The sequence below is a fragment of the Callithrix jacchus genome, chromosome 19 (assembly GCF_049354715.1).
Source record: "Callithrix jacchus isolate 240 chromosome 19, calJac240_pri, whole genome shotgun sequence".
NCBI classification, from domain to species: domain Eukaryota; kingdom Metazoa; phylum Chordata; class Mammalia; order Primates; family Cebidae; genus Callithrix; species Callithrix jacchus.
In genome coordinates, this window is record NC_133520.1 from 32,361,962 (window position 1) to 32,505,555 (window position 143,594).

At 43.6% G+C, this 143,594-nt stretch overlaps 3 protein-coding genes and 2 long non-coding RNA genes across 11 annotated transcripts in view; 3 read left to right on the forward strand and 2 right to left on the reverse strand.

The window, feature by feature from the left end:
* The first annotated feature begins 2,091 nt into the window (after positions 1–2,091).
* On the forward strand, positions 2,092–38,516 carry CNTN2 (contactin 2). Of its 4 annotated transcripts, none has more exons than XM_078357003.1 (23): positions 2,092–2,217; positions 12,173–12,327; positions 17,538–17,856; positions 17,972–18,147; positions 18,360–18,455; positions 18,863–19,072; positions 19,380–19,479; positions 20,663–20,838; positions 21,285–21,421; positions 21,843–21,972; positions 23,908–24,058; positions 24,210–24,337; positions 24,677–24,852; positions 25,342–25,462; positions 26,465–26,623; positions 27,111–27,260; positions 29,786–29,856; positions 30,123–30,357; positions 30,729–30,841; positions 32,445–32,631; positions 32,983–33,095; positions 33,557–33,725; positions 34,140–38,516. In XM_078357003.1, the coding sequence occupies exons 2-23, from the start codon at positions 12,258–12,260 to the stop codon at positions 34,247–34,249; spliced, it is 3,297 nt and encodes a 1,098-aa protein (XP_078213129.1). In that variant the 5' UTR covers positions 2,092–2,217; positions 12,173–12,257; the 3' UTR covers positions 34,250–38,516. The 4 variants fall into 4 exon arrangements, with proteins under 4 accessions (XP_078213129.1, XP_035136974.1, XP_035136972.1 ...); XM_035281083.3 differs by having other exon boundaries at positions 17,712–17,856; XM_035281081.3 differs by lacking the exon at positions 2,092–2,217 and adding an exon at positions 2,387–2,561.
* A 5,444-nt stretch (positions 38,517–43,960) lies between these two features.
* On the reverse strand, positions 43,961–46,349 carry TMEM81 (transmembrane protein 81). Its single transcript, XM_002760704.6, has 2 exons — positions 46,018–46,349; positions 43,961–45,237 (listed from the first exon to the last, which is right to left on the reverse strand). Exon 2 carries the CDS (start codon positions 45,136–45,138, stop codon positions 44,371–44,373), a length of 768 nt encoding a protein of 255 aa, XP_002760750.1. The 5' UTR covers positions 45,139–45,237; positions 46,018–46,349; the 3' UTR covers positions 43,961–44,370.
* A 598-nt stretch (positions 46,350–46,947) lies between these two features.
* RBBP5 (RB binding protein 5, histone lysine methyltransferase complex subunit) lies at positions 46,948–80,924 on the reverse strand. 4 transcript variants are annotated; one of them, XM_002760706.5, is made up of 14 exons: positions 80,764–80,924; positions 76,017–76,042; positions 74,995–75,167; positions 65,879–66,019; positions 64,322–64,484; positions 62,361–62,470; positions 60,969–61,088; positions 60,728–60,881; positions 60,561–60,632; positions 59,495–59,612; positions 57,873–57,942; positions 57,232–57,461; positions 55,215–55,292; positions 46,948–49,603 (listed from the first exon to the last, which is right to left on the reverse strand). In XM_002760706.5, the coding sequence occupies exons 1-14, from the start codon at positions 80,780–80,782 to the stop codon at positions 49,575–49,577; spliced, it is 1,503 nt and encodes a 500-aa protein (XP_002760752.1). In that variant the 5' UTR covers positions 80,783–80,924; the 3' UTR covers positions 46,948–49,574. The 4 variants fall into 4 exon arrangements, with proteins under 4 accessions (XP_002760752.1, XP_008983789.1, XP_002760751.1 ...); XM_008985541.4 differs by having other exon boundaries at positions 46,948–49,600; positions 55,101–55,292; XM_002760705.5 differs by having other exon boundaries at positions 55,101–55,292.
* A 347-nt stretch (positions 80,925–81,271) lies between these two features.
* Positions 81,272–87,731, forward strand: LOC144580400 (uncharacterized). The gene is made up of 4 exons (XR_013529852.1): positions 81,272–81,406; positions 86,318–86,422; positions 86,530–86,747; positions 87,355–87,731. It is a non-coding gene; the product is annotated as an uncharacterized LOC144580400 (long non-coding RNA).
* Positions 87,732–95,590: 7,859 nt separating this feature from the next.
* LOC144580401 (uncharacterized) overlaps positions 95,591–143,594 on the forward strand; it is a 75,939-nt gene continuing 27,935 nt past the window's right edge. Inside the window, exon 1 of the long non-coding RNA XR_013529853.1 lies at positions 95,591–95,713. This is a non-coding gene — a long non-coding RNA (uncharacterized LOC144580401). The remainder of the gene's footprint in view (positions 95,714–143,594) is intronic.

Genomic DNA, 143,594 nt, shown 5'->3' on the forward strand with positions numbered 1-143,594 from the left:
TTCCATTTGTTTACTGTTTCCTTTGAGCGAGTTCCTTGCTCTTACTGAGCAGCAACTGAAAAATGAGGATGATAACATGGACCTCTTGGGCAAGTAATTCAGGTAAAGCACTTAGCACAGCTCCTGTCATACGGGAGGCATTCAAAACAGATATTATTTCTGTTATTATCAAACTAATGGGCCCCACAAACAAAACTCAGCCTGCACCCCCAAAATGCCCACCCCACTATCTCCTCGGGAACAGGAGCATTTCGGAGACTGGCAGTGTAGATCCCTAATCCTCCCAAACTCATTCATACCAGACTTAGCCGAGAGCTTCAGACAAGTGAGAAGATGAGACTTTGGGAACAGTCTCCCCATCCAAGTCTAGGCTTGGCAAATGCTCTTGTTTTCACTTATCGTGTCTGCCAGAGTCCACATGGAGCATGCTGGTTACACTGAGATCTGGGAGTCTTTGGGACCCAAGTCACCTGTGCTGATGACCCTCCCCACGGGCCCAGCTCCCACCACAGGGCAGCAGCTCTCCTAAAATCGAGTCACAAAGACAGACATCTCCATCTAAAACAATCCTTGTAAGCATCTCCAGACCGTTGGCTCCTGGGCCAGCCAATTTCCTGGCCCGTCAGCCCCCTGCAGCAGACATAGCATCCTTTTCTTGGCAGGGACCTGTTTCTGCCATTTTCTGCTTGGAGGTCTGCTCTCTTTGGAGCCCAGACTGACTTGAGTGGTGTCAAAGGTTCATCTCAGGAGCTCAGAGGCAAGGTGCCAGCCCTCAGACATACAGACAGACAGACAGACAAGGACAAGGGCAAGAAGGGAGGGATATCCTAACAAGGGGATGATGTATCCCTCTGCATAGCAGCATTCAAAGTTATCTAAGAAACATCATTAGCAAAATCAAAGTCCTCCCCATCAGGAACAAAGAAGACTGTCTCCCAAGTTAGGCAAGCCCTTTGGAGGGGTGCAGAAGGAAGGGAGAGGAGCGCATGTGGGACCTGGGCAGGCATTCCAGCCTTGGAGGCTGAACAGCAGAACCTCCCCAACTTTTTCACCTTTTCCAGACCCTCTCATTCTGGCCCAGGTCCCCAGGACCTTATCCACTCAGGAAGACACAGAGCCATGATCCACATTTGACAGGTATAGCCATTTAAAACTGGGAGGCTGGCCTGGCCCCGCCAGCTGCTGCAGCATCTGGACTGCTCACCGGTCTTGCCTGTGCAAGCTGGACAGCAGGCAGATCAGAGGGGGGTGAGACAAGAGTGACAGCCTGACAGGGCCGACTGGTGCTGCAGATGGCTGGTCCCTCTGCCTCCGGGCCACAGCCTTCCTGGGCACTCCCCCGTGTGACAGGAGCAGGGCAGGAGAACTGCATCGCTGACCGGGATGAGCACTTAGAATTTCAGAGCTGGCAGGACTGTATCCATTTTTAATCCCTTCGGGTACCAGTGAGGCTCAGAGAGGGCAGGGCACCCAGCCAAATACACATAGCCAGTCAGTACAGAGCCCAGAGTACCCCTCAGACACCCAGACCCCTAATCCAGGGAGCTTTTCATGACACCACACTGCTGGTTGCTTCAAAAAGGGATTGGATCCAAACATACAGAAGTGCAAAAGTGTCCAGGATCAGTTATACAGTCAAAAGTGTTTCGCCGTCCTACTGTTTTGGGTAATCCTATTTGCATGAAATAACCCTAATAACCCACGCAATTGTATACGTGAAAATAGTAAACCTGGGGCATGTACTTAAATGTATTAAGAGTAGTGGTTGAGGGACTTTCACTATGTGTTTTTAAATGTCTTCTCCTATTTGGATATTTTGACAAAAAGCTCCAGCTACTTTTGAACAAGGGAAACAGTAAAGAGGAACAGGGGGTGGGCGGGCAGCAGAGACAGCCCCTCCCTCCCACTTGCCCCACACAGCAAGCTGAGATTTCTGATTTGGGTCTCTTCCTCGAACAGGGGATTTGTGGGGAAACAGGGAGTTTGGGCTCCATGGGTCTCCAGGGTTTGAGGAGTCACAGCCACTTTCTTTTCCCCGCCTCACCCCGCCCCTCTCCTGCCCCTTAAGCCCTGGGCATGGGGATGAGAAGTGGGGCTGGGCGAGGCCGGGAGGGCAGGCGGGCCAGACAGCACCCCGCGGCCTGTCCTGAGCCGCCCATGCATTATGGAAGACGCGCGCTGGGCTCGCTCCCTGGTCCTTAAATGACAGCAAATGAGGTAAAGCCAGGAGGGTGGGGACGGAAGGGGGGTGGGAGGGGGGCAGAAGGAAGCCATCTCCAGGGCCCCCGAGCGTTGGCTGAGGACCGGAGCCAGCCAGTGAGCGGAGCCTGGGAGAGGGAGGAGCACATCTTGATGCAGAGATGCTGCAGTGGCTCCGGGCGCGCTCACACACACGCGCCCTCACCCGCCACCGCCGCCACGGCCGCCGCACCCGGACAGCGAGCGGCTGAGGCCGGCAGGGCCCAGAGCAGGGCGGCCCAGGGGCTGGCGGCCCCACCGGCCCCGGCTCACCGACTCGGGCAGCGTCCACCTGCTCCAGCCAACACCCTTCTCTCGCCCAGGTAGGTGCTAACCGCTTTTGTCTCCTCCAGCCCATAACAGCGCGCCGCGCCGGAGCTCCCGGCTCAGTTCCTGTAAATATACCCCTTGTAACTTGGGAGGGGGCAGGGACGGGAACATCGGGCGGCTGGGGCTATTCTGACTTCTCCCCTCAGCCGCAGGGTGGCTGCTGGGGTTCCCCTCCGCCCTGTCTACGTGGGCGGCATCCCGCATGGCTCTCTCAGGCCAAGCCTGGCCAAAAAGCAGGACCCCAGGAGTGTGTCCAGGAATTCGAGTTGACCAGCGGGCAGGGGCAGCTGCCTGTGGAGAGGGCAGTTTCTCCTGGGCCAGCCCCGGGCTCCTGGTCCAGGACAGGAACAGTCCACACGGCCAGGCCCTGGGCCCTGGCCTGCCCCAGAATCCCTGCATAGAATTGAGCCGGAGTCCCCAGATTTGAGGTCAGCCAGGGTCTACCTCTGCGGGGTGACCTCTTTGCAAAGTCTTGCTTCAGTTGGACGGAGGAGGCGGCTGTGGGAAAGGGAGGGGAGCGCAGAACACAAGTTTGGGCAAAGGCCTGTCCAGGAACTTGGACGCAGGGAGGAGAGTCCCGAAGCCAGTCACATCCCAAAGGCGGAGAGGCTGGGGCCACAGGCTGAAATTCCTTTTCTTCCCTTCCCCCTCCCACCCGTAGCTTCTCCTTAGATCCCTCCCCTCCATCCTCACTAGTGGGAAGGAAGGCTTTGCACAAAGTTTGGCTTTTCAGTAAGGAAAGGGGCTGGGGTCAGAGTGGTATGAGAGGGGGAGGGCCAGAGCTGGGGAGTTCTGGAGAGAAGGCAGTCCTTCTGCCCAGCCCCATGGGGCTTACATAATGGGCTAAAGGTGGGGACAGCCCCAGCCAGTGAGTGTCCAGAGCTGAATCCTGTCACCTTCTCCAAGAGGGGCTCTCAGGTCTGGGAAGCAGCAGGGCGTGGAGGAGGCAGTGCCTGTGGAAGGAGAGAGTCCTCGGCTACTCGGGAACCCTTTAGCCCCAGACCCCTGGGGCTAAGCCTGTGTCCTGGGGTGGGGGTTGGGGGATGCAGTGAGACCAGGAGGAGTGGGTTGTGCATGCCATGGCCCAGCCCTGGAGAAAGGTGGGTTTCAGCATCTTTTCCCTCCACTCAGAAGGAGGTGGGAGGAGGAACAGCCCGAGGAACCCAGTGCACAGCTGATGTTCTGGGCTCATCTGGGCAACAGTTTCGGCCACCTCTCCCAGCCTTCTGGCTCACTTAGCCTCCGAGTCACTCTGCCTCCTGGTCCCACTCAGAGGGGCCGGATGAGCCACTGGAGAGTGAGTGCAGCAAAAGGTGGGCCACCTGTGGGAGAGGCTGCTATGACCACACCTCCCGGGGGTGGAGCAGAGAGACAGCCTGGAGGTCACAACAGGCTGTTTCTCACTCCTGGCCTTGGAATAAGGGAGCTCTCCCCTTAAAGACAGCAGCAACCAAGCCCCTCCCCAGGGTGCCCACCAGTTAACCCCTTCCTAGCCAAGCTGCAGAACCACTTACAGGGCTTTTGCCACAAGGTCAAAGTCCTTCCTAATATCCCATGGGAGTCCGTAGCCAGTAAGAGGGAGGCAGGAGGTGAGACAGACGGGAGGAGTCCCCAAGCCGATGTCAAAGTCACCCAAAGTCCACCTGCCTCACAGGCGCAGAGACCACTGCTCACACCATGAGTGGTGAGGGAAGCAGAGGCACAGTGCTCGTGGAGATGAATGCCCCAGACTCCAGGTGCCTGCTCTTGCTCCCGGCTCTCTCTCTCTCTCTCTCTCTCATTCTCCTCCCTTCCTCTCCTCCCTTGTTCCTCGCACTCCCTTCTCTGTTCGCGTGTATTCCACCGGCTTCAGCCCTCAGCCTTCCCCCACACCATTTCCCCTGCCAGATTTCACTCCTTATGCAACTCCATTCCAGCACCTTCTCTACCAGCAGTTGTTCAAATAGAGATGCATGTGGGATGGGCCTCCGAGGAGTGGTGCTCAGCGGGTGGTTGTGCATCCCCTCTCTGGCTGACCACACTTACTCCTTGGGAGCACGTACATACACAGGTGCACCCTAAGGCATCCTTTCTGCCTCTGAAGCCACCAGGGAAGCAATGCGTTTGGGGTGGTTTGGAGAATACATGGTCCCCTCTTCAGAAACCTCCTCAAGCCAAACGTTGGTGAGAAAGCGTATTTCAAAGACAATCTCTAAGCCTGAGTGTGGGTGGTATTTGTATTTTTGGAGGGATTCCTAGGGCAGAGCCAGGGGATTGGAGAAGAGGTGGTTGATACTCAGGGGAGGAAGAACCAGAGCAAAGAATATGCCAAGAAGCCAGGGGGACTAAAGTCAGACTGCAGGAGATACTTCCTGGTAGAAGGATGAGCCATAGGGAGATGGGACAATCTCCTTTCAGATGACTCTAAGGATGCTGTGGAGAACTGGGGTCTAGTCCAAGGTTAGGGAGTCCTGCCTAGAGGCAAAGGTTGGGCTGGTTGACTCTGGAAATTTCTTCCAACTTCTAGTAATCCTCTTTCAAATGTAGAATGTGGATGTGACTCAGGAATCCATAAGAAGACAGACATCCTTTTCATTCCCACATGCATGCTAGCCACCCCCTCATCCTTCAGGACTACAATCCCTAATCTAGACCAACCCCAGGAGCTGCTGATAACCTGGAACAGTTATGGGAGTTTCTGTGGGCTCTGTGTCCTGATGGTAACCATCCTGGAGTAAAGAAGTCCTTTCTTCAGTTCGATGATTCCTTGCTAGAAGATTAGCCCGTGTTTCTTTGTTCACCAAAGAGGATGCAAATGAAAGCAAGTTGTGTGGTGTCTCGTGCAAAACCTGAACACCTTCTATCCCAGGACACACTCAGGCCCAAACGCATCTCAGCGTCCTTCTTACCTAATGAGCCATTCGGTTCCCTACTTAGATGGGGAAGTCAACCCCAGCTCCTCACACATCCCCATCTGGTCAAACCTGCTGGGCTGCCTCCAGCCCAAGCTGGAGTGCCTGCCACCTCAAGGACCCAAAGGGTTCTCCCACCCCACGCCTGGTTGGACGGCAGCCTTCCCGCAGTGCTGCCCAATAGGTAAAGTTGATCTGGACCCCAAATCCAAATGAAACTAGCTTGAGAGGAGGAGCAGGTTGGACCCCACCCCCACCAGGCTTAAGCTGTGAACCACCCTGGAGGAAGCTGTCTAAGAACTGGGGGAGCCTCCTCTCACCAGAGTTTGGAGGACATGCAGAAATTGCTCTGCTAATTCGTGAGGAAATTTTTCCTGATTTGCTTCTTCAGAAACAAGCTGAAACCATTGTTTTTATGCCTGGCATCTCAACAAGGGATCCTTCTTCCAAAGCCCTCACTCACTGCCCCACACCCCATGCACAGCAGGGCAGGCAAATAGGAAAACCTAAGGTCTAGGGGTGGCTGGCTCCTGATCCTGAGCTTCCCAGGAGGATGGAAGCCTCTCCCCTTCTGTCCACTCCTTTCTTTAAAGGGCCTCTCTGTTGGAGTGAGTTTCTCCTGCAGGGGCAGAGACTCTAGGATCAGATCAAGGGCCAGATCCCCCCTGCCCAATGCTGGAAGCTCAGACAAACCCATGAGCCTGGGAGCCACAGCTCTCCCCAGAGGGCACATCAGTACCAGGGCTGGGCCTCGGGGAAGCAGCTGCAATCACAAAGAGCCTGCAGAGAGAGCTGAGCAGCACACAGAGAGGGCTAAGGAGGGACCAGGCTGCATAGCACCCCTGGTCCCCACTGCAGCTGAGGAGGTCCTTATGTTCCCATATCTGCCCTAAGGATATCTCTAGCTCAGGGTACCACAGAGACCCCCCAGTCACAATCCTTCACCCCGCCCCTGCCAGCTGCTGCCTGGCCTGGCATGCTGAGATCCTAGCAGCCCCCACTCATGCCACCACAGAGCCCTGTCCTGACCAAAGAGGCATGGGGATGGTCCAGACCTTCCTAAAGGACGATGGTGCTGTCCCAGGGGGCAATTCCTGTCCTAGGCAAAGGAAAGGGTGCTGATCTTAGATCCTGCCAGGCAGGAGGTGAGGGTGGTTGAGAAGGAGTACCTGCTTGGGAGTGTCCGTCCTGGCCACGTGCGCCCCTGAGCACATGTACCAGGTATAACTCTGTCTTGGGGCTGTGTCCTTGTGCCCTAGTCTGGGGTGGTGTGCTAGTGCTTACCTACGACCATTGCACCTGTGGGGTGTAAGAGGAGGGAGGCATCTGCCCAGGAGATTGTGGGTCTGTCAGTCTCTTAAATATGTGAGTGCAGGACATTGTGACTGTATAGAAGTAAGCCAGATGGGCACAGTGGCTGCGGACATAGGAGGGCTGTGAGAGTTCTCAGTTCTAAGATCTGATGTCTCCTGAGCACTCACTGTGGGCCTGTGATGGTGCTGACCTACAGCAGTCCGGTCAGGAGGGTCCTACCCTTCTCATCCCCATCTTGCAGATGGGAGAGTGAGGCTCAGAGAGGTTAAGTAATGACTGTGATAACCAGGGTTATACTAGTTAGTTTTATTAGGGTCATATTAGCTAGACAGCACAAGGCAGGCTGACCCAGTAGTCTGCCCTGATAACCGGTGTGCTGTGCTGTAGGATAGAGGCCAAGCGGGGACCTGTGGGGCTCCTTGAGTACTTTGTAGGCTAATAATAAACCACTTCGTCTCTGCCCACAGCTGGGCTCCGAACGCCCCTTTACTGCCACCATCCATCGGCAGTTGCCAAATCTCTCATTGCTCTCCAATTGCCATTACTGGGGAGAAGGGGAGAGAGATTCAGGGCCAGGAGCTGGCCATCCCAATCGGTAGCACTCTGGGGTGGCGGTATACCTTTCATTTTCTGACTAGCTCTGTGCAGGGGCCTTATCCCAGAACACCCTGCCATGTGCCGGAGCCCCACTCACAGCCTGCTGTCCCCCAGCTGTTCCCCCTGGTCCTTTGTTTCCTGGGCCCGGACAATTCAGCCAGCTCCCCTGGTGCCCCTGAACCCCCAGTGGTCCATTTCCCCATGTGCTGGTGCCTCCCAGGACCAGCTCCTGCTGGTGACAGCCTGTGCTTGCCTGTGCCAGCCTGTCCCTGCACCCCTGCACCAGGGCAGCTGGCCTGGGCAAGGCTTGGCTGGCTCAGGGCTCGCAGGGCCTGGCATAGCTCCACTCCAGCCTTGCTCCTGACAAAAAGGCCTCCTCCATCCTGGGCATTCTAGAGCACATAATAGGGCAGATGGTATGGGGAGGTGACTGCTCGGTGAACTCACGAGCACATCTTAGGCTGCACCGTGTTGGTCAGGGAGCTCCGTAGCGGCAGTCACTTTATTACACACATAGTCAATAAATACCGTGATAGAAGCGAATGTGGGCAGGACTGGACGCCAGCGGCCTCACGTCCAGGGAGGCAAGGAGCTCCAACATTTAGCCCAGACTCTGAAAGAGAGAGAATTTTTTCAACCAAGGCTGTGGCACACAATGGAGCTTAATATACATCTGATGATGCTGATGGGTCTCCGGTGCTCCCCGAGGGCAACCCCATGCGCTCCTGGATCCCGGCCCCTCCCCCACAATCTCCTCAAAGGCTGTGCATCTAGATCCCTGGAGGGTACCCAGGGTCCTTGGGCTGGATTATTTGTGATTGCCCATGGTAATTACTTATGGTAATAGAGACAACAGACAATTCTGACCACTGGAGGAGGGGAAGGATCTAAAATGCAGACATCCTGGTGGGTTTCGGGGAAACAAGGCAAGGGGCTGTGTCCTCACACCCAACACACACATACACACACACACACACACAGAGACACACACACACAGAGACACACACACAGAGAGACCGGACATCTTCATACACACACACATAGACACATGCATACATGCAGACACAAAGATCAGATCACACATATACACAGGGACATATAGACATGACAGACACATCCACTCACACTGGGACACAGACATGCACACACACACACCCTGCTCTCACCAGCACTGCTGTGGGAGCTGGGGACTCCAGGTAGGAATCTGCCCAGAGGCTATCCGGGAGTCTCCAGCCCCTGGTCGTCTGTCTCTGCCTTGCTCTGGCACATTCAGTACAAGTGCCTGGAGCCCAGGCTCCTCCCCTGGCCGGCACCCTGCTGCCCCCAGTGAGCTCCCAGGACTGGCAGGCCGGCAAAGAGCAGGAAGCAAACAATGATTGAGCACCTTCTCCATGCCAGGCACCAGGACGCAGCACACCAGTGCCAGCGGGGTGATTTTTCAACTTTTTGGAGCCATGGAGCCCTTTGTTTAAAGGGAACTTCATAGTAAAGTCTAGTAGTTAAGCAGATACAAGTGGAGCTGCTCTGGCTGGAGTGGGGAAGGAGCCTGAAGCCCCATCCTCTCTCCCTAGCCTCCCACGGTGGCCCTGAGACAGGTCCAAAATTCCCCAAGGCTTCACAGCAGTTTGAAAACCACTGTAGGGCACTCCAGCACCTCACGGAACCCTCCAAAGAACTCTGTAAAGTGCATGTTAAAGCTCCACTTTGCAGATGGGAAACTGAGGCTTCACAAGGGGCATTAACTTGTCCAAGCTCACAAAGCTGTTTAGAGATGAAGTCAGTATTACCATCCCCTGTTCATCAGATTCCAAACCCTGGAAGGTCCCAGCACCTCTCTATTCTGAGGATAACTCCCTGCATTTGTCTGTGATCTCCCCTGACCAGATACCCTGATACCCTAGAGCTCTGAGTGTGTGTGTGTGTGTGTGTGTGAGAGAGTCTGTGTGTGAGTGTGAGCGTGTGTATGTGTATCTGCATGTGTGTATGTAAGCGTGTGTATGTGTGAGTGTGAGTGTGTATGAGTGTATGTGTGTGAGTGTATGTGAGAGTGTGTGTATACGTGTGTGTGAGACTGTGTGTGTGTGTGTGTGTGTGTGTGAGAGAGAGAGAGAGAGAGAGAGAGAGAGAGAGAGAGAGAGAGAGAGTCTGGCCTTAAGGTTGCCCCCAGGAAGCACTGAACACTGGTCAGCCCTATCAGTTATGTATAGACTGTCCCTGACTTATAGGGACTAGACTTACAATTTTTCAAATTCACGGTGGGGCAAAAGCAATACACATCCAATGGAAACCATACTTTGAGTATCCAACAACTAATTTGTTTTGCACTTTCAGTACAGTTTTTTAATACATTACATGAGATACTCAACACTTTATTATCAAATAGGCTTTGGATTTGGTGACTTTGCCCAACTTCAGGTGAATGTAAGTGTTCTGAGTACTTTTTTTTTTGAGACAGAGATTCGTGCTTGTCACCCAGGTGCAGTGCAATGGCGAGATATTGGTTCACTACAGCTTCTGCCTCCCGGGATCAAGCAATTCTCATGCCTCAGCCTCCTGAGTAGCTGGGATTATAGGTACCCACCACCACACCCAGCTAATTTTTGTATTCTTACTAGATATGGGGTTTCACCATGTTTGCCAGGCTGGACTAGAACTCCTGGCCTTGGGTAAAATGATTGCCTCGGCCTCCCAAAGTGCTGGGATTACAGGCATGAGCCACGGCGCCTGGACTTCTGAGTACATTGAAGGTGGACTTGGCTAAGCTATAGTGTTCAGTAGATCAGGTGTATTAAATGCATTTTTGACTTACAATATTTTCGACTTTCGGTGGTTTTATCGGGATGTAAGCCCGTCGTAAGTCAAGGAGCATCTGTATGAGCCCCATCACGTGCACCCGCGCATGTGCCCACTGGCTCCTGGAGGCATGTAATCACAGTTGTTCTCGACCAGTTACATGCAACATACAAGTAACAACTATGACGTGCCAGGTACTTTGCTAGGCACAGGAAATATCAAGATGAATGCAACACGATCACTCCCCTGGGCAGCTCAGAACCTTCTAATGGAGACAGACACAGTTCTATAGGAAGCATATCAAACGTGAATTCATATCAAGAACAGAGTGAATTCTCTGCGCAGACAGGGCATCTTAGGCACTTACCGGCAGGGGTGAGACATGGACAGCCTTGCAGGAGAGGCTGCCTTGCCTGGGAAAAGCATTACAGGAGAATGGAGACGGATGTGCTGGTGGAATGTCGGAGGAGCTGCAAGTGCAGATTGTCTTGAGTTCAAGTCTAGAATTGAGAGTGGCAAGGACAGGGAGGGGCAGGTAGTTGGGGAGAAGTGGCACCTGGGCACTCTGCCTGTTAATGGAAAGTGGATATGAGGCTGCAGTCAGGGTGAAGGGGGTGCCATGGGCTCCCCCCACTGCCGGCAAAACACCCAGCTTCCTTTCCCATATCCTTCCTGACGGCCCCTGGGGCCACCTCTCCCTTCTTTCCCCCCAGCTCCTTTGGGTGCCAGCTGTGGTTGTGAAAGAGGCAGGAAAAGGTTGTGGGGTGATCAGATGTGGAAGGTGAAAAGGGTTTGGGAGCGCTCTTCCTGAGGGAATAGTGTAATGTGAGACAGGGCAGATCCTGAGCTGGCTCTGGCCTTCAGCCCCTGCACAGGCTGGAGCAGCAATCTTAGGTCCCCTGTTCCCATTCAGGGGACAGCATTCCCAGGCCCTTGGCCACTCTGCATTCTGGTAGCATCACCAGAGCCAGAACACTGAGATCCAGAGATGGGACAGGTCTTGCAGGCAGGTGGTGAAAGGGCCCCCAGCCAGGCTTTCTCCCCGAGCCCTGACTCCCACCCCCTGCGCTTAGGTTTCTGCAAAGCGGGCAGGCAGAGCAGAGCAGCAGAATCTGCTGCCGAGCTAGCTGGTGGCCCTGAGCCCAGTGACCCAGGTTCACTCTGATAACTGATAACTGGAAAGCCAGGCTCCTGACATTCTGAACTAAGAAAGTCCTCCCAGGGACTGGGAATGAAGAGGGAGGCTGGCTCTGCCCTGCCCTTGCCTCCCAAGCAGAGGCCCCATCTCTCAGACTGAAACAGGCCTTCTGACTCAAGGACTGAACCAAGTCTCAGCTCATCACTGTGCAAGTGGGAGGCTCCTCTGGGAGGTGCATTAACTCTTTTGGCCCCAAAGGCCTGCTGGGCCCCTTCACCCATCTGGTTGGGGGCATTGCTAATGGAGCCAAGGTCATGATTCCACTGGTAAGAGGGTGTGGACAAATCAGTGAGACCCCCTCCTTCATGCTAGGAAAACAAGGCTGGGAGACTTAAGGCAGCTCCCAGAGGGGCTTATTAGCTCCCACCCAGACAGCTGAGGGGAAGGGGCAGGGGGAATGTCGGCCCCTAGCCCAACTGCCAGAGGAAGACGTTACTGACTTCCTACCCAGGAACGGGTCCTGTTCTCTTTTGGACCCCGCCTCAAGAGCTGACTGGCGGGAGGGCAGGTGCGTTCTTGCCTCCCAATTAATCACTGCTTTCACTTCCTGAGCGGCACCCCGCTGGCTGGAATGGGGGCGGTGAGGGGACAGGGCTGAGCCAGACTCCCAGGGGACCAGTAGAAGGCACTCAGCCCCAGGAAGAGCTTCTTGGTAATAGCCAAGCCCCTTCCTCTGGGGCCCTGAGGAGGATTAGTGCCTGGGTAATTCCGGCAGCTCCCCAGGCCGAGGTAAAAGCATTGGGAACCCAGATGTGCTTGGAGCTGGGAGGGGTGCTCCTTGGCTCAGAGCCCTCCTCTGCTGCCTCCCCAGGTCCTTTTCAGCCTCCAGCTGGGCTGTCCCCAAGCTGAGCTGAGGCTCTTCTCCTCCGATTCCCACCTCCGCCCGGACACCCGCCATGGGGACAGCCGCCAAGAGGAAGCCACACCTGCTGCTGGTAGCCGCTGCGGCCCTTGTCTCCTCTTCAGGTAAGAGGACTCACCTGGGCTTTGCAGCCCAGCAGGCATGATTACAGCGTGATATCCTTGCTATGACTGGGTGATGATTACAGAAATCATTGGCTCTGCATTGTGGGAGGAACTAGATTTCTGAGGCATTTCCTTGCTAAAATTTCCCATGTGTAGATCTTACCTTCCCTCTGAATTTAGGAGGAGAGGGAATGTCTTTGCCGTATTATAGATGAAGGAAGAATAACCCAGAGAGGGTAAGTGGCTTGCCCTGGGTCACACAGCAAGATGATGGCATGCCAGAACTCCACAGTATCACCCAGAGTTGTAGCCCCAAAGGCTGCACTGTCCTATACAGAAGGTCATAGCCACATGGGACTACTACAACTCAGATTCAATTCCATTTTAAAAATAATTTCCGGCCAGCGCAGTGGCTTGTGCCTGTAAATCACAGCACTTTGGGAGGCCAAGGCGGGCAGATCACCTGAGGTCGGGAGTTTGAGACCAGGCTGACCAACATGGAGAAATCCTGTCTCTACTAAAAATACAAAATCGGCTGAGTGTGATGGTGCACACCTGTTGTCCTAGCTACTTGGGAAGCTGAGGCAGGAGAATCGCTTGAACCTAGGAGGCAGAGACTATGGTGAGCCAAGATCATGCCATTGCACTCTGGCCTGGGCAACAAGAGTGAAACTCTGTCTGAAAATAAATAAATAAATAAAATAAAAAATAAAAATAATTACCTCAAGTGTGGGACGAAATGTGCACTAGCCACATTTCAAATGTTCAATAGCCATATTGGCTAGCGCAGAGCAGAGAACATTTCCATCATTGCACTCTCCCGTGTGTAAGCACACACGGGAAGGCACATGTGTGGGTGGGTGTGTACATAGCTGAGGAGGCAAGTGTGGGGTGTGAAGGTGTGTGTATGGATGTGGATGGCAGAGAGGCTAGAGGTATGAGTGAAGTGTCTGCACAGGGGTGCTGCTACACTGGGATGTAGTCCCCTGACATGAGCAGACAGTGGTCAATCCCACAAAACCCTGTAAGTGTTTCTTAAGGCAACCCTGCATCCCAGCAAACGGACCGAGTATAGACCAGGATGTGGGAAAAGATGTGGCAGAGAAGGGAACCCAGGTTCTCCTCCGGCAGGGAGGGTCCAGCTTGGAGAAGAGGCAGGGGGAGGCTGGCAGAAGGGGAGAGGGTAAGGGGGGCAGGCAGAGAGGCGCAGGCCAGCTGGACTCTGGAGAGCATGGCAGGCCAGAGGGCTGGGCAGCTGACCTGTCCTAGGGCAAAAAGGAGGTCCCCAGCCGCCTCCTGCTCTAAGGAGTGTGCTGGACACACTGCTTGGCCTCTGCCCTGACCATCAGCTCAGATCAGTAGATGCTTCTTTTCTCCTTAAACATCTCTGTGGGGCTATCCATGGTCCTTCTGGAGTTCTAAGCACCTCAGGCTCCACCTCCCCCACCCAATACCCCCTGCAAGGCTACAGCTGGTGCATTTCAGGTCCTTTGTCTCATGAGGGAAGGACTCCACTGGCATACTTTCTGATGTTCTTATTGTGTCCTAACTGCTTCCCAATTCTGCAGCTCAGTCAGTGAGGCTGCTGGGAAACAGGGCTCACTCAGAGTAGCAGGGGGGTCCCCAGGCCTCACTACCTGTCACAGGGTCCACCAGACTGGGAAGAGCTGCTGGGGTGGGGTGCCTCAACTGCACAGAGTGGAGACACCCACCCCAGAAGGAGCAGAGAGGAGGCACCTGGGCTCCTAGCATCCCCTCCCTCAGGAACACCTCCGTGCTGGATCCACACCATCTGAAGCAAGGGGTTTGGACAGTCTACAAGTCCTCAGACCCAGAGACACATGAGGCCTGTGGCCAAGGGGCTGGGATCTGGTCTGCCACCTCCCAGAGCTCCAGAGAAAACGGGAGTGGCAAATCCCATTGCTGGCCCCCACCCTTCCCAGGAAGGTGCCTCAGCTCTGGGCTTTTCTTGCTGGAAAGAAAAAGCTATATCCTTGGGATATAGCTTTGCATTCCTGGCACTCCAGTGCAAGGACACATCAAGGCTCCCCCTCCACCTTCTCATCGCTCTACCTCCCTTCCTCTGCAAGGTTTCTGACGCCGGTGTTTGCAGGAAGAGTTACCAGGAAGAGCATCAGAAAAAAGTCAGAGAGGATGTGGAGCAAGAATAAGGAAGGGCTGGCCTTGCTGGGAGAGCCTGTTTTGTTGTTGTTGTTTGTTGTTTTTTTTGTTTGTTTGTTTTTGAAACAGAGTCTCACTCTGTCCCCCAGGCTGGAGTGCAATGGCGCGATCTTGGTTCACTGCAACCTCCACTTCCTGGGTTCAAGCAAGTCTCCTGCCTCAGCCTGGGATTATAGGCACCTGCCACCACAGCTGGCTAATTTTTGTATTTTTAGTAGAGATGGGGTTTCACCATGCTGGCCAGGCTGGTCTCAAACTCAGGTGATCTGCCTACCTCGGTCTCCCAAAGTGCTGGGATTATAGGCAGAGAGTGTTTTTGCATGTGCATGTGTAAGCACACACACGGGAAGGCACATGTGTGGGTGAGTGTGTACATAGCTGAGGAGGCAAATGTGGGGTGTGAAGGTGTGTGTGTGGATGTGGATGGCAGAGAGGCTAGAGGTATGAGTGAAGTGTCTGCACAGGGGTGCTGCTACACTGGGGATCATGAATGTGTCTAGAAAGTCTCACAGCACAGTGCCACCAGCTCTCATACCCCAGCTGCCCTGCAGAATGCCCAGAGGCATTTTCTTTTCTTTTTTTTTTGAGATGAAGTCTTGCTCTGTTGCCCAGGCTGGAGTGCAGTGGCATAATCTCAGCTCACTTCAACCCGGGTGGAGACCTCCCAGGATCAAGCAATTCTCCTGCCTCAGCCCCAGCCTCCTAAGTAGCTGGGACCACAGGCACCTGCTACCACACCCGGCTGATTTTTGTATTTTTGGTAGAGATGGGGGTGGGGGGGGTTTCACCATGTTGGCCAGGCTAGTCTCGAACTCCTGACCTCAGGTGATGCACCCACCTCAGCCTCCCAAAGTGCTGGGATTACAGGCGTGAGCCACCGCACCTGGCCCAGAGGCATTTTCTAAGCCTTGGATTCCCGAGCCTTACTCCAGGAGATTCTGACTCCTTATCTGTGAGATGGAGCAGGGCCTCTGCTGGTTCCGAAGGGAAACAGAGGTCAAGAGTCAGGGACACTGGGGTTAAGAATGCTGGTGGTGGGGTCAGCCTGGCCAAGGTCTAAACCCCCAGATCTGCTCCTTCTCGCTGAGGGATCCGGGGCAAGTTATTGAAGCTTTCTAGCTTTCAGTTTCCACATCAGGATAACAAGAAAATGGTAATACCTATCTCGTAAAGAGGTTATGAGAAGGAAATGTGGAGCATGGTATTGGATAAACAGCGCTCCATCAACAGCACCTATTTTTATTCTTATGAATGCAGGGATTATATATAAATGTCTCCATGACCATCTATAGCTGTGTGGGGTTGGGGGGATGAATGTGTATAAACGTGTGTATCTGGCCATTTGAGGAGCTGAGGGAGATGCATATGTACGAATGTGTGTGTGATATGAGTGTCCATATAAGAGAATTTATGGCAGTGAGAGATGGGAGGTGTGCATATGTGAGTATTTGGCTGAGTGGAAGGCTGAGAGCAGAGGAGAAAGGTTTCTTGGGAAGAAGGAGTCTGAATGCATCAGAATGCCTTGAGCCCACTCAGCCACCCCCATCACCCAGAGTTCTTGGAAGCTGCTATTGTACTAGGTGGTTCCCAGCAGCCCGGCTACCCCGCAGCCCCTCCTTTGCCTCCCCTCCCAGCAGTGCCAGCTGAGGCAGGGGTTCCTACCCTACACCACCATCATTAACTTGGGATTAAGCTGGGCTCCCCAGCCGAGACGAAGCCATCACCGCCTGCCGCCTCCACCTCCGAGGCCTGGGGCGGCAGTGAAGGAGAATGGCACGAGGGATGTCTGCACCGGGCCATTTCTGGGAGCCCTGCCTCCTACCTTATTGTGAGAGCTGCTTAGCAGCTGCCCTCTCTCCCAGGGGGCCAGGGCTGGGCCTCAGCTGCAGCATGGGGCCACCCCCTGCCCCTGGAAGAGGACTGACGGCTGGATGCGCTAGGAAAGGAAGTAATTGGTTAATGGGGATCCCTTTCCCCAGGACCCACCAAGGAAGGCCTGAAATCAGCTGTGTTAAGAGGTAGAAGCCAATTAGGGATGGCCCAGCTCCCACCTGACACCGCAGAGGCAAAACAGACTGTCCCTGCCAGTGAGCAGAAAGCCCACCCAGCCCTGTCAGCACAATGGTGCATGAAGAGAGGGGGTCTGCCCCCTTTGCCTGTGTGGTACCCATTGGTCCAGCAAGCTCAGGAGGAATAGATCTATCTGTGCCACAGACATGCTGGGTGACCATGGGCAAGTCATTCCCTTCTCTGGACATTTCCTAAATTGTGATACTGGAATTGCATGAAACTGCCACCAAAGCAAACTGCCCACCCTCCCCACACCATAAGGCCGTCCTCCTCCTCCAAGTCCCCACCCCACCCCACCCCACGCGTGGCTCCAGCAGAGCACACTCTCCATGCCTGCCACCTTCCGAGGGTTTGTCTGGCCGAATCCTCACACAGACCCTGGGAGGTGAATTCATATGCTTTTCATTTTACAGGTGAAGACATTGAGGCTCAGAAAGGTTCTATAACTTTCTAAGGTCCCACGGCTAGTAGAGGGCCCGCCTAGTCTCCAAGCCCAGGCCTCATCGGTCCTCATTGCCCCAGGAGGGGTATTAGACTCCAGGGACACACCTCGTCTCTGTATGTTTGTGGTTGGTGATGTCTGCACCTCACACCCCGCAGATCAGTTTTTCTGGAAGGCTCCCTTAAAGCCCCCTGGGAGGCAGGACTGCCTCCATGGTGAGGCCCAGCATCTTGAACATTAGTTGCTCTTAAGGCGTTTGCCACCGTGCATGGTCACTTTCCTGTCTCCCTCCTGGGACTGCAGGGAGCCCCTTGAAGAAGAGAAACTGTGTCTTCATCATTTTTACAAGCCAGTCTCTAGCCCAGTGCTGGGGACAGAGCAGGTGCTCAATACCTGAGTGTGGGATGGGTGCTTGACTAAACTAATATGACCAGATGGGGCCTGCCCAGCCTATTTACATTCAATTTTAATTTAATTCAGATAATACAAAATGTAAAATGTCATCCCTCTGTCGCAGTAGCCACATGTCAAGTTCTCAGCAGCCCCACGTGGCGACTGGTTACCACACTGAACAGTGCAGAAAAGGGAACATTCCAGCATCACAGAAAGTTTTACTGGACAGCACAGTCCAAGAGGCCAGGCTCCAGCCAGGCCCAGGCTCTGAGGCCTCTGGTGGTGTCATCACCTGCAGCCTGGAGTTCAGCCCTGGGATCCCCAACCACCTTCGGGCCTGTCTTTGAAGACCAGCCCCTCAGTGTGCTATTCCCAGAGGAGTCCACGGAGGAGCAGGTGTTGCTGGCGTGCCGCGCCCGGGCCAGCCCTCCAGCCACCTATCGGTAAGGCCTTTGCAGTGGGTGCTGGGAGGCCCTGGGCAGCCACTGAGCACTGTCCCACACCAGCCCTGCCACCAGGCAGGACTCAGAGGTCCCCTTCCTCCATCTGCTGCTGCAGGTGGAAGATGAATGGCACCGATATGAAGCTGGAGCCAGGTTCCCGTCACCAGCTGGTGGGGGGCAACCTCGTCATCATGAACCCCACCAAGGCCCAGGATGCCGGTGTCTACCAGTGCCTGGCCTCCAACCCAGTGGGCACCGTTGTCAGCAGGGAGGCTGTCCTCCGCTTTGGCTGTGAGACCCGTGGGGGACCAAGATACTTTGGGAGAGGGGGAGAGAGGGCTAGGAGAAAGAACCCAGAAAGAGCAAGTGACACCCTCAAGCCAGGCCTTCCTGACCTCACGTAACATGTCATAGTGAACTGCTGCTTCTCTGTGAAGAATGAGTCAGGAAGGGGGCTCCCAGGCCAGGGAGACAGTGCCTAAGCCTCTGGTCTCTGCCTCCAGTTCTGCAGGAATTCTCCAAGGAGGAGCGAGACCCAGTGAAAACTCATGAAGGCTGGGGCGTGATGTTACCCTGTAACCCACCTGCCCACTACCCAGGTGAGTCCAGCCCTTGGGCCAGGGCTAGAGAGGGCACAGGAAAGGCTTCCAGATGCTTGGCAGAGGAAGCATGGAATAAACGGTGACCCCTGGAGATGACCCTTAGAAGCACTCATTCCTGGGGCCCCAATTTTCAATGCTCTGTGTTTCCTTTATGGGTCTGTCATTTTCTATCTCTGTGCCCTGCTTCTGCCTCCAAACTAGGTGGTCCCTGAGGGCTACCATCCCTGGCAGACTTAATGCTCCCTGAGGGCAGGAATAAGGTCACTTCTGTCTAGGTCTCCCCTTAGCACCTGTTCAGAGCATGGTGGGGGGACTTGCAGAACCCACCAGCATGCTGGGGCCCCACCCAGCGTGGCCCTGTTAGCCCAGCACCCCCTGGTTTCCTCCAACTCCTCACATCTTAGGCTTGTCCTACCGCTGGCTCCTCAATGAGTTCCCCAACTTCATCCCGACGGACGGGCGCCACTTCGTGTCCCAGACCACAGGGAACCTGTACATTGCCCGAACCAATGCCTCAGACCTGGGCAACTACTCCTGTTTGGCCACCAGCCACATGGATTTCTCCACCAAAAGCGTCTTCAGCAAGTTTGCTCAGCTCAACCTGGCTGCTGAAGGTCAGGCCTGGCCAGGCGTGGCTGGAGGGAGGGAGCGGGAAGGGTCAGCGGGCATTGAGAAAAGGGTTTTTTCCTTGGAAATTGGAAGATCAGTGCACAGAGCACTGATTCCAGGGCCTGGACTCCCAGATCCTCCTGCTTCAAATCCTCAGGCCCCTGCCCCAGGCCCCAAGGGGAAAGGAAGTCTTCTGAGACTCCACATAGCTGTCCAGACAGAGTTGGCTCTGAAAGGTACTGAAATCTCAAGGACAGGAGCACCTGAGCTGGAGTCAGCCTCATCTAACCTATAAAACCCCTCTCTCCCCAGACACCCGGCTCTTTGCACCCAGCATCAAGGCCAGGTTCCCAGCAGAGACCTACGCGCTGGTGGGGCAGCAGGTCACCTTGGAGTGCTTCGCCTTTGGGAAGTGAGTGGGAAGAGGGAGGGGGGCCAGGGCACAGCCTCTTGGGGGCACAAGTGACCCTAGGGTGAGGGCAGGCAGAGTCAGGGCTCACTCATTTTGGTGTCCCTCATAGGGTCTAGCAAAGTACTGGGTGCACAGTGGGTATTGACCAGCACTCACTGGACACTAACTCTCTGGGTGAGACATGGCATGTGCCAGGGGCCTTCCATGTCCTGGTTTACTTGGTCCTTCAGCAGTGCATGGCAGGCTCAAACAGCTTGAGTAACACCTAGGGCTGGAGGCAGGCAGCACAGTGTACTGCCTCCAACCCAGTCTGCCTCGTTCAAATCCCAGTTCTGCCACGCGCCGGCTGGGAGATGTTGGGTAAACTGCCTAACCTCTCTGTGCCTCAGTCTCTTTATGGCGGCGATAATAGTACCTACCTCATAGGTTGTTATGAGGATTAAATGAGTTCATGTATGTGAGGTGCTTAAAACAGTGCCGGAATTTAGTTAAGTTTCCATGAACGTTAAGAGTGATCTATTTGAGAATCACAACACAAAGCGTTCTCTTTCTTGCACTCCCAGAAAAAGGATTCGCTGGAACAGGGCTAAGCAAACAGTAGGTGCTCAATAAATGTTTGTAGAATGAAAGAATGTGATTTGTACTTTGGCCCCCTCCTCCCTCAACTGTCTCGCGTGGTTACCTGGGATAACCTTTGCCTTGTGGGAAGTTTTGGGCTGCCAGAAAATCCGCATGGGAGGGGAATATATTAAACCATTAAAACTGACACCTCAGTCCATTTTATTGCACAGATTACTAATAACTAAAGTCCCTTTGAAAAGTAGGGGCAAGGCCTGCCCTGTCGAGGCAATGGAAAAGGGAAACCATAAAGACCCAGGTCACAGGCCACCATGGCGGAGGGCAAACCAGAGGCATGGAGACCAGTGCAGGGGAGGGCAGGCAGCTTCAGAGTGCAGACTGTTGGAAGGCCAGCTTCACTGGCTCCAGGGCCCCTTCCCTGCATGTGCGCCAAGCCTACTTGGGAGAAGAGCATGAGGATCAGCCGGAAGGCACCCTCCCTCCCTTGGTTCCTCCCAGCCCCAGCATCTCAGGAGGGTCTGAGAGTCTGGGTATGAGGAGCTGCAGGCACTGGAGGGGTAGACCCAGCTCAGCCCACATCCTCTGGATTTGTCTCTCCTCCCAGCCCTGTCCCCCGGATCAAGTGGCGCAAAGTGGACGGCTCCCTGTCCCCGCAGTGGGCCACGGCTGAGCCCACCCTGCAGATCCCCAGCGTCAGCTTTGAGGATGAGGGCACCTACGAGTGTGAGGCGGAGAACTCCAAGGGCCGAGACACTGTGCAGGGCCGCATCATCGTGCAGGGTACAGAGCTGGGGACACCTTCTCCACCCCTCCCGAACCCCCTTCCCGCTCTCACCCTGGTCCCCAAGGAAACAGACCCAAAAGTCAGGAAGGAGACTGGGAGGCCTCCTGCATGAGCCCGCTTGCCCTAGGACTGCATTGAGCCTGGGACTAGAAGAGGCTGGTGCTGTGGTCAGCTCAGAGCTGCAGTGTCAGGGGTGCAGAAAGCACACAGGAGGCTCCAGGATGATTTAAGTTTGTAAAGCAGCCACTGGCACAACCACAGAGTGCCAGCTTTCTTGGGCTTCCTTCTTCCTGCCCTGTCCTCTTTGTCCTCTCTCTCCCGGAGTGCTGATGGCGCCCTCTGCTGTCTTGCACAGGTACTGCTGCTCTGGTTTTCTGTTTCCTTTAATGAGCTGGAAGCTCCTCCTAGCTCATGCCAGGTTTTCTTTCCCCGGCTCCCACAGCTCAGCCTGAGTGGCTCAAAGTGATCTCGGACACAGAGGCTGACATTGGCTCCAATCTGCGTTGGGGCTGCGCAGCTGCAGGCAAGCCCCGGCCTGCAGTGCGCTGGCTGCGGAACGGGGAGCCTCTGGCCTCCCAGGTAGGAGACATGGGGCTTCCTCCCACACATCACAATTCTGCTCAACTGCTTCCCTCACCCCCCAGAACTCCCCCTGCACCACTGGTAGCCTCTCTGGGCTAATTAGGGTGTCATATGGTGATCCTAGGTGCTTCTTCCCATCCCACTCCCATGACCACAGGCTGGGCCTGGATTCAGGCACAATTCAGCCACAAAATAAGTGATGAGGTCCTGAGTCGGACACCTCACCCGTCCAGCTTTGGGGAGGCCTGGGTAATCTGCATCCTGAGGTTCCAGGTGGTCCTGGGGTAGGACTGGACATACAAGCCACATCCTCTAGGGATTATCAGCCTAGAGTGTCCTCTGCCCCCATCCCTACCAACCCCTCCTCCCTTGGGCTCCAGTGTTCCTGATCCCCTGGGCTCTGGGCTCTTCTGCACAGAACCGGGTGGAGGTGCTGGCCGGGGACCTGCGGTTCTCCAAGCTGAGCCTGGAGGACTCAGGCATGTACCAGTGTGTGGCAGAGAATAAGCATGGTACCATCTATGCCAGCGCGGAGCTGGCTGTGCAAGGTAAGGGGCCCGGAGAGGTCCCAAGGACATGCATAGGGTGGCTTTCGGAGCTCTGAGTTTAGGTGTCTCCAAACACACACACACATACCCTGTAACAATTTTCCTTGGTTGTCCAACAGCTTCTAAGTAGGAGAACTCAGAGATTTAAGAAAGGAGATGAGCCAGGAGCAGTGGCTCACACCTGTATTTTGGGAGGTGGACATGGGCGGATCTTGAGGTCAAGAGATCGAGACCATTCTGGCCAATATGGTGAAACCCCATCTCTACTAAAAATACAGAAAAAATTAGCTGGGTGTGGTGGCGCACGCCTGTAGTCCCAACTACTCGGGAGGTTGAGGTGAGAGAATCGCTTGAACCTGGGAGGCAGAGGTGGCACTGAGCTGAGATCGCACCACTGCACTCCAGTCTGGTGACTGAGTAAGACTCCATCTCAAAAAAAAAAAAAAAAAAAAAAAAGAAGAGGAGACACAGGGCTAACAGCTGCCAGAGGGCAGGGTCTCTGTCTTGTTCCATGTCTGGCACACAGTAAATGTTCGCTACAGTGAAAAAAATGCCAACCAAATCAGGTCTGTTTAACGCAACCCCTTCAGCCATGTGAGCTTTAGCAAGTTACTGTGTTTCTGTGTTCCAGTTTCTTGATTATAAAATATGGGCAATAATAGCCCTGCCCTCCTGGGCTGCTGCATGGACCAAATGAAATGAGACAGGTACAGCATAAAGGGCCTGCCCATCATACAACAGGTGCCTGGGAAATGTCAGCCAGTGCTAATGTTTAGTTGTGTGACTTGAGCTCACTGAGCCTTTGTTTCCTCATCCATTATACAGACACAATGCTACCTACCACATCAAGTTTTAGTGAAGCGTTGCTAAGAAGCATTGATTCATTCCTTAATCCATTCAACCAATATTTATGCAACCCCTCATAGGGGATGGATATGAAAAATACGATCTCTGCCTTTAAGTAGCTTACAATCCAGTAGAGGGAAAGGGACAAATAAACCCAAAATCAAACAATTAAATAATTTCAGCTAGTAGGGTGAAGTTATTATCCAGGCAGGGTGCAGTGGCTCAGGCCTGTAATCCCAGCACTTTGGGAGCCTGGGGCGGGTGGATTGCCTCGAGCTCAGAAGTTCGAAACCAGCCTGAGCAACATGATGAAACCCCATCTCTATGAAAAATACAAAAATCAGCCAGGCTTGGTGGCACATACTTGTAAGCCCAGCTACACGGGAGACTGAGGCAAGAGAATCACTTGAGCCCTGGAGGCAGAGGCTGCAGTGAGCTGAGATTATCCCATTGCACTCCAGCCTGGACAACAGAGCAAGACCCTGTCTTAAAAAAAGAAAAGAAAATCCAGTAGAGTGATGGGCCTGAGATGGGCCTGTTAGATGGGGTGGTCGGAGAAGACCTCTCTGAGGAAGTCCCATTTAGGCTGTGACCTGAATGTTAAGGAGCCAGCTGCCTGAAGATGGGGGAATTTCCAGGCAAGATTTACCAAGTCTGGAGGCAGGAAAAGACTTCACAACTACAAGAGAGAGAGAGAAAAAAAGCTAGGTGATGGGAACATAACGAATGGGGGAGAGAGTGGAGCAAGATGTGATTGGAAAGGTGGAGATTTATTTGTGAAGAGCCATATTTCACTGAGAGTGACTTGAAAAAGCTATGTATTCCCAGCTGGGTGGAGAAGAGATTGTAGGAGGAAGGTGCAGAAACAGGATGACAGATGCAGGGTGTCGGGGATTGTCGGGGATTGTCGGGGAGGGGGGTGTTGTCAATAGTCCAGCCAGATTTGATGGCTTAGGCCAGAAAAAGTGGGGCTTGGTTCTGGAAGAGGTGCTGGTAGGATTCACTCATGGGGTGGCCTCAAAGGGCAGGCCAGGTAACGTGTTAAGGGTGACAGTACTTTTCTCTGTGGCTTTGCCCTTTTCCTTCTAGCACTTGCCCCTGACTTTAGGCTGAATCCCGTGAGGCGTCTGATCCCTGCAGCCCGTGGGGGAGAGATCGTCATCCCCTGCCAGCCACGTGCAGCTCCAAAGGCCGTGGTTCTCTGGAGCAAAGGCACGGAGATTTTGGTCAACAGTAGCAGGTACCACCCACACCCCACCCTGCACAGTTCCTGCTCCTCCTCTTTCCCCATGGAAGCCAGTTCCCCTCCTGTGACAATAGTCATGGGAGTTGGCCAGTCCCAGGGGACAACTGTCCCTGAGTTGACCACATCTGCTTTGTCCTTGCCACAGAGTGACTGTAACACCAGATGGCACCTTGGTCATAAGAAACATCAGTCGGTCAGATGAAGGCAAATACACGTGCTTTGCTGAGAACTTCATGGGCAAAGCCAACAGCACTGGAATCCTGTCTGTGCGAGGTGAGGGCTGCCACATGGGGAGGCCGGGGGCTCAGCCTCCTCGGGGTGCTGTCCTCTCCATCATCCTGCTCCTGTGTCCCACATTGCTCCTAGTTTGGTGTCATGGCCACCCCAGGATTTAGTTTGGCTTGAGACCACGCCCCGGCCACCTTCGAGATTCTGGTCATGCCTCCCAGCCTGCCACACACTCCTGCAGTCCTGGGCAGTTGGGACATCTGTGGTTCACACGACCTCTTCTCTTTGCCCGGCCATAGGACAGAGCCTCTCAGCCTGCCCTGCGGCCGGTGCCTGGGCCCTTTTCCTCCCCCATCCACCCAGGGACCTTGTTCTTCTTGGCAGATGCAACCAAGATCACTCTCGCCCCTTCGAGTGCTGACATCAACGTGGGTGACAACCTGACCCTACAGTGCCATGCCTCCCATGATCCCACCATGGACCTCACCTTCACCTGGACCCTGGATGACTTCCCCATTGACTTTGATAAGCCCGGAGGGCACTACCGGAGAACCAGTGTGGTGAGGCCTATAGCCAGAGCCCCATGGCTTCTCCCTGCTTCCAGACAGACAGGAGCCCCAGAATGTCCGTAGCCATCACCACCGTTAAGTCCCCCACAGCCTAAGCTTCCCTGTTCACTCAGGCCCATGCATGGAAAGCTCACCCTTGGATGAAGAGCCATCCTTCCTGGGTTCTACCCAGGAACCATGCATTTAGGAATTGTGGGCACCCACCAAGACACTCCCACTACTGCTCTTGTTAGCCTAACCCCAGGGGCAAAGGACATTATTAATTTGGACAGTCACTGACCGTCTCCTGAAACAAACTTCATTGTTTAGTCCCCAGTGGTTCTGAGTGATGAGTAGTGATTCCTCCCACTGAACAGGCAGGAAAACTGAGAAGCAGCGGGGCCCATGGATGTCATGGAGCAGGGCACTCGTGTCTCATGGCCTGCTGCCCGGGTCAGGGCCAGTGCTTTGACCTGCTGCCCCTAATTGTCCCATGTGCAGAAGGAGACCATCGGGGATCTGACCATCCTGAATGCTCAGCTGCGCCATGGGGGGAAGTACGCGTGCATGGCCCAGACGGTAGTGGACAGCGCATCCAAAGAGGCCACAGTCCTGGTCCGAGGTGAGGGGTTTCCCCCTCTACCCCTACCCCAACTCCCTTAAAGTCCAGCTGGGCTGTTCTGACCTGCTCATCTCCTCTACCCCTACCCCAACTCCCTTAAAGTCCAGCTGGGCTGTTCTGACCTGCTCATCTCCTCTACCCCTACCCCAACTCCCTTAAAGTCCAGCTGGGCTGTTCTGACCTGCTCATCTCCTCTACCCCTACCCCAACTCCCTTAAAGTCCAGCTGGGCTGTTCTGACCTGCTCATCTCCTCTCCCCTCCTCTCCCTCAAAGCTGTGGGAAGGGCTTCTGGCAGAAATCCTGTGAGCTGGACATATCCCGTGGTTGTTCACAGGTCCTAAATGAGTAGGACGTTTTTCTTCCAAAGCCAACATTTAAAAAACCCACCCCGCTCAGGTGTGGTGGCTCACGCCTGTAATCCCAGCACTTTGGGAGGCCAAGGTGGGTGGATCACGAGGTCAGGAGTTTGAGACCAGCTTGGGCAATATGGTAAAACCCTGTCTCTACTAAAAAATACAAAAATTAGCTGGGCGTGGTGGTGCATGCCTGGAGTCCCAGCTACTTGGGAGGCTGAGGCAGGAGAATCGCTGGAACCCGGGAGGTGGAAGTTGCAGTGAGCGGAGATCACACCACCACATTCCAGCCTGGAGACAGAGCGAGACTCTATCTCGAAAAAAGAAAAGAAAAGAAAGAAATCCACTCCTAAACACATCCCAAGGCAGGAGTGTTTTACTGACCTGAAGTTTTCAAAGCCTAGTGCTGGGAAATCTATGTACCTCTCCATGTGAGCCCTCCACCCCGAGACACATCCCTTCCACCCTCCAACTGGCACTCGCCCTGACTGCCCACATCCCCTGCCTGCTCTCCCGCCTGGGTCTGTTCACTGCGCCCTCTGCTGTCCTGTCTTGGTACTGTACCAGCCCAAACCTGGCCTGGTGGAGGTTGGCTCAAATTATAAGCTGCCCAATTCTGACCCATTGTGCTTTGACCTCTTGGTGCAGGTCCGCCAGGACCCCCAGGAGGCGTGGTGGTGAGAGACATTGGCGACACCACCATCCAGCTCAGCTGGAGCCGTGGCTTTGACAACCACAGCCCCATCGCTAAGTACATCCTGCAAGCTCGCACTCCGCCTGCAGGGAAGTGGAAGCAGGTTCGGACCAGTAAGTGTGAGCCCTACCCGGGTCAGTGCTGATAAGGCCTGGCTGGGTGTAGGAGGTGGGAAGGGTCAAGGGTTGGGGATCGGGGGTCTGAGGGCCAGGGCTGAGCCTATAGTTTCTAAGTGGGACACACTTTGCCCTCTGCCAGCAGGGAGCACGCAGGCAAGCAGGAAGACAGTCATACAGAGAGTAGGAGAGTAGGGAGAGAATTCGAGGAGGAGGCGCTCAGTCTGTGCCCTTGAAGAATTGGTAGGATTGTTACTGGAGCAATGAAAATATTCGTGGGGGCATGGGGGTGCACACAGCATTAGCAGAGGCACCAGGATAGGGAAATTGACTAGATTTTCAATCACTTCTGAAAGAGATATTGAGAGCTTAGTATATGGCAAGTACTGAAGTGAGGGCTGGGTAGAAAGTGGTGATTCAGGCCAATGCCTGCCCTCTGCATCCGGATGAATGAGCGAATGCTGGACTCCCTGGTGCCTTGCAGATCCTGCAAACATCGAGGGTAATGCAGAGACTGCGCAGGTGCTGGGCCTCACCCCCTGGATGGACTATGAGTTCCGGGTCATAGCCAGCAACATTCTGGGCACTGGGGAGCCTAGTGGGCCCTCCAGCAAAATCCGGACCAAGGAAGCAGGTGAGAGTCCTAAGTGCCCCAAAGAACTATCATCAGGGCAGAGACCCTGGCCCCACTTAAAGGGAGCACCAAGCCAGCCGCAGTTATGCTGGGTTCCGACACTGCTCACGGGCTGCAGACTCTCACAAAACAGACGAGGAGGGAACACCAAGTTGGCACCAGGGCCACTGCATGGACAGACCATCTAGTCCAAACTCCTCATTTAAAAACTGGCCACTGTTACAACTGCATGTGAATCTATCATTTTTTTAAGTTTAATTTTTTAAAGTGGAAAAAGCAAAGTTCGGAGAAAGGAAGAGTCCCGTTGGCAGAGCTTGGACTTGAACCCAGGACCACGAGGTGGTAGACAGATGTCCTCCTGGAGAGTATGCACTACAGAAATCAGTTAATGCTGGCCGGGCGTGGTGGCCCATGCCTGCAATTCCAGCACTTTGGGAGGCCGTGGCAGGTGGATTACCTGAGGTCAGGAGTTTGAGACCAGCCTGGCCAACATGGTGAAACCCTGTCTCTACTAAAAATACAGTTAGCGGGGCATGGTGATGCACACCTATAATCCCAGCTACCCAGGAGGCTGAGGCAGGAGAATGAGTTGAATCTGGGAGGTGGAGGTTGCAGTGAGCCAAGATCACACCACTGCACTCCAGCCAGGGTGACAGAGTGAGACTCCATCTCAAAAAAAAAAAAGGAATCAGTTGATGCAGAAGGTGTGTGTGTGTGTGTGTGTGTGTGTGTGTGTGTGTGTTTTCCATGCAGCGGGCTAGGGAAACAGCCAGGGTCTCCAAGGTTTTTTTGGCAGCAGAAGGAATGAATAATCTGCCCACAACCCTCAGCACAAAGCATGTGGGTGTCAGAACCTGAGTGGGGAGGGAGGGAGAGAAGAGAACACAGGAGAGAAGGGGGAGGTACAGGCCCCAGTCAGATCTGCTGAGAGGCTCCTGCCCATCTCCACACCATTCACAGGGGAAGGCCTGAAATGAAAGCCCTGGGATCCTGGGATGGGCAGCATAGAATCAGAACCCTGCCTCCCATCCTCTCACCTTACCAGACCAGTTACACTGGATGTGTAGTGAGGGTCCACCTTCTTGTCTCCCTGAAACATGTTCTCCTATATGCCCCCGACTGACTCTTCAGGCCCTTTTTCTGGAATCACTCAACATTTTTAGCTGGTGCCTCTCCTGAGTAAGAAATTCAGAGGGAGCACTTTCTTGGATTGATCCTGAACTTCTTGGAGAATCAAATGTGGAGAAGTGAGGGGACTCCTTTATTCTGTTAATAGTATTCCAGGAGCCGAGGTGCACAAAGACAGCTGTGATGCAAAGGAAGGATGATGGGCTTTAAAATCAGAAGGGCTGAGTTCAGATTCTCCTATGCCATGTGTTAGCTGTGTGACTTTAGGCAAGTTGATTAACTGCTCTGGGCCTCAGCCCTTCCACCCTGAAAAGGGCAATAATAGCACCCACTTCACAGGATCAAATGGCCAATGTGGTTTTGTTGTTTGGTTTTTTTTTTTCTTTTCCTGAGCCAGAGTCTTGCTCTGTTGCCCAGGCTGGAGTGCAATGGAACGATCTCGGCTCACTGCAACCTCTGCCTCCCGGGTTCAAGCAATTCTCCTGCCTCAGCCTGCTGAGTAGCTGGGATCACAGGCATGTACCACCATACCCAGCTAATTTTTTGTATCTTTAGTAGAGATGGGGTTTCACCATGTTGGCCAGGCTGGTCTTGAACTCCTGACCTCGTGATTCACCCACCTCGGCCTCCCATAGTGCTGGGATTACAGGCGTGAGCCCCCACTCCCGGCCTCAAATGGCCAATGTGTTTAAGCGTCTCTTGCAAATTATAAGGCCCTAAACTATTGTCATCAGAAGCAAGTGAAAAATCTCCAGCTGCTGGATTCTCCGAGGAGATATTTTGACCCCCAGCCAAGTTACTCCCTGCCAAGCTGCAGGAGATGATGAAATAAACTCTTGTTTTAATATCAGCCTTGTTTAATACTAGAGACAATTAGATTAAATGTGCAACAAAAAGAATAACAATATATCACCCTGGAGCGCAAAAGTAGTTCATTTTGTTTCTTTGTTTGCATTAACTGCAGTTCTGGGTTATTTTTTCCACTTATTTGAAAGCAAATGGGAGTTGTTCTCTGTGATGTAGTTTAAGCTGATGGAGTGAGGAGGGCAGTGGTTATGTGCGCATCATCCGCTCTATGCTAACCACCATCTTGTTCAATTTCCTTCTCATTATGGCCTCTGAGAGAAACATGATTATCTTCATGGGGAAGAGAATCAGAGACTCAGAAAGGTTAAGTAACTTGCCCAGGGAAACACAGCTAGTAAATGGCAGAGGTGGGATTTGATCTCAGAACTGTGTGACTCCGGAGCCCACGTTCAGAGGGACCACTGGAGGACAAACACAGGGCCCAGTTGAAGGGGCTCCCCATCTTATGATGCTCTACAGGTGCAGGCTCGGGCTTTCATTTCTTCCTTGCTCATTAACAAGCCCTATCTGTGTCCCTTGGTGCCTGACAGTCCCCTCGGTGGCACCCTCAGGACTCAGCGGAGGAGGTGGAGCCCCTGGAGAGCTCATCGTCAACTGGACGGTAAGCTGGCAGGGTCAGATGTCCTCTTCCTCCTCCCTGACTCCTCTCCCGCTTGAGCAGCTCCCAAAAGGACCACTGCACAGCTCTGACTCAAAAGCAGACAACTTCCTCTCCCCTCTCCCATGCACCCACTGCCCTTCACTCGAATCCATGCTGCAGGCACAGCTGTCCAGGGCTGCCACTCTTGGCAAAGGTTGGGTGGGGCCAGGAAATGGGCAGGGACACGTGCCTCGGACCCTCGCCCATGCCACGCTCTTGCCCCTCAGCCCATGTCACGGGAGTACCAGAACGGAGACGGCTTCGGCTACCTGCTGTCCTTCCGCAGGCAGGGCAGCACTCACTGGCAGACCGCCCGGGTGCCCGGCGCCGATGCCCAGTACTTCGTCTACAGCAACGAGAGCGTCCGGCCCTACATGCCCTTTGAGGTCAAGATCCGCAGCTACAACCGCCGTGGGGATGGGCCTGAGAGCCTCACTGCACTCGTGTACTCTGCTGAGGAAGGTGGGCTGCCCCCAGGCCCACTGCTCATCCCTACCCCAGCTGCTCGTCCACAGGGGTGTGGGGTGGGGGAACGCTACTCATCCCCCGGCTCAATTCCATAGGAGGTCAGAGGACACCTGGGTTCCATACCACTGGCCTCACTTCCAGGCCTTGCTACCTTGTCTCCCTTCAGGATCGGGGGAAGGAAAAGGGAGGCTCTCTGGGGTGAGAAGTGGACCCTGGAGCATTGCCTGTGGGGCTCCCACTCAGCCTTCCTCCTGGGCCCTGTACTCTCCTCCAAAATCTTAAGCAAAGGCAATCCTGGTCCAGGGCTGCTCTGCAGGACACAGTGGGGCCCTGGGAATCCAAACCCATTCTGTATCGGTCCCCAGAGCCCAAGGTGGCCCCTACCAAGGTCTGGGCCAAAGGGGTCTCATCCTCAGAGATGAACGTGACCTGGGAGCCCGTGCAGCAGGAGATGAATGGTATCCTCCTGGGGTATGAGGTGAGCACCAACCTGGGGCTTGGGAGAGGAAGGGGTGCTGGGGACAACTCACAGCTCACTAATCGTTCCTCCTGGTGTCCCTGGTTCACTGACATGGCAAACTGAGCATCTAGTCTATCAGAGCTATGGATGCAAACTTCACTAAGACCCACGGCAGGCTGGGTGCCGTGGCTCACTCCTGTAATCCCAGCACTTTGGGAAGCGGAGGTGGTGGATCGCCTGAGGTCAGGAGTACACCAGCCTGGCCAATATGGTGAAACCCCACCCCCACTAAAAATACACAAATTAGCTAGGTGTGGTGCACATACCTGTAGTCCCAGCTACTCAGGAGGCTGAGGCAGGAGAATCGCTTGAGTCCAGGAGGCGGAGGTTGCAGTGAGCAGAGATTGTACCACTGCACTCCAGCCTGGGAGACAGAGCGAGACTCCGTATCCAAAAAAAAAAAGACCCCATGGCTTATGACCATTAGGGGAAGACAGACCCCAGAGGCAGCCTTGAAGTAAATGCTTGGCTAGAACCTGTACTGGAAGCTGGGGGGCCAGGGTAAGAGGAACGGTTCTGGGAAGCGGCGTGGCCTGCCGCTTTCATGCCAGAACGATTCAGGCTGGCCTGTCCAGGGCTGCGGAGAACAGCCTGAGCTGCTGTATGTACAGCTGATCATCCTGTCTGGGGGGAACTTGGGACCAGCAGCCTGGCCTGAGTCCTGGGCCCACTGAGGACTCCACATAGGGGTACCTGTAGAGCAGACAGAAAGTGAGAAGAAGCAAGAGGAAGAGAAAGAAGGACAAGTAAGAAAGAACAGAACCATCAGGCTGGGTTGGGAGTTCGAGATCAACCTGACCCACATGGAGAAACCCCGTGTCTACTAAAAATACAAAATTAGCCAGGCATGGTGGTTCACGCTTATAATCCCAGCTACTCAGGAGGCTGAGGCAAGAGAATCACTTGAACCCAGGAGGCAGAGGTGGTCGTGAGCCAAGATTGCACCATTGCACTCCAGCCTGGGCAACAAGAGTGAAATTCCGTCTCAAAAAAAAAAAAGAACCATCAGGCTGGGCCTACCAGTGATGGCACAAGTTTATTTCAGTAGAGTTCTCTAGATTTGAGCACGATAGCTTAGACAAGCCACAGTGTGGAGATAATTCCAGACTCTGCCCTTGATTTGAAAGCTCATTTAGCAGGTCTTCATGCTATGATTACCGTTAATATGGATTTGCATGCATTAGGCAGCCTTCAGATGCTTGCTTGCGGCAGGGTGACTGCTTTGCAGTACAAATAAGCATTTCCTATCCCTTAGCAGAATGCCCACGGTCACCCCTCTAGTTAATGAAATGAGGTGGGTTCCAGCCAGCCACTGCTAGGTTGAGCCTTGCTGCCCCATGTGTTGAGCAACTTCCTTGAACTAGGCACTAACAGACAGCAGGGATACACACTCACATGGTCCTGCTGTCTGGGTGCGCATGATCTAGTGTCCAGGTTCTGAGACCTGAGACTGAGTCACAGGGACCGGGATGAGCAAGAGAGGAACAGAATGTGGGGGGCCGGGGCAGCCCTGAGTTCCTCGGCTTGACTACTGCCCCTTGGGTGTCGCTGCCTCTTTCAGATCCGCTACTGGAGAGCTGGGGACAAAGAAGCTGCTGCGGACCGAGTGAGGACAGCAGGGCTGGACACCAGTGCCCGAGTCAGCGGCCTGCACCCCAGCACCAAGTACCATGTGACAGTGAGGGCCTACAACCGGGCTGGCACTGGGCCTGCCAGCCCCTCTGCCAATGCCACAACTATGAAGCCCCGTGAGTCTGTCTGCCTGGGGTGGGGATAGGGGAACGTGTTGGTGGGTGGGTGCCTCTGGGATCACTCTTTCCACAATGACAAGACAAATGCTCTAGCCCACCAGCCTCAGGGTGGACAGAAATTAGGCAGCGAACCTAATGGAAATAAGGGAATGAATTCAAGGCCTCTGAAGTGTCTCGTTCTTCCCCAACCTTTGGATTTTCATGGGCTTTGTTTCATGGGCAGGGCGACAGAATGTTCTGGGTGTAACTGCTAGAGGCAAACATCCAGGGAAGGGCTGGCTAAAGGTGAGGGGTTGCGGGGTGACAGGGAAATGTTTGGACATCCCTCCACTTCTCCCTCTCCGGCAGCTCCGCGGCGACCTCCTGGCAACATCTCCTGGACTTTCTCAAGCTCCAGTCTTAGCATTAAGTGGGACCCTGTGGTCCCTCTCCGAAATGAGTCTGCAGTCACCGGCTATAAGGTGAGGAAGGTCCAGAATGGGAAGGAACAGCTCCTCTGTGTTTCCAGTGAACGCAGGAAACAGCAATTTATAGCAAGAGGCATCTGAGTGAGACATAAGCAAAGGGTTTGTGACCGTGAGAGGAATGAAATTCATGAACGATTCTCTCAGTAACTTGCAGTAGGAACTAGTAAAAACAGGCAGGCATATCACTGCAGAGAGGCAGAGTTCCCGGGGCAGTGAGGGACTAGGGGGGTGGAGTATGGGGGTCCTTCCAGCTTAAGGAGTCTACAGAAACAATTCAGTGGCCTGCAAGCTTTCCTCCTACCAGTGAGGAGCTTTGTCAATGGGGAGGAGGGGTGAGGAGGCTGGACCTCAAGGGCCCAGAACCATTCGGGCTCTTCCCAGTACCTAAAACTGGGGAGGACAGAATGATCAGCCCTGGTGTCAGGAAACTCCACCTGGAAACCTCCTTCCAACAGATGCTGTATCAGAATGACTTACACCTGACTCCCACACTCCACCTCACGGGCAAGAACTGGATAGAAATCCCAGTCCCTGAAGACATTGGCCATGCCTTGGTACAGATTCGGACCACAGGGCCCGGAGGGGATGGGATCCCAGCAGAAGTCCACATCGTGAGGAACGGAGGTGCCACCCCTCCCCTGTCCTTATCCCCCGAGAGTATCAGGGTCCACCCAGATGCCTGAGGGGATCATTCCCTCCTAGGTCAACTCCAATCTCGATCCCCAAGGGAAAGTGGAAGGCAGGCAGGAAGCAAGTGCAAAATAGTCCTAGAATTGCCTCGCTACCACCTTTCTACCCACCCCCCAAAACATCCCCAAGGGCCAGGGAAGGGAGCAGGTGCAGAGGGAGGCTGAACACCAATCAGCAAAAGCAAAGGGCCAACAAAACACCGTAGGAGTAGGGCTGAGACCACCCAGCCGTCCGCTCTCAGACCTGCAGCTGGCCCTGTGAGTCTCCTTAGGAAAGGTCCCCATCTTGTCACAAGGGTGGGGTTAGGATAGTCCCAGGCCCAGCTGACTCAGCTTATGCTGGTTTCAGGCACAAGCATGATGGTGGAGAATGCAGCAGTCCGCCCAGCAGCGCACCCTGGCACCATTGTTTCCTACTCTGTGGCGATGCTGATCCTCATAGGCTCCCTGGAGCTCTGATCTCAGCACCCCTCCCTCTGCGCCACAGCTGGAGGCCACCTCTGATGGACACAGCCAGCCGGCCCCTTCCTGCTGCCAAGGTGGCCTGACACTGTGCCAGAGAGTGGCTGGTTTTAAATACCTACTTTAAACAGTGCCCTTTTAGTAGGAGGTACGATATTTTATATCCTGCCACAGGATAGAACCCACGCAAGGATTTCCTTTAAATCGAAAGGCACCAGGCAGTAACTTCCAAGACGACACTGACGCCGATGCCTGAGTCCTCTAGGCTGCCTGAGGGAAGGAACAGGCCCATGGGAAGAAGGGGGTTCTAAAAATGTGTCTTCAATTCAGCAGAGATGGCTCTCTGGGACCCTATGTGGACTCCACCACTTGAGAGCAGTCCTAGGTCCGGCGGGAACACCAGACATAACAGGCTGAAGAGCTGGGGCGAAGGGCACACCTCATCATCCTTCAGTCTAAGGAGAAGGGCAAGCCCTGGGCCCAAGGACTCTCCTATCTTCTCCTCTTGAGCAGCAGCAAGGACCCTGACGCTGTCCCCAGTGACGCCCTAGGGGCTCCTGCCTACCCATGAGGCTGAGGACCAGTGCCCCAGTGCCTGAGTCTGGGAGCCTGAGCCCCTTCAGCTTTGAGGGGGTGATACTCTAGGCTGCTTGGAGTGGGAGCTAAAAAGAGATGAGAGGCTGGGGCCCTTGGTGGAAAGGGGCACCAGCCTTGGTCTGAGAGAGTCACAATCCAGGTGACGTTGCCCTCTAAGCCAACACTGCCAACCTGACCCTGTCATCTCCAGAGTGACAGTGCCACTTCAGGTGGCTGAGTGACTAAAGGGCTTGTCTTGGTGGGGTCCCCCACCCCTCCAAGACCCATCCTGCACAGTCCCTCCAGGGTTGGCAGGAGATGGCCAATCATGCACCTGCCTCTCCCTCCAGCTCTGCCTGCAGTCAGCTCGGCCTCCCCGACCTGCAGCCTTGACTCTGCTCTCCCAGCACTGACTCACTCCTGCCTGGGAGCGGAATGCAGCATTCGTGCTGTGTGTCCTGGAATAGGAGGCTTCTGGGAAGGGCAGAGGATACATGTGGCCCTCCCTGCTCCCAGGTATACCTAGGACCACCTGGCCAGGTCCACTCCCAGAGACCCTTGGACTGCTTGCATTTCCCCAGAGGAAAAGGGGTTAATAAATGGGCCATCCTTTCTTGAGTTCTGGGTATACTACCCGTCACAGAACGTCGGATCTGGAAGAGACCTTAGAGTTCAACTTCTCCAAGCCCCTCACTTTACAGATGAGGAAATGGAGGTGGTCCAGAGAGGGTCTGGGATTCCCAAGGTCACACAGCCCAGAAGAGATGGGGCTGGGTTAAGAACTTGAGTCACCCACCTTTTTGTTCAAGGCTCTTTGTCTACCCAGAGGAAGGAGGCAGTGCTAAATGGCTATGGCCTGGCTAAGAAGGTGGTCAGCCAGTGGGGTATGAAAATTCTACTTCAAGGGTAGATTGGTGATCATAGGGACTGGCATGGCTGGGTTCCCGTCCAAGGTGTGGGCAGATTCCAGGAGGCATCCAGTCCTTCTTGGCCTTCCGAGCCTAGCGTCTGCCTAACTTCAGCATGCAGTGCTGACTTAAAGCCCCTGTCCCTCTCACTCTTGCCCCAAGAAAAGAGGCCAAAGCAAGGGCAGATTCCTTAGGCAAGAGCAGCACAACCAGGAAACCCCACAGCCCATGCTCTGACAGGTGGCCCTTCGCAGGGAGCAGTGGGACAGGCGTCTTGAAGGGCACATGTCCCCGGAAGCTCTGAGCCTGTTTTCTGTAGTTTACAGTTAGAGCTCTATTTTGTTATGGTTTTTTAAACTTTTAAGTCCTGCTCTATTTTCCTGGGCAGGTTTATGTTGATGTTTATCCACTACAATTTTTAAAAATATAAGCTCACATGCCTTTTCCCTGCCACCACCAAACCCCCACTACACCCTACCCACCCCCCAACCCCCACCCAGGTCAGCTTTCCTGGAGCTGGCTAATCAAATCTTCCTCACCTCTTCCCAAGAAAGGGTGCTAGGGGCTCAGCTATGTGACCATTCTTCCCGACAGGGAGCCCAAACTTGGCCTAGCATCCCTCCTGGTCCCCCTCTGGCCATGACGTGGCCTGTGCCTGGTTCTCTATCAGAAAGGGATTGCTGAACAAAACTTCCTTCCAAGCTTTAGCCAATTCCTTCCTTACTGCCTCGGGCTGCGTCACAGGAAGAGGACAGGTGTCCAGTTGCTGGGCTGAGGGAGGAGCTGGTTTGGCATAGGACCTAACCAGTGAAGCCGGAGCCTGCAGCCCCTAAGCTTGCTTGAGGCCAATGATACTTAACGCATAACTAAGTACCTTAATGCTAATGAGGTCCACTAAAAAGGGGAGGAAGGCGGACCTGCTGGGAGACCCACAAAGGGGTTTTAACCAGGGAAAACTGAGCCCCAGGAAAACCTAACCACTGTGCAGATAGAATTTGTTTGGGGGATAAAACTACAACAAAACAGATGTTCCTGCAGCCTGAGATCTCAGGTAGGGTACTAAATAAGGTTTAATAAGACGGTAGGTGACCTAAGGACATGCAAGCTTGTAAAATGCAACAGCCTCTTGCTAGAGCGATATGTACATGAACTTGCTTGCAGAAGACTAGATTAGATGCTTCTCAGAATCCCCTCCTGCCCAGGGGTTCTCTGATTTCTGTGTTCTCTGCTCAGATGGGCTGGGGGAGTTGAGAGGGTGGCTCATTCTTGCTGTGGTCATGAGACCACGGTTCTGAGTTATCTCCTCTCACACATCAAGCCCCAGCAAGGCAGCAAGAGGGAGAGCTACAAACAGTATTTTACCCCACAACTTAGTGGCCGGCAAACGCCTTGGGGACTAGGGTCGGGAACAACCCGTAAGCACGTCTTCAGGGCCCAGGGAGACAAGTGCCCTCTGTTCCGCACACATTTGGGCTCCCCTTACAGAGCGCTTTGCCCTGGCTCCGAGGTCCCTGTTGCTCTAACAGGTCCAGGTGTATACCCAGCCTCAGGGGGAGGGCATCTCTCTCCAGATTGAGTTTCAGAGCCCAGCAAGGTCAGGTTATCTGCTTTCATTCAGGGTTGTGAATGATACAAATGGTGCCAGGGAGTGGCAAGGCCATGGGGGTAGGTGGGGGGTGAGTTTTTCTTTTCATAAGGTAACAACAGTAGAGACTTGGGCCAGACATCAGAAAAAACTTCCGGAATGACCTTCCACCTTCCAGGAGGCCCTGGAATAAGAGGCTTCTTTTTTAGGGAACTTTGAGGAATTTTGAAAGCTGTTGATAGGGGGTCTAGGATCGGTGAAGCTGTGACTGGAGGGATAGGAGATGCTCCAAGTGTCCATCCAGAGATGAGACTCTTAGAATCAGTGTTTGGTGCAGGAAGCGTCTTGGAGATCCCATCTGCTGTGGCCCTGCACCTTAGAGGAGGCCATTAAGGGGACTCACCTAGGAATTCTGGTTATAGCCCAGTGCTTAGCCCAGCATATGCTGCCTCTTTAGGGCACCCCAAAGACCAGCCAGCCTGTACTCTGGGCAAGAGCCCAAGAGGGCTAAGAATGTTTGACTCCCTCTACCTCTCCCCCAGCTATAGAGGAATCTTTTCTCTGCCTGGTGTCAGAATGGGACTGCCAACTGCCTCGTCCGTCGGAGACACAGTATCCTCAAACCTGTGGCCACTGGCATGACAGTGGTGCTGTCTCCCTGGGTGAGACCTACCCTAGGCTTCCTCCTGGATGTGATGGAGGTTGCCGGAGAGGCTCTTAGCATAAAATGGATTAGATGGGCATTTTTCTATGTGCTTCCAAAAAGCTCCATGGAAACGGGCACCTGGTAGCTGTGGGACACCTGTGGACTTGTGTATATGGTCATAGGCTTTGGGAAGACAAGACATAAAGGAAAATGAGAGAAACAAAATGGGTCAGATAGCTTTGGCCAGAGCCGCAGACAGCCTATGTGGCCTGTGACACTTAGTGCCTTTAGATGGGATACATCTTGCCTCGGCCCCAAGACTCCTCCAACTTACCTGTCCCATCCAGGGCCTGCACAGCTTAGAGAGGCTCATAGCTTGGCAAAGGCCAGGGCTTCATCGGCCCACCGACTTGACTCAGTGTTTGTAAAAATGGAACCATTCCCACTGGCCTACTGTTTCTCTCTTGTACTTCTTGTAATGATAGTTATTTATTGACTGTGGTAGCAGGCAGTTCTTAAATAAAGATGGTTTCTCAACCCGTTGCGGCAGGTGGCGCCAGCTGTGGGTGTTTTTATCATTAGGCTAAAGCATACCTCCTTGCCCTGTTCTGTCACTCCAGAGGCTTTTATCTCCACACAGTGAAATATAAGGAAGTTACAACATACAGTCTATACTGCTTCATTCGGTCCCAGGAGGGGGAAAAAATTAGGCCAAGATCTTAAGGCAGGTCTAAGCAGAACACAAGCAGGCACTTGGCTAGAATTAGCAGTAAACAATGCTTATGTGATGGTACTGCTTCAGGGTTCCCCAATTTTTAAGACATCTCTGAGGTGTTGACTCAATGGTCCCAAAGGAAAGTCTCCCTGCAGAGATATTAAAGATACCCAGCTGGTGAGAATGAGGCTGCTACCTCTACTCTTGGCTCATGGCAGCAACAAGGTTTGAATTACTAGTCGGTTTCCAGCCACACTTTCTCACACATTCAATAATCATTTATCAAACTTTTTTTTTTTTTTGAGACAGAGTTTCGTTCTTGGAGTACAATAGCACGATCTTAGCTCACTGCAATGGAGTGCAATGGCATGATCTTAGCTCACTGCAACCTCCACTTCCTGGGTTCAAGAGATTCTCCTGCCTCAGCCTCCAGAATAGTTGGGATTACAGGCGCATGCCATCACACCTAGCTAATTTTTGTATTTTTTTTTTTTTTAGTAGAGACGGGGTTTCACCATGTTGGCCAGGATGGTCTCAAACTCCTGACATCAGGTGATCCACCCACCTCAACTTCTCAAAGTGCTGGGATTACAGGCATGACCCACCATGCCTGGCCTATCAAACTTTCATTATAGATGAAGATGTGTGTGGAGACACACTTCCACAGCTCTGGGTTTTGTCTTTCAGTGCAAAGCAGGTAGGGACCCATGCTGGCTATGCCCCCAGCTTTTTTCAGGGAAGAGGGAGATGGTGATTGGAGGCCCCAGTAACTCAGTGCTTAGCTGTGTGCCTGGAAGCCCAGGCTGACAGCAAGCCTCCAGAAGGGATGCATACAGACACCAGTATGATATTGCAAAAGGGTCATCCCTTCCACTTTGCCCCCAGAGGCCATGTAGGAACACTGGCCAATCTAAAAACCCAAATATTAGTCCAGTCAGCATCTCCTTGACCCTGCAGAGGTAGAATACTTGCACAGAATTCAACAGGTTTTGCTTTACTAACACAACTGGACATCTTTTGTTCTCTTCGCTGCTCAATCCCTTCACATCCTTAGAGTCAAAACTCAAGAGCCCAATGCACAGAGGGCTATAAAGCCACAGCTGTGCAACAGTCCATTCCATGCTTGACTACTGGCTGCAACGAAAAGTTATTTAGCTCTTCTTGGGTCTCAGTCTCTCCATCTGGAAAACGGGACATAGTACCCCTCAGCCCTCCTCCCTCCTCAGCAATGTCATGTTGAGTTCATTACATATAAAGTGGGACATTGTTTTATGGTCTTCTAACATCAAGACTGCTTGCTTCACATACACGAGCTATCTCCTGAATGTCTCAGCAAGTTGTCCCATACTGAAAGCATCATCAATAATACTCCTGAACTCACGTCCAGTGCTTCACCTTTACTTCACAGGATCTCACTGGACCCTCACAATCACCTATTTCAATGATGATTGTGAGGGTCCAGTGAGATCCTGTGAAGTCAGGTGGCTTGCTCCATTACACCAACAATAGCAGAACCAGGACCAGAACCCAGATGTTCGGAAATCCATCCCCTCTCAGGTAGATAGAATGGGGGAAAGGCTGTGTGTAAAACTAAGATATTTTTAAAAATAAGAGCAATAGGGCCAGGTGGTGGCTCATGCCTGTGATCCCAGCACTTTAGGAGGCTGAGGCAGATGGATCACAAGAGGTAAGGAGATCGAGACTATCCTGGCCAATATGGTGAAACCCCATCTCTACTAAAATACAAAAAATTAGCTGGGCATGGTGGCGTGTACCGGTAGTCCCAGCTACTCGGGAGGCTGAGGCAGGAGAATCGCTTGAACCCAGAGGCAGAGGATGCAGTGAGCCGAGATTGCACCACTGCACTCCAGCCTGGGCAACAGTGAGATTCTGTCTCAAAATAATAAGAGCAATAGTAAAATTACTCCCTATGCCTGGGTGGGCTTCGGTCAGTGGTTCTCAACCTTAGCTACGTATCAGAACCACCTAACAACCTTAAACAACGCAGATGCTCTGAACTCATGATTGATACACATCTAGGACACTGAGAGCCTAGGAGCAATGACTCCCAATAGCAATGAGCACACCCAACATGCAGATTTTGGTTTCTCAATGCTACTCCCCACACTAAGAGGAACCAGGGCTCCTTGGAGAAACAGCAGATTCAGTGGTGGGGTAAGGAGAGTCCAAATGTGAACCTGAGATACTGTGTTGTACTAGAACCACAGCAAAAGGGCAAAACAGCTTGCCTGAGGGGACTCCTACTGGCCAAAATTGGGGACAATTTGAACATCAAAAAAATGATAATCTGTACACAAAACCCCCATGACATACAGTTTACCTATGCAAGAGTCCTGCACATGTACTCCTAAACCTAAAAAGTTAAAGAGAAAAAATGGATTATATATATATAGTTCACTGAATAAAAAGAATCTATTGAGACCTCAAAATAAAAAGGCAAAAAGGGCAAGCTCTTCTTCAGAGAGATGCAGGATATTTCACACTGCTGATGATGACAAAGAGAGAGAGAGAGAGAGAAATGCGGGCTAATATAGCTAAGATGAACATAAGGAATTGCCAGTTTGCAGTCCCCAACATGTAACGATGAACAAGGCAAAAACAATGGATGCCAAAATAAGTGAACAGTTTTTGGAGAGCCATATAAAGTATTAGCCCACAGACTATGAATTACAAATGAGAAAATACACACACATCGTGGAGAGATCTGGCCATCACCACCTTAACCAAATGATCAAGCTTATTATCAATAGTGGGTCAACCTTGGCTGGGCACAGTGGCTCATGCCTCTAATTCCAGAACTTTGAGAGGCCAAGGCAGATGGATCACCTGAGATCAGGAGTTCGAAACCAGCCTGGCCAACATGGCAAAACCCTGCCTCTATTAAAAGTATAAAAATTAGCCAGGCATGGTGGCGCACACCTGTAGTCCCAGCTACTCAAGAGGCTGAGGCACGAGAATCACTTGAACCCAGGAGGCAGAGGTTACAGTGAGCTGAGACTGAGCCACTGCACTCCAGCCTGGGCGATGGTGAGACTCTTGTCTCTAAAGAAAGAAAAATGTGGGCCTTTAACATAAGCCTTGTAATGTGATGCAGGAAGTACATATCTACATAGGGCTCTTGTCAAATTTAAGCTGCATTCCTCATGAATCACGAGGAAATGGCAAATATAAATTATGGAACCTTATCCAAGACAACTGTACTAGCTAAATTATTCAATAAACTCAATGTCATGAAAGATAAAGGAATGTGTGTGTGGCGGGGGTAGGGTCTGTTGTAAAATAAGACACTTAAGAGAAATATAATACATGAACCTTTGCTTTGACTCTGGATCAAAAATTAAAATGCTGTTAAGATTTTGGATATTGGTGAAAACTGAATACAGGTTGAGTATCCCTTATCCAAAATGCGTAGGACCAGAAATATTTCAGATTCTCTCAGATTTTGCCATCTTTGCATTATACGTACAGGTTGAGCATCCCAAATCTAAGAAATCCAAAATCAGCTCCTCCAGTAAGCAATTCCTTTGAGCACCGTGTTGGTACTCAAAAAGTTCCAAGTTTCAGAGCATTACAGATTTCAGGTTTTCATTTTCAGAATGCTCAACTTGTTTAAGCTATACGTAAGATTAAGAAATTGCTAATTTTTGGCTGGGTGCGGTGGCTCACGCCTGTAATCCCAGCACTTTGAGAGGCTGAGGCAGGTGGATCATCTAAGCTCAGAGTTCGAGGTCAGCCTGGCCAATATGACAAAACCCTGTCTCTACTAAAAACATTAAAAAGCTATCTGGGCATGGTGGCTGGCGCCTGTAATCCTAGCTACTCAGGAGGCTGAAGCAGCAGGATCACTGGAACCTGGGAGGCGGAGGCAGTGAGTTGAGACCATACCATTACACTCCAACCTGGGCGACAAGAGCAAAACCCCGTCAAAAAAAAAAAAAAAAAAAAAAAACCAAACAGATAATTTTCTTAGTGTGATAAAGATATTGTGGTTACAGAGAATACCCTTATTAAGAGATGCATACACGGTTTAAGAGGAAAGAGTTGCAGACCGGGTGCAGTGGCTCACGCCTGTAATCCCAGCACTTTGGGAGGCTGAGGCAGGCGGATCACGATATCAGATTGAGACCATCCTGGCCAACGTGTGAAACCCAGTCTCTACTAAAAATACAAAATTAGCTAGGCATGGTGGTGTGTGCCTGTAATCCCAGCTACTTGGGAAGCTGAGACAGGAGAATTGCTTGAACCCAGGAAGCAGAGGCTGCAGTGAGCCAAGATCATGACATTGCACCACAGCCTGGGCAACAAGAGCCAAACTCCATCTCAGAAAAAAAAAAAAAGAGTAAAGAGTTGCAATGTCTGTGACTAGCTTTCAAGTGGTTTAGCAAAATCAGTCTATACTGAGAAAGGTAATTGTGACAAACTCTTATTACCTGGTGAATTTCGGTAAAGGGTCTATGGATGGTAACCAAATATTTCTTTCAGCTTTTCTATGGGTCTGAAATTTTTACAAGTTAAAAGTAAAAGAAACAGTAGGGATCCTTTGACTATAATTTCAACTGAATTAGCATTTTCCGGATTAGAGCTCAAGAACCTTTATTTTTCACAAGGTCATCCAGATGATTCTGACACACATCTAGAGGATCATTGGTCTTTGGTTTCTGCTACATCCTTCTGTAGCCAGAGAAAAGTGAGAGGAAGAAATGCTGTAATTCTCTCAGTAGAATTAGCTCGGCTGGTGGCCAAGAGCCTTTTCCCTGATGGTTCCACAAGCCAATTATCTCAGACACAGTCCGAATGGCCTCAGAGTCTTAAGACTAGATTTCCTATGGAGGAATGAAAGTACTAATCCTCCCTTGGGGGCCTTGGCTGCTGTTAAGAAACCAACATTTGACCTTCCCAGGAATACAAGCTTCAGGGCAATGAAAGCCCTGATTCCAGCGGAGGCAAGCAAAGGTGCTGTCAGAATGATAAGGGGAAACCTACCAGGTGAGGGATCCAGCGTTTTGCCAAGAAATTCAATTTAATACCAAACGGGATTTACCTGAGCAGAACAGGCAATTTGTTAACATTTAGTGACTGTTACACAGCTGAGATGGATGTCACTACTAACAACCCTGCCATAGGCTTAAGCACTGCATCCTCCGTCCCCAAGAGCAGACAGCTGGTTTAATGTCTATTCTAAGAAACCTGAGGAAAATGAAGCCAGACTGATTATGGGACAATTTAAACAAATACAAGAAACTAAAAACCAGAAAAGTTAGGTTTCCATATAGCTCCTGTGAATTACTTTTATTGAAGAAAAAAATATTCACTAGAAAAGCTGAATACATCCCTCTACATGAATACACAGCTCAGAAGAGGGGAAATGGAGATGGGGAGCCATCCAAGTTATAAAGGGTAGAAAATGAATGCAAGCTTCTTAGAACTCTTCTACCCAATGGGCAGGGAAGATCAGGAAGAGATCCACAGGGTATAAGGAAGTTAGATTACTGCCCGTAGCTGCCAAGTTGTCCCCTCTACTTACTTCTCCCACTCATTCTTTTGGCTGTGGGAGCCTTGCCTCTTAGCTGATCCACTAATTACAGCTGGAACACTCCCCTAAAAAGCTAGCTTGGCTTCCTGGGCAGCCAGTCCTTCAGGGGCAAGGCTGTTAAGCTCTCGAGCGTGTCACTGCTGCAGGCCCCCCCTCAGCACACAGAGGACAATCCTCACCAACACACCACCAACCACTCCACTGGCAATTCCTATTCCCAAGGCTGATGCCACCTTCTTTTTCCACTCTGGGTGGCGAGGCTTGTAGTAGTTGTCCAGATTAACTTCCAATCCCACATCTATTAACTTCTGATCCTCAGTAAGTGACTGGTGGAAATTCAGGTTCACCAAGTTAGGAGGAAGGACCCTCAGCCCAAAATAGAGCCTCTTGACAAGTCTTAAGTTTTTTAACAGCTGCACATCACATCGATATGTCCCAGAGTCATACTCCTGAGCATATTTAAACTTCAAAAAGTGGGAGTTGGCTCGGAAAGGTTTGAAGACCTCATCGTCAGTTGAGATGATACCTCGAGCAAGTCTCCAGGTGAACCGGAAAGCTTCCTGTCCAATCTCCAGGATGTCTGAACTCAGACAGCTAAGCTCAAATTCCTTGCCAATGAGGACGGTGAAATGAAGCATCCCACAGTTCCAGTTGGTCAGACATTCCAAGCGCTGAGTCTGACATTTCCTTCTCACTCCATCAGGGCCCACCTCACAGACAGTCTCCTCCTTATAGCCCAGGCCACAGGTGACAGTACAGGTTGTGGCATTGATGATAACTTTCCCCACAGCTTCTTGAAGCTTCTCGGGGATGGCCAGTGTGTTAGGTGTAGTAGCCACCAAAGGCAGGTAGAAGGCCAACCCCAGGCTCCCAAGGGCGAAACTAGTGGCCAAAGCCTTCATGTCTCTGTAGCCATTTTGCCACCCTCAGCTAGCGACCCCAAGGTATTCCCGCTGAATCCTCTATAGTATCATAAGTTGATTCCTTTGACATGAGATATCCTTCAAAGTCAAAAGATATGATGCATGTATTGTCAATAAAACAACACAATTTAATAAATAAAAGTCCAGTCCTTATTAACAGGTTAGGCCACAAGGCAGGAAAAAAATCACAATGGTGTTGCTTTACTATCTATCGTTATTAATAACCACCTAACAGGTCTTCATTCTTTTCACATTTTTTTTTTTTCGAGACAGGGTCACACTCTGTCAACCCAGGCTGGAGTGCAGTGGCATGATCACAGCTCACTGCAGCCTCAACCTCCTAGGCTCAAGTGATCCTCCCACCTCAGCCTCCTGGGTAGCTGGGACTACAGGTGTAGGCTACCACGCCCAGCTAGTTTTTGTATTTTTTATAGATATGGGGTTTCACCATGTTGCCCAGCTTGTCTCCAACTCCTGGGCTCAAGCAATTTCACCCACCTCAGCCTCCCAAAGTGTTGGGATTACAGGCGTGAGCCACTGCACCTGGCCTTTTCCATGTTTGTTTAATGATTTTAAATCCACCTCTTGGGAAGACAAGGAAGGAAAGACTTCAGAAACTGAAGTGAATTTCCAAATTACCTCAAATGTACAGTGAAGTTACTCTTCCTCACCCATTACCCTTGCCCTCTATAAACTAGGATCTAAATTAACGGTTTCAAAAGCTCCAGTTAAATGTCACCAAATAAAACAAATACTAAGTCTATAAAAAGGAAGATTAACTTGAATTATTGACTTTAATACTCCTAAACCTCCTATAAAAAGGATTAAGAACTCTGGACTGGGAGACAAGTAACTTACCCTTCCTGAATTTCTGTTTCCTCCTTTGTAACTTAAGACTTCCTTGCCTATCTGAGGAAGGTCACTTAGAGCATCGAATGATATACTGTATGTGAAAACACTTTGTAAAGTGTGAAACACTGTTCAATGTGTAAGGAATTTTAAACAGAAATGGAAATTCATAAAGACAAGGGCCAGGATGACCTTTTCGAATCAGAATGTTTAAGGTTACGTTAAAGGCAGCTCTTCTCCCCCTTTTAGGCACTCTTCCTTCCCAAGGATACTGAAGATGTATTTTGGGTGAGAGGATACATGATGCTCCCTGACTCTTGGCCTACTACTCCCTCTACCCTACAGAACAGAGCTCATCACTCACTTAGGTCAAGGTTGCTATGAAACAGCTATGATGTCAAAGATGGAGTTCTCAATCACATAAAAGATTAATAAGTAGACACTCAAGTTTGACATTAAAATCAAAGACTTAGACTTTGTGAAACTTCTTATCTTTAGAAGACAATAAGTATTTAATGAATTTTAAAGCTACTTCATTAAAAAAAAAGGCTAATAAGAATTTAACCGTACTTACTTAGACTTGAAGAAATATCCTTGGAAGGCAGGAACTTCCTAGCATGCATTTTTGTAACCTCCAGAATGCCTAGCCCTACGGGCTCTTCAGTTATTACAAAACTCTACTGAGTTACAGAATTGGAAGAGAGATCATTCCTAGACGATCTCTTTGATCAACAACTTTTCTGCTTGCATTATTTATTTATAATCTCATCAAGAGGCAGAAATGTACCTGTCCTCCACTCCCTACTTCTTCTACATCTATCTTTCCACACCGAAAGATCTAATATCAGCACAGGAAAGCATTTTCCTTTGTACTAAAGCAAAGTAGCCAGTGAGTTTCAGAAGTGAGCAGTGTTTACAAATAAACATCTACACCTGTTCTTTAATAAACATCCAATTTTATTTACAAAGCATTAAAGCTTCAGCAAGAAATACCCAAGGCTAAGTCTCATCTTGTACAAAACTACAGATTTTTTTTTTGAGACGGAGTCTTGCTCTGTTGCCCAGGCTGGAGTGCAGTGGCACGACCTCAGCTCACTACAATCTCTGCCTTCCAGGTTCATGCAATTCTCCTGCTTCAGCCTCCCGAGTAGCTGGGATTACAGGCATCCGCCACCACACCCAGCTAATTTTTGTATTTTTAGTACAGATGGATTTTCACCATGTTGACCAGGCTGATCTTGAACACCTGACCTCAGGTGATCCACCTGCCTCAGCTTCCCAAAGTGCTGGGACAACAGGCGTGAGCCACCACGCACAGCCCAGAGTATTTTTAAAAACAAAATGTTGGGAGTGGCAGGGCAGGGATGACAAAAAGGAAGAAGAGAATATACATATATTGTACAAATCAAGAAATTCAAACTGAAATGGATAGAAGGTTTTAAAAGTTGAAAAAAATTCCGAAAGCATAAATAATTATTAGGAGCTACTGTCAGAGACAATCTGACAGGGCTGAAGATTTTCTCGGTAGCCAGTTTAGGAGGTGGACAGAGCACAAACCTACAAATGCTCAGGCAGAGGAAACCAAGCTACTTCACACATGGAAATATGGCAGAAGCCCTCTAAGTCCCATAGTTTGCACACTGCTACAGTGTACAGTGCAGAGGACTGGAATGGATACAAGGTCTGCAAAACAAAAACATGTCTAGTGAGCCCCCTACCAATCTCAACCACTGGTCTAACTCATGACAGTCTCAAAATGAGTACATAAGAAAAAAAGCAGCAGCATCTAAAAATACAGACATTTTGCAACTGACTCTGGGAGAGCTGTCTCTTCAACTACTGAATATACTGGTTCTAAATGATGGAGTAGGACAAAGAAGCTCTTATTGATGTGCTCTACTTTGATTTCTATGCTAAAATCTAAAAGGTAATCAATGTGTTTGGCTACCTATAGGGGCATCCACCAACTGATATATTTCTTTTTTTTTTTTTTGAGATGGAGTCTCATTCTATCACCTAGACTAGAGGGCAGTGGTGTGATCTCGGCTCACAGCAACCTCTGCCTCCCGGGTTCAAGTGATTCTCCTGCCTCAGCCTCCTAAGTAGCTGGGATTACAGGTATGCACCACCACACCCGGCGAATTTTTATATTTTTAGTAGAGACAGGGTTTCACCAAGTTGGCCAGGCTGGTCTCAAACTCCTGACCTCAAGTGATCCCCTCACCTCTGCCTCCCAAAGTGCTGGGATTACAGGCGTGAGCCACTGTGCCCGGCCCACTAACTGATATATTTCACAGTAAGCACAGTATTTAAATTCTCCTCTTAAAATACTGGGGAGAAAAAAAAAAAAAGCGATCCAGGTTAAGCACTTCCAGTCAGCTCTAAACGCCACTCAGAGAAGCTACTGAGCCCTTTCCACACCTGGTTTCCTGACAGGATTTTCAGAGAATTTCAAACACCTAATGTAGACATCTATCCAATCTGCTATTTTTAGATAAACAACAACAAATGTCAAAAAAAAAAAAATGCTAAGCAACCTTTCACAGAAAGGAAGTGACTGAAAACACAGTAAGAAAAAGGAACATAGGTCTAGGAAGGGAAAAATACAATGACTGATGAGGACAGATTTCCACAGGAAGTGATAAAAACAATTCACTGTGATCTCTGATTTGGACTATGCTGTTGCTGCTTTGATTCTGGACGGTTTGACTTTCCTCCTTGCATAGTCACCCAACCCCAGTAAAACAGTAGCTCGTTGAGACACCTTGTTTGTTTGCATCTCTGGAAGCCAGCACAGGGAAAGCAACATAAACTACTGATGATTCTTTGCTGGAGATGGATAAAACTAGCTATCTTCAAAAACCATGATTAATGACAGTCAACCAATATTGGAGGGAAAGAGGCAATGAGAGGAAAACAAGGGAAAACCCTGAATTGTTACAGTCCAGATTCTCGAGCGATATGCGGTATGGTAGGAAGAGAGGGCCTTCATTGTTCCCTTTCTGAAAATTTGAAATCTCTGAAGCACTTTCTTTTCTGCCCATCCTTTGCACACAATATGGAAACAGAGGAAGTATCTGGGGAGAGGATAAGTTTAAAATGAAAGTATGCAACAAAAGATTTCCTAGGATACCAGTAGCAAAATTTCAGATACGAAGTCACTCGAGGACATGCATTGAGGACAGAAGGCAAATGGGAGATAGGAAATGGCATGTCAAAATGACGCTGGGTACAATAAAGTTAGATGAGCAAAACATAGGTAACTTTCCTCCAGCAACGTAACTAAGCATCAAAGTTTAAGTGAGTCAAAATTCCTATCTGATGTCTTCACAAATCTTCATTCCTGAGAACCTATTTGGACTGATGCTTCAAAGGGAAGGGAAGGGACGTATACTCTTCTTCAATAATTCACTTCTTCATTTAAACATAAAATTCACTCCTTCCACCTCCTGGGTGGGAGGCACAGGCCTTTGTTTTAAATTAAAGTCAATTTTCAAATGACTGACCACAGTGTCCAGAAACCACATGATGGCAAAGTGGGAAAGAATGAAGAATTTCGAGGGTCTTCATAACAGTTCTGAGATTGCTCCTCCTGCTAAAGAGATTAGACACAAAAAGATTTCTTTTAGCTTCAATTTAAACCATTTACTTGTAAGAACAGAAATACTGAATGCTGGATGATACATTAAAAGCACACATGGACCAAGAATTTCCCCTTTTTAAGAAAGTCATAAACAACTCCAACTCCCAGTTACTCTTTACTGAACAACAAACAATCCAAATGCAACCCCACCCCACCAATACTTTCCTCAGTACTGTCCCAAATGGTGGGGGCAAAAGCAAAATGATCAGAGTTCTACATTTTTTCTAAGCTGCTAATCATTCTCTAAGGTGCTAACAAATAATGCTTAACATTCCAAAACGTGCAAAAAGTAGAGGAGAAGAAATTTTAAGGTACTACACCAAGTGATGAACAGATGAGCAAGACACCCTCTTCCCAGCACCACAGTTCCTTAAGTGACATACTCATCACCTTAGAATCCCAAATACGGTGAAATGTTCAGCTACTGTCCACATTTCTATACACCAACGATGATCAATAAATAACATCCTGAATAGTAAAATGAAATGAACACTTCCCTGATTATTCCACAGAAGCTGCTCAACCTCTGAGAGACATCCTTAAATGAGCTGCTGTGAAATATTAACTAGGAAGTGTAAAAAGAAAACGAAGTGAAGAAAATCCTCCCAGATGTCATTTGGAATGGCAGAGAGCATGCCACTTGAAGGTAAAATGGTTAAAAAAGAATCACCAAATTATGAAAGAAAAGTGCCCATTTATGTAACTTTGCTTTTAACCTGATTTTTAAAGTTCCTGCACAAATGAAAACTGGCAATAAAAATATATTCACATGTGCCTGAGAACAGACTGAAGTTACAATGAAATACAAACTCTCGACTGAAAGTTGTTAAAAATCAAACTTAGGCAGGCATGGTGGCTCACACCTGTAATCCTGGCACTTTGGGAGGCCACGGAGGGCAGATCACGAGGTCAGGAGTTCAAGACCAGCCTGGCCAACATGGTGAAACCCCAACTACTAAAAATACAAAAAAATTAGCCAGGCTTGGTAGCGCATGCCTGAAGTCCCAGCTACTAGGGAGGCTAAGGCAGGAGAATAGCTTGAATTTGGGAGGTGGAGGTTGCAGTGAGCCGAGATCTCAGCACTACACTCTAGCTTGGGCAACAAAGTGAGATTTCATCTCAAAAAAAAAAAAAAAAAAATCAACTTTAAACTTTTCATAGTTCAGTGAGATTAAAAGCTTAGTTAGCATCTGTTTTTCAGATTTCTCTCAACATAAATCACAATAAATTCCTTGCATTGATTTTTTTAAAAACCTCTTGAGATAGAAAAATCCACTCCACAAGATTCAATATCATGCCTTTACCACTTTAAGGCAATTTTCACCAACTGTTCTCACAGGTACCCTGACCAATTTAGTTTTAATGGTTTAAAAATGAATACAACATTGCCATTTCAAACCTAAATTAGAATAGGAGAGAGTGGTTTGATTACTGATCAAAAGCATTAGTAATGGGCACTCAAGATGACCTAACACTGGTTAGCTGAGGGCAGCTCACGTTTCTATATAGTATTTATTCTTCTGAATAGACAAAACAAATAAATAAAAGTCAAACAAAACAAAAGCTTGCTGAGGCATCAGGCAACAAATCAAACCCAGAGCAAGCGGTGCCATGAGCAAGGTGAGACACACAGAGTTAACAATACAGAAGACTCCAGCCAATTTAAAGACCTGAAGCAGCAACTGCCCCCAAGGAAACACATGATTTAGCTACAACAAAAAGGAAATCTCCAGGAATATAACAGGTAGGAAAACTCAGCTCAAAATGACCCGTTATTACTGGTACTTTCCAGTAGCAGCCCAATCTCGGGTGGCCGAAGAGAACACGGGATCATGATTTCCAACCCTACCTTAGTTAGCCAATAAAATCCCACAGACTGAGAAAGACTACCCTGATTCAGCAGGAATTCATAAATTAGTCTTCACAAGGAAAGGAGGGAGGGAGGGAAAAGAGGGGAGGAAGAAGGGAGAAAAAGAAAGAAAACTAAACTACCAAGCATTTTTTAAAAAAAGTCACAGATTCAGTAAGTGACTTGGAGGTGGTTCAGAGATCTGAGGCAATGGGCTGGCACCAGGGCAGTGGTGCGGCGCAGCCCAAGACAGGGAAATCGACATGGTGCCTGTCCACTTCCAAAGTGTCACCTCTGCTCACTTTGGCCCTTGCCATCTCAAACAGACCCAGGTGTGCACCAACCCCTTCAAGTCTACCGTCTTATGAGGCCTTTAGAACATGTATGTAACTGCCCACACCTTTATCCCACTTTACTACTGATGTTTACTGCCAAGGAGCCCTAGCTCTTGGGCCATCCTTGAGCAATCACAGGCAACTAGGAAACTGATGATTCTGCTCACATCTCAAGTTTCTGGTCTCAGGACTGTCCTCTAGAGAGTATCTAAAGTAATTGAGGAGCATCTGATAGATGGTGCAGACTATGTCACCCTGGTCCTTCCAAAAAGTCCCAAGCTGGGGTTACCCTCACCAAGCTCCACTTTGGGTCCTCACTCAACACAGAAAAGCATATTCTCCAGCTGTAACATACACCAGACTACGGTAGCTTTGTTAGGGCAAATCAGTTTATGCAACCGTTTCTACAATAACTGGTCAACTGCGGATAGTAACAAACAGTTGTCATTCTTCTAACTTGGGTAGTAACATGGCCTACAAACTATAATCCTGCCTTTGAATAATCTGGCTCAAATGTAAAAGTTGTCCATGGGGCAGGGGGCTAAAACCTTTAATCTACAAATACAACCCTCAGACTGGTATGATTTTTGAAGATGGTTTGGCCTCAGACATTCTGGATCAGGTTTCCTTTCTTAATACCCAGTGGAAAATCTACCCAATTACTATATGCTGCCTTTTACTGAAAATCTCCAAGGTATGGAAGAATATGAGATCCAAATGCCAGCGTTTTCCTCGGTGGTCTTGATGGGCCATATGCAAATCAGCAGCAGGTACCAGTCTGACTTGGCTTGCTCAGGGTCCTCCAAGATGACCATGTTTGGGTGAGGCCCTATCCTAACACAAACAATCCCACATAAAAACATGGTAGGTTGTCCTAAAACAGACTTTTGATGGAATTCTCTGTGATACCCAGTTTCATCACTCTCCCCAAAATTTTCAACCACAAAGATCCAAACCACACTGCAGCTGGTCAATAAAGCCAAATGTAGTCCTTCTGTGGAAGTCTTGGAACTACCCTTTCAATACCCTCTTGAGGTTTTTTTTGTTTTTTAATTATTTTTTTATTTTGTAGAGACAGGGTCTATGTTGCACAGGCTCGTCTCAAACTACTGAGCTCAAGCAACATGACTGCCTCAGCCTCCCAAAGTGCTGGGATTACAGGCATGAGCCACTGCACCCAGCTCAAGGTTTTTTCTTGGTTTGTTTGGTTGGCTTTTATTTATTTGTTTGTTTGTTTTTTTATTTATAAGATGGGGTTTCACCATGGTGGCCAGACTGGTCTTGAACTTCTGACCTCAGGTGATTTGCCCACCTCAGCCTCCCAAAGTGCTAGGATTATAGGAGTTAGCCACCGTGCCCAGCCTGGTTGGCTTTTATATAGATTAGGTCTCAACATGTTGCCCAGGCTGGTCTTGAATTCCTGGGCTCAAATCCTCCTGCCTCAACCTCCCAAAGTGCCAGAATTATAGGCATGAGCCACTGCACCCAGACCCAGCTAAGTTTTTTAAAAATGTGAAATGGTTTATTTACCATACATTTCCTTTTGAAAAGCACATGATTAGGATACATAGGTTTTAAGAAGCTAGGAGACTATGTCCTAAAGTGTTTTAATTAATTATGTTTGGCCACATTTTAGCTCTCTGGGCCAGGGAAATCTATTTAAACTTTAAATTGTGTTTCTTCTGTAGTGGCATCAGTTTGTAAGAAGTGGGTTTGGAAGGACTGTTTTTATTTATATCTAGTCAATCTGCAATCTTTTTTTTAAATAGAGAAGACGGGGTTTCACCATGTTAGCCAGGATGGTCTCGATCTCCTGACCCTGTGATCTGCCCACCTCAGCCTCCCAAACTGCTGGGATTACAGGCATGAGCCACCGCGCCCAGCCAATCTACAATCTTTGTTGGCAATGCCCACATGACTGCTCCAGGATACTTTGCAATATGTATAAACAGGCCAGGCGTGGTGGCTCATGCCTGTAATCCCCGCACTCTGGAAAGCCAAAGCAGGTGGATCACTTAAGGTCGTAAATGTTAAAAAAAGATTGGTACTCAGTGGTATAGTATTGGGCTATGAAAAACTAAAGTCTTAATCCAGTACGCTTGAGGTGGAATGCTCAAAATGATGAATAACTGAGTCTATTTCAGCTTTTCTGTAAGAAAATTCATGTTTATAGACAATGATTAACTGACATAAGTTATAAATTAAACAAAAGAATTCTGTTTTGCACTATAGTCCTTATCACATTTGAACACATTTAGATTAAAATTTTAAAGTCAGGGGGAGCCTGAATACAACCAGACACATGGTTGTATCAATCCTATCTTTGAGTCTACCAAACTAGCCACAAGAAAACTGAAAACACTGTATTAACTAAAGCAATGCTTCTATATAAAGCAAAAAAAAATTTTCCAAAGCCCAATGTTTACATTCTAATTTGATTAACATTTTCTAAACAAGAGACCATTTAGCCTAGGTGCACAAGTATTTGGTAAGAAACTGAAATTGTTTTCTGTCCCCCAATAAAAATCCCTCAGTAATACAAAAGTGAGAAAACCCAAATATTATGTATCAAAAGGTTTAGATGTTAAAAAGCTACACAGATACTGTAGTTTCTCTCTTTTTGGTAATCTACTCCTATTTTCAGATATTGGAAAATAAAACAAAAACCAAAACAAACTGCATCTCCTTCCTTGACATGATGGTACTACTAACAACTTCACTATTGATTCTGGACTACTGGGAGAGAGAAAGATGCTACCTATGGGATTTGAACAATTTGAAGAGGGAGAGAAACGATGCTACAGTGAACCAGTCAAGGGCTATATAAAACAAACTTGTATTTCTGGCTACTTGTCTGCCTCCTCCATTTGAGACAAAACAAACAAAAAAATCTAAGAGGAAATACGGATGAAGAAATGAATTAAACCAGGGGTTCTTACCCTTTTTTGGGTGATGAATTCCTACAGGAATCTGAGAAAAGGTATGTACATCTTCCCCAGAAAAATATTCACATAATATTTTGCATGTAACATCAGGGGAATGTAGATTTCTTGAAAACTATTTACGGACCCAAGGTAAAGAGCCACTGAATTAAGCCAAATCTGGTTTAGCCTGCCCTTAGCAGCAGCTTAAAATTCTGAGATGATCTGCCACTGGGAAAAAGGAGGGAAGGGAAGGGGAAAAAATGCTGCAGTTAAATGAAGTCAAGGGCTATACAAAGCAAGGCCACGAAGCAAGCCAGACAGTGCTCTCAGTGTGTCCTTACCTGTCAAGGGCTGGCTGAGTTCCGCCTGCACTTTACCCTTCGCTGATCCTTCCAGAGGTAAACCTCTGTCCCCTTTGTAGAGTTTCGGTTTAAATGGAGAATCTTTCTCTTTACCTTTTGATCCTTTAGGCCGGCCTGCTTGCTTCTTCTTGGATTTGCCATCCCCCTTCACACCCAGTAATGGATGGACTTCTGTAGGACAGATAGGCATGGAAAGGAATCCACATGACACCAGTCCCATCACCCCAACCACAACTTTGTTGAGCAAAGAATGTTGCTTTGTGTCCCAGGTTAATCAATAAAGAGAAAGGTCTGTCTTATTTCTGTAACTACGAAAGAATGACCATTAAATGAGAAGTAGTTGCTTGGCCAAAGGCACACAGGGCCTTTATCAAGCTTGTCCAACCTGTGACCCACAGGCTACATGTGGGGCCCAGGAGGGCTTTGAATGCAGCCCAGCACAAATTCATAAATTTTCTTAAAATATTATGAATTTTTTTTTGCAATTTTTAAAAATTCTCATCAGCTATCATTAGTTAGTGTATTTTATATGAGGCCCAAGATAATTATTCTTCCAATGTGGCCCAGGGTTAAGTCAAAAGACTGAACATTCCTGGCTTATGTGTTCATGCCAAGCCACAGTCACTCTAAATTGAACAAGAAATTGAAATATGCATTGATACTATCAAATCAAGCAAGAATAAGAAGGAACACACACACACACACACACACACACACACACACAGAGGCATGTGACAGCAGAAAGGGAATGGGCTTTGGAACCAGACAGACTAGAGTGAGAATCCTGACTCCACCACTTGCTGTGAGACTTTGGGCCAGTTACAGAACCTCTTACACATAACCTAAGCCTAAATTTTCTCCTTTAAAAAGCAGATAATTCCACTAGAGACTTTTAAGATAGAGAAAAAAAAGCAGGTAAAACAACGTGCAGTTGATATAAGAGTCAGCAATGGTATACAGACCCAACAGTGTCTGAAACAGAATAGACACCCAATTCAATAGCATCAGGAAAATATGTAGCTGCAAAATGTGATCTGCAGTTGGCTAAAAGAGAAGAAGGGCTAGGCGCAGTGGTTCACACCTGTAATTCCAGCACTTTGGGAGGCCGAGGTGGGCAGATCACCTGAGGTCAGGAGTTTGAGACCAGCCTGGCCAACATGGCAAAACCCCGTCTCTACTAAAAATACGAAAATTAGCTGGGCGTGGTGGTGCATGCCTGTAGTCCCAGCTTCTAGGGAGGCTGAGGCAGGAGAACTGATTGAACCCTGGAGGCAGAGGTTGCAGTGAGCCGAGATCATCTCACTGCACTGTAGCCTGGACAAACAGAGTTTTTTGTTTGTCTCCAAAAACAAAAAAACGGGGGGGCGGGGGGGAAGGAAGATGCTCAATAGTAAACACACCACATCTCCATCTATCTCTACCGATCCCAAAACGTGATAATAAAGACTTCCCAAGTTAGACTATAAAATTTTGCCGAGGCCGGGCACAGCAGCTCACACCTGTAATCCCAGCACTTTGGGAGGCCAAGGTAGGTGGATCACAAGGTCAAGCAATCGAGACCATCCTGGCCAACATGGTGAAACCCCGTCTCTACTAAAAATACAAAAAAATTAGCCAGGCGTGGTGGCATGCACCTGTGGTCCCAGCTACTCGGGAGGCTGAGGCGGTAGAATCACTTGAACCCAGGAGGCGGAGGTTGCAGTGAGCTGAGATTGCACCACTGCACTCCAGCCTGGTGACAGAGCAAGACTCCATCTCAAAAAAAAAATACATTTTGCCAAGAACGAAATGATTGTCCAAGTCTAACCAGTACTTTACACCTAATAAAACCACTTTTTGGGGAAAAATTTAAAAGAAGAATGGTATAATAAACTCAGCCTCTGGTCAGAAGAACTAAGTGCACATCTTAGGCAAAGTACTGAAGGGCAGAATTTCTCCATGTTGAGAGAGAAGTGAACATAGACGCAATTACAAAGTGGCAAAGCACTATAAAATAGACTCATGGGAAAATTTCTTTAAGGTAAAATCGCTCAAACAGGAAATTACCAGATTAAGCTGGGGAGTAGAGAGCGGCATCTGCCAGGCCAGAGGAACAAGATACAGCTCTTACCATCATTTGGTACTCCTTGAAGTTCTATATTGGTTGTTTTGGGTTTCTTCTTAGGTGGCTGGGACCCATCAGCTGAGGACTGCCTCTTCTTCTCTGAACTAGCCCCTTCATCCATCAAGGAGGTTTGGACTGCATCCGGTGGGGGGCCATAAGGATTTTCTTCTGGGTCTTCTACCTCAGGAGCAATGGGTAAATACAATAGAGCCTTTGAATCTTCCAGCTCTTCATCACTATTTGGAGCAGGACCAGACAAGGGATTGGAAAAAAGAGGAGACAGTTGCTTAAACCATGAGCCCTTCCTCTATCACCTTAAGCATAAGGAACAGATATGGATCTAGAACTTGAAGAAACCCAAGATGAATAAAAGGGAATCAGACAATGTAATTGAGAACATTGATGATAAAAATAAACAGGATAAATGATTATTTTGGTTCCTTAAAATTCTCTATCAGGGAGAAGTGAAGGGAAAACAGGCCTAGAGAAGAAAGACTACATTATATTCTTATACATCAAATGAGCTATCTCTTTTAGTTAATAAGCAGACGGAACTGAAGGGACAGCCAGGGGAACTGTGGAGTACTCCCCAAGAGACCAGTGGCAGCAGCAGCAGCCAAGGTGCCCAGCCTTCCAGACCAGCTCACCTGCTACAGAAGGCAGCGATAGGGTCCACGCTGGTGACATCCACTTCTTCATCTTCTGCAGCATCAGCCCCTGCAGGAAAGAAACACAGGAGGTGGTTGAGAAGTGAAAAACTGCTTTTTATTTGCAGCTTAAAGGTTTTCAAAAGCTGAAGTTCCAGAGAAACAGAGGAAAACCAAACAGTTCACTTTAATCATTTAACAACTATGTGCTGGATTTCCAGTCTATGCTAGGCACTGAAAATAGTGCAATGACCCAGAAAAAGTTGGGAACAGCTCTTCAGTAGAAGCTTCATAGTCTAACTGGGGAGACAGAAAGAAACAGTTTCAATTTAATACAGTCATGGTATGTGTAATGTAGTCAGCATATGGGAAGGAGGAACAATTTATGTGGAAATCTGGGAAGGTTTGACAGAACATAAACCTATAATCTAGAACATTCTGCTTCCCTGAAGGTCCTCCTAAACACATTAGGCATGCAGGTTATCTAATATTACAAAAGTGAGGACTAGCACTTTCAAACTAAAGAGCACGAACCTCACTTCCAGTCCCCTTGTTCCTGGCACCATCAAGTGACTTAGAAGTCAATAATTACTCACTGACAATTGGGCATCCTAAGCATTCACCCGCACAAACCTTACTATGTTATAAAGCCCTATGTTAGACCACATGGGGATAAAAAGTCAAATCTGAATTCTCAAGGAGCTCCTACCTAGAAATTAAGAGATAAAATCACAGTCATAATCATAATAGAAATTAACATCTTAGTGCTTATTATGGCCCAGGCATATACTAAGTGCTTTACATGAATATTTCACTTACTCCCCACAACCCTAAAAAACAGGTACTGTTATTACCCCTATCTTATACATGAGGAAATTCAGTTTAAGTAGTATTTTGCCCAAGGCAGTCTGACTTCAGAGCCCAGGCTGTTAACCCTTCTCTTACTGACAAAGGAGTGACAGAATACGTGAGACAAGCTGAGCACTCTTAGCACAGTGACTTATTCGCTAGGTGCTGCATGTACATCCTCACTTAGTCATCTGTAATTAATCAGGAAATATACAATGATATGTTAAGACAGCTGCTTGAGCCCTGGCAATACCCATATAAGCCATTAGTTAACACCTTATAAATTAAGGCTCTCTAAATACTGTGGAGACTGTGTAAGCTTAAAGAAAAACAGGGGCCAGGCACAGTGGTTCATAGGCTAGGCACAGTAGCTCACATCTGTAATGCCAGCACTTTGGGAGGCCAAGGCGGGCAGATTACCTGAGGTCAGGAGTTCCAGACCAGCCTGGCCAACATGATGAAACCCTGTCTCTACTAAAAATACAAAAAAATTAGCCAGGCGTGGTGGCAGGTGCTTGCAATCCCAGCTACTAAGGCAGGAGAATCACTTGAACCTGGGAGGTGAAGGTTGCAGTGAGCCAAGATTGCGCCATTGTACTACAGCCTAGGCAACAAGAGCAAAACTCCATCTCAAAAGAAAAAACAGAAAGTGGGGCAGGGGGGCCATTTTAGACAAAGTGCTGAAATAAATTTACAACACAAATGAAGAATATTAAGTAAAATCTTAAAGGATTTCCCTTTAAGAAATCCTATCTGCAATTGAGAAATATTACCTGTCTGCTCAGGCTCACTCTTATCTTCATCTTCAATATCAAATTCTGATTCTCTTTCTTCATATTCTACATTTTCATCCAATTCTTTGAAGTCTGGAGCAAATGCACTCCAGTTTTCCTATACAACAAAATATACTACTTAACCATATGTGAAAGCAATAATCTGTAATCCACACATTAATGATAAAATGAAAGATCTGAGCATGAAAGGAATTCACAATTCTTAAATTTGGCAGGTAAGAAAAAAAGAGTATCTATAGGTTTTACTAGCTTAGGTATTTCCTATCTTAAACATTCTAAGTTATTCACTGTAGCTCTTTTGAATCACTGCCTTCCTTACTTGCTTTAAGAATTTTGAGGTAAAATGTTAAATTTTCTTATAAGTACACTGATTATAAACATAGTTTAAAGGTGTTCAAAGTAAAATTAAGATGTAAAACAGAAATTGAGCTAAAAGTAAGAAAAGCAAAAGAAAAACATATCTCAAATAAGCAACAGAAAAATGCAACAGAAAGTTCACTAGAGGCTAGTGAACTTTTAGTATGGTGGCTCACCCCCGTAATCCCTTGTGATACGCCCACCGTGGGAGGCCAAGGTGGACGGATCACAAGATCAAGAGATCGAGATCATCCTGGCCAACATGGTGAAACTCTGTCTCTACTAAAAATGCCAAAATAAGCTGGGCGTGGTGGCACACACCTGTAGTCCCAGCTACTCAGGAGGCTGAGGCAGAAGAATCACCTGAACCCAAGAGGCAGAGGCTGCAGTGAGCCGAGATTGTATCACTGCACTCCAGCCTGGTGACAGAGTGAGATTCTATCTCAAAAAAAAAAAAAAAAAAAAGTTCAGTAGAGTTTCTCCCAGAAAAGATCTAGAAAACCAACTTGGGACCAAGACCTTCCCACCGAAATAAAGTGCAACTAGATGCACTGAACCTATTTAATTAGGTTGTGAGATTCATATGCAAAAGAAAATAAATGAAGTAATTTTTAGCTTTCTATGTATAAGGTTCTTTGATAAGAAGAAGGGGTATCTAGTTTCAAAGCAAGTAAACTAGAATACTTACTACTTGATTCTGTGCCCAGATAGATACCACTCCACTAGAAATAGATGCTATTATGGGTCGAACAGGATGCCACTAAATTTTAGTGAAGGAAAGAAAAATAGGTTGTAAGAAAAGATTCCAGATTTTCTGGATTATGTGACTAATAAGCAATGTCCTAATGTGCTTACAGCGACATCCAAGAGGAGTTCTCCTCTTGTCCCATGAAGAATCTTCACCAGGTTGCCAATGCTCTTCTCCCAGATGTACAGGGCATGCTGCCGGGCAGAACCTGCCACTATGTATTCTCCATCCCCAGAGAAACAACATTTCTTCCATGGGGTCCTAAAAGACAAGGAAAGTAGCAAGGAGAGCTGGAACTCAAGCCCAGGTCATCAGTGATCACATACTCTTCTAGGTTGTGATACATACCTATTCACCAAATCCTGCAATTTCTGCATAGGTTCAGGCTCTCCATCTCTTCCACATGTTAAGATTTCTCTGCCATCATAAACTCTGATTATTCGATCTGCTGTGTTAATTAAAAAGCAACTATAGGAAGGATAAAAATATCAACACCAGAGGTCAGAAATCTGTTCCACAAAATGACTAATAAACTGGGGAAGAACTGAGAAAAAAAATCTAAGTAATAGACTAGAATATTTACATATCTACTTGTCATCTTCCAAACCAAAATATAATTTGAAGTGAGAGTATGTTTTATACTTCCTGTGCAGCCCTGAACCCAAAATATACGAACTGTCAGTATTAACTAAGTTCCAAGACCTCTATACTGAAACCAGCTTGCTACATTCACAAGTTTATTGTAAAACAGATATAAATACTTCATTTCTCTAATCTGTTTTATTCTTTGAAATCAGGTAATAAGCTAAATATGTCATATTAAAACATCGTTTTTACTGCAATGACATTAGAAATCTTAAAAATTATATATTAGTTATTTCACTTTCTTACAGACTTCACTGACTATAACCTTTTCATAATTCAAGAGAATTCTGAACATTAATATCCTCTATGTCAGCTGTCCCCAACGTTTTTGGCATCAGGGACTGGCTCTGTGGAAGACAATTTTTCCATGGACTAGGCTGGCAGGAGGGTTATGGTTTCAGGATGAAACTCTTCCACCTAAGATCATCAGGCATTAGATTCTCATAAGAAGCATACAATGAGAGATCCCTCAAATATGCAATTTAAAATAGGGTTCTTGCTCCTATGAGAATCTAATACTGTAGTGCTCACCTTCTCATGTGCAGCACAGTTCCTAACAGGCCAGTACTGGTCCGTGGCCCAGGGCTGGGGACCGCTGCTCTAAGCCATGCATGCGTGTCCCCAACAAACTAGGAGGGCTATTACCTCTTACTGACAACTTATTTCTTATTTCTGTTGATATATTCTACTTTTAACTAGGTAGCCAAACTTACCAGAATAACATCCAAAATTAAAAGGGTAAATTCAGTTAATTCAGAACTCATGTCATCAAATGTGAATTTGATGACATGAGTTCTGATGATAATAATAGTTAATATATACCCAGTGCTTATTACATTCCAGGCATTTTGCTTCTAAGCACTGACCATTTACTTATCTTTTCTATAAAGTAACTGCCTGATGACCTCCAGATAAGGAAGATGTAACTACTGCAGGAAATGTTATGAACTCAAAAACCAGATATTGTGAGTTTCTAACAACTTTAAGTACATGTTTTTTTTTAAGTATAATATACATGAAAACTGCACATTTCCATGTATTTTTGCACTCTACTCACTGTTAAAACTGTCCCTAAAAAGGCAAGATTTCACTCACCTCCCCTTCCGGGCAAACTCAATTGACTTAATGGCTGTGGTATTGCTTGTTCCAGTTGTTACTCTGAAGGAAGCAACAAGATCCTGAGAGTCTGTTTTTAGAACCAAAATCTGAAGTTTAAAGGAGGAGGGAAATGAGTAAGTGTTCCAATAACTAACAGTAATTAGATCTGGCTTGTTTCTAAAATTACACAGAGACTGGATAAAAATGCAAATGTCTCTATTCCCATATATTTAACCTGATTAACTGGTATTGCTGTTTTGCTTCCTTAAAGAAAATCTATTCTTAAAATATGATGCTTAGCATTATTCACAATAGCCAAAATGTAGAAGCAACCTGAGCAACCACTGACAGATGAGCCATATAAACAAAAGTGGTATATATATATAAAATAGAGTATTACTGAGCCTATAACACTCAATAATATTAAAAGGAAGAACATTCTGACATGGATGAAACTTGAGGATATTAAACTAAGTGAAATAAGCCAGTCACAAAAGGGTAAATACTATATGATTCCCCTTATATGAGGTACCTAGAGTAGTCAAATTCATAAAGACATAGGGGTAGAAGGGAAATGGGAAATTATTATTCAGTAGGTACAGAATTCCAGTTTTACAAGATGAGAAGATTTCTAAAGATAGATGGAGGTGAATATTGCACGATAAAGTGAACGCACTTTAATGCCACTGAACTGTACAGTTAAATATGGCTGAAACGGTAAAATTTATGTTGTGTGTATTTTATCACACAAAAAAAATGTATGCTGTGTGTGTATTATCACAATTTTTTAAAAACTGCCTTTCTAAGGCTAGGTGTGGCAGCTCACACCTGTAATTCCAGCACTTTGGGAGGCTGAGGTGAGTGGATCACTTGAGGTCAGGAGTAATCCCAGCTACTCGGGAGGCTGAGGCAGGAGAATCTCTTAAACCCGGGAGATGGAGATTGTAGTGAGCTGAGATCATGCACTGCACTCCATCCTGGGCAAGAGTGAGACTCCGTCTCAAAACAAAACAAAACAAAAAAAATAAAAAACAAAAAAGATTGCCTTTCTAAAATAGGCATAAAATTATGCTAGCCCATGTGACCCTGTCAAAAAATGAAAATAAGTCAAGATGCTCAATGGAACTATTCTAAGCCTGAAAAGAACCTTTAAAGGTCACCTAACCTGACTTCTTATTCCACAGAACAAACACCTTCTACTACAATGTATTCCAGAGAAAAGGCCTACACATTCCAAAAGGCAAGGGCAGAAGTTTAACAAAAAGGGAAAAGGAGGATAATAAGTCTCAGTACTATAAGTTAAGCAGGCCTGAATTATACAATCTTTTTTTTTTTTTGAGATGGAGTCTTGCTCTGTCACCCAGACTGTGGAGTGCAGTAACACAATCTCAGCTCCCTGCAACCTCTGCCTCCTGGGTTTAGGCAATTCTCTGCCTCAGCCTCCCAAGTAGCTGTGATTACAGAAACATGCCACCATGCCTGACTAATTTTTGTATTTTTAGTAGAGATGGCATTTCACTACCTTGGCCAGGCTGGTCTTGAACTCCTGAACTCGTGATCCACTTGCCTCGGCCTCCCAAAGTGCTGGGATTATAGGCGTGAGCCACTACACCCGGCCAATTATACAATCTTTCATAAAACCAGGTATTAAGACATTTTGATTAGCAGTGCTCCAGTTGATTACATGACATTTAAATTTTATAATTTCATAATGGCCCTTCATTACTAGCATCCAGTAAAGGTCTTTCCATGGTTTTCTAGGTCAAATAATCTCTGACCACTCTAAATCCAAAGAACAAACATTCTTATTAAGGGATAGAAAAAAATAAGTCTACATTTGCTGCAGAAAGGAGCCATGGTTAGTCCAAGAATAAAACAAAAATTCAAAGGAAACGAAACAAGTAAACATTAAACGGGCCAACGCAGAAGATCCCTGATTTCTCAGCTTCTAGACTCACCTTGCCTTTTGCGTTTCCTGTATAAATATATTCCCCTCGCCTATCAAAAGATGCCACCACGTTCAAATCGGAGTCATCGTCCACCGGCAGAACAACATGTTTGGAATCTGAAAGGGTCAACATGACAGGAGCAGATTTCATGGGACACACGAGAACCTTGTTCCTGTTTAAAAATATGAACAGTACGTTGGCCGTTGCTTTGGTATCAGCAGGCTGATTCCCTGTCTTTTTTCCTGAACCCTTTCCATGCCCTCAACAACTCTCCCAGCCCAAGCAAATGTGAAACAGTGAAAAAGCATAAAATCGACATATCTAGTAACAGGGCAAAGACTAGTAAACTTAGTCCTGATGAAATACAATGTAATCATTAAAAGAAAATTTAAGTAATAAACTACTAAAACATGAAATAAAGGGGTAAAATAAAATACTGATTATAAATGCATATTTATGTATATTTAATATGTATTGAACTATGAGGCTCTATTCAGTAAGATGTATACTTAAAGAGAACTCAACTGAGAGAGAACCCAGAGAAATGAATAGTTATGCCTAGGTGACAGAATGGTGAGTAACTCTTTTTTTATTTTCATTTATTTTTCTTTTTGTAACTCTTTTTTTAAAATGTAGTTTTAATATTGAACTGTTTCCTCCACTAAAGAAATCCAAATAATGAAGGAGGAAAAAGCCCCTCCCACAGCAAGGCCCAATTATTTTTATGCCCACCTTTGCCCATTCTTAAAGTCTTAATATTGGTCAGTTTTTAATTATATAATATACTCTCCTTAAAATGTATTCAGTAGGCCAGGCACAGTGGCTCATGCCTGTCATCCCAGCACTTTGGGAGGCTGAGGCAGGTGGGTCACTTGACCAGACTGGCCAACATGGTGAAACCCTGTCTCTACTAAAAATACAAAAATCGACCAGGTGTGGCAGCAGGTGCCTGTAATCCTAGCTGCTCGGGAGGCTGAAGCAGGAGAATCACTTGAACCCAGATGGCAGAGGCCGTAGTGAGCCCAGACTGTGCCACTGTACTCCATCCAGCATTGCAGTGAGACTCCATCTCAAAAAAGTTAAAATAAAAAGAAAAAAAAAAAAATGTGTTTAGGGCCCCGGGCACCATGGCTCACACCTGTAATCCCAGCACTTTGGGAGGCCGAGGCAGGTGGATCACGAGGTCAGGTAAAACTAGCCTTGCCAACATGGGTAAACTCCATCTCTACTAAAAATACAAAAATTAGCCAGGCAAGGTGGCATGTGCCTGTAGTCTCAGCTACTCGAGAGACTGAGGCAGAAGAATTGCTTGAACCCAGGAGGCAGAGATTGCAGTGAGCCAAGAACACACCACTGCACCGTCCAGCCTAAGCGACAGAGCGGGACCCTGTCTTAAAAAAAAAATGTATACAGTAGAGCCAACCTAGACAGCAAGGTTATGTTATGTAGAAGGTTTGAAGAGATGTATATTTGCCTTCTAAAACCATAAACTAAAATTGTCACGAGCCCAGAGCTAATCCATATAGAATCAGATCCCGCCCCAGGAGAGAAATAGCTTAAACATACTGATCTCGTGGATGATATTGGACTTTTAAGATGGGTGAAGGGAATCGAAATCTCTGGTCGCAGTCGCCTGAAAGAACATCCCACTGTGACACTATGTTATCAGTGGAAGCACTCACGAGTTTATGACCATCTCGACTCCAGCTGAGAAGAAAAAAGGGGTAATTTAGCACATTTTCTAAGTGTATCATACCACTCTCCTGGATAAACTGTGTTCACACGCATTGCTACAATTGCACAGGTCAACAATGTTTTTGGTTTTGTTCTACATACACTCAAATCCACAAGCTTTTCCAACTAGGCAATAAATAAAAATGTTTTCATGACATTTTCTTATCTAGTAATGGAAGCTTGTAATATTTCAGGGTAAAACTATAAAGTGACTCAGTGAAATAAAAAACATCTTAGAAGGGTCTAAAATCAGCTGGCCTTTAAGGGTTGATGTATTTGAACTTTCTGAAGTTATCTCAGAAGTAGTACCATCAAGGTATAAACAAAACAAAACAAATGCTAAGTACCTGTTATGTAAAACAATTTAAAAAGGAACTGAGAAAGAATTAATTCCTCCTGCTGCACAGCTAAACACTTTGGACATCATATATAAAACAGACAAAAGAGTTCTGAAAGGTAGACAAAGGACAGGCAAGCCAGAGACTGCAGAACCTGAAAGATGACACAGGAGTGAAATTCCCAAATTTTGTTTTTGCCTCATGTACCCTGTTCTGGGTGAAGGATAAACCAACAACCTGGTAATACCAGTGGGCACACACAAAAAGCTCCAAGAAGAGCTTGCTTTCTCCAGCTAAGGAACCAGGAAAAGACAGCCCAGCAAGACAGAAAACTTTAAGACAATAACCAATCTACTCCAGCCAAACATCACAGAAAAGAACTGCAAATTCCCATCTTAGCCAGGTTCAAGCAGATAGCGTAGACTTCTCCTTTATCCAGGTACAACAAGGCACCCTCCGCACATCACTGGAGCAGTGTCAGAGAAGGCTCCGTTGGGAATCAGACTTGCAGTAATGAGATCACACCACCATGGTGTTGGAGGAGGCAACATAGAGAGAAGGAACAAGGAATTCCTATCCTTCCCAGACAGGTTGATATCAGCAGAGACCTGGTGGAGAGCCTAAACTTCCAATCCAGTCCAGCAGTAATGAGGCCAAGTAAGAAGAAACCTGGACTTTCACCCTCTCTGGCAATAATAATAATGATACTCCATTCCCCTGTGCAGTATCAGAGGAGGCCTGCTAATCTAGAAGATTTACATAAAATCTATAGGCCGGGAGCAGTGGCTCACACCTGTAATCCTAGCACTTTGGGAGGCCAAGGCAGGCAAATCACCTGAGACCAAGAGTTCAAGACTAGCCAGACCAACATGGTAAAACCCCATGTCTACTAAAAATACAAAAAATTAACTGGGCATGGTAATGTGTGCCTGTAGTCAGTCCCAGCTACTCAGGAGGCTGAGGCAGGAAAACCACTTGAACCTGGGAGACAAAAATTGCAGTGAGTCAAGATGGTGCCACCGAGCTCTAGCCTGGGTGATACAGTGAGACTCGGTCTCAAGAAAAAATAAAAAATAAATAAGATCTACAGTCTCATAATACCCAAAGTGCTCAGGTTTGACCTAAAATCACTTGTCAACTCAAAAACAAAGAAAAAATCAATTTGAATAAGAAAAGACAGTCAACAGACACTAATAAAGAGATGACATGTTAGAATTATCTGACAAGAATTACAATGCAGCCATCATAAAAATGCTTCAACAAACAATTATTAACATCCTCAAACACTGGGGGAAAAAAAAAACTCAAAAAATCTCAGCAAAGAAATAAAAGATACAGAGAGGACCCAAATGGGAATTTTGGAACTGAAAAATATAGTAAGATAAATAAACTCAATAGTTGAATTCAGCAGCCAATGGAGAAAAAAAGGGAAAGAATCAGCAAACTGGAAGACGGAATAAAAACTACCCAATCTTAATAGTGAGGAAATAGACTAATATATATACACACACACATACACACACAGAGTAACATATATAATTATATATATAAAATAACATATATACACATTCACACACACACACATACACACACACAGAATCTGTAGAACTATAACGAAAGATCTAATATTCATGTCATCAGAGTCCTGGAAGGCCAGAATACAGACTGGGATGTTAAGGTATTTGAAGAAATAATGGCTGAAATTTTCCTAAATTTGGCAAGAGATATAAAACCTACAGATTCAAAGACATCAACTAAGATGAGCCCAAAGAAATCCACTCCAAGAGATATAGGCAAACTTCTGAAAACTAAAGACAATACATACAAATCTTGAAAGCCGCAAGAGAAAAATCATGCCTTACCTATAGGGGAACAACAATGTGATGACAGAGGATTTCTCATCAGAAACCATGGAGGCCAGAAAGAAGTGGCACATTTTTCAAGTGCTAAAAGAAAGGAACTGTCATCCTACAAGTAAATGGGTAAACTGAGACATGTGTTGCCAGCAGACACACTCTAAAGAATGGCTAAATCATGTCTGGAAAAGATTAAATAAAGAGTTTAGAATATCAGGAAGGAAGAATGAACAATGAAAAGAGTATAAAAATATGGGTAGATAAAATTACTTTTTCTTGGCCGGGCACAGTGGCTCACGTCTGTAATCCCAGCACTTGGGAAGGCCAAGACAGGTGGATGACCTGAGGTCAGGAATTTGAGACCAGCTTGGCCAACATGGTGAAATCCCATCTCTACTAACAATACAAAATTAGCCGGGTGTGATGGCACATGCCTGTAGTCCCAGCTACTGAGGAGGCTGAGGCAGGAGAATCACTTGAACCTGGGAGGCAGAGGTTGCGGTAAGCCGAAATCGCGCCATTGCACTCCAGCCTGAGCAACAAGAGCAAAACTCCATCTCAAAAAAAAGAAAAATATTACTTTTTCTCTTCTTGAGTTTTGATGTTTGAAACATAACATTTTAACAGTCTTATGTGGGTCTCAATGTATGTAGAGCAAACATTTAAGACTATTATACACAAGAAAGGACAAGGGGATGACAGGAAGGTAAGGTTTCTATACTTCACTTAAACTGGTAAAATATTCACCAATACAACTTATCACCAGTAGACTGTAGTAAGTTATAAATGTATGATGTAAAACCTAGTAACCACTAATGCCACACAAGGATATACACTCATAAACACTACAGATAAAGCAAAAGGAACTTTTAAAAACTTGTCCAAGTAACCCACAGGAAGGCAGGAAACAAAAACAGAAAACAAATGGAACAAGTAAAAACCTAACCCAAAACCGATAATTTACCCAGATTTTGAAATCAAGAGGAGAAACTATTAAGAAACTTAGCAGGCAATATCATCTCCATGGTTAAGAACATGGCTCAAAGTCAGACTTCTGCTCAAGCCGAGACGTTACCACCTCCTAGCTGTGTGATTTTAGGCAAGTTACTAAAGTTTTATGCGTTTCCATTTCCTCATCTATAACACAGGAATAAAAACAGTATCTGCCTGCAGAAGGCTGTTGAGAGAATTTAAATTAATACACATGAAATTCTTAGCCTGGCACATAATAAGTACTCAATGCCTGTATATAATAAGTGCTCAAAAAATATTATTTATATCAGAGACAAGATAAATATACTCCCAGACTCAAGACTCCAGGATCAGAGGAAGGCAGGGGTTAAACCAAGGAAGTAAACATAGAGGGATTAAGTTAAAGCCTGCACACAAAAGGACTCTGGTGTCTCTCTTCTACTGGCTCTAGAATACCTATAGTTAGGCAAATAGTGGATCCTTCCAGAGAATGTCAACTCCAACGAGGCCTAAAGGCGTTAACATGCAAAGCTGCACAATAAAAATGGCAATAGCTGGATGGATGATGATGATGCGAGTGTAAAAGGGAAAGTTAAAATTCAAATACACTGTAACAGGAAACCCAATTTCTGAAATTAACAAACCAAGAAAAAGCAATACACGTTATATTATATATATGAAATGAAGGAGCAGAAGAAACAACCCCCCAAATAAGTCCACTGGGAATGGCACGAGACTGGAAGTGAGGAGAAAAAAGGAACAGGTTTCATTGCTATTCTTGTAAGCCTTTCAGCACAATTTGACGACAGAACAAAATGTTAGCTACGATTCCGTTTTCCCTCTAAACTCTTCTGTACTAGGGGGTGGGTGGGTTAAAAAAACCCTACTGCTACTGCACTATAATTTTCGTTTTTTTTCACAGCAAGCTTGTATTTCTGTCATAATGCAGGGAAATCTAACTAAAAATTAAGTTATAAACAAAAGTGAAAACTAAGAAAATAATTTATTCTTCAATTCCAAATTCCATAAGCTTAAAAATTAGGGATTATCATACTTTCTCACAGCTTCTTTCCCAAAGACAGATGGGTCTTTATTGATTCCGTGTGAAGTCTAAAAGATCATTTAGATCTACCTATGGCCCCCATCCAGCGCTTGGATCTCTTCTGCAGCATCCTAAAAAGCAGGGTGGGAAGCTCAGGCAAGAACAGCTCTCAGACAGCTCTCTCCTGGGCAGTCAATCCCATTCATGGCACCTCTGCTTGAGAGCTCTTCTCTACTTGGAGTTAACTTTTGTTTCCCTAAAGCTAACTAACTTCTGTTCACTACCTACTAGTGCTGTTTTGTTTTTTAGGGCTTTTGTTTGTTTTTGAGACAGGGCCTTGCTCTGTCACCCAGTCAGATCTCAGCTCACTGGTTCAAGTGATTCTCCTTCCTCAGGTTCCTGAGTAGCTGGGATTACAGGAGCACATTACCATGCCTGGCTAATTTTTGTATTTTTAGTAGAGACGGGGTTTCACCATGTTGGCCAGGCTGGTCTTGAACTCCTGATCTCAAGTGATCTGGGAGCCTCGGCCTCCCAAAGTGCTGGGATTACAAGCATGAGCCACTGCACCCAGCCAGTACCCACCAGTTCTGCTTCTATATCCTGGGCCAGTTCATCTCTTTCACACATCAACTATAATAGTTGATGTCAGCTATCACGCCTACCCAGAACTTCTCTTGGTAAAATTTAGTCCCTAATATGCTCAAATAAAGAACAGTTAAATAACTATGATGCAGTATACTATGCAATACTCTATAGACACAACTATTTAAAATAATGAGACACAGAAAAATATTTACTATATGCTAAGTGGAAAAAGCAAGCTACAGAACAAAACGTATATTTTTAAAAGACATTATGTGAATATATGTACTAATTTTTTTCTATCTATAAAGAGATACAGATATCTTATAGATAGATCATTCCATACTCTGTAACAGTGGTTACCCCAAGAAGTAGACAAAAGGCTTTCATTTTTTACCTTGCATGTTTATATACTGTTTGAATTTTTAAAAATATTTTTAAATGGCCGGGCGAAGTGGCTCACACCTGTAATCCTAGCACTTTGGGAGGCCAAGGCAGGCGGATCACATGAGGTCAGGAGTTCAAGACCAGCCTGTCCAACATGATGAAATCCTGCCTCTACTAAAAATATAAAAATTAGCCAGGCATGGTGGTTGGCACCTGTAATCCCAGCTACTCAGGAGGCTGAGGCAGGAGAATCGCTTGAACCTGGGAGGCAGAGGTTGCAGTGAGCCAAGATCATGCCATTGCACTGCAGCCTGGGCAACAGAGACTGTCTCAAAAATATATATATATATATTTATTTAAATAATCAAGTATAGAGAGGGGTTGAAAAATCTCTCACTCTATATCCTCTGACTAATAATGCACTTCTGGAAGTCTACTGTAATGACAAATCATAGACCAAATGCCCACTGGGCATCTCAGATGCTTATTGGAACATCTCCCATTCATCCAACAAGTATCTGAATGCTTACTATGTGTCAGGTACAATGCTAGAAGCTAAGAACATAGCAGTGAAATGGCACACAAGGTTCATATTCTCACAGCACCTACCTTGTTACAGGGAAGATACTCTAACACAAATATTTGCAATCAACTACCATGAAAATAATAGGAGACATGCAACCATAATCTCAACTTAACCACTTCCCCCTCAAATCTTCCATTTCTTCAACCAAGCCAGAAACCTAAACATCACCTTAACTTTTCTGCTTCACTCACATCCCAATCTAATTAATGACTGAGTCCTCTTATTTCTACCATGTCTCACATCTAACTTGACTCGTTTCTCACTGCAACATTCATCATCTTCAGCCTACACCACAGCAGTTCTATCTTCACTCACTGTTGCCCCTTCAATCTCTTTTCTACTTGTTGCTCTGAAGATCATCCTAAAACAAAAACCCATCATGTTACTTTCCTGCCAAAATCTTTTAATGACTTCACAGTACATACAAGCTACGGTTCAAATTCATGAGTATGGCTATGAGGTTCTCCATGAGGATCTCTGTTTACCCTAGCTCTTGTCATATCATATTTCCCATTCCACAATCCAGCTACCCTGATACCTGTAGTTCCCCATCGTACCATACTTGTTTCAAGCTGTTATGCCTTTGCCTGTGCAGTGCCCTCTGCTTGGAATATATGTGGCAAACATCTACTTATCTTACAAATGTAAAGTTATAAATTATCTGGCCAGGCACAGTGGCTCACGCCTGTAGTCCTAGCACTTTGGGAGGCTGAGGCAAGTGGATTACCTAAGGTCAGTAGTTCGAGAGCACCATGGCCAACATGGTGAAACCTCATCTCTACTAAAAATACAAAAATTAGCTGGGCATGGTGGTGTGCACCTGTAATTCCAGCTACTCGGGAGGCTGAGGCAGGAGAATTGCTTGAACCCGGGAGGTGGAGGGCAGTTGCAGTGAGCCAAGATCGCGCCATTGCACTCCAGCCTGGGCGACAGAGCAAGACTCCATCTCAAAATAGTTCTCTCATCTATGATGACTTTTCTACCATTATTCCCCTCCATTACAATTGATAACTTCTTTCTTTGCACTTTTACCTCCACTAAATCTCAAGTATAGTTCTTGTATAGGACGTATGAAGCTTTATTACATGTACCTGTATGCAAATCCACCTCTCACTAATCATCAAGAATTTCTCATTTGTTTCTGTGTCCCCAGAGCCTAACATAGCACCTGGTACATAACTCATTGTCAACACCTGCTCAATGAATGAATATATAAGAAAAACTTTAGGCACAAAGACATTCACTAAACATTATGTAATTAAGGAAAATAACCGGAAAACGGTTAAGTAAATTACAGTTTATCTATCAGACAATATATACTCATTAAAAAGTTGTTAAAGGCTACTCAAGAAAAATAAAATGTCTAGACAGTATTAGGAGGGAAAAAGCAAACTACAGAATATAGTGCAACTACAAACTATGCTTTAAAAAATCTTATCTAGAAACTGGGCAGGCATGGTGGCTCACACCTGTACTCCTAGCACTTTGCGAGGCTGAGGAGTAGTATCAACGGAGGACCGATTGATGCCAGGAGTTCAAGATGAACCTGAGCAACACAGCAAAACCCTGTCTCTATAAAAAATTTTTTAAAAATTAGCCAGGCATGGTGGCACACACCTGTAGCTACTTGAGAGGATCACCTGAGCCTGGGATTTCAAGGTTGCAGTGAACTGTGATCATGCCTGTGACTAGCCACTGCACTCCAGTCTGAGCCACAGAGCAAGATCCTGTCTCAACAAAAACAAAACAAAGAAACAATAAAAAAGCTGTAGGTAGAAAGTAGTAGTATCTGGTTACTACAACTACAGAAAATACTAGTTATTTCTATTTTATTTTCCATGATTTTCTAGAATAAGTATATATTACTACGTAACAAAAAAACACATATTTTTAATAGGTAAGAGTTTTTTTTTTTTTTTTTTTTTAAGAGATAAGGTTTATAGTCACCCAGGCACTAGAGTGCAATGGCACAATCATGGCTCATTACAGCCTAGAACTCCTGGGCTCAAGTGATCCTCCCACTTCAGCCTCCTAAGTAGCCAGGATTACAGATGTGATCCATATACCTGGCTAATTTTTTTTACTTTTTGTTCAGATGAGGTCACTATGTTGCCCAGGCTGGTCTCTGGGGCTCAAGGAATCATCTCGTTTCAGCCTCCCAAAGCACTGGGATTATATAGGCATTAGCCAGTGCATCTAGCCAGGAGGTCTAAAATTATATTATGATGATGGTTGCATAACTCTGAATATATAAAAACCTATGAATTGTACACTTTGGGTAAATTTTATGTTATGTGAAATACACATATACACACACACACACACACACACACACCCTCTTAAAGCTGTTAAAAATATGTGTATCTATTTAAATCTTTATTGCAAGAATACAACAAAAAAGAAACACAAAGGCAGTGAAAGGAACCTAAAGGATCATCCAGTCCAGTACTTCCTGGTTTATTAGAAAAAAGTTGTGGCCCAAGCCACCAATACATGACTGGCCAAACTTTACATGATTCATGCCTCCTCCCAATCCAGTGCTTTATAATGCCACTTAGACAAAATGAGACAGAATTTAATTAACCTTGATCTGATTAGGTTCTTTTTTTTGGCCCCAAGTTCATTAAAAAAAAATTCTGGCCCAAAATAAAATCTTCTGAAGCAAATGGTTTCAGAGAGTAAGAGTGAAATCAATGGGAATTTATGTAACAGCAGATTTCAACTGTTTTTACATTTGCCATAAAGCCTTAATAACTATATTTCATTGAAGGAATAGTCATACTTGTGATCACTAAAACTACTGAAATTCAGTAACCTGGACAAAGCTGGACTTAATAACTTCCAAGCTTCTGTCCTAACCAAGACTTTTTAACTCTGAATGAAAAGTTAGTATCACAATGATACTAGAATTACAATCTGAAAATCTCATTTCAGTACCGAGATATTCTCAGCACCTAATACAGATTCAATAATACAATAAATTTATCCCAAGAAAGGTGCTTCAAGGACAGCATGGGCTCAGGATCTATATAAACCATGAGAAACAGAAACTGTATTACTAATGGCTGAATATTTAAAAATCTAAGTACTAAAATATCTACAATGAGATTAGCAAATATATAGTTAGGATTCATTCTCCTAACTTAACTCATATTTAACATATTAATTAAAAAATTTCTTACCATAAAGAACACACTGGATGGATGTGTGCACTAATTATTTTAGCAATGCCTCTTGTCAAGAAATCCCAGATGACAATTCGGCCATCATTACAGCCAACCGCAAGCAGTGTGCCCCACCTGTTAAAGGTGCAAGTCAGAGCCATGCTGATACAATCCAAAGTTCCATCAGCTTCCTAAAAATTGAAACAAATATGAGAGACAGTAACAGCCAGGTATCCAAATTATTTCCTAAAGATTATCATTTGTGATACTTTTATTGAATATAAATTATAAATTATATTGTATACCAAAATAATTTCTCTGTGTCTTATTTCTATTAAAATAGCCAAAATGAAGAAACTTTTATTAAAAATAACCACAGATTCTAGAAACAGATGTGATCAATCCCTTATATCACTGTTATAACTTTGTATAAACTTTCTGGAGGGCAATGGGCAAAATATAACACAAGTATTTAAAATGTCGTATCTATTGATGCAGCCATAATAATTCTGGAAATTTATTCCAAGAAAAAGAATTTAAAACAACAAAAAAACCTGGAACAGCCTATATGCATAACACTAGAGAAGTCAAATTCTTTCATATCAGTATCAAGCAGTTTAAAATAACCACAATGTCTATCCTCAAACATTCAAGTGTTACAAAATAGTTTTACACTTAAAAAAGTAAAGTACACTTATAGCATATATTTTGATTACTATGTAAAAACACTGATCAAAAATGAGAAAAGCACATAAAAAACCTATGATGGTATTGTTTGTAAAAAACCCTTCAGCCCAAGTTTTTCTTTAATTTAAAGGAAAATGAACTGTAAGATTACAGCATCATGATAGGGTTTCTAGCCCACACTTCTTATTTCCTCCAGATCAAAATTATACACTAGTTCCTTATCATAAGAAAAGATATATTATCACACTTAATGCTTTTTGTCAAAACGTAAGGATCAAAAAGCATTTTCTGCTCTAACATCAACACCCAGAAGTTACTACGTTCCTGAAATCACCACAGTACAATACTCTTACCTCTGGATAGTTCTGCCCAAAGGACTCTGCAACAAAGCAAAGAAAGAGTTGATGGAACATGTGCCACACAGCAGGGATCATACAACTCACAAACAGTATACAGCAGTGGCTGACAAAGCGAAAGGGGGATCTGAGGCCCTTTCAGGCACTCCATGAGGCCACACCGATTTTCAAGATCCAGCTAAGATGACTTGTTTACTCTCATTATCTTGAAAGTATACAGATGAGTTTTCCTGAGACTATATGACCTGTGATATTGCAACAGAGCAAGGGCGGAAACAGATGTAAGAAGCCCCCCAACTTCTATTCTGGCCAACATTCAAAAAATTTGTAAAAATGTCAAGACAATGGCATTTTCCTCAATAAATGCTTTTTGTTTTTGAAAACAAAATAACTACTTACATAAACATGTAATGAATTTATTATGGTTATTTCTAAATAATATACTTTAAAAATATTATCTTGGTTTTAACTTCTAAATTGGTAAACACTGGTAGGCAGATATCACCTATATAAACAAAAACTCTTTAGGGGTCCTCAACTTCTTAAAAGTATAATAGGAATCTGATACTAAAAAGTTTGAGAAGTGTTGACATATCCAAGTTAGCAACAGTCTTTCTCCATCACACCCCGTGGGCATTTTAGAATTTATTTCCATATTTACTAATATAAGAGCAAGGTAAGGCAAGAGCCAATTTGTATCAGTCAAATTATCACAATTACTTTCTGATACCCTTATTAAAAGCAGCAATCACACTCCTTCATAATAACAGCATTTAGGTTGCAACAGCATCTGGTAGTTGACTAAACACAAAATTCTCTATTTTTTTTTTGTTTTGGTTTGAGATGGAGTGTCACTCTGACGTCCAAGTTAGAATGCGGTGGTGCCATCTTCACTCATGGCAACATCTGCTTCCTGGGTTCAAGCGCTTCTCCTGCTTCAACCTTTGAAAGCAGCTGGGATTACAGGAACATGCCACCAAGCCTGGCTAATTTTTGTATTTTTAGTAGAGACAAGGTTTCACCATGTTGGCCAGGCTGGTCTCGAACTTCTGACCTCAAGTGATCCGCCTGCCTCAGCCTCCCAAAGTGCTGGCATTACAGGCATGAGCCACTTACACCCAGCCAAGTGCTTACAAATTTTTGTGTAAATATGTTTATATAAGCAAGAAAAGAGATATACAAGGATAAACCCCACTTAAAATATGGGATGGGGAGACTTTCTTCTGTGTGTGTGTATATGTGTGTGTATTTATTTATTTATTTGTTTTGAGACAGAGTTCGAGCTCATCCCACAGGCTGAGTGTAATGGTGCAATCTCCACTCACTGCAACCTCCGCCTAACAGGTTCAAGTGATTCTCCTGCCTCAGCCTCCTGAGTAGCTGGGATTATAGGCACATGCTGCCATGCCCAGCTAATTTTTGTAGAGAGGCGGTTTCACCATGTTGGCCAGGCTGGTCTTGAACTGCTGACCTCAAGTGATCCACCTGCCTCGGCCTCCCAAAGTGCTGGGATTACAGGCATGAGCCACCACACTGGCCTCAACTGCTCATTACTGCTTTCAGCTGTTTTCCCACAGCTCATTCATTTATTGTGGTTACACATTATACACAGTTACTTGTTTGTCTCTACCCTTAGCTCTATTTATTTACAAGGTCAACGTGGTATCTTATTTCAATGTTTTCTAAACAGTAGGACACAATCAACCATAAACGGATAAATTAGTGAGTTGGAAGAATTAGTTTAGTGAGTTGGAAAATTAGATATTTTCAATAGATTAGAAAATATCAGAGGACACTGAACATAACAAGGATTAAGTATAATTCTGAGAAATTTACATGTGTGGGTATGTGTATGTATATATAATAAGCTGTGACAGAATATATATTTCTTGCTGTGATTTGTGATAAAAGTAAGCTTGACAAACAATCTTGTTTAACTATATCTCCAGTGCATGCTGGTGGATACACACCAGGGGCTCAAAAAGTGGTTGCAGAAGTAAAATTAGTATCTTGAGCCACTTGCGTAACCACGTTAAAAATACATGCCTGTAATCCCAGCACTTTGGGAGGCTGACGTTGGCGGATCATGAGATCAGGAGTTCTAGACCACCCTGGCCAACATAGTGAAACCCCATCTCTACTAAAAATGCAACAAATTAGCCAGGCATGGTGGCAGGCACCTGTAATCCCAGCTACTCAGGAGGCTGAGGTAGGAGAATCACTAGAACTCAGGAGGCAGAGGCTGCAGTGAGCTGAGATCACACCACTGCACTCCAGCCTGGGCAATAGAGCAAGACTCCATCTCAAAAGATAAATAAAAATAAATATTCCTTCCTAAGTTCCTCCTAATGAATCTTCTGCATCATTCAAGAAAAGCCTTTTGCAAGACCCTGCTACTCTTTCAAAGTAGTAGTGTTATCACCTTTCTTCCATCCTTCAATTTTTAAAAATAAGGGTCAACCTTTTGCCCTTGTCTCCCACACCATTCTAAAATCATTGTAATCTGGCTTCTGTTCCAGCTGCTGAGGGGTCCCAAGCTGCCAAAGGACTAAACACAGCAACCTATTCTCAGCCCTCAGACTCAACTGCTTTGATTGACTTCTGTGAAGACACCACGCCAATCTGTACTCTCTTCTTCCTCTACATGGAATTATATATGGAAGGCACTTGAAAATGTGCATATCTCAGAGTAAGTACTTTATAACTGTCAGCTAACTTATCATCATCACTGATTCCTCCTCTTAGCCCCTAACTACAGATTGTGTGCTTGGCAATTTTCTTTTCTTCCCCTCCCCATTTTTCCCTTGATCATGTCCTCTATTCACAAGGTTTCAATGAGCCCATCTGTAAGATTACAGATCTCTCCCATAAATCCAAACCTATCTCCTGACCCCTAGACCACACACGACATATCTAAAGTGGTCTTTTCCCAATGTCCTAACACTTTATCAACAGCACCTTTATTTGCTCCCAACATTTTTCATGTCATTCTCTTACTCATCGCCACTATATGTAATCTCTTCTCAAATCTGTCATCCTTACCTCCTCAATGTCTTTTCTATGTCCTAGCTCAGGCCTTCCTTATCACTCATATAATCTAGCCCTCCAAAGTGGTTCTCCAAAACTCAACTCCACATCGCTGTCAGACAAAGCATGCAGGCTCATAGCTCTAACTGAATTACTGCTAAGTCAAAACCCTTGAATGCATCTACCCTACCTTCCCTAAAAAGCCCAAACTTTTCAGCTTAGGCATTCGAGGGCCGACACAAAATAGATGGCACCAACCCCATCTATTTATCCACATCCTCTTTATCCACAACCTGGCCAAGCAGGAAAATTCTTTAGGTCTTCTCTCACTGATGTCTTACATTCCTATTGAGCATCCCTCCCCATATCTTCATACTTCAGCCTGTTGATATTTTACCAACCGTAAAAATCCACTTAAGCCCCGACACTTTGGGAGGCCAAGGTGGATGGACTGCTTGAGGCCAGAAGTTCAAGACCAGGCTGGCCAACATAGTGAAATCCCATCTCTACTAAAAATACAAGAATTAGCCAGGTGTGGCACTGTGCACCTCTAGTACTAGCTATTCAGGAGGATGAGGTATGAGAATCACTTGAACCCAAGAGACAGAGGTTGCAGTGAGCCAATATTGTGCCGCTGCACTCCAGCCTGGGCGACAGAACAAGACTGTCTTAAGAATAAAAATACACTTAAAACTCCAACTCCTCCACAGGTTTTGGGGGTTTGTTTTTCCTGGTTGACTTTCTTCCTTTGCCCCAAAGACATTCACTCTCTCTTCCAAACATTCATAGTAACTGGTAACGACTTTTTCAGGCCTGCCTACATTCTCCATTATACTACAGTTATTTTACATAATCACCTTAAACTCCCTGCTTAATGAAAAGCTCTTTAAGGGCAAAGACCATTTTAAAGTATCTTTGTGGCCCTTTTGCCAATTAACACAACTTCTGATTTTTAATTTAAGAGAAACCTAGAAGGAACAGCGAGTCGTGCAGGTTTTCAGATATCCCTAGGTTACCATGCTAAATGTCACCTATTGAAGTCCAGGAGGAAGGACCTACGGTTTTTAAACAATCTGGACAGGAGGAAATGACTCAAAGTGAGGGTGACAAAAGGCAGTTGCCTCCGTATTTCACACCTCAGTGTTTTACACATGGTCCCTAGTAAAGGACCTTAAACAGGAAGTCAGAATAATTGGATTCCAGTATCAACTATGCCATTTACTTGCTTAGTGCCTAACCATTACCCTCTAAGCCTTTATTCATCTGTTCAATGAGAGGCTCCTACCAGAAGATCTCGAAGTCTCCTACTTAGACATCTCGTTTCTGCAAAAAGATTAACCACTCCAGGAACCCAATTCCCTGACAAGTCTTCAAAGCTTCATCCCAAGCCTCACTTCTTCAAATTCCATCTCCAACAACTCTAGCTCTGCCTGCTCTGGGATACTTTTAGCACCTGCGATCCTTATAATCAAAGCTAAGTCACAAACTTGTCTGTCCCCATAGCTCCATAATTGATATGAAAGTAGCATCGGGAGGGGCAATGCAATCTACTAGGGCAGAAGCTGGGCTTCCTCCTGTTGCTGCTCCACATCAGATGTGCCCAGTGTTTCATCGCAGGACAGTGTCCCTAAGGTTGCAGGCTGACTCCCCTCCCGCCCGCGTTCCCTCCTTTTCGGTACCCAACGCTTCTCTAAAACGCAGCCATAACTCTTCTCACCCAGCAACTCGAGGTTCATCCCTGCGGACTATGCCCGCCTGGTCTTAGCTCCGGCAACAACGCCTTCTCCCCGGCCGGCTTCAGCAACTTGCGTCTAAGTGGTGGGCGCCGCGAGCAGCCTGGCGCAAGCTCCGGAGACTTTCGGACTTAGAAGGCCCCGCGGCTTCCGCTTTCTTCCCCCGCCTTCCTTGTTCGTTTCGGGTGGGCTGCCCAAATATATGCCTGACGAAGAGCAAGGGTAAACTCCTTCGGAAACAATTAATTATTATCTTTGCTGGGGTACAAAAATTTTATTGTCACTAGTGATTTTAAATAGCGCGAGAATTTAAGGCTATTTGCTCCGAGAACATGTAGGTGAGCTAGAAATTCCAGGCATACAGTTAACCTACTTACTAGCCCTTGCTGTGTTGTGTGTTCAGCGGGGTTGTCCGGGCGGGCTATCTCAGACTCAGCAGGAAAGGTTCCGGTCCTGTCCTCCCAACGCAGGAAAGCAGGGAGGTCGTCCCCTAGTGCTCGGGTGTATAGCGCCGCTGACTTCATCAAGGCGCGTCCTTACCCTGTGTGTAGGAGGCGTTGTAAGGTGTTTCAGTCTCGTGAAAATTATTTCTCATTTCTAAAGATACGCCATTGATCCTACCGAAAGGTACGATAACATATGCTGGCCTGTTTATGTTAGGATAACAAAAATCTTATTACGTAAGGTTTTACCGTTTACCCAGCGTTGACCGGGACGCTGGTGAAAAATAATTCGAATGAGGGGTGGACTGAGTTTCCCGGAGCTCAGTCATACAGAACTCCGATGAGATACCCAAAGCAATTAAGAGAAGTTCAGTTGATGGTATCTAGCGAAAGAGCAAATTTTATATGAACACATTCCTACTATAAATGCTGTGGCTCATCAGAAAACGGAAAAGAACGGCAGAGGCTCGCCGCAGAAAACAGTACTCGGGCTAGGTCTCCGACAATGGAAAAATACACATACACAAGGTTATTAATTGCAGTATTGTCTGTAATTCCAAACTTCTGGAAACAATAATGAAACTTTTGAACAAGGGAGCCCAGCATTTTCATTTTGCACAGGGCTCTGCAAATTATGTAGCTAGTCCAGTCCGCCTCTGTTTGACAAATTTGCAGAAAGAGAAGCCTCATTCACACAGTGCACCCTGTCCTCGGGCCCCAATTGATTGCTCTTTCAGTAAGCCCCTGACCTAAGCTGAACCCAATTAAATTCCTTTCCCAAGAATCTGGAATGGGAATTAAGTGGCCCCCACAGTCTGACACATCAATCGAAGAGAATAAGTGTGAATTAATGAGCTATTTATTGTCTCCTAATAATAGATGGACACCATGGTAGTTGGCTGCAGGTTGCAGAAGGAAGCAGAGGTCCAGAAACAAGTAAAAGATAATAGTTTGGGTATCCAACTGTTTCCCAAAAACATGCTACATTAATGTCTTCTCTTTCCATTATCCTTGGACTTTTATAAAGTATGCCTTTTGTGGTCTGGCGCGGTGGCTCACGCCTGTAATCCCTCAGCCTCCCAAAGTGCTGGAATTACAGGCATGAACCACTGTGCCCAGCCCTGAAAGTTTTTTTTAACCTGGTGAAAATACACTTTGGCATAAATACTAAAAATACAAAAAAAACCTACAAAAATTAGCCAGGCATGGTGGTACATGTCTGTAATCTCAGCTACTCAGGAGGCTGAGGCAGGAGAACCGCTTGAACTGGGAAGGCAAAGGTTGCGGTGAGCCAAGATCGTGTCACTGCACTCCAGCCTGGGAGACAAGAGCAAAACTCCATCTCAAATAAATAAGTAAATTAAATAAATAAACTGTTTTACAACTTGTCCAATGAAGCAAGTATTAATACTTTTATCACTAAACATGCACTGGAAATGACAATTGAATAAAATTCTTCTAGGAAGGTTTAAATGACCTATCAGGTAGCAGAAATGTCCTTGAAGTTATGTTCATCTTCCCAGGATTATGGGTTTGACAAACCAAACATTGCTAATAAACTCTTAGTAATTTAGAACAGTCATCACACACACCCACTCACGCACATACATACACACACATTTAATTTGGAACATTTATCTCTTTCATGACTCATGGAAAGCTTAATAATGGAAGCTTTAAGGAATTCTCCCACCTCAGCCTCCCAAGTAGCTGGGACTACAGACATGCACCACAATGCCCGGCTAATTTTTGTAATTTTTGCAGAGACAAGATTTCCCCATGTTGCCCAGGTAGACATCAACCTCTTGGACTCAAGAAATATGCCTGCCTTGGCCTCTGAAAGTACTGGGATTACAGGAATGGGGCACTGCACCTGGCCTTCAATTAATTTTTGTCCTGTTTGGGTTAGCAACTTTATAAACCATTCATTCATTTTATTAGAGTTCTGTTTTGAGAATTCTTACCTAATCCAAATGATATGATCCTAAAGTTATCAAAAAGCTGTAGGCAGCTTTTTCTCAAGATCATGGATCAAGATTTACTATCATGAGACTCTTATCTCTCAAATTTTTTGCTTATGCCTGTATGAACAATAGAACTGAAAAAGAGATCTCATGTCTGTACCCATGGGGTATGCTTTTATTTGAAGAGGATTTTGCAGCCATTCTTATAATTGGACAATATTACACTTTGATAGATAGAAGATAAAAGGCCAGCGTTAGAGGAAAAAGAAAATTCTCAGAAGCACTTAATTATCCTTCTTTTTTTTTTTGAGACAGTGTCTTAATCTGTCACCCAGGCTGGAGTGCAGTGGTGCTATCATGGTTCACTACAGCCTCTACCTCCTGGGTTCTGGCCATCCTTCCACTTCAGCCTCCCAAGTAGCTGAGACTACAGGCGTGTACCACCATGCCTGGTTAATTTTTGTATCTTTTGTAGAGACAGGGTTTCGCTATGCTGCCTACGCTAGTCTCAAACTCCTGGACTCAAGCAATCTGCCTGCCTTGGCCTCCCAGAGTTCTAGGATTACAGGCATGAGCCACTGCACCTGGCCTTAATTTATCTGGAGCTAGAACAAAAGACGTTTAGCTAGGAGGGAAAGGAAAATGGGAATGAATATCTTGAGCTTCTCTCCAATTCATTAATATCTTAAGGGAATGCCTCATCAATTCTTTGAACATAAGCTTCTTGAAGGCAAGGAGCCTACTCCGTTTGTTTCCAGTGTTGTAGATTAGTGCTTGGCACACTGTACATGCTCAATAAATAATTGTTGATTGGCTGGGTGTGGTGGTTCACGCCTGTAATCCCAGCACTTTGGGAGGCCGAGGCAGGCAGATCACCTGAGGTCAGAAGTTCAAGACCAGCCTGGCCAACATGGTGAAACCCTGTCTCTACTAAAAATACAAAAATTTTCCCCGGGCATGGTGGTACCCATCTGTAGTCCCAGCTACTCGGGAGGCTGAGGCAGGAGATTCGCTTGAGCCCATGAGGCGGAGGTTGCAGTGAGCTGAGACCGTGCCACTGCACTCTAGCCTGGGTGACAGAGCAAAACTCTATCTCAAAAAAAAAAATTGAGTTTTTAGGCCGGGTGCGGTGGCTCATGCCTGTAATCCCAGCACTTTGGGAGGCCGAGGCGGGTGGATCACAAGGTCAGGAGTTCGAGACCATCCCAGCCAACATGGTGAAACCCCATCTCTACAAAAAAATAATAATGAGTTTTGGAGTGCTCCCTTAAATTTTGCATGCCAAACAAGTGCCTCACTTGCCCCATCACAGAGACCTCAGACAACCTCACAAAAAGCACCAGAGGAGGAACAGTCCTGAGTCAGACCAAATTAAGGTCAGAGGGCCAGGCCTTTGTACCCGTGAATGACTAGCCATTGGACATAAACTGGTTTTGGCAAGGAAGCAACACCTTGTGAGAGCCAGCTCTTGTCTGCTGAAGGCCATTTGTGGAGAGGAACTTGGCTGTGAGCTATCAGCATTCAACACTTCTTCCAGCTGAGAGACATACCTGACAGCTTGGTCCTCAATGGGCAATATGGGAGGCACAACAACCTTTTAGTTCTGCTATTATTGTTTCTTTTTTCTTTCTCTTTTCTTTTTTCTTCTCTTCTCTTCTCTTTTCTTTTCTTTCTTTCTTTTTTTTTTTTTTTGGAGACAGAGACTCGCTGTTGCCCAGGCTGAAGTGCAGTGGCACGATCTCGGCTCACTGCAACTTCTGCCTCCCAGTTCAAGCCGTTCTCCTGCCTCAGCCTCCCGAGTAGCTGAGATTACAGTTACACGCCCATCTTGCCCGGCTAATTTTTGTATTTTTAGTAGAGATGGGGTTTCACCATGTTGGCCAGGCTGGTCTCAAACGCCTGACCTCAGGTGCTGGGATTATAGGCATGAGCCACCACACCCAGCCCTGCCATGATTATTAATAAAGGCACTTAATGCTATGAGTTTTGCTTAGAGTGTAATTTGTATGAGTTTCATAGATGGTTGGTACAAAGTATATTGATATAAAATGTGTTTTCCTTTATATTCCAAAGACAGTGACATTTCAGTTTTTATTTCCTCTTTGAAACAGAGGTTATTTAGGACAGTGTGGTTATGGAGGAAAAGGAGTGTTAATAATGTTTTCAGCCAGGCATGGTGGCTCACACCTGTATTCCCAGCTGAGGTAGGAGGATCCTTTGAGGTCAGGAGTTCAAGACCAGCCTGGGTGACAGAGCCAGCCCTCATAACTAAAAATAATATAATAATGTTTTCAGTATTAACGTTTTTGTTTGAGACAGGCAGGCTGGAGTGTAGTGGCTGTTCACAGGTGCACTCATAGCTCACTACAGCCTCAAACTCCTGGATTCAAGTGACCCTCTTGCCTCCTGAGTAGCTGGGATTACAGGTATGTACCACCCTATTTATGATTTCTTTTTTTTTTTCTTTTTCTGAGCTAGAGTCTTGCTCTGTTGCCCAGGCTGGAGTGCAGTGGTGCAATCTCAGCTTACTGCACCTCTGCCTCCCAGGTTGAAGCAATTCTCCTCCCTCAGCCTCCCAAGTAGCTGGGATTATAGGCGCCTGCCACCATGCCCAGCTAGTTTTTTATTTTTAGTAAAGACAGGGTTTTACCATCTTGGCCAGGATGGTCTTGAACTCCTGACCTCGTGATCCACCTGCCTCGGTCTCCCAAAGTGTTGGGATTACAGGCATGAGCCACTGCACCCTGCCAACATAATTGTCTTTAAACAACAACAACAGAAGCTGGGATATGAGGTCCTATGGACCACAGTTTTACAGCCTACTGAGGTATCAGATGACCTTTCTGAAACCCCAATGCAGCCAGTTACTTATTCCAATTTTTATCCTATAAAAGGCCTTTTCTACCCTGCAGACTGGTGAGCCTATGCCAAGGAACACGGCGCTTAGGCTGCAGATTGTGAGGGTAAGCACCACCCCCTCAGGTGTCTTAGACAAGAGGGGAGTTGGTATTTAGGATCAATGAGGGTAAAGGGCTGTTGATTAATGTAGGAAGGTGGCTCAAAAGACATCTCAGTTTAGAACCCCAGGCTGACTGTTTCTCATTCTTACCCTTTTTCCCTTTCCTGGGCAGGTCCTTGGATCCCTGACCCCCTAGGTGAAGTGGAGACAGCCCAAGGGCAGCACCCTCTGGCCCACATGCTTCCCAAATGCTGCCATTTCGTCTGCACCAAGAAGCGTAAGTGGGGGTCCAGGCCATGGGGAAAGGGACCCTGTCCTAAATTAGCTCCACTGCTACAGTACCATAGAGTGGCTGACTAAAACAACAGAAATTCTCTCTCTCAGTTCTAGAGTCTGGAAGTCCAGGATCAAGGTGCCGATAGATTCAGTGTCTGCTGTGGGCCTACCTCCTAGTTCACAGACAGCCTCCTCCCTGCTGTACCACACGGTCCATCTGCTTTTCAGTCTACAGCTTGCCTGAGGTCTTCTTGAGCGACTAGAACAGACAGTAAAAGGCTGAGGGACCTGCTCTGCTCTTATGTTCCAGGAAGAATGGGGTTCAGGTGCTTGTTCTCATGGTCTAGTAACAAGATGCAGACAGACTGGGGGAGGGGTTAGTTAGTTCGTTATTTCAGATGGAGTCTCCCTCTGTCGCCAAGGCTGGAGTGCGGTGGCACAATCTCAGCTCACTGCAACCTCTGCCTCCTGGATTCAAGTTTTCCCCTGCTTCAGGCTCCGGAGCAGCTGGAATTATAGGCATGGGCCACCATGCCCAGCTAATTTTTGTAGTTTTAGTAGAGACACAGTTTCACCATGTTGGCCGGGCTGGTCCTACCTGGCCTTTGGAAGGCCAAGGTAGGTGGATCACCTGAGGTCAGGAGTTTGAGACCAGCCTGGCCAACATGGCCCATCTCTACTAAAAATACAAAAATTAGCCAGACATGGTGGTGCGGGCCTGTAATCCCAGCTACTTGGGAGGTTGAGGCAGGAGAATTGCTTGAACCCAGGAGGCAGCAGTTGCAGTGAGCTGAGATCCCACCACTGCACTCCGGCCTGGGTGACAGAGCAAGATTCCGTCTTAAAAAAAAATTCGTTATTATTCTACCAGACATTAGTAACTAACTAAGAAAGCCCAGGCGGGGTCATAATGGGTTTGTTCTCTCATTCTAGCCTGTAAGGTCTGAACACGCCATGAACAGCATGGTAATCCCTGTGACCTGCCGGTACACCCCAGATGAGTTCCTGGAAGAAACAGTCAACCCCTGCACTGCCTAACTAACCTGACACATTCTTCTATTGTTTCTTATTCCGGCCTCCATTGACAAGGCAATTGGACTTTAACTGACCTTGGCCAACCTGGTGACTCTACACCCAAGGACCCCCTCCCAGCTTGCAAAAAACCACCAACTGTAAAGACTTATGTAACTTTCCACTGCCCATCCCAAACCTATAAAATCAACTCCTATCCCACCACGCTTCGCTGCTATCCTTTTCGGCCTCAGCCTTCCTGTACCCAGGTGAATAAACAGCCATGTTGCTCACACAAAGCCTCTTTGGGGGTGTCTTCATTCAGAGCATGTGTGCACCAGTTTCTTCAGTTCTTTAATGTCTAACGTATGCCTTCATCAAAATTACAGTAAAGGCTTATTGGAAACTTGGCTGCTCTGGCCACTAATGGAAACCTGGCCTGCCACACTAGGACCCAAGGGACATCATGTGGTGACAGGGCCACTGGGCCCTGCAGGAGAGTCTCACGGAGTGGGGAGATGACTGCCTAACCTGACCCACTAGGCTCTAGGCCCCCATGGGGTAGGGAAGGGCAGAACAAAGAAAAGAGAAACACAGCCTCCGGCCTGGGCGCTCCCACTCTGGAAATAGAGACACACCATATGTGTTAGTTTATTAGAAATACCACAAGCCATGTTGTTTAAACCACAGAGATTTTATTTTCTCACAGTTCTAAAGGCCAGGATCACAAGGTCAAGGTGCTGGCAATTTTGATTTCTCCTGAGGTCTCCCTCCTTGGGTTGCAGATGGCCGCTTTCTCAATGTGTCCTTCTGTGGCCTTTTCTCTGTGCAAATGTGCACCCCTGGTGTCTCTCCGTGCATGCTGGTCTCCACTTCTAATAAGGACACCAGTTATATTGGATTAGGGCCCACTCTAACGGCCTCCTTTTATCATATTTAGCCCTTTATTTAATTTTTAATTTTAATTTTTTTGTGATGGGGTTTCACTCTCGTTGCCCAGGCTGATGTGCAGTGGTGTGATCTCGGCTCGCTGCAACCTCTGCCTCCCGGGTTCAAGCGATTCTCCTGCCTCAGCCTCCCAAGTAGCTGGGATTACAAGCCTGTGCCACCACTCCTGGCTAATTTTTTTGTATTTTTACTAGAGATGTGGTTTCCCATGTTGGCCAGGCTGGTCTTGAACACCTGACCTCAGATGATCTGCCTGCCTTGGCCTCCCAAAGTGCTGGGGTTACAGGTGTGAGCCACTGTACCCAGCCTTTTTTTGTAGTTTTAGTAGAGATGGGGTTACCCATGTTGACCGGGCTGGTCTCGAACTCCAGTCCTGAGGTGATCCACCCACCTCAGCCTCCCAAAGTGCTGGGACTATAGGCATGAGCGTATTTCCCTTTTTAAAGGCCCTATCTCTAAATATAGTCCCATTCTGAGGTACTAGGAGTTAGGGCCTCCACATGAGGTAAGCACAGTTCAGTCTATAACACCACACAGTGTGAGGAAATTGAGGATACTAAGGTATGGGCACACAGAGGTGGCACAGTGACCTGTCCTGAGAAAGCATAGGCTGTGGTGTTTCAACTGGGGCTTGCAGCAGGAATAAAGAAAACCTAGGAAAAGAGGGTGGGCTCCCCCAGCTTCAGGAGCATCACCACGATGAGAGTGAGGCAGCAGGACCAGTACTGCCCCAACTAGTGCCAGGGCCCCGGGCCCCGGCTCTACAGCTCCCCTGGGGCCAACCCCCTGAAATGTGGGAGAACCACCCAGCCCAAGGCAGAAGCTTATGCCTGGGCTTAGGCTACATGCAAAGAGCAGAGAGAAACACTGCCCTGCCCCCAGCTGCCTTCCACACAGTGAGGAGCCACTTGGGGCAGAGAGGAGAAGGAAAGGGATTGGAGAAGGGCCTTGAGAACTGCAGAGCTCTCAGCACACAGACTGCATCTAAATCTCCATCCAAAGAGAAGACCAAAGGCTGGCATGGCTTCTGGCAGCCTAAAGTTGTGTCCTTAGGATGAGCCCAGTGCCCCATTAAATTGCCCGTTGAGAAAGCTCAAGGCTGCCAAGAGAATTGACTGTTCAGGGGACACCTGACCATAGGCTCCAGACCTCCCTTTCTTAGAGGACTGGCCAAAAAGACTTACAGTTACAAATCCTTCCTCTGTCCCTTTGAGACATATATGTATCTCTGACAGCTCAGGAGTCTTCTCAAACACCTGAAAGCCTTTCCTTTGAAAGGTAATCATGGAAGGACAGGGCTTTCCAGTCTCTGTGGGAGGACAGAATCCTAACTGCGATAACTACCACTAACAGACACAGCTGGTCTAGTTGCATTGACAATGCCCAACTCTTTCTAATTTTTCACCCCTTTGCTTGAGCATTTGCCTCCCTCCCTCATTCTCCCTTTTATTTTTTTAATTTTTTATTTTATTATTATTTGTTTTTGAGACGGAGTTTCGCTCTTGTTACCCAGGCTGGAGTGCAATGGCGCGATCTCGGCTCACCGCAACTTCTGCCTCCTGGGTTCAGGCAATTCTCCTGCCTCAGCCTCCTAAGTAGCTGGGATTACAGGCACACGCCACCATGCCCAGCCAATTTTTTTGTATTTTTTAGTAGAGATGGGGTTTCACCATGTTGACCAGGATGGTCTTGATCTCTTGACCTCGTGTGATCCCCTCTCTCGGCCTCCCAAAGTGCTGGGATTACAGGCTTGAGCCACCGCGCCTGGCCCATTCTCCCTTTTAAACATTGAGATCACCTCCGCCTAAGTCGGAATGGAGCTTATCCTTTCCCCTACCGCCAGTAGGCACTGAATAAAATCTGTTTTCACCATTCTGTTTTTTTTTTTGAGATGGAGTTTTGCTCTCGTTACCCAGGCTGGAGTGTAATGGCGCGACCTCAGCTCACCGCAGCCTCCGCCTCCTGGGTTCATGCAATTCTCCTGCCTCAGCCTCCCAAGTAGCTGGGACTATTTTTAGTAGAGACAATGGGGTTTCACTATGTTGGCCAGGATGGTCTCGATCTCTTGACCTCGTGATCTGCTGGCCTTGGCCTCCCTAAGTCCTGGGATTACAGGTGTGAACTACCACGCCCGGCTAAGATTTTTTTTTTTAATTCTGCTTCTTTATTAAAAAATTTTGCCATGTTTATAATAAAATACTGAGAGAATCTTTGATGTGTGTGCCAAGATACCAGAAACTCTGATGTGCTTACCAATCCTCCAGCCTAGTGCTGGTGTTTGAATCTTCCTTCCTAGGTGGAGAATCTACACATAGACATGTATATGCTCTCAGTTCTTCATGTCATTTGATTTGGCTTCTGTTCTTATACTGTTGAAGGTGCTGCAGTTGTCAGCTGTGGTTTTCCTTTCCTTGTGATAATCCTATTTTAATGTATAAGATCCTTTCAGGCAACTGAAGTATGCAAAAGGCAGGTAGAATAGCAGCAATTTTAGATATTTATAAATTCGTGTAATAAATACGATGGATTTGGATTATTTGCTGCATTGCCAGTGAGTTTATTATAGTATATAACAATATTTAATCCAAATGGTGATAGAAATAAAAGGCCCACTTTGAGGTAAATCATTAATTTTTAAGGCATACAAGTTATGTTTTAAAGAATTTCTCAAGCTGAAGAATATTCAGTGTACACTCTGTGCTTGAAAAGTCTTAACACATAATCCACCAAGGCCAAATTAATTTTATCTTCAAAGGTAAGACTGGGGCAAGTTTCACTTAAATTTTTTGAAATTATTAAATGGTTCCGTCAAGCATTGAAAATAAAGGAAGAGAATGCTTATTGTCATTACATTTTAAGTGAAAAGATATAGCATTATAATTTTGCTCACAAGTGTTTCCATGTTGTAGCAATTTTCTACTATGCTGTAACTGCTTATTTGACTCCACTCTTTTTCTCTCCCCTGCTACAGCAATCCTAGTTCCACTGGATATTTTTGAGTGATTAAATGTATTACTCACTTCTTTTTGTATTCATTTTTTTTAATAGAAAATGCATCAGATGCAGATTTATGGCTCCTGAACAGTTGCACTGTAAAAAAACCCAGCTGAAGACCACTTTAGAAGCTCAATTAAGTAAGTAGAAATTGATTTTTTCCCTATTTTTTATAATCAAAGTGAGAATTAATACCAAAACGCTTTTTTAAAAGGTCAATATAGATATTTAGTTGATATCAAAAAAGTATGAGTTGGACTTTTAAGATTATGCTGTTTTGAATTTGAAAAAGAATAATACTTGTTATTTTTAAATTAAGTTTAATGTAAGTTCTGGGGTATGTGTACAGTATGTGCAAGTTTGTTACATAGGCAAACATGTGCCGTGGTGGTTTGCTGCCCCTATCAACCCATCACCTAGGTGTTAAGCCCGTATGCGTTAGCTATTTGTCCTGGTGTTCTCCCTCCCCTGTCCTCCACAGGCTCGAGTGTGTGTTGTTTCCCTCCCTGTGTCCCTGTATTCTCATTATTCAGATTCCACTTACAAGTGGGAACATGCAGTGTTTGGTTTTCTGTTCCTGTGTTAGTTTGCTGAGGATAATGGCTTCCAGCTCCTTCTCTGTCCTTGCAAAGGACATGATCTCATTTCTTTTTGTGGCTGCATAGTCTTCCATAGTGTATATGCACCACAGTTCTTTATCCGGTCTGTCACTGATGGGCATTTGGGTTGATTCCACGTATTTGCTATTGTGAATAGTGCTGCAGTGAATATATGTGTGCATGTATCTTTTTAATAGAATGATTTGTATTCCTTTGGGGATATACCCAGTAATGGGATTGCTAGATCAAATGGCATGACTGGTTCTGGGTGTTTGAGAAATCACCACACCGTCTTCCACAATGGTTGAACTAATTCACATTCACACCAACAGTATAAAAGTGTTTCTGATTCTCCATAGCCTCACCAGCATCTGTTGTTTCTTGCTTTTTAATAATTGCCATTCTGACTGGTGTGAGATGGTATCTCTTTGGTGGTTTTGGCTTGCATTTCTCTAATGATCAATGATGTTGAATGTTTTTTCATGTTTTTTGTCCACATAAATGTCTTTTGAGAAGTGTCCATGTCCTTTGCCCACTTTTTAATGGGTTTTTTTTTTTCTGATCAATTTGTTTAAATTCCTGGTAGATTCTGAATATTAGACCTTTGTCACGTGGATAGATTACAAACATTTCCTCCCATTCTATAGGTTGTTTGTTCACTCTGATGAGAGTTTCTTTTGCTGTGCAGAAGCTCTTTAGTTTAATTAGATCCAATTTGTCAATTTTTGCTTTTGTTGAAATTGTTTTGATGTTTTCATCATGAAACCTTTGCCTATGCCTATGTCCTGAATGGTATTGTGTAGGTTTTCTTCTAGGGGTTTTGAGGTTTTGGGCTTTACATTTCAGTCTTTAATCAGGCTTGAGTTAATTTTTGTGTAAGATGTAAGGAAGGGGTCCAGTTTCAATTTTCTGCATATGACTAGCCAGTTTTCCTAGCACCATTTATCAAGTAGGGAATTCTTTCCCCATTGCTTGTTTTTGTCAGGTTTGTCAAAGATCAGATTGTTGGAGATGTGCGGTCTTATTACGTGCATTCTCTATTCTGTTTCCTTAGTGTATATGTCTGTTTTTATACCAGTCCCATGCTGTTTTGATTACAGTAGCCTTGTAGTATAGTTTGAAGTTGGGTAGCATGATGTCTCAGTTTTGTTCTTTTTGCTTAGGATTGTCTTGGCTATGTGCGCTCTTTTTTGGTTTCATGTGAATTTTAAAGTAGTTTTTTTTCCCCTAGCTTATGAAGAATGTCAATGATAGTTTAATGGAAATAGTATTAAATCTATAAATTACTTTAGGCAGTATGGCCATTTTCACAATATTGATTCTTCCTATCCATGAGCATGGAGTGTTTTACCATTTGTCTGTTTCCTCTCTTATTTCCTTGAGCAGTGGTTCATAGTTCATGTAGAGGTCCTTCACTTCCCTTGTTAGCTGTTTTTCTAGGTATTTCATTTTCTTTGTCGCAGTTGTAATTGGGCATTCACTCACGATTTTGCTCTCAGTTTGTCTATTGTTGGTGTGTAGGAATGCTTGTGATTTTTGCACATTGATTTTGTATCCTGAGACTTTGCTGAAGTTGCCTATTAGGCTAAAAAGTTTTTGGGCTGAGACAACGGGGTTTTTTAGAAATAGGATCATGTCATCTGCAAACAGAGACAGTTTGACTTCCTCTCTTTTTATTTGAATATGCTTTACTTTTTTCTCTTTCCTGATTGTCCTGGCCAGAACTTCCAATACTATGTTGAATAGGAGTGGTGAGAGAGGGCATGCTTGCCTTGTGCCTGTTTTCAAGGTGAATGCTTCCAGCTTTTGCTCAGTCAGTATGATATGGGCTGTGGGTTTGGCATAAATGGTTCTTATTATTTTGAGGTCGGTTTCATCAATACCTAGTTTATTGAGAGTTTTTAACATGAAGGGTTGTTGAATTTTATTGAAGACCTTTTCTGCGTCTATTGAGAAAATTGTGTGTTTTTTTTCTTTAGTTCTGTTTATGTGATGAATCGCATTTATTGATTTGTGTATGTTGAACCTGGCTTGCATCCGGCGATGAAGCTGACCTGATCATGGTGGGTAAGCTTTTTGATAGACTGCTGGATTGTTTGCCAGTATTTTATTGAAGATTTGTGCGTTGATGTTCATCATGGATATTGGCCTGAAGTTTTCTTTTCTTTTTTTTTTTTTTTGGTGTCTTTGCCAGGTTTTGGTATCAGGATGATGCTGGCCTCATAAAATGAGTCAGGGAGAAGTCCCTTCTTTTCATTTGTTTGGAATAGTTTCAGAAGAATGACTTTTTGAAGGGTTTTTTGTATGTCTGTCTCCTTAAGAATGATACTTTAATGGGAACTTTTCTAATAAGTGATTTCAGTATTTGTGAAGTTAGCTAATAGGTGATTTTCGAGTATTTGTTAAGTATTAACTATGTGTTCTTCTCGGAGAATCAATGCATACTTTGTGAAATTGACTGACACAGTCCTTGCCTCTTTCCCTGCCCATCAGCACTGTTCTAAGTGCCGCAGTCCCTGGCTTTCTAGGGAATTGCAGGTTGTTGATGGAGGTGGGCATATTAAGCCCTTGCTTCTTGCTTTGTTCCTTCAAGTTAATGTGGAAGAAGTATCCCTTTTCCACATTTTCTCTGAATCTTATCCCTCTTAGAAACCTCCTTTTAGAAATTATGTCCTCATTCCATAATTCCAGCCTCTGCAGCTCACCTGGTGCTTTAAACATGCCTGGTTCTGATCAGCCCCCTGAATCCCTGTTAGCCATTGTCCTACATTTTTTCTTGCCTTCCCAGCCAGACTTTAAAAAATTGTTTACTTCTTCATTTTATTCTCATACTCATTCTTCTTCCCCTTAATTGGTTTCATTGTGAAATATATTAAACATACATTAGCATTTATAAAACACATATAGTTTAAATAATAATAAACACTTAAACATCTGCCACCCAGTGTAAGAAATATATCGTTGTCAAGACTGTAGAAACTGCCGTGTTTTCATTCATAACTCCCAAGAAGTAACCTTTATCTCGACTTTTGTGAGTCATTTTCTTACTTTTATTAGTTAATGTATCGTCTATTAAGTATGTCTCTAAACGGTGTGTTGTCTTGTTTAGCCATATTTTGAACTTGATCTGTTCAACTCATAATGTTTGTGTTTTTCTGAGATTTACTTCTTTTTCTCAGCATTATACTTTGAGATTTATTCATGTTAATGGGTGTAAGATAACTTTGGTCATTCATATAATTTGCCACAATTTATTTGTTTTATTACTGGTAGAGTTTTGAATTTTTCCCAATATTTTACTTTGATGAACATTCCTGCTATGAATATTTTAAACATGTTTTCTGGTGCACATGTGTAAGAATTATTCTAGAATATGAACCTGGGAGTTGAATTATTGGGTAGCATATCTATGTATATTCAAACTTTATTAGGTAATGCCAATTTCTTTTCACAAATGGATGTGGTAGTGTGCTTTCCCACCAGTAATGGATGTGTGTATTTGTTGTTTTCTGGTTTTGCCAGTACTTGATATGGCCAGACTTAAGTTTTTGCAAGTCTGTTGATGATGATGATATTTTGTTTTGGTTTTAGTTTGCATTCCTTTTTTTTTCTTTTCAGACAGGCTCTCACTCTGTTGCTCAGGCTGGAATGCAGTGGTAGGATCTCAGCTCACTGCAACCTCTGTCTCTCATGTTCAAAGGATTCTCCTGCCTCCACCTCCTGGGTAGCTGGGATCACAGGTATGCACCACCACACCCAGCTGGTTTTTTTTTTTTTGGAGAGGGAGTCCTGCTCTGTTGCCAGGCTGCAGTGTAGTGGCGTGATCTTGGCTCACTGCACCCTCTGACTCTTTGCTTCAAGCGATTCTCCTACCTCAGCCTCCTGAGTAGCTGGGATTACAGGTGCTAGACACCAGGTCCAGCTAATTTTCATATTTTTAGGAGAGATGGGGTTTCACCATGTTGGCCAGGATGGTCTCAATCTCCTGACCTTGTGATCTGTCCACCTTGGCCTCCCAAAGTTCTGGGATTACAGGCGTGAGCCACCGCGCTTGGCCTTAATTCCATTTCTATGATCATTAATGAAATGGAGCTTTGTAGAATAAATCTATAGCCTCTTTGGATTTTACTTTTTTGTAAAATGGCATCTCAAGTCATTTGTTTATTTTTCTGTTTTTTTCCCCATTTTAATTTTTTATTTGTGGCCATATATTATGTGTCTTACATATCCTAATCCTTACATATTAGACACGTTGCAAATATCTTCTCCCAATTGTGGCTTATCTTTTCACTTTATTTTGTGATGTCTTTTAAGATAAATGCTGATTTAAAATTTATTAATCTGTTGTTTTTGGTTTGTGTTCTTATTGTTTAAGAAGTCTTTTCTTACTCTGAAGCTATTAAGATATTCTCCTATATTTTCTTCTAAAAGTTTCATGATTTGACCTTTTACATTTAGGTCTACAATTCATCTGGAGTTGATTATTATTTTTGGTGTGGTACCAGAAGGGGTCCAATTTTACTTTATGTTTTTCTCTGTAGATAACCAGTTGTTTCATTATCATTAATTAATTAATTTGTATTCTTTCTCCTTTTATCTGTACATTACCCACCCTTTCATATGTTGAGTGTCCATAGATATTTGAGTTTGTTCTGGGTCCTCTATTTCATTCCTTTGATCTATTTCTTTATTCTGGTTCTCGTTTTACACAGTCATGGGTAGTATATTGAGTTGTATTATAGTCATTGAGTTCTATTAAGGCTCCTTATTTGATAGTGCTGGTACATTTTTGTTCTTCTTTAAGAATGTATCAGTTTTTAAGTCCAAGAAGGAATACCATTGTGCTTTTGTGATTACTTTTAATCTTTAGATGATTTTGGGGAGAATTGAATCTTCATGATTTTGAATTATCTGACTCAGTTCTATTCTGACTTTTTAAGGATTTATTACTTTTTTTCTATATCTCTTGTGCATCTTTTAGACTTTTTTCTACTAATGCAGTTATTGAATTATTCCCGTGCCCATAAAAAATAAGCTTATTTTTTATTCTTTTACGTGCACAATATGTATTTTATATTTTTATACTACTGTAAATGGTAAACTTAAAAATGTCATTTTCTGTGTTTGCTGCCTTGGTGTCAGGGAATTAATTGTAGTAGCAGCATGAAGGATGGTTGTGTGTAAGGAAGAGTATAGATCAGTTCAGTGAAGACAGGGTGGTCGTAGTCCAGGTACAGAGAGTCTCATCTCAAGTGGAGGCATTCAGAATTGGAAGGAAGACATTGACTTGAGAAGGAAGAATTCTTAAACCAGGGTTCTCCAGCCCCTGGCTGTGGACCTGCACTTGTCTGTGGCCTGCTAGAAACTGGCTGCACAGCAAGCATTATTGCCGGAGGTCTGCCTCCTATTAGATCATCAGCAGCATTAGATTCTTACAGGGGCACAAACACTATAACTGCGCATGTGAGGGATCTAGGTTGTATGCTCCTTATGAGACTCTAAATTAATGCTTGATGACCTGGGGTGGAACAGTTTCACCCCAAAACCATACCTCCCACCCTCCAGTCTGTGGAAAAATTGTCTTCCATGAAGCTGGTTCCTGGTGCCAAAATGTTTGGGGACCGCTGCTTTACATGTTCCACATTACCCAAAATGACTCTAAGGTCTCTGGCTAGAATGAAGTAAGGAATTCTAGGAAGGGAGTTCAACTTAAGAGATGACATGTTTTGGTTTTGAACATGCCGTGTTTGAAGTTACAGATAAATATTTTAATAAGATAATGAATATACTTGAGCTTTATTGAGTGTCTTCCATGTGCCTGGCAGTGTTCTAAGTGCTTTAGATGAATAGATATTATCTAGCTTAATTCTTGCAGCCTGTCAGTGAGCTGTAGATTCCATTTGTGTTCCTGTTTATTGGCAAAGCAGCATGTTTCACAGATGAAGGTCTCTAAGGCTGTTCAGTTCGTAAGCAGTAGAGGTGGGATTTTAACCGAGGCAGTCTGACTAGAGTCTGCATTTAACCATTTCATTACCTTGCTTCCTAGATAAAGATGTCGAGAAAGCGGTTGCAGAATTTAGGCAGATATCAAAGAGGTCAACACTAGAATGTGATGGCATCCTTACTTCAGAATGCTGGAGGGAGCAGAGGAGTTCTTACCCGAGTGACGGCATGAGGCAAGGGAAAGGAGGATGGAAGAGGGAGTTAGGGTCACATAAAGGGGCAGGAGAAGGACGAATTCAACTAAGGCAGAAAATGGTGTTCACTTGATGCTGTTCATTTTCCGAGAATGCTTTTTTTTTTTTTTTTTAATGAGAAGCCTGTGATTGTACTTTTTCTCTATAGAAAGGTAAACAAGGTACAAAGGTACTTAAGTGCTACTGATGCCCCCTAAGTGTTGAACCTAGAGAATATAGTTTCTGTGGTTATCAGCTTTATAATGTAATTAATGGACATAGTTCTAGAGTGTTTCTAAAAGTTTAAAAACTCAGATATAACTTGTGTCAGTGGGTTTTCTTGTATTTGTGTTATGAATGTGGTTCAAAGTGATGATGTGCTATTTGAATTATAAAGTAGAAATGACACAAGAAAAGTTTGCCATTTAAACACTACAAAGCTAGTGGCAGCAAGCACAGGTCCCTCTAAGGTACTATTCTGCTTGATTGAAAGAAAATTTAAAAAGATAATATATATGAGTAAGCATTTTTAATGGCTTCGAAGGCTTTTATCATCACAACTAATTCTTATTAAGATAACACTTAAACTAGCATTTGATTTGTTTCCAGAGTAAATACAATCCTGTAAAAGGTACAGTAACAGTTAACATTGGGAAAGTATCAGATTGAGGTGACATTTATACGTATGAAAGCTTTTAGTGATAACTTACTCTTGTGAAGCATTTTGCTTTGTTTAGATATTCTCCCAGTTGTGGTCACCATTGCCTAACAGAAAACGACAAAGTTGAGTAGTGTAATGTCGTTGTACCTTCAGTCATGCTACGCACGTGTCTCTTCTCATTCTCCGGCTCCATCCTTTCCGTTTGCTATCTTCTCTTGCATGCCTTTTGGTTTTCCGTGAGTGAGGTGAAGTTAGAATCGAAGAGAGCCTGATAAGGTGTTGCGTCTCCTTCTGTTGCACTGAGTCCTTTACACCAAAATGTACAGATTTACAACAGTGGGGTGGGACCTGCTTTTTTCTAACCTGGACTCTTTACCCATGATCGCTTCACTTTGCTACTCGTTCCTGCGTGTCATCATCTCTCCATCATCTGTGTTTGTTTTCCTTCCAGTACTTCTTGGTGTTAAAGAGTTGTTTTAAATTATGTATCACATTATGTTGTTTCCCTTGAGCCTCCACACAAAAGATCACCTTGTTTTGACAGGAATAAAGAAAGATGACTTTAAGGGATTTACTGTCTTTCCTGTGATTAATACAGTACGCTTGATTAAGATCCAGAAATTGTGAATTTGTGACATGACAGCTATGGACTGAATTTTTTCTTGTTTGTTTTGGGGCTTTAGTTTTCCCAAGGTTTTTACAGCATTTGTATTATTGATATTCAGATATATAAAAGAGTAAGACTTTTAAGTAGCAAAATAGAGGCAAGAGTGACTTGGGTTGCCTTTTCACCTTAGAAATCTTAAATGCTATTGCCCTTACTAATTCAGAAAGAGTCACTAGTAGGCCCTCTGTGTTACGTGGCCGCCTACTGCACACATACTGTTTCCTCTCGCGCATTTGTCATTTGCCTTTGTCTTACTGTTTTATCCATTACACTATTTTGATTTAGATAGTATGGGCTTTAACTGGGGGTTCTTGAGTAAATGAAAAAGATCAAAAGTTTCAAAAAATAAAATTTGCTCTTAATGATAGTATCAAATAAGGAAACTCCTTTGCTTAATGCTTTATAGAAGTGTGGGATCTTTTCCGTGCCACCTACAGGAGGTCATTCACAGGCTGGTGAGAATAAACACATCTTGTGTGTCCTATAGAAATGACAGAAGGAATAGCCAGCTTCCTTTGATCATGGACTGTCAACCTCTATTTGACCTTGTGCGTTATTAACCCAAATGGGCACTGCGGTTTAGCCAAACCAATACTGGATACACAGGAGTCACTCGTTCTCTACCTGCCTTTGCCTGTAGAAATAAATGGTCATGTTGAAGGGATGGCTTAGGGATCTGAGTGTAATTACTTGAAAGAACAATTGAAAATAAAGGCAGAACTGGATAAAGAAAAAAAAAATGTGTGTTTGAGACAGAGGATACCTGCTCGTATGACGTCCTTTCTCTACAGGAAAGCTCCTGCATGCTGTTCTATTGAGCAAAACATACACGTTATTGGATTGTCATTCCTATGATGAAAATATTCTTTGTTTTATGTAGATTTATTTTTGAGTTCTTTTTCTTCATAAGCTGAAGTTGGGGGAGGTGCCAGAATATTATTTCAACTTGAACTTGTAAAGTTAATTGCTTTAAAAAAAAAGCTGACTTCATAAGAACAGAGAAGTGGTGGGCCTTTCAGTTAGTAATTATCCAGTTTAAAGGAATTAAAAAAACCCTTACCAGTTCTCTCGTTAACCACATTTACTAGAAACTTTTTTTAACTAAACTTTTAAAAGTTACTTTTATTTAATTTTGAGACAAGGTCTCGTTCTGTTGCCCAGGTTGGAGTGCAGTAGCACAATCATGGCTTACTGTAGCCTCATCCTCCTGGGCCAGAGCAATTCTGCTACCTCAGCCTCTTGAGTACCTGGGACTACAGGCACACACCACCACTAGCCAATCTGTTATTATTATTATTATTTTTTATTAGAGGTGAGGTCTTGCTATGTTGCTCAGGCTGGTCTTGAACTCCTGACCTCAATCAAGTGATCCTCCTGCCTTGGCTTTCCAAAGTGTTGGAGGTTACAGGCATGAACCACTGTAAATGACTTCCCAAATTAATTTTTAATTAAAAAAAATTTGGCATTAGAAGGTAAAAATCACAGGGTTTTTGTTTGGCCTTTTGTGAGAAATACCTTAGATAATGCAAGTTATTTGAGTTATACTTTAAAAAACAGTATAGTTTGTTGATTTTTTTGTTAAACTTAGATATTTTGATTTTAACTCTTCTCATTATATGAGATGGCTATAGTTTCATCTTATATGTGCTTTTACCAGTTACAATCTCATTTGTTCAGTGATTCTTGCCCACCAAAAAGTATCCTTTTACATGGAAAGTTAGTTCAAAATATTGGTCTGTTTGAATTAATTAGTATTATTGGTTAGGTGTTGTCTAATAAGACTTGTTCCTCTCAACAATGCTGTGCTTAATATGAATTCACATTTTCCTACCATTTCTCATCTACGTCCACTATTTAGATGTTGTCTATATGCTGATTTCTCCCAAATCTTTGTTTTTGATCTTTGTGTCTTCTTACAAGTTCCGTCTTCGTGTATCCCACTGCTTCCTTGTCTTCGCCATTTGGATGACCTTGACCATGGACACCTCACATGGTATCAGGACCTCCTTCTTATCTACCTTTTCTCCAGCTAGCATTTCCATCAGTATTGCCCATCTTCTTTGATTGTGGTCATCAGGTAATCACACATAATTTCTTAGGTAACAGGGTTTTTTTAAAAAAAATTGTTCAGTGCCTCCCTCTCCTACCTCTTTTCTTGCCACTGGGCTATAGAATGTTACTTCCTCCCCCACATCAGAAAATTTCCCAAGCACATAATGTATTTGCATATGTTCTTCCCTTCCTTGGACTATCCTCTGCCTTTCTTCCTAATGCGTGCCCTCACCTCCACCTACCCCACACTAATCCCACCTGGCTGAGTAGTTGATCTTTGGAACTCATGTCAAACATAACATTTGTGAGGTCATCTCCCTTCTAACCCTCACCTCACCTCTTAGCCCCAAGATCTGTTCCATGCTAGTTCTTTATCCCATATTAACATCTATTGTTACATATTACATTTTATTATTTGTTTACATATTTGACTTGCTACTAGATTTTGAGTTTTGAGGTTATAGGATACTGACCTCAGAAAAATTCTTTTTATGAAGTCTTTGACCCACTGACTCTACTATGTAGTGATTTTCCTTGTTCTGGGAAACAAATACCATTAATAGACAGAGACCACTTGTCAACAGCTGTAAGAATGTTCTCGCAAAGTTGCAATGAGTCCCTTAATAGACACAGGCTGTGTATTTGTAAAAAGGGGAAAGAACATTCTAACTTTCTAATTTTGAATTTCTAACATTGTATTCCTGAGAGAAGTAGTAAAAGGAGTAAGCATACTTCTCCCTTTTCGGGGTAGTCACCTGGTCATGCTGGCACGATCTTGTGCTCCTCACTATCCTAAATGAGCTCCAGGCCAGCTTTGGGACCATCGCATTAGATTAGTTAAAGCATCCCATCTTCAGTGAGAGAGTGGGAAAGGTGGATAAAAACCTGGTAGTGTTTGGCCTTGAGTTTGGCACAGAATCATAATTACTCGATACCTGTTTGTATAATTAGGTTAAACTGATTCTCCCTCTTTTTGGGAAAAGGGTTTAGTATCCTGCTGCCATTGCATCGTCATCGTCAATGTACTTATGGTAAGTACATTATAAGTGTGTAAGTAACATAACTGCGTTGTATCAGAGCACTTGTCTTACATTTGGGTATCAAATTCTCCAGATTTAGGAGTGAGCAAAAACACCAGGTTTACCACCAAAATTAAAAAAAAAATCAACTGGTTATTATTGCTGGGGAAGTAGTAGCAGCGTTGAAAAGGGTGACTTGATAAAGGATGTTGTGAAATGGGGGAAACAGATCTAACAGGACAGTGACGTTGCCTCTGTGATTGACTGAGATCCCTTGTGTCTCTAGAACAATGCCTGATGAAGAGCACTGACTTATTTATTCATTAAATTGAATTGAAAGATTTGATGAAGGCCAGGTTTCTCTAAATAATATTCTTGTTTATGGATTAGGTCTTATTATCTATCATACGTGAATTCATTTTATTCAAGTCTTATGTCACGGTTTTGTTTAGTCTGTTTTCTGTTGTTGCTAGCATTTTGTAATTTTTTCTCCCATGAGCTTGTTTGGAGTTAACAATGGCGTTTGAGAAGCAAGCTTCCCGGAAACATAGAAGAGGAGGTTTTTGTTGATGGCAAAAGTAGGGGGTGAGAGTAATGTATGTTCAGAGCAGCTTCTGACCATTTCCTGTCACAGACTTCAAGTTACCTTCTAACTCTAGTAAAATATGGAGATGAACAAGAGGGAAGGCATAATATTATCATGTGATGTATTCCAGTGAGCAGTGTTTTGGAAATAAAAAAGTCTCTTTTAGTGTTTAATTCCTGGTTTTACTAAAAAAAGAAAGAAAGAAACTGTAAACTTAGAGTTAAAAGATTAGTAACTTAATTTGCAAATCAGCAACAGAAAAAGCAGCTCAGAGGTGGTAAGGCCATTTCAAAATGCAAAACTGAGTTTTGTAGATATCTAAAATCTTTTTGTAGAATAGTATTTTGCATATTTTATGATTAATGTTACATCAACAGTTGCTTTGTTTTTGCCTTTTTTTTTTTTTTTTTTTTTTTGAGACAGAGTTTCGCTCTTGTTACCCAGGCTGGAATGCAATGGCGCGATCTCGGCTCACCGCAACCTCCGCCTCCTGGGTTCAGGCAATTCTCCTGCCTCAGCCTCCTGAGTAGCTGGGACTACAGGCATGCTCCACCATGCCCAGCTAATTTTTTTAATTTTAGTAGAGACGGGGTTTCACCATGTTGACCAGGAGGGTCTCGAAGTGCTGGGATTATAGGTGTGAGCCACTGCACCCCACCTTCTTCTTTTATGGCCTTGACACTTTTGAAGAATACTTGTCGGTTGTGTTGTAGAGCATTGCTCAGTTTGCATTTGCTTGATATTTCCTCATGATTAGGTTCAGATGCCATGCATTTTATCAAGAATATAGGAGTGGTGGGTATTGCATTTGAGATTGACAAATGTCAGTGTGTCATACCAAGAAGATTCAGGATGTTTATCTATCTCTGTACTAGTTAACGTTTATATCTAGTAACCAGGTGTAAACTTGGTGGTAGCTGTCAGTTTTCTCCACTGCAAAGTTACTGTCTTCCCCTTTGGAACTGTCGGTATTTCGTGATTCTTTGGTACTGTGCATATATCCTATTTCTCATCATGCTTTCACTATTATAATTTTAGCATCCCTTGGTTATTCTTGCCTGTAGCAATCAATTCAATTGTATTTTCAAGTGATAATTTTTTCCTTTCCATCATGTCTTCTCCACTTATTAACTGGAATTTTACTGTAAAGAAGAGCAATGGAATGAGTCTGTTTTCCCTCATTTATTTATGTTTTTGGTTACTTGTGTCAGTGTAGCCTTATGGGTCTTTATTTTTTGAGGCATAATCCGTAACTGTCATTATATTATCACCCATATTATTCTGGATGAGACCAATGGAAGTGGCTTCATGTTGGCTCCTTTATCTTTGTTATTGTTGTTTTTCTTATTGAGTGACAATTTAAATGACAAACTATGGAACTCGGCTCACTACTAATGAGAATGGTACAAGGCTTGACTTCCCCCCTGCCCATCTTAACCATTTTAAGGGCGGAGTTCAGCAGTGTTAACTCCATTCACATTGTTACCCAGTGCTCCTGTACCCTTTTAATATGCCTCTGCTTTGAGCACTTCCTTATTTTCCGGCACCATACAATAGTTCAGGCTAATCTTGTACTTTCTTTGCCTCAGGTCCTGGTTTGAGTAATTTCTCCACAAAGCCCTGGTTCCTTTCATTGGTGAATGGTATAAAGAAACCACAGTCTGGGCACTAGATATGCTCATTGCTACTGGGATGTCATTGCTTCCAGGTACTCTTAGTAGATTCTATCTGCTAAGACTTAGGAGATATATATATTTACACAAACACATATAACTATTTCTGCTTACCTGTATTTGTATTAAATAGCATGAGGTCATCCTAGTCCCATTGATTCTACTTCAGCTGCATAGGATTTCATTCTAGCATTCTCCCTTTTCTTATATGTAACTCTGCTCTTTACCAGTGAAATACGAAAAATCTCATTTTCTACAGTATATTTACATTATTTGTTCAATCTTATTAATCAGAGGCATTGGTTTCAGAATTACCCATCTCTGTGTGAAAAAGAAATTTTACTTACAAGAATATAATATTTATGTTTAGTCCTTTTTGTCCAGTTTACTTGGGTTAGTTCTTTGCCACACAAATCAAATTTTATTAATTTGTAATACAATTAGATTAATTTCTTACCACTTGTATTCTGTTGTGGATTCTCCCCACTTCCTGGGTGGTTTCAATTTTTTGAGATTGTGAAATAGGGGCATGGCTCTCAGAGTGAGAACGATATGAAGTCGTTTCCTCAGAGAACAGCCACTGCCCACTCATCCTTTCGCCATCCCCATGACTCCATTCTCTCCATCTTGAGCCCACCTGTCTCCCATTAGCTTCTGACTTCTCCTTCCATTTATTTATGTTTCGTACAAACAGGCAGAAGTCAGCAGTGATTTTTATATTTTGATCATGCCTTCTACATTTGTTAACTGGAATTTCAGTGTAAGGAAGAATGGTCTCTTACTCCCCATTTATTTATTTATTCAATTTTTTATGTCAGTGTAGAATCATGGTTATTTATTCTGTAGGTCATAATGTCATAGAATAAATATACAGAATTCTCTGTATGAAATGTGTGGAAAATTTTAAATTTCCTTTTGATTTTTGCTTAAAAGATGGCATACTATATATATATTTATTTTTATTTTTATTTCTATTTTTTGCTTTTTGTAATGTAACCTGGGAACTCTGCATCCGTTGATAGAGGTCTTTGTCACTCTTTCTTATGGCTGCATAGTATTCCATGGAGTGAGTGTATAGTGGTATATTCAACTACTTTCCCATGTGTGGTTATTTACGTTATTTCATTAAGTCCTTTTGTTTAAGAATAGATGATAGCTTTACATTAATTCAGCCCTACTTTTATGTCTTTTAGCAGTGTCTTAATGTTTTCCCACTGTAGACTTTGGATGTACAGATGTCCTTCCAGATATGTGGGGGATTGGTTCCAGGATTCCCCGAAGATACCAAAATCTGCCATTGCTCAAGTGCCTGATATTAAATGGCAAGTACTTCTATGTCACCTATGCATATTCTCCTGTGTACTTTAAATCATCTCTGGATTACCTGTAATACCTAATACAGTGTAAATGCTAGATAATAGTTGTCTTACGGTATTGTTTTGGGAATAATGAAAATAAAAAAATCTGTACACGTTCAGTATTGACACAGTTTTTTTCCCCTGAGTATTTTTGATCCACGGTTGGTTGAATCCACGGATGCAGAACCCATGTGATATGGTCTCGCTCTGTGCCCCCCAAATCTCATCGTGTAACTCCCATAATTCCCGTGTGTTCTGGGAGGGACCCAGTGGGAGGCAATTGAATCTTGGGAGCGAGTCTTTCCCCTGCTGTTCTTATCATAGTGGAAGGGTCTCATGAGATCTGATGATTTAAAAAAATGGGAGTTGCCCTGCCCAGGCTCTCTTTTTGCCTGCCGCCATCCATTTAAGACGTGACTTCCTCCTCACCTTCCGCCGTGATTGTGAGGTCTCCCCAGGCAGGTCAAACAGTAAGTCCAGTAAACCTCTTTATTTTGTAAATTGCCCAGTTTGGGTATGTCTTTATCAGCAGCTTGAAAACAGACTAATACACCATGGATACAGATATCTCGTTACAGTTATTCCTTCGTGTGTTATATTCATTGCTGCCTTTGTAAATGTTTTATTTTCTGCCTTTCATAGAGGTTTTCTCACTCATTCTGACCTGTAATGGGTTATTACTTGTATATATAAAGGCTGTTATTTCTATATCTTCATTTTATATTGTCTTATCGAACTTTTTTATAGTTTGAGTTAATTTTGATCTTTTTTTTTAGAATATTTTATGATACTCTCATTTCATCTTGAAATAAGAGTTTTAATTTTTGTTTTCAAATTCTTATTCTGTTATTTCTTTTGGCTAATGGCAGTTTCTTTTGCCTAATTTGTCTTTTGTCTGATTGCAGTGTTGAGCAGTAGCGGAGGTAGTGGATAACCTTGCCTGTTCCTTGTCTAGTGGAGTTGACTTTAGTGCATCCCCCATTAAGTAAGATACTGGCTTTTGCACTACATCTATTTTATCATGTTAAGAAACCATCCATATATTTCCCTTTGGGTTTTTTTCTTTTTTAAAAATTGATTTTGGGAGGCTGAGACGGGTGGATCACGAGGTCAAGAGATCGAGACCATCCTGGTCAACATGGTGAAACCCTGTCTCTACTAAAAATATAAAAAATTAGCTGGGCATGGTGGCGCATGCCTGTAGTCCAAGCTACTCAGGAGGCTGAGGCAGGAGAATTGCCTGAACCCAGGAGGCGGAGGTTGCGGTGAGCCGTGATCGCGTCATTGCACTCCAGCCTGGTGACAAGAGCGAAACTCCGTCTCAAAAAAAAAAAAATTGATATACAATAACTATACATATTTTTGGAGTGCATACAGATACCTCAGTACGTGCATACAATGTGTAAAGATCAAATCAGGGTTGTTAGTATATCCATCACCTCAAACATGTATCATTTCTTTGTTGGGAACATTAAAAATCCTTTCTTCCAGCTATTTTTAAATACACAATGGATGATTGTTAGCTGTAGTCACCCTACTGTGCTGTGGGACACTAGAACTCACTCCTCCTGTCTACCTCTACGACCTCTTTCTCTCCTCTTTTCTTCTGCTCCTTCCCAGCCTCCGGTAACCATGATTCCACTTTTCTTCAGTTAGATCAGCTTACTTAGCTCTCACACATGGATTAAAAGATGCAGCATTTGTCTTTCTGTGCGTGGATGATTTCACTTAACATAATGTTCTCTAGACTCATCCATCTTGCCACAGTTGACAGGATTTCATTTTTTAAGTGGCTAAATAATAAAATATTATTTTGTGTATATATACCACATTTAAAAAAATCTGTTTATTTGTTGATGAATACTTCAGTTAATTCCATATCTTGGTTATTGTAAACAGTGCTGCAGTTATCATGGGTGTACAGATAGTACTTTGACATATGATTTCCTTTCCTTTGAATATGTGCCCCAGAGTGGAAGTTCCCTTTCTCTGCATCCTCACCAACATCTTTATTAAAAAAAATTTTTTTTTTTTTTGAGATAGAGTCTTGTTTTGTCACCAGGCTGGAGTGCAGTGGTTCCATCTGGGCTCACCGCAGCTTCCGCCCCCTCCCCCCGTCCCCCGGGGTACAAGCGATTCTCCTGCTGCAGCCTCCCGAGTAGCTGGGACTACAGGAGCCCACCACCATACCCAGCTAATTTTTGTATTTTTAGTAGAGACGGGGGTTCACTATTTTGGCCAGGATGGTCTCAGTCTCTTGACCTCGTGATCCGCCCACCTCGGCCTCCCAAAGTGCTGGGATTACAGGTGTGAGTCACCGCATCCAGCCAAGTTGTTTCAGTTCCTTATATATCCTGGATATTAATTTATTGCCGGATGAATGGTTTGTAGATATTTTCTCTTATTCTGTAGGCTGTCGCTTCACTCTGTTGATTCTTTCCTTTTCTGTGCAGAAGCCTTCTAGTCTGATGTAATCCCATTTGTCTATTCTTGCTTTTGTTGGCAGTTCTTTTGAGATCTTACCAGAGAAATCTTTGCCCAGACTAATGTCTGAGATGTTTCCCCATGTTTTCTTCTGGTATTTGCATCCTTTCTGGTGTTACATCTAAGTTTTTAACCCATTTTGAGTTGATTTTTATATGGTGAAAGTTGGGACTCCAGTTCATTCTTCTGAATACAGATAGATATCCTCTTTTCCCAGCACCATTTATTGAAGAAACTCTCCTTTCTCCAATATATGTTCTTGGCAGCTTTGTTGAAATCATTTGGCTATAACTGCATGGATTTATTTCTGGATTCTTTATTCTGTTCCATTGGTCTACATGTCTGTTTTTATACCAGTACCATCGTGCTTTTGTTACTATAGCTTTGTAGTATATTTTTAAGTCAGATAATGCCTTTAGCTTTATTCTTTTTGTTGAGGATTACTTTGGCTACTTGGGTCTTTTGTGGTTCCATAGAAATTTTATGGCTGTTTTTCTATTTCTGTAAGGAAGTCATTGGTATTTTGATAGGGATTGTCTTGAACCTGTAGATCACGTTGGGTAGTAATGACATTTAAACAATATTAATTTTTCCAATCCATGAGCATGCAGCATCTTTCGTGTGTGTGTGTGTTCTCTTCAACTTTTATCAGAGTTTTATAGTTTTCATTGTAGAGATCTTTCACCTCTTTGGTTAAGTTTATTCCTAGGTATTTTATATTTTTGTAGCTATTATAAATGTTATTGCTTTATTGATTTTTTTATTAGATTGTTTTCAATTGACTTATAGATAGGCACCGATTTTTATATGTTGATTTTGTCTCCTGCAACTTCGCTTAATTCTTTTATCAGTTCTAACAGTTTCTTGGTGGGGTCTTCAGATAGTTCTAAATAAAAGATCATGTCATCTGCAAACATGGACAGTTTGACTTCCTCCTTTCCAATTTGGTTTCCCTTTATTTCTCACTGTTGCCTAATTGCTCTGATTAGGGCTTCCTCTTAGAGTTTTATCAGGTGTGGGTGGAGAGTTTTGTTGAAAGCATTTCAGAAGATTGATGGAATGATTATTTTTCCTCTTAGATCTGTTAATATCATATATACAGTTAGTAGATTTTCTGATACTGAATTTACCTTGTGTTCGTGGAGTATTTTATATGGTATGTTTTAAAAAAATTGTTGTATTGAATTCTTGGAAAAAATACTCAATAACATTTTCTTGCTCAGGTCCATTTGTGATATTTGTCTGTAGTTACATATTTTTGAACTCTCTATGTACTTTGGGCATCAGGTTATACTTGCTTTATAAAAATTAAGACATTTAGAAATTGGTCTGTTTAAGCTTTTTATCTCCATTGTGGTGGACTGCATATGTGATGGTGGTTTCGTAAGATTATAATGGAGCTGAAAAAGTTTTATCGCCTGGCTCTATCGTAGCAATTGTAATGTTGTAACACAACACATTACTTGAATGTTTCTGGTGATGCTGGTGTAAAGAAACCCACTGTGTAGCACAGCTGTATAAAAGTATAGCACATATAATTGTGTATGCACATAATACTTGAGGATAACACATGACTATTTCACTGGTTTATACACTTAACAGGCTAAACTTCTATTATTATTTTAGAGTGAACTGTTTCTACTGATTAAAAAAAGTTAACTGTCAAACAGCCTCAGCGAGTACTTCAGGAGGGATTCCAGAGGAAGTCATTGTTGTCACAGGGGATCAGAGCTCCAGGCGGGTTATTGCCCCGAAGGCCTTCGAGTGGGAGACAGGGACAGTGATGATTCTGACCCTGGGCAAACCTAGGTTAATTTTCGTGTTTGTGTCTTCATTCTTAACAAAACAGTCCAGAAGATAAATTAAAAATTTGTTTTAAATTAATAAAGGTTATGGAATAAAGATGTAATGAAAAAGCATTTTTGTGCAGGCGATTTTATTTGTGTTTTAAGGTAATGGTTATTATAAGAGTCAAAATGTTAAAAGGAAAAAGTTTATCAAGTAAAAAGGTGATAGTAAGCTAAGGTTAATTTATTACTTTTCTGCTTTAAAGAGCTTCCCGATGTACTTTCTTTGTCATTTACCATTTTGTGAATGTTCAGTGGGTGCTTGAGAAGAAGGTGTGTTCTCTTCTGTATTATTAGGTAGTAACAGTCAGTCTAGATACATAAGATCTGTTTTTGTTTGCTTGTTTTGACTCTGGTTAAATCTTCTTTCTACTTTATTTGCTTGATTTCTCTTTCATGGAGAATGTATAGGTCTGTTATTGTTAGTGCCTTTCTTCTTACAGCTTCAGTTGTTTTTATGTTATTGGTGCATAGGTATTTATAGATGTTATAATTTTATAGTCAATTGTGCCTCTAAAGTGTTCTTCTTGGGCTGGGCATGGAAAAAAACTAATAAAAGTGCTTTTCTTAATCAACTTTGGCTTGAATTATGCTTTGTATGCTATACCTTTGTCTCTTTAATTTTAGTCATTCTGAATTATTTAGCTTTAGGCATGTTTCCAGTGTATAGAATAGAGCTGGGTCTCGCTTTGTGAACCACATTTAAAATCTACTTCCTAATTAGGTGAGTTAAGCTTCTTTACAGTAAGTCTTCAGTTAATGTCCTGGATAGATTCTCGGAAATGCAGTTTTAAGCGAAATGAATTACTGTATGTTGTAGGAACTTAACTCTTGCTCCTATCCCTTAGCCTATGGTAAAATTGTTTCTTTATACCATAGTGGTTCTGCTTGAAGTTGCCGTTTCCAAGAACCTATTGATGGCATTAAGTGAGGACTTACTATTTGGTGTGACTACATTGGTCTCTGCTCTCTTATGATGTTTTATAATTATGTATATTATTTTTTATTTGTTACGTTTCTTTGTGACATGTATCTTTTTCTTTAATGAGGTGTTATTTAGGAAGTTGCATATTTTGAGTGGTTAACTTTGTATTTATAACTTTTAAATGCCTGTAATTTAATTGCCTATGTTTTTGTTTTTGAGACAGGGTCTTCCTCATACCCACTCTGGAGGGCAGTGTCATTAGGCACGGTTGTAGCTAATTGTAACCTGAAACTCCTGGGTTCGTGGGATCTTCTTACCTTAGCCTCCCTAGTAGTTATGACTATGGGAGTGTGCCACCACACATGGCTAGTTTTATTTATTGATTGTAGAGACAGGGTCTTCCTATTTGCAAAGGTTTGTCTCAAACTCCTGGTCTCAAGCAATCCTCCTCCTGCCCTGGCCTCCCAAAGTGTTGGGATTACAGGCATGAGCCACTGTACCCAGTTTCCATTGCCTGTTTAAACATTTACCATCTGCTTTGTCAGTGTTCAATAGTATCCTTTTTTTCCTGACTTTTGCCAACCAAAGATTGTATTTTACGCTCTCATTTCTCACGCTACAGATTTTTTCTGCATTATTTCTGTTTATTATAACATTTGTACATTGACCTGCTTTTTTCCTACTTGGTTCTGTGCATTGCCGCAATGCATGCCATTTGTACATTAATCTTGGGCTTTTGATGATTAATATTCCCTCGTTTATGTTAGTTTTAGATCTACAGTTATATGTAGGAATGAGCTCATTATCAGTCCTTTTGCTGAAATTTCCCCAGAAATTTCATGGTTGCCTGATGCTTATACTGTTTTATTTAGATTCTTCAAGAAGGGATTATGGATTCTTGTGCGTTGAAAACTTTTTATATAGCCTTGAAACTTGAAGGATACCTTGGTTGTTTATAAAATTTATTATTCGTACTTTGTTATTGAATTTCTAAAAAACGCTTTTCCATTGTTGCATTGTATTTTGTTTTAGACAACTCTGATGCCATTTGAATTTATTTGCCTTCCTTCATCATTTTGTCATTCACGCCTAGTGGCCCTGTACACTTTTTCTTTGTTTTTGAAGCCTAAGAATTTACTGGGATGTGTCTTAGAGTTGACTGTTCCAGGTAAATTCTCCCAGGTACTGGTTGACCCTCTTAATATGCAGATTCAAATTTTCTTTTATTTTTGGAAAATTTTCTTGGATTACCATTGGTTCTGTTTATTTTTATTCTTAAAAATTTTTTCTGGGACTCTAGTTTTATCAATGTTATATTTGTATATTGCTTTCTAATTCTATCACTTTCTCTTTGACTTTTTATTTTTTAATTTTTATTTTTTCTAAGACAGGCTCTTGCTCTGTTGCCCAGGTTGGAGTGTAGTGGCGTAATTTCAGCTCACTGCAACCTCCACCTCCCAGGTAAAGTGTTTCTCGTGGTACAGCATCCTGAGTAGCTGGGATTACAGGCTTATGCCACCAGACCTGTGTTTTTAGTAGAGGTGGGATTTTGCCCTGTTGGTTAGGCTGGTCTTGAACTCTTGGTCTCGAGTGATCTGCCTGCTTTGGCCTCCAGAAGTACTGGGATTACAGGTATGAGCCACCATGCCGGCCTAATTTTCTTTAGTTTTAAAAGAATTGTTATTTAGAATTTTATTTATATAGGTGTTTTTAAACATATGACTTTATATTTAAAATTAGTTTTCTTAGATATATGTATTAAAGGAAGGAAAACTAAAGCAGACTTTCCTGACAATAAAGCACTGTTTGCAGTGTTTGATTTCTTACATTCATTTCTCAACCATTACTATTCTAGGACTGTCTTTTATAAGGATGGTTGAAACTAGGGCAGATTGTCACATGTCTGGAATTGTTCTTTCTATAAGCAAGACTTTATTAATACTGAAGGGTATCTCCCTCTGTCTCTGGCTGTGGTTCTCTTGAAAGTGCTTCATTCTGACTGAAGGCAAACTTTTTCTTTCTGCATGAAGCTTTATATAGAAACCTGGCACGACAGGGCACTTTTGGGTCATACCTTGAGTCTTAAGAAATGTTGAAATCTAACAATGATGCTTCTGTTCATCAAGGCAAGGGTATTTGTAACAGAGCGAAACTGAAACCTGTTTCTTACTCGCCAGCCCACAAGGAGGCAGCTTGATTTTATCACCAAAGTTTCCTGACACCAGGACGTGACTTCAGGAAGAGGAAAATAACACTTATTGACACCAAATATACCCTTTAAGGCCTTAAATGAATAATTGGTATATGTGAACAATGAGAAAAGAGGCTAGGAAGGATACCCAGTTTCAGTTTTGTCTGTTGTGTCGTACCTGGAGATATTTAGCGTAAACCTCTTCCCTGATGGTCCACTTGACCTCAGTTGTTTCACTGTTGCAAATGCATTTACAATTATTCTAGAAGGTGATCTCATTCTGTAGGTGAATCCCTATAAGAACATTATAGAAGGTTATTATAGCAACTCCTAAGCTTAAGCTGGTGATCAAAATGTTTCGGGGCACCTCAGTCACATGCGTGCTTGACCTTTGGGAAATCCGGTTCTTTCCTGTTGCTTGTTTGTATCCTGGCACTGTCACCCTCTTGTGCCTGGGCTAGTTTCAGCCACTGTCTGCCTGAGCCCACATTTTATGTCTTTTTCATTTTGGTGTGTTTTACAAATTTATTGAATTACTACTTTGAACCAAGCATTGTGTTGGGGGCAGGGATAAAAGTGGAGTTCCCATCTATTGTTTCATAGGTAGGGCAGTGTGACACTTGCCAGTTTACTTATCCTCAGCCCCCTGTCCCGCCTTGTTTGCCTTTCCTTGGGTGATGTAACTGGACTCCATAATAGTTGTGCTTTGTCAGCTGGGGTAATGGTAACTTTGTTAGTAGAGGGTTCTTGGAGGGAAATCGCAATGTGATGGCAGCAGGAAAGCGCTTGTCTTCTGGGTTCCAGCTTTCCTCCATTTTTAATTCATTCCAGGAACTGGAGATGGGTGCGTGGAAGGCCTGGTGGAACTCACATGATAGCATCGATCCTGCCTCCTTTCCCATGACACTACAGACTGCTCAGTTTGCTCAGGCTGCTGTTACAAAATACAATACAGTGGGTGGGTTAGAAACAACAGAAATTTATTTTTTCATGATGCTGAAGGCTGGGAATTCCAAGAATAAGATGCCAGCAGGTTTGATGTCTAGTGAGAACTCACTTCTTGGTTCATATAAGGCATCTTGTAGCTGTATCCTCATACAGTGGAAGGAACAAGGCAGCTAGCTTTATGGGATCTCATTTATAAGGGCATTAATCTCATTCAGGAGGGCCCCACTCTCATGACCAAATCATCTCTCAGGGGCCCTGTGTCCTAATATCATCACATTGGTGATTATATTTCAACATATGAACTTGGGGGGGGAACACACATTCAGCCAATAACATAGGCCATATCCCTCAAGAAAACCTGGTTTTAGCTATAATTGTCTGTACTTATTGATCTTCAGTACCTTCTCTGTCTAGATGACATGTATTAAAATATCTTTTATTATCTAAGTCTAACAGCATTTCCCTCTGGAAGTCTTCCCTAAACAACAGCCTATATTAGTATGTTCTCGCACTGCTGTAAAGACATACCCGACTGAGTAATTTATGGCGAAACGAGGTTTAATTGACTCATGATGGGTTCCATAGCTCCTACAGGAAGCATGGCTGGGGAGGCCTCAGGAAACTTACATCATGGCAGAAGGTGAAGGTAGGAGGTACTACTCACTTTTTTTTTTTTTGAGACGGAGTTTCGCTCTTGTTACCCAGGCTGGAGTGCAATGGCGCGATCTCGGCTCACCGCAACCTCCGCCTCCTGGGTTCAGGCAATTCTCCTGCCTCAGCCTCCTGAGTAGCTGGGATTACAGGCATGTGCCACCGTGCCCAGCTAATTTTTTGTATTTTTAGTAGAGACGGGGTTTCACCATGTTGACCAGGATGGTCTCGATCTCTTGACCTTGTGATCCACCGGCCTCGGCCTCCCAAAGTGCTGGGATTACAGGCTTGAGCCACCGCGCCCGGCCCGGTACTACTCACTTTTAAACAACCAGATCTTGGTGAGAACTCTATCGGGAGAACAGCAAGGGGGAAGTCTGCCCCCATGATTTGATCACCTCCCACCAGCCCCCTCCTCCAACAATGGGAATTACAATTTGACATGAGAATTTGGTGGGGACACAGAGTCAAATCATATCACAGCCCAAGTTAGATTTCCCAACTTGAATTCCTTTAAAGCATCTTTACCCTAGCTGTGTTATTCTGTTAGACTGCATTATAATTTTTGGTTGGCTTGTGTTTTTCCTTCTGAAAACTGTGAGTTCTTTAATTTCAATATCACTAGTGCCTAGTAACATAGCCTCTCAGATGCTTACTGAATGCAATTTTCTATTTACTGTTTACTCTTTCCTTCCACTTAAAATAATACCTTTGATTTATTTATTTTTAAATTTTACTTATTTATTTATTTTTAATTAAGAGACAGGGTCTTGCTGTGTTGCCTAGGCATCACGAACGTAGTGACTTTCATAGATGCAAGCATAGCACACTGTAGGCTTGAACTCCTGGGCTCAAGAAGTCCTCCAGCCTCAGCCTCCTGAGTAGCTGGAACTACGGGTACAAATACTGTGCCTGTCTTATCTTTTATTGAGTAATCTGTTAGGTACTTCTATATACTTTGTCTAGTTTAATCTCATTGTAGCTTCAGGAAACAAGGTTAGAGAATTTAAGTGTCTTGTCCCCATGTTTATATAGCTAGGAAGTTACATAGTTCATTTTAAAACCTGGGTCATTTCTGCTCCTAAGAACCTTGAATATTCGAAAGATGTTAAAAACTAAGTTTTTGAAATATAACTATTTTGTTTCTACACTTATTTTTATTTTGTGAATACAGATCCATTAGCATATCAGAATAATTAAATATTTAGTTTAAAAGTCCTGGTTTTACATATACTGAGAGGTTCATTAGCAGAAAATTGCTTACTAATAGTGTCTTATCCTCTTCAGCATCAGAATGAACAAAATGATTCTTTTATTTCTCTCACAGTGATTTTTAAAAATAGATTTTACTTTTTTAGAGCAAGTTTAGGTTCACAGCAAAATTGAGAGGAAGGTACGGAGATATCCCATGTATACCCTTCCCCACTTATCTGCAGCCTCCGCCATTATCAGAATCCCCCATCAGAATGGTACATTTGTTACAATTGATGAACCTATATTGACAATTCATTATCACCCAGAGAATGTAGTTTACATTAAGGTTCACTTTGGGTATAGTATATTCTGTGGATTTTGACAAATGTATAATGAGGTGTACCCACCATTATGGTATCATACAGAGTAATTTTTGTATATTAATTATGTATCTGTAAACTTACTAAAATAGCTTATTTGTTTTAAGAAGGTTTTTTTTTGGACAATACTATTGAGAGTTTTACACACATAGTTATCTCATCTGCGAGCAAAGACAGTTTTGTTTCTTCCTTCCCAATCAATGCACCTATTATTTATTTGTTTTTCTTGGCTTGTATTAACTAGGACAGGGGTCCCCAACGCCTGGGCCATGAACTGGTACTGGTCAGTGGCCTGTTAGTAACCAGGCCACACAGCAGGAGGTGAGCGGTGGCTGAGTAAATGCAGCTTCATCTGTGTTTACAGCCACTCCCTCTTGCTTGCGTTACCACCTGAGCTCTGCCTCCTGTCAATCAGCGGCAGCATTAGATTCTCGCTATTGTGAACTCCGCATACAAGGGATCCAGGTTGTTTGATGATCTGTCACTGTCTCCCATCACCCTCAGATGGGACCTTCTAGTTGCAAGAAAACAAGCTTAGGGCTCACACTTATTCTATATTATGGTGAGTTATATAATTATTTCATTATATAGTACAATGTAATAATGAAAATAAAGTACACAATAAATGTAAAGTGCTTTAATCATGCTGAAACCATCTCCTACCCAATTCGTGGAAAAATTATCTTCCCTGAAACTGGTCCCTGGTGCCAAAAAGGTTGGGGACTGCTCAACTAGGACATCCAGTACGATATTGAAAAGGAGTGGTGAGGGGACATTTTTGCCCTTGTTTCTGATTTTAGTGGGAAAGCTTTGAGTTTCTCACCATTAAATACGATGTTATCTATATGTTTCTATAGTTTTTGATCTAGTTGAGGAAGTTACTCTATATTCTTTTTTTGTTTTATTTTTTGTTGTTTTTTGAGATGGAGTTTCGCTCTTGTTACCCAGGCCAGAGTGCAATGGCGCAATCTCGGCTCACCGCAACCTCCACCTCCTGGGTTCAGGCAATTCTCCTGCCTCAGCCTCCCGAGTAGCTGGGATTACAGGCATGTGCCACCGTGCCCAGCTAATTTTTTGTATTTTTAGTAGAGACGGGGTTTCACCATGTTGACCAGGATGGTCTTGATCTCTTGACCTCGTGATCCACCCGCCTCGGCCTCCCAAAGTGCTGGGATTACAGGCTTGAGCCACCGCGCCCAGCCCAGTTACTCTATATTCTAGTTCACTGAGACCTTTTATCATGAATGGGTTTTGGATTTTGTCAAGCACATCTATCAATAGATGCAGAAAAATCTATTGATATGATTATGCAATTTTTCTTTAGCCTTTTGATTTTCAGATGTTGAACCAGCCTTGCATTTCAGAGATAAATCCCACTTAGTCATGGTGTATATTTCTTTTTATACATTGTTAGATTTGATTTCTGAATTGTTTCTGGATGATTTTGTATCTGTGTTCATGATAAATACTAGTCAGTAGTTTTCTTGTGTTGTCTTTGTGTGGTTTTGGTATTAGGATAATGCTGACCTCAGAATGAGTTAGGAATTACTTCCTCTTGATTCTGATTTCTACAAAAGTTACAGAAAATTGGCATAATTAAAAAAAATATGGTAGTATTCACCACTGAACCAATTTGGGCCTGGTGCTTTCTGTTTTAGAATGTTGTTAATTATTGATTCAATTTATTTAATAGATCTAGGCCTATTCACACTGTCTTTTTCTTCTTACATACTTTTTGCAGATTGTTTTTCAAGTTTTGGTTCATTTTATCTAGGTTATGAAATCTGTGATTTGTTAGATCAATCAGGGGTAAGAAAATTAAAAATTTTTATTTTACTTATTATTTTATCAATCTTTTCTTTGTTTTTTATATTTTATTTTTTGAGGTGGTGTCTCACTCTGTCACTCAGGCTGGAGTGTGTGGTGTGATCCCAGCTCACTGCAGGCTCAACCTGGGCACAGGTGATCCTCCTGAGTAACTGGAATTGTAGGCACTCACCACTATACTCAGCTAATTTTTGTGTATTTGGAGAGATGGGATTTTGCCATTTTGCCCAGGCTGGTCTTGAACTCCTGGGCTCAAGTGATCTTTCTGCCTCTGCCTACAATAGTGCTTGGATTATAGGCATAAACAACCGTCTCCTGCTTCTTTCTTTATCTGGCTCCAAGTTTCTGACCTACATCATTTTTATCCTGTGTAAAGGATTTTTTTAAAACTTCCGACCAAATCTCTCAGTTTTTGTTTGAGAAAGTAGTTTTCCTTCACTTTTGAAGAGTGATTTTGCTGGTTACAGAATTCTATGTTGTTGTTATTTTTCTTTTTTTCTATCAACACTGTATTTTACTTTCCTTCTTGCTTGCATGGTTTCTAGCAGAAATCAGATGTAGTTCTTATCTTTGCTCCCGTATAGCTAAGGGTTTTCTTTACCCCTTTCTTTATCTTTAACTTTTTGTCGTTTACATATGTGATGCATAGGTTATGGTTTTTCTAAGTTTTTATCCTGCTTGGCATGCACAGTCTTCTGAATCTTTTGTTTGGTGTGTGACATTAAGTTAGGGAAATTTTCTGTGATTACTGTTTTGTGTATTTCTGCTGTCTCTTTATCTTGTACTTCCCCTTCTAGTATTCCTATCACATGTATGTTTCACCTTTTGTAATAATCTCATTATTCATGGATATTCTGTTCAGAGGTTTTTTTGTATTTTTGTTTTTAGTCTTTTTTCTCAGTGCTTTTCAGTTTTGTACATTTCTCTGGTGATATCTTCAAGATCAGAGAGAGTCTTTGCTCAGCCATGTCTGGTGTACTAGTAAGCGTGTCTAAGTCATTCTTCATTTTTGTTAGTGGTTTTGATTTCTCTTATTTGTTTTTCATTCTGTTTTAGAATTTCTTTTTGTCTGCTTATGTTGCCCTTCCGTTCTTACATGCTGTCTGTTTTTTCCATTGGCACCCATAACATGTTAATCATTGTTGTTTTAGATTCCCAGTCTGATAATTCCAGCATTCTGCCATATCCGAGTCTAGTTCTGATGCTTGCTGTCTCTTCAAATTGTCTTTGATCCTTTTAGCATGCCTTGCAATTTTTTTTCTTGATATTCAGACACAATGTACTGAGGAATGGGAACTGGTGTAAACAGGCCTTCCGTGATGTGGCAGTAAGGTGTGAGGGAAGAGACAGTGTTCTGTCATCCACTGATTAGGTCTCAGTCCTTTACTAAGCCTGTGCTTGCTGTGATCCTCACAAGTGCTTCTTAGTCTTCTCCCAGTCAGTAGGGACTACAAGGCTAGACTTGGCTGGAGCTGGGCATTTGTTTTCACCCAGGTCATTTAGGCTCTGGTGAAATCCCAGCAGGTTAGGCTGTAGTTAACTAGTTTTTCCTGAGAGCAGACTTTAAGTACAGAGTACTCCGGTTAGTTTCCATATAGTTTCTTTTACCTTTCTCCTACTGGAAGCGTGAGAGTATTTTTCTTCAGTGTTCACTGCAAGAACCAGGTCAAGCTCCCAGAGGTAAAAATTCACCCAAGTATGGGGCCCCAGTGACTGAGTCATCCTGGAGTTTTTTTTTTTTTTAACTTTGCTCTAAAAGTTGTCCATACTGAGACTCCAGCAAGACGTATATTATAGTTTAGATTTTCCTACCTTAACACTCGTTCCCGTGGAGGTTTCTGTTTGTGGTTTTCTGCTCAGACAAATTGTGATTTTTGGTATCTGCCAATTGGTGTCTCCAGTATTAGCAGCAGTGATTTGCCTGCTGACTTCAATTCTCTTAGGTATCTAAGAAGAATTTATTTGTTTGTTTGTTTAGTGTTTTTACTTGTTGGTAGGATGGAATAGCAACTTCCAAGCTTCTCAGATGCTGAACTGGAAACCTGAAGTCCCCACAGTCATTTTTAGGGGAAAAACTGTAATGTTCATTTCACGAATATTATATAATTAGAGGTAAATTTCTTTTTGAGACGGAGTCTTGCTCTGTCGCCAGGCTGGAGTGCAGTGGCGCAGTCTCGGCTCACTGCAATCTCCACCTCCCAGATTCAAGCGATTCTTCCGCCTCAGCCTCCCGAGTAGCTGGGACCGCAGGCACGCGCCACCATGCCCTGCTAATTTTTTTGTATTTTTAGTAGAGACGGGGTTTCACCATGTTGGCCAGGATGGTCTCGATCTCTTGACCTCGTGATCCGCCCGCCTTGGCCTTCCAAAGTGCTGGGATTATAGGCGTGAGCCACCGCACCCGGCCAGGTAAATGCTATTTTTGTTATCACTGGCTGTTACTTGTTAAAGGTTTATGTTGTGATGCTGATTTTCAAAGAAATTTCATTTATCTGTGCTTTAATTTTCTTTATGGAAATATGGACCAAAAGAGGTGTTTAATTGCAATAAATGGGTGCCATTTAGCCTTCCCCACAAAAAGAACATTTCAGAATCATTCAGAATTGAATGATAAGGAATTCTGTTTTTATTGTATGAGGCTTTTCATAGAGTGCTCTTGCTATTGGAGAATAGCTAATTTTACGCCTATAATCCCAGCACTTTGGGAGTCCGAGGCTGGTGGATCATGAGGTCAAGAGATCGAGACCATCCTGGTCAACATGGTGGAACCCCCTCTCTACTAAAAATACGAAAATTAGCTGGGCATGGTGGCGCACGCCTGTAGTCCCAGCAACTCGGGAGGCTGAGGCAGGAGAAATGCCTGAACCCAGGAGGCGGAGGTTGCGGTGATCCGAGATCGTGCCATTGCACTCCAGCATGGGTAACAAGAGTGAAACTCTGTCTCATAAAAAAAAAAAGAGAATAGGTAATTTTTTGAAATTTCGTTGTTTGTTAATACATGGACTTTTAAAATGATTTTTCCTCCCAGTTATGAAAAATAACTTGCACATTGTAGAATATTTCTAACCCTTATGTAGCAGTGACCATAGTTAACATGCTGGCACATGACTTTCCAATCTTTTTTCTGTATTTGATTTTTCTTTTACAGAGATAAAATTATATCGTACATATTTTTGTGCATATAATCCTACCCTTTAAAAAACACATATTAAATGAGATAGTTTTTAAATGGCTACATAATATTTCATTTTATGGATATATTATAAGTTGTGTATATTTTTTGGCTGAGTACTTAGATTTTACCCAATATTTTATCACTAGTATAAATATATTATTACTGTCAAATAAATGAACATTTTTGGGCATAAGTCTTTATCTTCCTTTTTTGGTATTGCATTTTAAAAAATGTAGATCTAGTTTGTAAAGGTGGAATTTTGGGTCAAAGAATGAGCATTTATGAACTCCAGACGTATTTTGCCATGTTGTTCCCTCGAAAAGAGGTATCTATCAGCCTTACTAGCAGCAGCGTGTGAGAGTGAGGGAGGCACACCCTGCCTCATCTGCTCTCAGCATTTTCAGTTTCACTTTTGCTAGTGTAATGGAGATTGGGATGATAGCTCATTGTTTTAATAAGTGTTCGTTGATTATAAGCAAAATAGGATATTTTTATATTTATTTGGGTTATTCACTATTTATATTGTCTTTATTAAAACTTCATGTTTTTCAGGTATACTTATATAAGCTTCTTGTATATTAAGAATTAGCTATAAGGGAACTGTGGAAGTGAAGTCTGTTTCCATGTTCCTAAAAACTGATAAAAAGTGAATATAACTTTCAGATCTTGAGAGCAGATTTTTACAGATGTCATGTGAGTTCATTGAGTACTATTCTTATGTACCACGACTGACTGCTTGGGGCTTTTATTACTGTAAAAATGAAAAACAAAAATCAAGATTCTGATATGCTAATTATTTTGTTCATATATGGTGGTGAATATACTTTTAAAATGAAACATGTACGCAATAATACTGTTTTGGTAGATTTTTAGAAAAGCAGGTATTACCACAGGTAACAGGCGATAGTGACTTTGAAGGTCTTAGGGACTATGAGTAGGCATAACTACTCATGGTTTGCCTACTATGAGTAGGCAAAACACTTTATGACCACTCCCCACAGGAGATTATGTGGCTGCCGTTTGTAAACTGTCATTCATTGTCCTGTCTCTTGCCTTTGGCTCTTTCGAGCTTTTCTTCCCAAATGTTTGGACTAGTTCCTGCAGGAAATATGAATTCACAGTGGTGCCCTCTTGGCCTGGGCATCTCTGGGCGGGCAGACCCTGAACAGCCACTGCTGCTGAGAGCAGGTGTGTTTACCGATGGCATGGTGGGGCCAGCCTGCCTTCTGCTTGGTGATGTTGGAGAGGGTGATTGATAATAGAGCTTACGGCGAGTAATGGTCTGAGGCAAGGTGAGCAGGAGTGTCTGGCTAGGTGAAAGTCATTGCTGGCAGAGTGAATATGTATCCTAAATTTAGTCTGCAGTTTTATTAAATTTCCTCACGAGTGCTCTTAACCAGAGGGCTCCATGCTTGCCGTGTATCTTCTCAGGGATGTGAGGATAATTGAGAAAGGGCTAAAAACAGCTCCCAAGTTTGAGAAGGTTTTTGGTTGTCAATGCGTACATAATTTAGAGAGGACTCCAAAGCATTGTGAAAGAAAGCTCATTATGGGTGTCAGTCTGCTTTCTTGTCTTTTCTTGTAGTTCTCTCCATAGTGGGATGTGCATATCCCTAGGCTAGATTTGGAGTTGGGTGAGAAGAAAATGTTAAAAACTTCATTTTTATCTCATTCTTTGTTTCCCATTCATTTTCATTTTTATTTTGTTTATGTTATATAGCATACACAGCCAATTTTTCTGCAGTAATATATGTATGTAATTTATAAGCAAATATACATAAACTTGGGGGTATGCACAAAAGTTTTTAATTTTTAAGTTTTCACAGTGTGCAGTTTAAAAATTGTGTAGAACTTTGTCTTATGGGATTTGTGGTATAGGCATGGCAGCTTTTGCTTACTCTGAATACTAAGACGTTTTGACATTTACACAGGATTACTGTCTACCAATTGGCGGTCCCCCCCCCCCCCGCCCCACAGTAAATCAGACTTTAGAGTACATATGAAGGGCATAAAGTCAAGGGCAATTCTTACTGTTTCTTTGCCAGGATTTTTAACTGAAGTTAAACGTGTCGAAATGACTGAAGATTTAGAGATGATTGGTAGAGAGGTGTTCTCAGTTTGTTACTTAACCTCCAAGTTTACATGGAGTTTTGTAACTTTTTCAGTCAGCTTTCTGTTGGGAGGTCCAAACATCATAAAATCTTATGAATTCTGTCTACTACCGATCAATGAGTGAAATGGCAGTAATTATATCTGGTTTTCTTCATTTTTATATGCTTCGACTATAATGTTTGAAACCATTCTGGCCTTTGATTTGGGATTCCACAGAATTTTCTTCTGGGTCACAAAGGGGATTAATTATTTCTGGAACTCTGAAATGTTGTGATTCTTGTGGATCAAAATCACAAAAACTAAAGTGAAACCATGGTAGAAAGTTTGCTGGTGGGGAATATCAGCTATGGAAATTAACAGTAATTATCAGTTTTGTGCTTTTTTTTCTGGGATTTATTATCCTTTGAGGCAATTTTTGTTTAGCAGCCCAGAACATAACAGAAACCTAACCTATTGGATAAATTTGGTAAACCAGTGTTTTGAGTGGTCGTAATACAGAGAAAATGAGCATTGCCAAGTAGTAAAGTTAAAAGACAGTTGGGGCTTGCACATGAGAAAGGGACAGCTTCATCCTCGGTAGGTGGTCCTTCACAGTCTAAGAAGGCCTCTCGCTTTTTTCTTCCATCTTTGTTTCCTTTTCAAATATTTAATGTGAAGAAATATTTATTGCCTTTTCTGCTCAGTCAGAAATGCTAACCATTATTCAAACTTGTAACCGTTTCTAACTGTTTGCCCAGTTGAAATAAGACAATTCTTTGCATTCCGTTCCAGGTTTCTGAAATCTTTCCGAGACGAAACTTCTTGAACTGTCAGTTGTCTGAACTTTTTGTGTGCATTTTATCAAGAGGAAGAACGATTACTTTCCCCCTTCCCCCAAAATGGGGCAAATGACAGAATTATATTTCCAGATAGATGGGTTTGTTTCAGGGACAGATATCCTGTATTGAGTTCTTTTTAGTTAATATACTTTATATTAGCAAGTGCCTTGCTTTCTCACCTATGGCTCTCTGAAAGTTGAGACCACAGAAATACTTTTGCCTTCCCTTGTCATGTCTTATCCCCTTAATGAGAATGACTGAAGTCTAATACTAAAAGTTTTCGTAAGACCTGGTTAAACTTGACCTTGAGATTAACTGAGAAACGTTCTTAGTTTAATTAACAAGTAACTGATAGGAGTCATGCTTGGCATGGATCTTCTTGAGAACTTGCCAGCTACTTTTTTTTTCTTTTTAAAGACAAGATCTCTCTCTGTCACCCAGTGTGGAGCGCAGTGACATGATCATGGCTCACTGCAGCCTCAACCTCCCAGGCTCAAGGGATCCTCCCACCTCAGCCTCCTGAGGAGCTGGGACCACTGGTGCACACTAACACACCTGGCTGACTGTGTGTGTGTGTGTGTGTGTATCTACATTTAGAGTTGATTGGTATATAAGTGTTCTCAGTTTGTTACTTAACCTCCAAGTTTATGTGGAGTTTTATAACTATCTAAATAAATAAATAGGTTTTTTTTTGTAGAGACAGGGTTTCACTTTGTTGCCCAGGCTGGGTCTCAAACTCTTGGGCTCAAGCAATCCTCCGGCCTCGGCCTCTCAAAGTGCTGAGATTACAGGCATGAGCCACTGTATCCGGCCCCTGCCAGCTACTTTTATCAGAGTCACAGTATTTTCCTCTGGATCTAGGGAGACCCTCTTTGGTTCCACAGAAGGAGAAGAATGGGCATCTCTACCTGTGCATCAGGATGTCTTTTTTTTGTTGAGTTGCATAGAAAAGGTTCTATTCCCACAGCTTGCATATTGTCCATGTCTGTATTAATCTTGTTATGAGGTGTCAACTCAGCATAGGTAACAGATACCATAGTTACATTAATGCCAGAGCTAAAGGATTTCCCCCCAATTTCTCTCACCAAATAGCCCCTGAAAGTAATAAGACATAGCTTGACCCCATGTATACCATAAACAACAGAATGAAGGCCTTTGTCACTACTTTTCACCTTAGTGAAAAAGTAGGAAATGTTTTTAATTCCTTGCTATCATTTGGATATTTGATTCTCCAAATCTCACGTTGAAATTTGATTCCTAATGTTTGAGGTAGGCCCAAATGGAGGTGTTTGGGTCATGGTCAATAGCTACCTACAATCCTTACAGTAGTGAGCGGGTTCTTGCTGTCTTAGTTCTGGAGAGAACTAGTTGTTAAAAAGAGGCTGGCAGCCCTACATCTCTCTTCTGTGTGATCTCTGTGCACACTGGCTCCCTTCCCCTTTCGCCATGAGTGGAAGCAGCTTGAGGTCCTCACTGGATGCAGATTCTGGTGCTGTGGGTCTTGTACAGCCTGTAGAACTATGAACCAAATAAACCTCTTTTCTTTATAAATTACCTGGCTTCAGCTTTTCCTTTATGGTGACACAGACTGAATGAGACAGTCCCTATTTAATGCAGTGCTGCTGCTTTTCCAGCCAGCAATTGTGAAAGATGTAGATGTGGTATACATATTTTGGGACTGTGTTTTTCTGGGAAAATAAGTCAAGTTGTCTGTGGCCTTATGAACTGGATTTTCTCATGCTTCTAGTCAGACTTTGGCACTGATGCGAGTATCCAGAATTATTGCCTAAAAAGTATCGAGGGCTTTTGGCCCAGCAGCCGCTGAAAGTTTATTATTTGTTGGATGTCTCCCATAGGTAGCCTCTCTTTTTGTTATACTCAGTGGAAGATCTCACCATCAAAACCATTCTTTAGGACTGCTTAGGTTAGAGATCCATCCAGATTCTCTGGATGGGCATCATTTTCTCATATCATTTTATCTTTTAGAGACATGTACATCATTTTCTCCAGATACCAAGTTATAAGAGGAAGAAGTGATTTTTATACCTTACTAGAGAGCTTCCGCTTGATCATATCTGGTCATTCATTTGTACCACGTAGTTTCTTCATCTCTGTTCCTGCATCTCCTGTCATTCTTTCGTTTTATTCCTTTTATTTCCTCTAACCAGGCAGATATACTCTGGATTGCCAGCTATTCTGAATAATGTTGAAGGCAGCCATTTTGGTTTTCATTGATTTTTTTTTTAAATTGTAGTAAAATATACATAAAATAAAAGTTGGCATTTTGTCAGTTTTTACCATTTAACCATTATTAAAGTGTATAGTCAGTGTCAGTAAGTATATTCACATGTTGTACAGCCATTACCATGATTCATCTGCAGAAGTTTTTCATTATCCCGAATTAAAACTCTATACCTGTGAAGCAGTAACTCCCACTTGCTCCTTTATTCCAATCCCTGATAACTATGATTGTCTCTCTGTATTTGATTGTTCCAGATTCCTTTATATCAGTGCACTTTATATTTCACTCATATTTTAAAAATCGATTTTAAAAAGCTGTTGTCAGATTTCTTGAATGCGTGGATGGCTTAAGTTACCAGTTACATTTGCATTTCTTCTCTTAGCTGTTGCCCCAAAGGCATTCCACATTGAGCAAAACATGAGGAGACCCCAGAAATATGGGCCCTATCCTTTTAATAAAGACTGATTTTGAGAAGTCATCTAAAAACCAAATCAACTTTCCCCCATATTTTTATATTCCTCAGTGGCAGTTATGAAATAGAATTTTGGTGTAGGCACTCCTTAGCCTCCAAGGCTCTAGAGCTTTTAAGGTTAGACTGCGAACTGTTGAAGAAATAAGTAGCTAAAAGCACCTGAAAATTTAGTGAAGTAAATGAAATCTGTCCTTTAGAAAAAAATTAGAAGTTAGCCTAATGGTTAGCAAAGACGATTTCCTTTGACCATGTAAAGCTAGAATACAGACTTTTTGTTTTGAATTTCTTTTTATCTCTGTCCTTGGGTTTATGCTTGGTTTTAGAGACAAAAAAAAAATACTATTTGTCTTTTTAGCAGTGTTTAAAAAGTATTTTAACAAAATACATTTAAAATTTGACTGGGTATTACTAATATTAATTTTTTGTAAGTTGTGTTAAATTGGAAGGTAGTATCGTAGAATAAGAATCACAATTTAGAATTATATAGTATTTGAAGCAAAGCTGAGTAAAATCTTTCATTAACTTTTTCCAAGTAGTCTATGACCCTGCCTCCTGCTCATTTCTTTCCATCTTTCCTCAGTTAGGACTTGATGCAAACAGTATGTGTCGGAGAATGTTTTGTATGATTTGTTCAGTAGTCATTTTTCATTGTGTTCACTTGTAATGAATTTCAGCATTTTCTGTGTTTGCTCACGAAGATTTAAAAAAATCCTTTACATTGCTTTACCACATACTTGACTGCTGAGATGATAATCTGACCTTTAGGGCTATTGCTGGTCACTATATAGAAGGATATTTCCTTGTACTAGTTCATTCAAAAATGATAAAAAATCCCTAGAGAGACGCAAAAGGAAGAAACTTGGCTGATCTTTTCTAGGGCTGGATGTATATACTGGAAACTACAAGATATCATGCACAAATTAGCATGACAATCCTGTAAAACATGACTGAAATAAACTGATTTTTAAAAACAAACTTTATTGAGATGAGTGAACCATTAGTATCTCTAGTTTGAAATTAAGAAATGCATAGAGCATCATTGTTGGAAAACAATGGCTTCTTAAAGTTTTGATTTCTGCTCTTGGTGAGACGTTTGAAGTGTCAAGGAAATCGTATCTCCTACTAGTGAAGATTTTATCTGTTTTTGAAAGAAAATGTGATTAGATCAAAAGAGAAGGTGACATTTTTTGGGAAAATATACATTGTATAATTTAAGCAAAAACTGATATTAATTAAGAAAAAAAATCGTTGGTTGACTTGATTTTTCAGGACTCTGGTTCTTGGTTATTTTTGAGGCACAGAACATTTTAATAACCTGATTAAAGCTGTATACATTCTGCCAACCAAAAGGAGGCACATTCATAAACGTGGGAAAAGTTTTCATACAGTTTCAGTTGACTTTCTGGAAGGTCACCCATGGAAGCAAAATTAGAAACGTCAATAGGGACTGTCATGAAATGACATAGGTGAATTTTGTTATTTATAACAGTTAGTTTCTGCCAAACAAGTTTCAGGCAAGTGAGCTACTTTTGTACAAGACTAAGGCCCCATTCTGCGCATGAAGATGCCTACTAATCATTGCTATCTCCTGGTATGGGATTCTAATGAGAATGTCCTGGCTTTGTCTTTCTGACTGAGGTAATTGATTGCCCCTAGATTTGAAGTTTGAGTCACATAAATGTATGTCACTCTTTATGCATAAGTATTTTAAAGTAACTACACACATTGTAACAGGAGATAATTTATATGCTTTATATCAGTGAGGCACGTTGTTTTATACTCAAATTCTTTTAATTATTTTCCCACCAATGGTGGGTTTTAGTTAGTTTTGTGATGTTCCAATGTATTTACGTTGACTCTGTCTTACAGTAAGGTTTCCTGTGCATTGCATTGTGTCTGCCTGTAATGTAGTGGCCAGTCAATGAATTTTGGTTGAATGAACATTCAAATCCCCACTAAACAAAATGTTAGACAACTTTTGATTTTAGAATAATCTTTGATTTACAGGAAAGCTGCAAAGATAGAGAATTCCTACATACCCTTTCTACTCAGTTTCTCACTGTTACTAACATCACACGTTAGTATGCTACATTTCTCACAACCAAGAAATTAACATTGGTACATTCCTATTAACTCAGTGCCACATTTTATTCAGATGTTACTAGTTTTCCCCTAAAGTCCTTTTTCTGTCCCAGGATCTCATCCAGGGTACATGTTTCCCTTATGGTGTCTTCTTGGTCTTCTCTAGCCTGTGACAGTTTCTCAGATTATCTTTGTTTTTGATCCCTGGCAGTTTTGGGTCAGACATCTGTTTCGTAGAATGTCCCTCAGTTTGGGTTTGTCTGATGAGTTTCTCATGTTGAGAGTTACAGACTTTTGGGGGAAGGCCACAGTGGTGAAGTGCCATTCTCATCACATCATATCGGGGATACCTACTAAACAACTTTATTTTTAATATTTCAGTATCACGATGGAGAGATGGAAAGGGTAAGAAGGTAAAATTTAAAGCAGTCAGTTTTGCCGTGGTAAAAATTGTGGTAAAGATAAGGTGAGGGAACCGAGTCTGAAAGGATCATTTGTGTTTATCTGGGGGAATTCAGCCCTTGGTGTTCCTGTCAGTTACTCACTTTGGGTGTTAAAGAGTTGGTAGAATTTACTCTATTTAAATAACACAAATCAGACTAATGAAAATGTCGGTGGTTTATAGATACACAGTAAGGCAGAATTTACCATGATAAGTTTTAAAAAGTCTCTTGTATAACCATTTTCTTAGAAGTCAGAAAATTCTTCATTGTATATTTTCCCCTTTTCCTCTGTTGTTTCTATATTTTTTTCTTTATCTGTGTTCTTTTGCGTTAGTTTATGTTTTTCAAGTCCAGTTAAGGCAATATTTCAAAACATTTGTCACCTGAGTGGTTTATCCCTTAATAAATGGTGAGATGGTTTTTCAGACAGGTGACACACTTTAATGTATTACAGAGACCAGACTTGTTAGTTATTGATTAGTGTTGAATAAATTACTGCCATTCTAATCATAAGAAAATTTCTTTTGGGGATAATCAGATTCATGCACTTCTTAAGTAGTGTAGCATTATCTTTTTTAGTTGCAGGAATGAACTTGCCTGCCTGTGCCCTTGGTAAATTCAGGGCAGAGGCAGACAGGTTTCTAGGTTTGTATTTTGATCTTTACTTTTATTAAGCAGATGAGAGGTATACTCGCTTAAAAATTACTTTAAACTGCCTTTCCTGTTGAGTAGGTTTTGAACTACCTGCTTGACAGATGGTGTTAGAAGTAATTATTGAAATCATGTGTTTACCTGCTCCTGGACATGTGTTCACCAGATGCACCCTGTTTACCCAGGGCTGCTGATTTCTTAAAGAAATATGCACCTTCTGGAGAGAGTTGCACAACTTAGGAGAATAAAAGCTGGTCAAGCAGGGGCTCTCAATCCCTGTATGGCTGAATCAGCTGTAGTGAGAAGACCATTTACATTTCTTAGTGAGTGGTCAGTGTAGCTGACAGAACCACATTCGGCATTATTTACCTTTCTTCTTTTGATATACTTAGTACATTAATTTTACCTGTCTGCTGAATTACTGAACAGATAGCCTCCCAATGTGTTGACTAAATTGTAGCCGTGGTGACTCGTCAGTCTTTTAAGATGATGGTGTTTTCGTTTATTATGTTGTTGATTATTTTTAAAAACGTGGTTTTCAGAACACATATTAAAAATGTACCCATCCCTCCCCATTTCTAAATTCTGATAGTGGAGGTCTGGCTTTTGAATTAAGCATTTTTTTTCTAACAACTCATGAGTAATTCTTATGTTCACGAAGATGGAGAATAGTTACTATTTTTTTACTAACCATCAAAACCTAATTTGTTTTTTCCACTTCGTTTTTATTTCACTTCTGTTTTTAAAAACAGTTAAACTGATTAGAAGGGCCTAATGGCACATGCCTGTAACCCCAGCTACTTGGGAGGCTGAAGCAGGAGAATCGCTTGAACCCAGGAGGCAGAGGTTGCGGTGAGCCGAAATTGCATCACTGCACTCCAGCCTGGGCAACAAGAGTGAAACTCCATCTCAAAAAAAAAAAAAAGTTAAACCAAGTGCTGGTGACTCCCCTAACCTGTGTGCCTTAAGTGTTCAATTTTGAAATGGAGTACATTTAAGTCTCTGTAAACCCAGAGAAACAAGGAGAGTCATTGTTTCAGGAATGTGACAGGTGCAAAACTATAAATAATTACAGGCCTGGGCAGAAACTAGACCAGAAGTTGCACAGCAGCTGGCAGGCCGGACCTGTGACAAGTCTGACCTGAGTTAAGTAGCCTAAATTTCATGGCAAGCTCAGATTTGTTTTATATTATGAAATTTGCCTTTTGCTGCAGAAAGATTCTACTGATTGAGGATAGATATTTGTTGAAAAGGGAGTAACATACAGAATATTGAGAAAGCAAACTGCCCACTGAGCCAGCTCTTGTGTGACTTCAGGACCAGATGGAATTACTATAAATGAATTTTAAAATCAATTTACATTTTAACTGAAATAAATCATTCAACACCAAATGGTATACAGTGGGTATAGCTGAGGAGGGTGGTCTGGAGGGGTTTTTTGTTTTGTTTGTTTTTTGTTTTTTACTTTTTATGTAACCTGTTTCTGAAATAGTTTAATTTTTAGAGTTACTTGCATATCTGACTTTTGTGAAGAAGAAAGCAGTTTTAATTTAATATCTTGGGAATACCTGAATTGTATTTTTCAAGGTCTTTGTAGAGAATAATACAAATTTTCTATGAGATTTTATCACCTTCAGGCTCTATTAAACAATTCTCTACCTTCGGACACCAGATTTCCTGGTGCATAAAGAAGCCTGCTAGCAGCTCCCATCCCCACACGCTGTGTCGTGACCCTGGAGAGTGCCCTTTAGAAAGGACAGGGTTCTGATGACTTACAGGCTCAATGTAACCTATACATGAGGTTTGGTTTGGTTTTTATTTTGCTTCTTGCCCAATATTTTAAAAATTTGACAAGTTCACATTTAAAAAAAAATCTGTGTTTCTAGCTTTCTTGGAAAAAACAGTGAATGGCAGTGCTGGGCCTGCGTTGCACTATTGCTGGAACTAAGTAGCAGCTCCCTGCTTTGAAGCTCTCTGACTTGCTCCAGTCCTTATCATTTCCTGTTGCACTTTCATGTCTATTACCTTCCTGTAGATATTTGAGTTAATGACCCCTCAAGTAGAGAATATGCACCTCAAAAGTGGAGAGACACGCAGAGAAAGGACAGCTTAGGAGGACAGTTGTGGAGCCCTCCTACAGTTAGGCTTGGTGTGCCCATGTCCTCTGCCCGCTTCCCACCCCCTCAAAGGTTTTTCCTACATAATACCTGCATTTTCCCCTTCACTGTTATGAAAATTATACCCATCAGAACTTTATGTTTCTCCAGCCATGCTTAGTAAAGTAAATATCTTATGTACCCGGTGTGTAGGAGTTTTGCAAATGTTTACTAGACCTTTAATTTACCCATTTGTATGTGTAGTTTAATCAGCTAGTTTTTCTTCTTGTTTTTAGTAGAAATCAGCTTTCTTAAAGGATAAAAGATTGATTAGAAAAGGAATGGAGATATTTTTACAGCTCTGGGCAGATTGAGAGTTAGAGCAGATCCTGCTGTGATGCCATGGTGGGAGAGGCTGACAGCAGTGCGATCCTTTCTAGTGTGGACAGGAGGAAGTAAAAAGATGCCAGGGATTACATTTGCTCAGAAAAGGAGAGGTGGTTCTCTTCTTCCTTCTCTTCTTTCCTACTCCTGTGCTATTTGGTGTTTCAACTCTTAGAACTCAGTGAAACAGGAAAGGTTCCCTTGTCCCCCTCATAGGGCGTGTGATGGGTGTGTGGCTCTCTTCTTCAATGCCCCACTGCTCAAACCTTCAGGGGACCACAGATGGGCAGGTCGTGAGGGGCTCTGACCCCAAGGCAGTGTCTAGGGGTGGATGCTTACAGCTCCTGAAACCTCAGCGGGTGTGTGTTACAGGGTGCTCTTTAATTTTGCCATCTATAGGCTTGTGTTAACCAGCTCAGTTAGAACCTTTACCTTGTCACAAGGACGGAGGGCTTTCTGTATCCTGGGTTCTTGCCTTGGTGTACTGGAAAAATCAGATCACACCTGGGTTTGGGGAATGCGTGCAAGGTTTTATTGAGTGGAAGTGGCGCTCTGCGGGTAGGGGAGCCAGAATGGTTTTCCTGTGGATTAACCGCCCCGCCCCCCCAACCCCCACCCACCGCTTCTGCCAGCCTGCTGGTGTCTGTTGTGTTCTCTTCCTCTGGTGTGCTCCTCTCGATGCCCTCTTGACATCCAGCCACTTGTGTCTTCTTCTGCCCATGTGTTAATGTGTTCCTCACAATGTCCAGCCACTGTGTATCTGCCTGCTAGGCTCTCAAAATTTTTATAGGCACTGGAATGGGGCATGTCGGAGCAGGGTGATCATGGGAAATGCAACATTTGGCTTCCAAGGAAGGAGTGCCTGTCCTCACCTAGGTCCGTGGGGCTGGAGCCCTAGCCAGGGGCCATGCCCTTCTCTATCCAGCCCGTGTCTTCCCACCTTCTATATCATTTAAAGGGATCATGCTCTTACCTTCCCAGCATTCCTGTATCACCAGGGTCTGTGGCAGAAATAGAATTTCCCTTTGTTTCTAGTTGGGTGTAGAGAGAAGTGAAGAGCTGATTTTCATTTGTCTAAGAATCTTACAGCTATTAGTCTATTACAATATGTGTTGTAAATATAGTGAAGGTTAAAAACAAATCCTCCATTATAAGTTGCTTTTGGCACATAGCTTCCTCGTAGCTTGGGTTGTTCTGGGCTTTGTTAAATAAAGGTACTTTAGAGGAAGTAGTGTAGACTGGGGCTTGGCAAACAATGGCCCTTAGGACAAACCTTGCCTGTTGGCTGTTTTTCTGAATAAAGTTTTATCGGAACAGAGTTGCACTGATCATTAAGGTACCTTTGTGACTGCGTTCACACTGTTAGTGTAGAGTTGAGTAGCTCTGATGTAGACCATATGGCTCACAAAATCTCAAATATTTATTATCTGGTACTTTACATACAATATTTTGCTGCCCTTGGTGTAGACAGTTAATATCAAAAAAAAAAAAAAAGGAAAAAAACGCAACTGTTTCATGTGCTCTGATGTATTTGCTGTTGAAAACAAAGTGAATTTGTGATTCATGTAAACAATATATATGACCATTTGATGGTTTTGAAGGTATTTTATAGATATTGTTCCGTTTGAATGGAGTAAAAATGTTATGATGTCTTAGAGTACAGTTGAGCTACAATTTTATTATGTCAATGACTGCGCCTTTTTTTCTGGGGAAGGTTATAATAGGAAACCTTGACATAATACAAATAGTAATAAAAACGTGATATAATATTAGTAAATATTAGTAAAACAGTTTTGTTTTGGGCTGTAACTTTTTTGGAGGGGAGAGTGTAGTAATGATGTAAAAACACGATGTTATATAATTAGTTTTACACATATTTTCATAAATATTTTTAATACACAAATGTGTACATATAGTCTACTGTGTGAATTTAAACTTTGAAAACTGCTAAAAGTTTTAGTTACTTGAGAAATAGTAAATAAAAATAATAGAATTTTTATTTAATGATCAAATTACACACTCATAAAATTATATCTTTATTGTTGTTTTCAATTTTGAGAGCATTTGAAAAGCAAAGGCCTAATTTCATTCAACACAATTATTGATTGTTTCAGGAGTTGAACACTGTTTGAGGCTGTGGGATTTCAGCACTGAATAAAACAAAATACTTAATGCTCTTATATGACTAGGTAGAAAAACAAACATTCCTTGACTTAATTTTTTATCAAATTACAGCAAGTACTATTCTAAGATCTGGCGATAATAGCAGTGAAGGAAGCAAATTTTCTGCTGTCATGTAGCTTAAAGAAAGGTAACATGGGCCGGGAGCGGTGGCTCACGCCTGTAATCCCAGCACTTTGGGAGGCCGAGGCGGGTGGATCACGAGGTCAAGAGATTGAGACCATCCTGGTCAACATGGTGAAACCCCGTCTCTACTAAAAATACAAAAAATTAGCTGGGCATGGTGGCATGTGCCTGTAATCCCAGCTACTCGGGAGGCTGAGGCAGGAAAATGGCTTGAACCCAGAAGGCGGAGGTTGCGGTGAGCCGAGATCGCGCCATTGCACTCCAGCCTGGGTAACAAGAGCGAAACTCCGTCTCAAAGAAAAAAAAAGAAAGGTAACATGTAAGTCTGGTAGCAAGTGTCAGGAAGAAAATGAAAGCAAGGTTTTGAGAGAGAAGATGGGTGTAATTTTGTATAGCATAGTCAAGGAAGACTTCTCTGGTAAAGTGACTTGATCAGGGACCTGAATGAAATAAGCTAATGAGTGATGGGAATGTTTGAGAAAAGAACATTCGAGACAGAGGAAACAGCAATTAAAAAACACTGGGGGAGGAATGTGCTTGGTATGTTCAAGAAACAACAAGGAGAAGCAAGTGTGGCTGGAACAGAAGGAGCCAGAGGGAGAATGGTAGGAGATGAGTTGATTTTCTACTTAATGATAGCTTTGAATATATATATATCAGTGCAAAGTCACATGAGACCATGCTGAATTATATATGAGGGACAGCAGTGTAAACCCAGAAAACAAGGATCTATGGAAGAGGTCCCTAGACCAGACATCAGGAAATAATAGTTAATTTGCTCATTGTTTCTGAAATTAAATCTCACTTCTGTGAATCTCTTTGTGATTTACTCTTTCAAAGTGGAATTCTGGATGGTATAGTCCACTGCCCTGAGGCCTGTGTAAATTGTTGAATTTATGGTGTGCCAGTGTCATTGTAGGGTGGTCATCTGGTTAACTTGCAACAAAGAATATGAGGTTTAGAATAAATGGATAAGAAAGCCTGACTACAATGAGAATAACAATTCACAGTCAATTAAAAATGTGAGTAGCCTGCAATAATTTCTCATTGTACTAGGGTAAGGGGGAGAATAGAAATATGATGTTAATTAAGAGTTGTGAATTTGAAAGTCAGCTTTTTTCCAAATGTTAATTTTTCCTGGAAGTGTACAAAATGATCAAGTTCCTGAAATTGCAGAAACACTTATCATGGTATTTGTGATTGCAAGTCATGCTAGGTAGCTGACCTCAAGTGTAAACTAATTAACATAGGGTTTCTATCATATGCTTTAGCAAAACTAGATATTTAAAAAGAGCTGACTTTTTTTTTCATTTTACAAATGACAATATTTGTGGTGTTTTAATTTTGTTTAATATTACTGAGCACATATTTTTGTTGTGATTATTTTCATTTTCAAGCAAGTATCCATAAGTGAAATTTTGTTTCTGGCGTAATAAGATTATTACTTAAGCTTGTTAACAAAATATATATTTTATAAAGAACAGCATCAATCACAACTGTTATTTAACTACTGTTTATGGAACAGCACAGGCTTTTGACACTCAGTAATAATTATTTAAACACCATATAAAGACAAGACAAATTAAATGTGTACCATTCAGACATTCAGAGATCTCATCAGGAAGGACCCCGTATATAAACAAATGGGCTTAAAAGCTCTTTTGCAAAGACTTGCTGAAATTCAGGACACATTTTTACTAAGGACAGTGATATATAGGGTACTTCACTTCTCAGGCAAACCCAAAATGTATCAGGAATCTATACATTTCATGGTTTTAGAGGAGTCTAGTACTCGTTTTTAGCAGACCTAATTTTATAGAGAAGCTTCTAGCTTTCCTTTTCCTGGGTGTATACATTTCAGTAGCACAACCCTTCTCGAATGTGTTTAGGATTACTTTTTGGTTTGCTGCCTGTGTCATTTGTCCTGTGTGGTGGGTCTGGTAACACGTGTTCTTAGCGGGGTTGCTTTATGAGGTAGGTTCACTGGTGAGGCAGTTACTGACGTAGTCACTCTTCCGATAGCAGCAGCAGACCTTCTCCATGGGTGCCTGTGCTCATGGTTTTCAGCCACAGAAAGCCGAGGTGATGATGAGGGTCGTCCCTGCCCACACATGTGGTCCACACTTCACAGGACTGTAGGAGAGACAGGGAAGGCCAGGCACAGCAGGCTGGGATAGGCAGGCCCTCTCTACGGAAAGCCCTGTGGTGCTACCCATGAAGATTTCTTTGCCTTAATTCTACTGCTGGATCCAGAGATACCCATGACTCTCAATAGCCTTGCCTGGTGAGGGGAGGCAAAGCTGTTTGGGGCTGGACCTTGGCTGGAGGGTGGTGTGGTGAGTGGAAACAGAAGGAAGGGGGAAAAATCTCTCAGACTAACATCTTTTACTTTACTTTAGGCTTCTCTTCAAGCGTTTTGGTGAATTTGAAAGTAGTGATCAGATGCTCATAGGCTGATCCAACTAGCTTCTGGTACTTTCAACTCTTACATTTCGAGTAAAAGATCCCACAATCCAGACATTAATGGCACTGGACACACCCTTCTCCTCACTCCCATTTGAGATTTATAACATTTTACCTTTATTTACTCAAACCATTTAAGTTAGTCCTCTAATTTTACAACTAGGGAGATGGAATACCATCGAATATATAACTACACTTAAATATATCTTTGTATATCTGTATTTATGTGTATCATTTGTATATCTGGTATATAAGGTCATAAATAATGCAGGAGTACAGCATCTGTTTCACCTGCTGCTCTCTTTATGATGTGAACTGATGAGTCACATGAGTAATTGTATTACTTGTACAAAGTACTTGGAAGACAGTTTCACTTGGATAAGTCCTGTGCTGTGTGTTATAAAGATGAAAAGTTTGAGCCATCTGTTACTTTAAAAAAAATTACCATAGTGTACCACCTGGTGTTTAACTAGGCCTTGGGATTTGTTCCAGAAAACAGCACTGCTTCATTGAACAAATATTGGGGGTGAGGGTAGGTGGGGTTTGGTGATTACTTCTTGGACCTGGGAGGGACCCTTTTCACTGAGTTCTAAACAGTGTTATTTAGATCATTGTTATTTCCTATTGTGGTTTGTCTATCATTAAAAATAATTTTGTCTTAATTTTGAAAATTGGATATGAGGAGTTACATTACACAAAACAACATTATACAATGATGGAGATAATGGTCTGTGCAGCATGATTTAATTTGGAGCAGCGGATAGCCACCTGCTAGGCCTTTGTCCTTGTGGCAGTCTGGCAAGTGGCCCCGGTGTTTTGGTTCTTTCCTTGGTCACGTGGCTGTTGAGATCTGCCTGGGTTAGTTGCAAACCATTAATCCAGAAGCACAGAATGATGAAATATTTGACTACTGGGTGTTTGAAGTAAGAAAACAAATCCTTTTAAAAGTTACTATTCAGCAATCACAGAATGCTTTTATCGTGTTGATATAACATCTGAGTCTTTACATTTTATCTAAAGGTTGCCTATTCTTATCTACAACATAAAAAAGAAATCTAGGTAATATCTGGCATTATGGTAACTAGCTACCATATAGCACCTGTCTGCCTACCCACTGTGGTGGGGTAACCATATGATTCAGTGATTAAACTGGGATACTTTTGACAGTGACAGAAAGCTAGGATGAAAGGTGTAGATAAGGATATGCAGTCATTTGACTCACAAGGCATAGCCATTTTTTTTTTTTTGCCATCCTCCATGATCAAGAATAACTGAATATTCCCCATGTATGTAAGAGTAATTCTTATTTTTAAATTGCATTAATTGTGGCTGGTATAGTGCCTCATATAAGGTAGACACTCAATAAATATTTGTAAATTGAATAAATGTTTCTACTTAAAGAAATCTTAAAGCTTCCTGCCAAAATCTTTAAAAATGTACATTTTAGAAGAGCTTTGAGTTAAACATCCTCTATATTTTCTTGATGTTAAGACCCAGTGTCAGGAATCCCCATAGTGGCATTACCCATGGACCTGTGATCTAAACTCTGAAACCATTGTAATATGTAGCATATTATAAGAGTAGGACAGACCACTTACCATTGCAGTTACCTGTGGTTCTGTCTAAGATGATTTAACTGCATGCTAGAAGAGTGAGCCCGTTAGTCAAGGGCTTATGACTTATCCTGGTAACTGATTTTACTTGAATTTGTTAAACAATTCAGTGACTGCTTAACATTTTCTTAAATTTCTTCTGAGAGAAAATAAGGAACCCAAGTCATTTAATTTACTTGCTTGTTGGTACCTTGTCAGAGACTTTAATAGTATGGAAAGAAATTTTGGATAATTTTTTTAATGAATTGTCCATTTTTGTGTTGATCACTTTAGAAATTTTCTTTCATTTAAAGTTTCCTCTCTCCTTGCAATCCCTACTTTACTATATATGACATAGAAAAGGGTGCAGGAATTTCTGTCCTTTTCTACATGGTGTTTCTCACCTGCCTGGCCAGCTTATGAGACAGAGTGAATGTAGCTCAACCTTGGAATGTGTGCTTCAGTATGGTGGGTTTTGGCAAGTCACTTGTGGTTTAGAGGGACCCTATGACTTGGGCTGGGAACTTTGGTCTTTGGTTTGAAGTAGGTTTTTTAAAAAAGGTGTTAGACAATTTCAGGTTCGAGACCTTGTTAATTGGTTTAACATCCCATCTGTCCTAGTCACTCTGATTCTAATATGACAGAATTGAGACAGATGCTATTTAAATCTCAATTTCTTTATTTTATTTTATTTTATTTGTTTGTAGGTGTGCATGTGTCTGATGATCTTGTAGTCTTGTTCTTTCTGTGTCTTTGACTTTTCTACAATTTCTGGTCTGCTTTCTCTGTTTTTCAGTCTTTTTCTTCTTTTCCTGTATCTTTTCTTTTTGACTTTTTTTCACTTGAGTGTAAGAGTTTAACTAAGTCTTATTGTTTATGTCTACTCTGATTTATCATAATATTCAGACACTGGTCATGAGAGAACTTGCTTCTGTACTTCATGATTTTTATACAGTAGAACTAAATCCATGAGGAAAATATTTATTTACTTGTTAATTATCTTCCCCTTGCAACACAAGCTCCAAGGACAGAGGTTCTGTTTTGTTTCCAGCCGTGTCCCCAGAGCCTGGAAGTGTGTTGAGTGTCTAACAGCCGTTTAAAAAGATGAATAGAAATGCTTTAGTTTTTGGAGAGTGTCCCAAATTAGATATGATTTAGGGAGAGTCTTGAAGTTCCTTTGCTCTACAGAACACCCCTGAACCTTGGCTGGTATTTGAACCATCTAATGAAGAAGAAGATACTTTTGAAAGATTCTGTTTGTAATACTGTAATACTTGTAATCTTTTTTTTCACAGATTGAGCATCCCTAATCCGAAAATCCAAAATCTGAAATGCTCTAAAATTCAAAACATTTTGAGCACCAGTATGATTTCTTTACTGGAGCATTTCAAATTTGGGGTTTTCCGATTCGGGATGCAAAAAAAACTTTTGAAGTCTGAAACATTTCCACTTCCAAGCTTTCAGATGAGGGATCCTCAGACTCTAGTGATTGTTGTCCCTAGACTCAGTTGTACTACTTTTTTAGTTAAGTTGCTTGTTGCTTTCATTAATAGAAATCTCAATTGAAACTTATCAATAAGGGCGTGGCTTATGTTGCATAACAGGAAGTACAGGAAGGCTTCAGAGTGGGCTGATTGAGCTCAGTGTTGTCATAAGAGACCTAGGTTGGGTCTTTTTACGTTTTTTTTTTTTTTTTTTTCCTTTTGCCTTCTTGGCTTCATCCTTCAAGCTGTTGTTTTCTGTGACTATGAGAACAGGGGCAGCAATTGGATTCACATTTTCCTTGTTAATACGTAATGAGAAAGAGGCTGGCGTTTCTTTTCTTGAAGACCTGAACAAGAATTTCTTTACGTTTTACTGGGCCAGATTGGTCTCAGATTACTCTCTCCCAAATATTGCAAAGGCAGTGAGTCACAGTGATTAGCCTGGAATAATGATCAAGAGTGAAATGGATGTTGGAACCAACTACAACACTTACAAAAAATCCAGTATGAATTAACCTTTATAAACAAATTTGTAAAGACTGTTGATTTCCTCCTGAGCTTCAAGTTAAAACCTCCCAGAGTAATTAGGTTCATAACCAAGAGGATGCAGGGTGAAGTCAACATTATGATAATTACTTCATTAGGGAAATCATGGCATTTAAATAAAAAATGTAACAAGTTCTGTCTTCCCAAATTCAGTAAATATTACATGCAACATTATTTGTAGAAAGTAGATATAGTCGTATGTCGCATGATGTTTTGGCCGTTGCGAGCCACATAAACATCTAGATACCTTTAGAAACACCCATACTCAGCTTTGTGTTATAGTCGCCTACAGTGCTTAGTGCAGTAACATGCTTTATAGATGTGTAGCCTAGGAGCAATAGGCGACACCGTATAGCCTAGGTGTGCAGTATGCTGTACCTTCTAGATTTGTGTACGTATACTGTATCATGTTCACACAGTGATGAAATTGCCTAATGACACATTTCTTAGAATGTATCCCTATCATTAAGTGACGCATGACTGTATGTAAAAGTCAGAACTGACTTCCCTTTAAGTGTGTTTAAACTGATAATGGTTGATACGTTTGAATTATTTAAATGAAATGAAATCTGTTGACTAGAAAAGTGGAAAAGATAACTAGGACATAGTGAAGCTTAATTTAAAAAATAAAGAGTCAATACGGCCAGGCGCGGTGGCTCAAGCCTGTAATCCCAGCACTTTGGGAGGCCGAGGCGGGTGGATCACGAGGTCAAGAGATCGAGACCATCCTGGTCAACATGGTGAAACCCCGTCTCTACTAAAAATACAAAAAATTAGCTGGGCATGGTGGCACGTGTCTGTAATCCCAGCTACTCAGGAGGCTGAGGTAGGAGAATTGCCTGAACCCAGGATGCGGAGGTTGCGGTGAGCCAAGATCGCACCATTGCACTCCAGCCTGGGTAACAAGAGTGAAACTCCATCTCAAAATAAAATAAAATAAAATAAAGAGTCAATATATAAGGTAATGTACATCTGTTAACTTACTAAAAGGTTTTTGGTTTACTTGAACATGCAGTAATGGATTATTTTTGTTTGGCCAAGTATTTTCAGTAAATATTTAATAGAAATTTTGGAATCATTATGATAATATGGAGAAAATACTGAATTAGGAATTGGAATCCAAATTTCTGGTTCTGGTCCTAACTACATGATTTCTGGTAAAACGTTCAACCTCTGTAAGCCCTCATTTCTTTGTAAAATATTTCCTTCTTAATTTTCTAAAAATGTCTGTTTCTCTTCATTGATCGTAACCACTGCTTTCCTGGGACCTGAGTGACATATATTTCTCTAAAGGCGTGGCTTTTTAGTAGAATTAAGATTATATGCAATTAAGTTTATTTGAGCAAGGAGAAACAGGTAAAAAACAAATAAAAGTTGAGATAGATATCTGTTCTGTCCTCTGTGTATATAGTGATTGTACAAAAGAGTACTTCTGTTTCAAAATATGCATGTTAATTGGTTAGAAAGGAAGTCTTTTGTAGGTATAAACACATTACATTTTCCCAGTATTTCGAGTACCTCATTAGCGAAATATGACCTAATGATGTCTGGCATTTGGAATAGTGTCAGAATACGATGTGTGTAAATAAAAGGCAGAAGCATAGATTCCCCAATCACCTGTAATATAGTAAAAAGAGTTTCGGACTTAGAGTTAGAAGAGTGAATTGGAATCCTGGCTCAGCTAGTTTAGAAAAAACCTTGGTAGCATGGTGCAATGATAATATGGATGCTGGAGTCAAACAGGCAGGAATGAATTTGATTTCACCACTGACATTAATACATTTTGATGAAAGGAAGCTGTTTCAGTTTGGATACCTTTGACTGTATGTACCAGAAAACAGCCAACAGTAGCATGAATCATAAGTGTGTTATCTCATATAACAGGAAGTCCGGAGATTGGTATTTCTATGTTAATTCCATGGCTTAATGGTATCTTCTGCAACACAGGAATGGTTCTTCCATTCTTAGTTTGTTCGCGGTATCTTCGTTTGAGTGGTGATATTGCTATAGCAGCAGTAGTTTAAGATACTACATGCAGTCACTATGACAGCCAGTAAAGAATTCCTCCCGTATGTCTCTTTTTGGTGGGTAGAAAACCATTTACAAAAGCTGTAG

Excerpts from the sequence above, each read along its gene's own strand:
- CNTN2 (XM_078357003.1), top strand. The coding sequence starts at position 12,258 with ATGGGGACAGCCGCCAAGAGGAAGCCACACCTGCTGCTGGTAGCCGCT. Across the intron at positions 20,839-21,284 it reads GGGCCGCATCATCGTGCAGG|CTCAGCCTGAGTGGCTCAAA; the intron begins GTACAGAGCTGG and ends CGGCTCCCACAG. Across the intron at positions 29,857-30,122 it reads AGCTCATCGTCAACTGGACG|CCCATGTCACGGGAGTACCA; the intron begins GTAAGCTGGCAG and ends CTTGCCCCTCAG.
- TMEM81 (XM_002760704.6), bottom strand. The coding sequence starts at position 45,138 with ATGAAGGCTTTGGCCACTAGTTTCGCCCTTGGGAGCCTGGGGTTGGCC.
- RBBP5 (XM_002760705.5), bottom strand. Across the intron at positions 66,020-74,994 it reads CATCCAGTGTGTTCTTTATG|CTGGAGTCGAGATGGTCATA; the intron begins GTAAGAAATTTT and ends TTTTCTTCTCAG. Across the intron at positions 61,089-62,360 it reads GAGTTTGCCCGGAAGGGGAG|TTGCTTTTTAATTAACACAG; the intron begins GTGAGTGAAATC and ends TCCTTCCTATAG.